Genomic DNA, 144179 nt, shown 5'->3' with positions numbered 1-144179 from the left:
TGCGGGCAGCCGTGCCGAGATGAACCCCAGCGCCCCCAGCTATCCCATGGCCTCGCTCTACGTGGGGGACCTACACCCCGACGTGACCGAGGCGATGCTCTACGAGAAGTTCAGCCCGGCCGGGCCCATCCTCTCCATCCGGGTCTGCAGGGACATGATCACCCGCCGCTCCTTGGGCTACGCGTATGTGAACTTCCAGCAGCCGGCGGACGGTGAGAGCCGGGCCCGGCGGGCGGGAGGGCAGGCGGCCATGAGGCGCAGGCGGCGGCGGGCGGGCTAGGCCGGCGGGCCCGGGGGAGGGGGCGGGAGGGCATGTCACCCCCTCAGGGCCGGCGGGGAGAGGCTCAGGCCCCGGGACCCCTGCTCCTCGTGCCCGCGGGGACCCGCGCTGCCGGCAGCGGCACGCCTGGCCACTTCCTCCTTTGCGACCATTTTCTCGGCCTCAGCCGCTCTCAAACTTTAGGGTGATGACGCGCCGGGAGGGTGGGTGAGATTGGGTTCTTACACCGCGCTCCCGCCAGTAGCCGCGGGATTCTGGGGCGTCGGGAGCCGAGCCCCTTTCTCTGGTAAAGGTGGAGGCGCTCCCACCACCCCGGGCTCTTGCCGGCGCCCCAGGACGCGGAGGAAGTGCGATTCGGTGCTCGAAAAATACCACGTGTTGAACCCTGTAACCTCACAGGCCCGAGGCCTGTTTCTGCTACTGGCCCAATCGCCTGGGGGAGCCACAGGGCCTTAGAATAAAGTTAATTTCGTGATGTGGTGGTCCTCAGGTTTCTGATTGCATTCTTAATAACTTGTCAGTAACCGATGGCTCTAGAAATGTAAATCACCAGTGAGACGCGCATTTGGGGTTTTCCCCGAGTTCAGGCGTTTCTCACCAATACTAACAGCAGGGTGGTGGGAGCAGAGGATGCGGAGGATGACCCTTTTGAAATACACTGTTTTCTCAGGCAGTGTAGATTATTTCAGTTTTTTTTTTTTCCCAAATTAGATTCGTAATACTGGTAATTCAGAATATTTTTTTCCCTTCTGAAATAGTTCTGTGCTTTTGAGAGGTTTTCCTTAAAAAAAAAAAAAGTATTCACCAATTTTGGCTGCAAACTTCGAGTGTAGTGTGGACTGGACCATTATACTTAATGGCATTCAAGTAGTAAAGGTTTCTTTAATTTTTAAAGTGGTCGAGAATATCCGTACATCATGGGGAATTGAACAAAATAACAGTAAGTTTGAAATTCATGGAGGAAAAAAATGTGGCTAACCTTATCTTTTTATTTTGAAGTTAAACAGTTCACAAAAAAGCAAAATTTGGCAAACAGATATGTGGCATGATGAGTTGCCAGGATTTTCTTTTATATTTGGATCAGTTGACTACCGAAGGTCAGATTCACTCAATTTTATGGCCCAATTTTGCTTTTTTCCCCAAGCTGCTTGAGTACATGTCAACATAGAATATAAGGAATCTAGTTTTAAATTTTTAATTAAGTTCACTCAAACTTAATTCTAGTTCACTAGAACTGAAGTTACTTAATGATAGCTTTTCACTAGGTAAAGTTAATACCGAGATTTGGGGTAGGCATACTACTGTTGATTGACACAGAGCTAGAAGTTGTAAAACTGCACTGCAGGTTTCCTGCCCTTTTGCTCTGTAAGCAGTGGCTCCAAATGTCACTCCGTATTTTTTCCCAACTCTGGACGAGATTTACCACTGAATGAGAGATAAAGATTAGGGAAGATAACTTTGGGACAGGTAATCATAATCTGAAGTTGACAGAAAACTTGAACAAATCCTAAAGACCATAAAATGTAACTTTTGGAAGTGGCTGTTAATTCTTTCCAAGAAAGCTTAACAATTTTAAAACAAAACCCAATTTTTAAAATTTCTTGTGATTTGAAAAGTTGAACTTCGGGTTACCATGGTTACAGTACACTGTATGTATTCTCAGTCTATACCAGTAGACCAGTTCTGTAACTGCTCAAAAGAAGATAGCATTTTTTTCATATTAGATTTGTTTGGTTTCTATATGTACAAATTACCGTCTTTCCAAATACTTTTTTCAGTGGTTTTCTCTTTACCTATTTACTGCAATATTGATGGACTCGTAGAATAGCTCCTGAAAGTGACCAGTTTCCAATTTAACAGGAAAGAGGTGACTCATTCAAAAGACGCTCAGGCAAAGTCAGCTAAAAAACTAGGGGAGCTGAGTAGGTGTGGTCAATTGATAATGAGCTGACAGCTGATTGTCACTATCTTCTAGAAACTGGAGCTTTCATTTATAAAAAGAAGTGGCCGGAAAATTTGTCCTCTCAATAACTTTACAGTTACATTGGCATGGAATTTGTGGAAATTGGCGTTCCAGGACTTCAAATGGACTATGCTTTTTCCCTCTTAGTACTAATGTTTTTTACTTAAGAATGTATTTTTCCATGGGAAGTCTCTATTTAATAAGTGCTTCATGGTAGAGATGCACATAATTCAATCCTTCATAGACTCTGAAATCGTAGGGTAGATTTTGAAATTTTCTAGCACTGTCCAGAAATAATTGATTAAATGATCAGTTCTTAAATCAATGACTGAACATAAAATTGGTTTTATATGTCAAGAAAGCTTTAATGAGTGAATTGTGAATATTGTAGACCTGGTACTGCAGAATTTCTGTATTCATAATACAGCTAAGTATGCCCAACCTCACATTAAGTTTTTGAGGGCCTGATTAAAATCTTGATCCGAATGGATATAACTTTTTTTTTTTTTACATAGTAATAGGAAGTTGTGCCATGAGTCACTGAAATCACCCAGCTCCCAAAATCCAGGGACTTTTATCTATTTATTTTTAAATGGACTAATTTTTGTAGAATATTGGCTGTGGTAAGCAATAAAAAGATCGATTTTGACAAGTAATAAGGGAAGAAGTTAAAATGCTTAAAATCTAAAAGCTCTTAAGTCTGGATAATTTACAATTACTTAATGTCTTTTATATTGCTCATTAAGCAAATTGTATGGGGGGGGGTATCTTGATTTTATGTTGACTAGGAACCAAAAGGGGATTTTAAATTTATGATAGTTAAAGGAAAAGATGATTTATTGGTGATATGTCATCTGTTAACATGGGAAATTTGAGATTTCTGGTAATTGTTGTCTTTTTTAGCATTATACAATTTAAATCTAGACTAGTGTGAGGTAAGGTCCAGCAATCTTGAAATTTAAAGAGGTAGAGGGACTGTATGCCCAACCACTTTCCCCATAATAATTTATATAATTTTTAGTGGCCTATAAATGTTTTGAAGTAATACTCTGAACATGTCTTCCTTGCAGCGGAGCGTGCTTTGGACACCATGAATTTTGATGTTATAAAGGGCAAGCCAGTACGCATCATGTGGTCTCAGCGTGATCCATCACTTCGCAAAAGTGGAGTGGGCAACATATTCATTAAAAATTTGGACAAATCCATTGATAATAAAGCACTGTATGATACATTTTCTGCTTTTGGTAACATCCTTTCATGTAAGGTAAGCAAAAATGTGACAGGTAAACATTTATAGTGTTTTACCTTCTTGTAGTTTATTCCTTAAAAGATCAACCATGCTGTGTGTTTAATGGGTAGTTTTATTTCCCAAATACCTAGGCTAGGAGGCTGACAAGTTCTCTCTGGACACTGGAAAAAATGCTAAATCAATAGCTAGTAATGAAAAATTGGTATCCGTTTTTCCCTAGGTGGTTTGTGATGAAAATGGTTCCAAAGGTTATGGATTTGTACATTTTGAGACACAGGAAGCAGCTGAAAGAGCTATTGAAAAAATGAATGGGATGCTTCTAAATGATCGCAAAGTGTAAGTATAAATAGTTAATCATATTTCAAATCTGTTTTTAATAGTCCGAATCAGTTCATTTTACAAGTTAATATATTTGTGCTCTTAAAGAGATTCAGCTGGAGTGAAAATAATAAACCACATCTTGGTAGATTTTATCACATCTTGGTAGATTTTATCATTGTGTTTTCTCCTTGTTTGTTGTAACATACGAATAACAGTGAATTAATACAATTGGTCAACATTCAAGTCAAAAAGAAAAAGAAGATAAGTATACTGAGATACAAAGTTTTTTCAGAATAAGTGCATAGTTGAAAAACTAGGAATCTAGACAGAAACTTAATCATAATTCCTGATGTAGTCATTGACCCATTTTACATTTGAGGAAACTGAGGCTAAATGTATTTACATGCTGGTTCAGCAGATGGGCTGGGATACAAACCCAGTGGTCTAAATTCAGAATCTAAGTTGGCTCTTTTCTTGGCCATAGTACTATATTTTATTTATTTTAAAGATTTTCCTTATTTTTTTTGTCAGAGAGAGAGAGCAGAAGCAGGGGGAGCGGCAGGCAGAGCAGGTAGAGGGAGAAGCAGGCTTTCTGCCAAGCAAGGAGCCCGATGTGGGACTCAATCCCCGAACCCTGGGATCATGACCTGAGCGGAAGGCAGACGCTTAACCAACTGAGCCACCCAGGCATCCCACTACTACAGTTTATTGAAGGAGTTGTTGTTGGTTTTACCTTTTCACCTTCCTTCACCCATTTAAAAGTAAAGTAGAATTAAACCAGAAATCTTCCATCATTAACCTATCTTGAGATAAACTTTTTTTGAAAGTTGCAAACTTTTTATATAATGGCACTGATAAAACCTCTGAGACTATTTCTGCTGCAGGTTATAAAATTAAGAATTTATGAGCCCAAAGAAATCTCAAACTTTTATCATTAGTGCCAGTGGATTTTGTTTAATTATCTGGACAAATTCAGCTATAAGGTCATCTTATAAATCATTGGAGTTGGGATTGGTTGTTCTAACAACTCCACTGCATCACTCTTAAGGTGTGGTTCTTATAAATCACTTCATTAAGTGCTGTGGTCAATCTGTACATGAAGGGATCATTATGCACATAGTGTTACCTATTTGAATTTATGTCACTGCATGATTAAGGAAAGACTTTGTAATGTGTAAAGAACCCAGATGAGTGTAAGAAATCAGCAGTTCCTCAATGTGAGCAATGTTTACAAATGCTAATTGTTAGAAGTAGTACATCCTTTTTTTTTTTTTTTTTTGAAATAGTACATCTTTAAATGAGAGAAATATTTAGCATCGTTAGTATTACAAGATGAAAATATCTTACAGTTTGTCTATCAACATGTTTGGGGGGCGGGGGAAGAAGGTCCAGCATTGGTGGGGGTCTAGATTATTAAAGACTTAACTTACTGTATAAAATAGTATAACCCTTTTGGAAACAGTTTGTATATATAAAGTTAAGGTCATTTCTATGCCTTTTGAACTATCATGATTTCTGCAACTCTATTGTAAGAACATATAACAGAAAGGCTCCTTAAGTTCCAGCATTATGAACAAAAGCATAAAGTTGTGATATCCACAATGGAATAGTATGTTCCTATTGATAACGTTTGTAAAGCTAATAGCATGGAGAAGCACCACAGTATGGGTGGGGTGGGGAAGGTTAAAGAATAAAATCACAGGTATCTGCATTAAAACAAAAAGACTTAGGGAAAGTCGGTCATGATTTGGGTGGTATCATGGAAGATGGTTTTTTACATTATTGTCTATTACAATATCCTTTAGTGACATGTACTACTTTTATGTTAGGGGAAAACTAAATTTTTAAAACATTTAGTTGATAATGCTGCAAAGAAAATTTGCCAAGCTGTTATGTGTTAGAGTACAGAATTCAGAAGTTTAAATTTCTATTTTAGGAGATCACAAACGATGTGCAAGGGCCACTTTGAAATAGCAACGATGAAAGCTTTTATGTCTTTTCCTTGGCATGGTTCGTGTGTTACTCCCACTCATTTATATTGATAGGCATGATCTCTAACCCTGGGTTAGCTAGAAGGAAGGGAGGGAAGTGTGTATGAAGAAAAATGCTTCTTTTTTTCTTGTAGTTAAGAGGTTTGTTCTTATTTTATGCTTCCCTTTTTTCACTTCAGGCACTTGTTTTTACTGGGCTCTTTATTCGAGATTCTGAAATTATCAGTAACAATTACAAAATCAACCATCAGGCTTAATTAATCTGAACTTAATAAAATAGAACCTAATTTTATAGTCCTTACATATTTTATTAGATTTGTTGGACGATTTAAGTCTCGTAAAGAACGAGAAGCAGAACTCGGAGCTAGGGCAAAAGAGTTCACCAATGTTTACATCAAGAATTTTGGAGAAGATATGGATGATGAGCGCCTTAAGGATCTCTTTGGCAAGTTTGGTAATGTGTCTGAATTAAATTTTTACACTCAAAAGTTCTGAGTAATTGCTCAACATTAGTTTTGGCTAATACTTTATACTAAAGTGAATGAAATGAAACTTAACACGGTATTTAAAAATAATTGTCATTATCTGGATTAAACTACCAATAGTCCATTATACTACAAAGTAGTATATAAATAAAGGTTAATAGTGTTGTATTAGCACAGTAAGGTGTGACTGCCTAATTGGAACAGATTTTAAAAGGTTATGCTACAGTAAGAAATTGTGCTGGATTTATGCACTTACAGATCCCATCCCATCAGAGGCATGCACATGACACAGCCAACTTGGGTTGGAATGCAGTCTTTAGTTATGGGACAGGAAAGCTGGCCAGCTTTAGGGTATTTGGCCAGTCTTAAAAGCCTCATGTTTGAGCAATTTGAAACAATGACATTCAAAGACAAAGCCAGAGATCCTGATTCCCGTGATATCTCCTTGGGATGGCCTTCTGAATCCATGGGATCTTAATTTGTTCCTTGCATTTCAAATTAACTTAATTAAATTTTAAATCAGTGAAGTGTAACCAGCCTCACTTTAGATAGCTGTAACTGATGAGAAGATGAACTTTAAATTGAACGCTTTTGCAGGTGATTTGCTTTTCCCTTATCATTTGTTGAACTTATTAAATAGGTGGTTTTTTTTTTTGAGCACCTCAAATGATACAGAATTAGGAAATCTAATACCTTATTGCCGATCTAGCATGCCACATTGAACCCTCTATTCCTTTAGCAAAAAACTTGTCCTTTCACAGAAAGATAAATTGTGTCTTGCATCTTACTCCAAACTCTCTTTAGTGACTGGTTTTTGTATATTTCATCTGTCTTTTTTAATTAGAAGCTGTTTCTAAAGATGAATATTATTAATGATCCCAAATGAGTAATGCTATGTGAGGTGACCACCAGTATGTAAATTTGTCAGATATTTTTTTGGCTATTTCTCATAGAGATTGGAAGTACAGCTTTAGGACCAGAGGTACATTCAAAAGAAACAATCTACCTATGCCCATACATCTTTCATATTCTCTGTAATCAAATGTGCTTTTTAACCTTTTCTGGCCCCACCTACCTGAGATAATACCCACCTCAGTTAAGTGTCTTTTTCACTTGGGAGGATTGGGGCATGTGTCTTCAAATATGTGCTACTTCCTCCAAGTAATACTTTGTTTTGCCAAGGGTCAAACCCTGTATTCCCTCCACTCTGAATTGAAAGTCAAATGGGCCAAGGGTTAAGAAAATCTTATTTCTTAATTCTGATGTCAAAAAATTAAATTGTTGGCTAAAAACAAATCTGTTTTGAACTAAGAATAAAATTTCATCCTTCACAATTGTCTAAAACATGTACCTCTTGAGAAGTGGTTCAGGGAATAGCGTACTTAGCTTCTTAGAAATACAAGGTCTTTGAGGGGACTATTTTTTAATTTTTATTTTTTTCATGGCTTTGTTTTTGTTTGTCGAAATTTAAAATGTATAAACTAAATGTTGTGTGGAATACCTTTGAATCATTTAAAAAATTTTTTTAGGACCTGCCTTAAGTGTGAAAGTAATGACTGATGAAAGTGGAAAATCCAAAGGTTTTGGATTTGTAAGCTTCGAAAGGCATGAAGATGCACAGAAAGTAAGACTCAAATATACTAACTAAAGATAGTGTGAATTTCCTGTATTTTATAATAAGGGAGATAGGTTTCTTTGCTGTTATACTGAAATGTACATGCCTTACATTGGCTATCTTACACGTATTCTTTTGAATTACTTGCATTTTATGTATTAGTTTTGGGGGTATAAATTGGGAATTTATATTCCCAAAACATTGAAGCTGAGTTTTTATGAAGGGTCCATTTTTAGCTTTCATAACCTAACACATTTTCTTGATTGTTAAAGAAATGAATTTCTCTATTGCAAATTAGTAATTAAAATTTCTCTGATTTCTGTAAGGCTGTGGATGAGATGAATGGAAAGGAGCTCAATGGAAAACAAATTTACGTTGGTCGAGCTCAGAAAAAAGTGGAACGGCAGACGGAACTTAAGCGCAAATTCGAACAGATGAAGCAAGATAGGATCACCAGATACCAGGTTCATTTTTAATTGACAAGCAAAGTAAGACAGGGATGAGGAAACCTATTTTACGTTCATTTCAGTTACTGCCAGGTAACTGGAGGGTTTGTGAGGGAGAAAGGAGAAGAAACATGGGATAAAAATACTAGGAACTGTGCTTAAGTACCACTGTGGTTTTCTTTTTCTACAGTTTCCTTTTCATTTTTTTAGGGTGTTAACCTTTATGTGAAAAATCTTGATGATGGTATTGATGATGAACGTCTCCGGAAAGAGTTTTCTCCTTTTGGTACAATCACTAGTGCAAAGGTAAAGCATATGGTATTTTAAGATTTGGGGAAAATCCATGCCCATTGATAATGCATATGTAAATTTCACATTAATATGCCAGAGTATTTTTCTTATTTTGTAAAATGAATAGTCACATAGGTGTTTTTTTTTTTTTTTCCTTTTTTGGAAATCAGGTTTTTGCCTCATTGTTCACAGACATTCAGATTTGAAGTAGATGTTGTAGCCTTGATGGTTTATTTTTTGCAGGGGATGAGTTCTGAATTCTTCCTGAGGAAGGCTGCATTCATTGACCATAGTTAGTGATTGATCCTCACATAATATGCATTGTCTACTCTTTTCAGCTATTTTCTTGGTTAAAAGTGGCAACTTATTAGGGAACTATAATTGTTACCGGGCAAATTTATATTCACTTACACAATTCATTCTGGGGAATCAAACTTCAAGTGCCCTAGCAGTAAAGATAGATTTTCTTTCACTTGGAATCAGAAATGAAGAATTACAGCAGTACAATTCTATTCTGAATTCTGGGAATTTGATTTAAGAACCTCTGTTCCAGGTGTTTTTTTCTGATGTCCATGGTCCAAGAATTGCTCTGTATGTAAAGCTTTGTGCATATGTATTTTGGGATACGGGAGGAGTGTCTAAAACTTTAGTCAGATTCTCAAGAGTACAGGAAAAATTAAAATTCAGTGCTCTGGAAAGACCTCGTGGCTGAGCTTCCTACTCATCTTTTCCTGGCTACTTCATTGATCAAGGAAGCTTCTGTGATAGGAAATGTTAGGGGCATGCTAGATAAATAGAAATAAAAATGAAGAGATGGGGTTACCTTGTGTTTTAGCCTATGCTTTGAGTACTTGGACTATGCTAGAATTTACTCCTGGGTGTCTTTACCCTTAGTGTGTTTCCTGAAAGTTGTTGAAGTTGAATATTATGCATCAGTTTTTAAAGTCCTTTGTGGATCATAGTATCACTCCTTGGTGGTAAGGATGTGAAAATTTGGCAAGAGTTTATTCTGGAGGAAGAGGTCCTGTGTTAATAATGCTTGCTGAGAAAAAATATCAAAGCAGAAAGGTAAAAAGTGAAAGGTGATTTCCTCCTCCATCTCCCATTTGGGTGTCCTTCTCCAAATGCTTATTGTAGTTGTATAAACAATTTTTAGAAGACCAGAATCGTACTATACAGATTCTGTGACTTGCAGTTTTACTTAACAGTAGGTCTAGATACATACATTCGTTTCAGGCTTTTTTTTTTTTTTTTTTTTTTTGCTAAAGGCTGAGTATTCATTGTATGGATATACCATAACTTATTTTACTGTAACCTGTATTGATAAACATTTGGGTTGCTTTGTGTGTTTCCACTGTTAGACCCACCATTCTAATAAACATATATCTTTGCAAAAATGCCAGTTTTTCTAAAGTTCTAGAATTAAAATAGCTGGTTAGTGGGTATATTTAAAAATGATACAACCAAATTGTCCCAAAAGGCTGGACAAATTCTTGCTAGTCTTGTCAATTTAGTAGAAAGTGGTATACATCTTCTCCAGTGGTGACCTGCCTTTCATATGTAGACTAGTTTTGCTTGTTTGCATATTTTTATATTAGATAGGTTGTCTTTTTATTGATTGGAGAGACTTTTATGTCAGTCCTTTTGTTTATATTGCAGATATTCTCTCCCGGTCTTTAACTTAGGGCTTTGGGGGTTTTTTGTCATCTTTCCCCATATTTTTGCATTTTATGTTCAGATTCAGAATCTGTTTGACAGTTTGATTTTTCAGTGTGATTATGAATAAGAAATGTGACTTAATTCTTCTCGGTTGTCTCAACGTATTGTGTACTGTATAATGTAAAGTCCATTTTTTCTGTGTTATTTTAAAATGTTAACTTTAACACTAAATTCCCACAACTGCATGGGTGGATATGTTTTAGGGTCTAGTTTTAGGTACAATTGACATATTCAGGTGTATAACATAATGAGGTTTGTGTTGTATATGTTGTGAAATGATCATAATCCATCACTATACATAGTTAACAGAATTGCATTCCCAGGATTTAATTTATAGCTGGGAGTTTGTACTTTTAAAACCTCTTCATTGATTTCCCCTGCTCACCTCTCTCTGCCTCCAGCAACCATGAGCTGAGTTTTCTTTTTGTTTTTTGGTTGGTTTTTGGTGTTTTGTTTTGACTTAAGTGAGGTCATTGGACTGTTTCCTGTATGTCCTGTGCTACCATATACCGTTGAATGTAGTTGTAGAACATGCTTATGTATGTATATTGCAGGGCTAGTGAGGAGTTCTTTGCATCTCCTCATTGCTCCTTTAGAAGATCTTTTCAGTATTTGAAAGCTTCCTCCGGGCCGGTATTTATGGCCCTTTTGGTCTTGAATATGAAATTTTTATTTTGAAATTTGGATGTTCTAAGATTCAGCTGCTCCCCCTTCCCTACCAAAGAATAGTAAAGCACCTTGTCAACTTGAATTGCTAAAATTCTAGTAGGGGTCTTGGTTGTATCATTGAGATTACTTAAACCTTAATATTCTGTTGACAATCTAAAATCTTAGTACATTTGCTGTCTTGTGTCTACCTCTTTACTTTCTCTTGCTTGGCTGAGATGCATGTGTGTAGCTTGCGCTTAATATTTAGGTATTAAGGAAAAATTGTGGAAAAAGAAAGCATTAACAGTGTTTACTTATTTGAGTCAGTAGCTGTAATTGTAATAGTAATGCTCTCAGAACCTCATTCTGTCATTGAATTAACTTTTTTTTTTTTTGTCTTTTAATAGGTTATGATGGAGGGTGGTCGCAGCAAAGGGTTTGGTTTTGTATGTTTCTCCTCTCCAGAAGAAGCCACAAAAGCAGTTACAGAAATGAATGGTAGAATTGTGGCCACCAAGCCATTGTATGTAGCTTTAGCTCAGCGCAAAGAAGAGCGCCAGGCTCACCTCACTAACCAGTATATGCAGAGAATGGCAAGTGTAAGAGCTGTGCCCAATCCTGTAATCAACCCCTACCAGCCAGCACCTCCTTCAGGTTACTTCATGGCAGCTATCCCACAGGTACGTTTCAGAAGAGAATAAAAACCTTATACAGATTTTCATTTGGTCATTTTTAGTGTCTGTGCCCTACATAAAGGCCTAAGATTGGAACATGTGAATTGTGATTAAACTTGAAAAAATGCTTTGAGTGTAAGGACTTGCTGAATGTTCTCAGAGTATATAGCTAGCTGCAGTATTGCTTTTTTTCTTTACATGATACGTCTGTTTGCTTTCTGCAGACTCAGAACCGTGCTGCATACTATCCTCCTAGCCAAATTGCTCAACTAAGACCAAGTCCTCGCTGGACTGCTCAGGGTGCCAGACCTCATCGTAAGCCTTTTGTTTTTAATTAAGGTTGTGAATTATTTGGACTAAAAATATGTGAGATCGATTAGTGTTATATCTCAACATTATATTGACTGTTGCTTTTCATAATTTAGGCTTATGGGTGTTCATTTTGGGGATCCTAGTATTTTTTTCTTTATTATGTTAATCACCATACATTACATCATTAGTTTTTGATGTAGTGTTCTATGATTCATTGTTTGCATATAACATCCAGTGCTCCATGCAGAACATGCCCTCTTTAATACCCATCACCAAGCTAACCCACCCCCCTCCCCTCGAGACCCCTCAGTTTGTTTCTCAGAGTCCGTAGTCTCTCATGCTTTGTCTCCCCCTCTGATTCCCCCCCTTCATTTTTCCCTTCCTGCTATCTTTTTTTTCTAACATATAATGTATTATTTATTTCAGAGGTACAGGTCTGTGATTCAACAGTCTTAACACAATTCACAGCGCTCACCATAGCACATACCCTCCCCAGTGTCTATCACCCAGCCATCTCATCCCTCCCACCGGGATCCTAGTATTTTTTAAGAAGAATCCTAAAATGCCTCACCCTTCCTATCTTATTGAGACAGTAATTTCCATGCTGGTTTGATTTTCTTTTATAAGTTTGGGAATGGATCCAACTCTTAATTTCATATTTGGTTAGACAGTCGTTTTAAAAAATCTTGCTCCATGTGTGAGGATCAGAGTCCTGGCATTTTTAGCCTTGTCTTGTGGCCCAGTGCTCTGTTGCAGGAGCACTTGGAACCAGGTTTGTGTGTCATGTTCAGATAGTAAGCCCTTGTTCTTCTGAATGAATTATTTTTATGTATTCATTTTCTCTGATCTGGGAAGTCTGGGGAAATGGCAGGTGAGAGACTTCGCTTTTAAAACACGATATTTGCATTTAGTCACTCTTCGTTCTTTGTTCAAATCTCAGCTCTAACAAAGCATTGAACACTTCCAGTGCGTTTTTTCCCAGTTAATGTGTGTTCTTGTATCTCTAAATGTAGCATTCCAAAATATGCCCGGTGCTATCCGCCCAGCCGCTCCTAGACCACCATTTAGTACCATGAGACCAGCTTCTTCACAGGTTCCACGAGTCATGTCGACACAGCGTGTTGGTAAGTCTTAACGCTTTCTGTAAAAATTGATTTCCAGTTTGAAAAAGCAAGGTAAAAGTACAAAACCCCGTGTTTGTTTTTTAGCTAACACATCAACACAGACGATGGGGCCACGTCCTGCGGCGGCCGCTGCCGCGGCTGCACCTGCTGTCCGCACCGTTCCACAGTATAAGTACGCTGCGGGAGTCCGCAATCCTCAACAGCATCTTAATGCACAGCCACAGGTTACCATGCAGCAGGTAGGCCTTTAATTTCTGTATAAAGATGGCAGTCCTTGGTTGCAGTCAAAGAAGCTAAAGACAATTATGAGAGCTGAAGCTATCTAGAACATTTTGCTAATTGATTATCCCATTAATTGACCATACATAAAACTGTCTTATACTGTGGGAATAAGACAGGCATTGAGCATTCCTTACCCTGAATTATTTGTGTGCTTTGAGAACTTTTTTAAGCATAGTTGTAAGGAAGAAAGGGTGAAATATAGTTCGTGAAGCTTAGCTCACCCTCTTTTTTTGACCCCGAGACCAAAACTGTCATGAACATAATAGTAGAGCTCAAAAGAATACTCTGGGTAGAAAAGACTGCCTTGGTCTGTACTTCTGATGGACTCGGCTTCTCCTATTAATGTTTAGAGCGCAGTCTTCATCATTTAGTGATATTTTTTCTAGTGAGTATGTGCCATTACTTCTGGACTTAAAAGAATTTTTTTTAAAAATTTGAGGTGGGGAGAGGGAGGGAGCAAATCCCAAACAGTCTCCCTCCTGAGCACGGAACCTGACACAGGGCTCAATCTCACCACCCTGAGATCAGGTCCTGAGTTGAAATCAAGAGTTGGATGCCTGACTGAACCACCCAGACACCCTTACTTCTGTACTTTAAACTTACAAAAATTCCTATTTTTTTCTAGCCTGCTGTTCATGTACAAGGTCAGGAGCCTTTGACTGCTTCCATGTTGGCATCTGCCCCTCCTCAAGAGCAAAAGCAAATGTTGGGTAAGTGCCTTTGTCCCACCTAGTCAGTTACAGAGAGGCTAGAAAAGGGGGAAGATACTTAGCTATCATTTTTAGGTACAAAAGTAGGCCTAAGGTTGCAGGATTGGTCTGAATTGGCATATCTGCTAAACTTCTTAGTAGTGTTCCAGGCTTTTAATTAAATACTTCGCTTTTGATGACTAGGATAATAGAGCATTATTTGCCATGGATCCCACTACATTTTTGGAGGAGGGAATTTGAAGTAAATGGAAAAAAAAAAACGTCAAGCACAGAATTAATAACTTCATTGCCTTGTGGTAGATCTTAAGCGGTTTTTAACTATCAAAATGGTGGGTTTGGGGTTAGCATCTATTTGCATATACAAAAGTCAGGTTCTTCACCCTAGTTCTAATAATGGTTAATGGTGGATGCTTTTACACTTCCGACTGAAGGAATTGTGTATGTTTTTGTTCCTAGGTGAACGGCTCTTTCCTCTAATTCAAGCCATGCACCCTACTCTTGCTGGTAAAATCACTGGCATGTTGTTGGAGATTGATAATTCAGAACTTCTTCATATGCTTGAGTCTCCAGAGTCTCTCCGTTCTAAAGTAATTTAAATTTGTCATTTATCTAACAGCCTCATACTATGTATTCCAGGGCTTTTTGCAGAAGCTTGTATAAATCACGTACAGTTCTGAGTTTTATAAATTCTAATCACCACCACCCACGGTGCTGTTATCCCCATTTTGTAATATAGATGGGGAAACAAGTAATCGGGGGGTGAAAATGTGCCCTGTGTTCACACAGCTAGGCAAGGGCAGAGCTTGGTTTCACCTCCAGCGTCTGTGCTGTCGTGCTGCTTAGTGAGGAGAGAGATGTCTGCCATTGTCTCTCAACTTTGGGGGGAGTTTTGGTGAGAGGAAGAAGTGCAAGAGGGTTCATAATTCTGGAATAGTGGTGCAGTGGAACCCCAAAGGATATGGATACAGTTGAAATGGGTTTTTTTTTTTTTTTTTTGAAAGCAGTTCTTTCCACTTGCATGAGGAAAGGAGTTTAGTTTGCCTTTGTTGGACATTTATATGTTGTTGTGAATTTGGAATTCTTCCAGTTACCCCTTTTTAGAGCCAGTGTGTTGTTATAGGTTGATGAAGCTGTAGCCGTACTACAAGCCCACCAAGCTAAAGAGGCTGCCCAGAAAGCAGTGAACAGTGCCACTGGTGTTCCAACTGTTTAAAGTGAGTGTTCCTCCTGGGTTTATTGGTTTAAGCTTGTTTTTACCAGTTTGAGCATATTTTACAAAAAATTCATTTTACCATTAATTTATTGCTAACTTTTCAAAGAGAGGTAGAAATAGAAACTAAAAAAAATTTTACCTCTTAGCCTCATTTTGACTTGAATTTTGAAATCCAGGCACCTTCAAACGTTTTTATTGTAATTTCTATTAAATGGGCTTGGCTTTTTGGGTAGTTATTCGCCCAGGACTTTCATAGCTTATACCTTTCCTTGGGTTGCAATACTGACAGTTGCCCAGGGCCTGTACTCTTATTCTTCATTACTTCCAAGAAATGGGGTAACGTAGCTGTGTAGCCCAGACCAGAGACGGGGCAAAGCTTTTCTGTAAAGGACCAGATAGGAAATATTTTAGGATTTGTGGGCCATGTTGTCTATGTTGTAATTACTACAGTTTTAGTGTGAAAGAACTCATAGACATTACATAAATGAATAGTTGTGTCTATGTGCCGGTAGAACTTTACAAGAAACAGGCTGCAGACTGAATTTGGCCATGGGCTTTAAATTTGCTACTGACAAGTGCCAGCATTGGTCATCTTGTTTTGTTGTTGGTACTTGGCCATTTGCGTGCTATACACTTTAAATTTGCAGTGTTATGTTTGATACGTTTATATATTGTAGTACAATTGCCAGTGTAGTAATAACTAGCAGCTCTATCACTTTATGTAATGATTATTTTTAGCAGTTAGAATCATTAAATTCTAACCTCTTAGCGAGTTTGATTTACATTTTTTTTCTCCCTGCATTCACAGATTGATCAGGGACCACGAAAGGAAACTCGTGCTTCACCGAAGAAAAATATCTAAACATCGAAAAACTTAAACATTATGGAAAAAAAACATTGCAAAATATAAAATAAATAAAAAAAGGAAAGGAAACTTTGAACCTTATGTACCGAGCAAATGCCAGGTCTAGCAAACATAATGCTAGTCCTAGATTACTTATTGATTTAAAAACAAAAACAAAAAAAAATAGTAAAATATAAAAACAAATTAATGTTTTATAGACCCTGGGAAAAAGAATTTTCAGCAAAGTACAAAAATTTAAAGCATTCCTTTCTTTAATTTTGTAATTCTTTACTGTGGAATAGCTCAGAATGTCACTTCTGTTTTAAATAACAGAATTGATAACTGAGCAAGGAAACGTAATTTGGATTATAAAATTCTTGCTTTAATAAAAATTCCTTAAACAGTGCCCAGTGATGTTACGCTCTTTCATTTCTCTTTGTAATTGGTTTTGCACAAATAGGTGATAAGCTGGAATTGGCAGAACCTCTTCAATGAAAAAGGTGAATTTCAAGAGTATCAGTTTTATGGAAAAGGGGCACAAGAATGTCTCCAATTTGTCTTCTGAATTTAGATTTCCATGTGAATTCTTGAAACAAGGTATATCTGTATTTAACATTTTTTGAGATGATGCCAGTTTGATTATATTAAGGTTTCTAAGCTGGAAGTTAATTAGCTTAATCCCTCATTATATGGTGTGAAACAGTAATAGCACTGGCTCCTAAAGTTAGGATTAGTTTTAAGCCTCATTTTTTAAAAGGTCTTTAATTTGATAGGAAATGAAGTCACAATCATCAACTAATACCTTGTCCCCTAAAGTACTTGTGAAAAATCAGTTTTTGGGGTTCTACCTCTAGAAGATGGATTTAGAAAAAAATACCATTGGCAGTTAGAATACACTTTTCGCGAATGGTCTAGTTTTAATTTCTATTCCATTCTCCACATATGCTACTAGCAAAGTTAAGCTTTCTGAGTTGAACATCTGATTATCTAAGACTGTGCTAAAATTATTTCACACCAGCTCTTGAGGAGCAAATAGTGAATCCAAATCAAACCATGACTATGACAGTGTCCTTCTCTGCATGATGAAGCTTTTAATGCTTTTCATCTCAGCTGCTTCTCTTGAAACTCAAGACGTATGTGTTAACCCCCACATACCCCTTTGGCTTAACTACTACACCCAGTAGGCATTCTAATTCTTTATATTTTGTCTGACCATAGACTCACCCTCTAAGAGGCTGACAGAATACTTAAAACAGTTTCTCTTAGTCACCATGAAAGTTTTTTTTGATGCTTTAAGGCAGAAAAGTAAATACCATTTTTCAAATTTGAATACAGAATGGTTCAAGCTTTGAGACATTAAAGGAAGACACTTTGAGACACCTTAGAAGCTGTATCTGTAAAATTCCACACATTCCAAAATCTAAAGTAGCAGATACGATTTGCATAGACAGTAGTAGCTTGCTTTATACACTGTATAGTTGGGATTTCTTGTGTGAGAAGATCTATCATCCCCATCTGTTCTTGTAGCAAACTTTCCATGACTTGAGAGGAACTAACAAAAGTGTTAAGTAGACCTTTATGATCTGCTTGTAGGAACTAGGAAAAAAAATTACAGTTGGTCACTTGATCATACATTTGCAAATTCATCTACTCAGCAAAAATTACTTATAGCCCAAAAATCTGTTTACATGGCTTTACAGTCATTTGCCAACATGGCAGTGAAAATTTGAGTTGAAACACGTTCCCAGCTGAAGTCAAATAAGCCTGCTAACCTTTTTTCAGTTTTCATACCACAAACAAGTCTCCTTTTTGAGGTCTGTCTACTGCCATGTTCTTGGTATTTTTGTGCTGCTTGGTGATTGTGCTGTTTAAATTGCTCTGCTTAGGTGCTGTCTGGTGTCCCTAAGTTCAGGAAGGTAGACGAGCTTCATTCAGGCATAAGTTACAGAGCTGTTGGCTATTAGTTCAAGGTTAACTATATATTAAATAAGGTGTCTTTAAGCAGGAACACATAAAAGGATATTAAAAAAAAAAAAAAGGTATTACTGATGAAAATATGGCTGGCTTACAGGTACCTATTTCCCCGAAGAGCAATAATTCAATATTTGACAATACATTGTTAACAAGACTTCATAGAACATAGTGACCACAATTAATGAAGGCTAGTTGTATCATAAAGACACAGCTCATAATCTACAATTTTAAAGCACCTAATTTCATGTGGGATTTGAAGTGAAACCGAGTAAGACCGCTGATGTGCTACTGTACATCTTTCTAAAGCCTATCGTGGCTGCTTTGGAAGTTTTCAGATTCATAGGTAGCGTTTTTCTGTAGACACTGGATGTATAATCTAGGCTAATTGGAGACTTTTTAGCCTAGAATCTTCATTTCAACATGCCCCCGACTTGCATGGTAATGTATCTTGTTTCATAGTATCCCATCTTCAACTATACTTCTTACCTTCCCATCAAACTAATGGATCCCAAGTGAGTGACACTATGGAGAGTACTTTGAAATTTTCTTAATCTACTGATATAAAACCGTGGTCCCAGATCATTTATTTGCAGTGAGTAAATGACTGAAGAGGACCTGGATACTTGGGTTTAATGAGTACATTATCCCTATAAAACAGTTCTCGTGGGAACAAAGTGAATCAGAAGTTTGAAGTCGGAAGCAAAACGGGTGGAGTTGGGTCAGTACACTGGCCAATATCATTAAACTGTAATAATCTGGTGCACACCACTCTGGTAGGAGACCAAATGGTCAGGAGGATATCTGAGTCTCTGGTCAGGACAGTCATACCTTTGGATAATGCCAAAGCTACACTGGATTTCTGTTGCCCTTTTTCTAGGCTTCATACAGACTCTTCCGTAAATATAACCGCTTCAATTAGACAATCGGATTGGTTTGATTTAAGGGGTCTTAGTTAACACTTTGATAATTTAGATGTTGCTGAGTCTTTTTAAACCACCTAGGTGCAAGTGTTAAGCATTTACATGGCAGAATTAGAGGGTAACCCAATTTCAAATTTTCGGTGTTATCCTAGCTTTTTGTCTAATCTGTCAATCATAGCAACTTGGGAAGAAAAGATGGTCTTATCCACAAAGGTAGAAAAACATGCACTTTACCTACTTTGTGACTGACATTATCCCCAGAAAACTTGAAACAACATGGGATATTTATTAGTAAACTAACATTCTTTCTGTAGAGAAAAAGCCCTTAACATTAGATGTCAAGAATATTCATTTTTTTGGAGCGTTCCCACAAGTTGTGTAATAACTGTTGATAAGATACATATGAGCAGATGGATTTATGGTTATGGGTTTTTTTTCAATGTACCACCCCAAGTAAAAAAATAACATTGATTTGTAATATAGAATGAGCTGATGCTAAATTGAATGTTAAAGACCTGTTCTTTCAATTTTTAAATTTGAGTAGATTTTATTTTTTTATAAGTAACATTGGTGACTTAATTTACAATACCAACTGTGATGCACTGGTAGTTTGGTGGCACCATAATTATGGCAGACAGTGAAAATGGTGAACTAATGAGGAATGGAGCTTGTCACTGACGAGCAGTGCCGGGCTGATATAGAGGAGGGAGTCTTCGGGCAGGGCATGAAAAGTCATGGAATCTTTTCTAATAATGAAAGATGCCTGCTTTTGAATCAGTTAAGTGTTAACTGCTGATATTGAGCATGTACAGCATGTTTACTTACCAAGTGAATTCTTTACATGCACTATTATTCTTAAGACCACCCTGTGAGATTCAGTAATACACTCCCATCTTACAGTAGAGGGACACTCCCATCTTACAGTAGAGGGAACTGAAGCTTTGAGAAGCTTAGTGATTTGCCCAAAAGCACATAGTAAGTGATGGTGAAGCTGGAATTTGAATCCAGACCCACAGGCTCTACAGTTCATGCCAAGGCTCTGGGTAAACGGTCTTTTTAAAAGTCTGTTTATTTAAGAAATAAACTTTTTTTAAAAGTTCCAAAAAAGCAGGTATTTGGGCTTATCTTCAGTCTGGGGGGTGAGGTAGCATGACCCAGGTCTATCAAAGCATGTGGTAGGAAGCCAAAACAAAGATGCTTTTCCCTTGACACATTTTAGGGCAGCCCCCCCCCAAAAATGAAAGGAAAGTGTCATTATTTAGAAGAAAGACGTCCTTAACAAAGCTGAGCTTAAAATTCTAAATCAGAATATTTTCCTTCTGAGCATCAGGGACTGCTTGGGAATATCAAACATTTCCTTTAGCAACCCTGTGGTGGCTTTTTGAGCTCATTCATATTTCCATTCTAGGTTCTCTTGGAATTGGTAAATGGATTTAATCAAAACCTTTTAATTTTCATGAGTTTTTTTTTTAACCTGTGAAATTAACCTTCTGACCCGTGTATTGCATTTCTGTGCCGATTAGGAAGGTATGAACATTTTCTCAACAGTTTCTAAGAAACGCGTTTGATACAATGCCAAGTGCTGCTGCTAAAGAAGAAACTTCCAGCAAATTAGGTATGTGTTAAGTAACACCCACTGCTCGTAAGTGGCAAAGCCAAATCTAGAACTCTAGGCTCCCTGACTTGAGTCAGTGCTATTACTAGCTTTTACTTTAATTTGCTTTTATTTCTCTTGCTAATCCTTTACGCTGAAAAAATTCAACAGATAGGAATTCTGTGTATTTCCTTTATCAATATATGAATAGATAATAACTTTTTAAAGAATTTTTTTCTCTTGTCATTTAAACTTAGCTTTTGTCTTGTCTCAGAGATCACTGTCTCAAAGTGATGTCAGAATCATGGTAATGTTAAGTCATTCCTCTTTTCTCTCTCCTTTTATGACAACTAGACATCCATAACTGGGCAAAAGTGCCTCTGCAGGTTACCCCAAGGGACATACCAGTCCACCTGTGCCCCCCCCCCCCCGAATAAACAGGTCCTTAGGGCTACAGATCCAAGGGCTTTGGTGAACCTGCTCCATCCCCTGTGATGGGGGATAAAAAGATCTCGGAGAGTGCAAAATTGGGCAGATACCAATTGACAGAACCCGTGGAAGCCAGCCTCCAGAGGGGAAATTTCAGCATGCCATCAGAATGGGGCAGAGAAGGGTAGAGACAGGTTTGGATGCAAAGGAGAGGGAGGAACTCAAGCAGGGCAGCCCCGCCTCCAGAGGGTGATACTGCAAGGGCTGGGCTTTAATACACCTCTATGGCAGAGGAGATGGAAAGTGAAAATGGTGAGTGGACGCCTGGCTACCACAACTGTGCGAGACAAACTTGTTTCTCTCTCAGCAGCACCCAGATTTCTCAGGAAGGACCTCTGTGACCTGTAGGGAGGAAGGAGAAAGGGAAGGAGGCAAATGAGGTCAGAGGGCATTAACAGCAGGTGTATTTGTCAGGACTTCAACAGGAAGTCTGCCCACAAACCTCTGGGAATACCCCACACCGGGGTCCTCCCACATCAGGCTGTGGGCACCTTCAATACTCTTAAGAACCAAACCCATACCTCCCCACCTCTGCTGTCAGCTCCTTGTGTGCATTCCCAAGTGCATCCCAAGAACCAGCTCCAGCAGACACAGAAGATGCCCAGATAATAGGCTAGGCTCAGTGCCTAAGGGAGAAACCACAAACTTGAGCTATAGCACCACAATCTGGAAGACGAAAGGCCAGCCTGTTGAAATGTTAAGAACCAAAGAGGAGATAATATGTTAAAGTGCTTGCTACTTCAAATGTGAAGGCGGAAATACACACCTACAAACACTATGAAGGAAATAGAGTATTTGGGGCGCCTGGGTGGCTCAGTCAGTTAAGCATCTGCCTTCTGCTCAGGTCCTGATCTCAGGGTCCTGGGATCAAGTCCTGTGTTAGGCACTCTGCTCAGAGAGGAGCCTGCTTCTCCCTCTCCCTCTGCCTGCAGCTCTCCTTGCTTGTGGTCTCTGTCAAATAAATAAAATCTTAAAAAAAAAAAAAATACAGTCTCACAAAAAGAATAATTCTCCACCAGGAAATGCAAGGGACCAGAATAATATGATCTAACTGATAAAGAATTCACAATTTTTTGTGAAGGAATTTTTTATGAGGAAATTCAACAAGCTACAAAAAAACCCCAATGAACTCAGGAATAAAATTAATGAACAGAGTTATTTACCCAAGAGATTAAAATTATCTTAAAAACCAATGAATTCTAGAGCTCAAGAATTTAATGAATGAATGAAAGAATGCACTAGAGCGCATCAGTAACAGGACAGAGAAGATGGAAGAGAATAAATGAGTTGAACAGGACTATAGAAATAATTCAATTCCAGAGGAGAGAGAACTAGGATCTAAAAGGAGTGAAGAAATGCTACAGGAGCTATTGAATTCGATCAGGAAGGCAAATAACAGAAAAACTGCTGTACCAGAAAGAGAATAGAGGGAAAAGAAGGCAGAGAGATTATTTGAGGAAATAACAGCTAAGAATTTTCCAAACCCAGGAAAGGGCTTGGACATATATGTCTGAGAAGCTAACACCACCCTATTATTTCAATGCAAAAAGACCTTCCCTAAGACACATTAATTATACTTGAATTTAAATAAAAAAGAAAACAACATGAGCAAGTAGGATTAATCATGGAGATGAAAAGATGTTTCAACATATGGAAATCAATAAATGCAATGCATTCCATTAATAGAATGAAAGACAAAAATCACATGGTTGTCAAAATAGATGCAGAAAAAGCACTTAACAAAATACAATATCCCTTTCATGATAAAAAAAAAAACCCTCAACAGATTAAATATAAAAGGAATATACCTCAACATAAAAGCCATAAATGAAAAGCCCACAGCTAACATATTCAACAGTGAAAAATTGAGAACTTCCTCTAAGACAAAAAGCAAGACAAATATGTCTACTCTCACCACTCTTATTCAGTATAATACTAGAAGTCCTAGCTAGAGCAATTAGGCAAGACAAATAAAAGGCATCCAAATTGGAAAGGAAGAGGTAAGTGGCACCTGGCTGGCTCATCCAAAGAGCATGCAACTCTAGATTTTGGGGTCATGAGTTCAAAATCCATGTTGGGTGTACAGTTTACTTAAAATTTTTTTTCAAAAGAAAGGAAGAAGTAAAATGGTCATTGTTTTCAGATGACATAATTTTATATATAGAAAATCCAAAAGACTCAACCAAAAAATTGGAGGAAGTAATCAATGAATTCAGTAAAGTTGCAGATATAAAATTGACCTACAGAAATCAGTTGCATTTCTATACACTGATAATGAAATATTTGAAAAATAAAACTGTCCCGTTAACAATAGAATCAAAACCAATAAAATACCTAGTAATTTAACCAAGGAAGTGAAAGATCTGTACAATTACCACAAGACTTTTTTTAAAAGAAATGAAAAAGACACAAATAGACATCCTGTATTTATGGATCAGAAGAATTAATACTGTTGAAATGTCCATACTATCCAAAGCCATCTATAGATTTAACTCAATCCCTATCAAAATTCCAATGGCATTTTTCACAGAAATAGAACAAAAAACCCTAAAATTTGTATGGAACCAGAAAAAAGCCTAAATAGCCAATGCAATCTTGAGAAAGAAGAACAAAGCTGGAGCCAATACTTCCTGATTTCAAACTAAACTACAAACCTATGATAATCAAATGGTATTGGTATAAAATAGATATATAGACTAATAGGACAAAATAGCCTAGAATTAACCCCTGCATATACAGTCATAATATTTGATAAGGGATCCAAGAACATCCAATGGTAAAAGGACAGTTTCTTCAACAAATGGTGCTGGGAAAACTGAATAATATATGCAGAAAAATGAAACTGGACCCATCTTACACCTCTCACAGAAATTAACTTGAAATGGATCAAATTAGACATAAGTCTTGATAACATAAACTTCCTAGAAGAAAACATAAGGAAGAACTCTTCAACATTGGTCTTGGCAATGATTTTTTGATAGGACACCAAAAGCAAAACAAAACAAAACACAAATATGACTACATGAATCTTAAAATCTTCACAGCAAAAGATATAATCAAAATGAAAAGCAAACCTACAAAATGGGAGAAAATATTTGCAAACCACATGTTAGATAAGGGATTAATATCCAAGCTATACAAGGAACTCATAAAACAAAACAAACAATCCAATAAAAAATGGGCAGAGGAACTAAATAGATATTTTTCCAAAGAAGACATCCAGATCGCCAACAGGTCCATAAAAAGAGACTCAACATCATTAATTATCAGAGAAATGCAAATACAAACCACAATGACATTATCACCTCACACTTTACACTGTTTTTGAGAAGACAAGAGATAACAAACGTTGGTGAAGATCTGGAGAAAAGGGAACCATTGTGCACTGGTGGTGGGAATGAACTTACTTCAGCCACTATGGAAAACAATACGGAGTTTCCTCAAAAAATTAAAAATAGATATACCTGGTTCAGCAGTTCCACTTCTGGGTATATACCCAAAGGAAATGAAAATTGGGTATCAAAAAGATATATATGCAGTTCCATGTTTATTGCAGTATTATTCACAATAGCCAAGATATGGAAACAACCTAAACACCCATCAACAGACAAATGGATAAAGAATAGGTGGAATATTACTTGGTGTGGACCTCAGTGGAATGGAAAATTATTTGGTGTGGACCTCCTATACACACACACACACACACACACACACACACACACACACACTGGAATATTATTTAGCCATGAGAAAGAAGGACATTTTGCCATATCTGACAACACATATGGACCTTGAGGACATTATGCTAAGTGAGATAAGTCAGAGAAAGACAAATACTATATAACTTATATGTGGAATCTACAAAAGAGAAACTCATGGGGTTCCAGTTCAAGATGGTGATGTAGGAAGATCCTAAATTCATCTCCGCCCATGACACACCAGATCTACAGCTACATCACTTTCCTCTGGAAAAACAAAAACAAAAAAAACACAAAACTACCTGAGTGAGTCCTACATATCAAGCAAATGAAAAAAGTAACCTACATCAAAGCAGGTAGGAGAGGCTGAAACACAGTATTACCACAAACCCCACCCCTGCTGCAGAGACCCTGAATCAGGAGGGAACTTAAATTCAGAGCTTCTCTCTGTGGAGTGAAGAGTTTGATCCTCACATCTAGCACCCCAACTTTTAAGACCTGTATCTGAAAGATGAGCCCCCCCAAAACATCTAGCTGTGAAAACCAACAGGGCTTGTGTCCACAATACCACATGGATATAGCAAAGTGAGAAATGATTCTTACAGGGCTCATCTGTCCCAGGGACACAGCAGATTGAGAGGTGCCCAGATTTCCTGCAACTGAGGCTTATGTGCTTATCTTAAAGCATTGGCCTAAGAGGCAGGCATCTAATTTAACACACATCTGGGAGCTTGCTTGGGTACTCTTCAGGGATGGAGGCAGATGGATGCTATCTTTATCCTCTCCCTCTACCTTGTTTCAGCTTACTGGTGTCTCCAGAAAAAAAGAGTTGGACCCTCTTTTAATGCTCTGATTTTTGTGGTTGCTATCAGGGGACACCTTTAGATTGCCTAGCTTTGTTGGCTGGTGAGGCTTATGTTCTTGGTGCTACAAGACTGTAAATAATGGAGAAAGTGTGCTTAACAAGCTACCACCCTGGGGCACAACAAGAGGCAGCAGACTGAACCCAGTCATACTGTGAAAGATCTAAATGAAATAGAAAATTTAAAGTACTGATCATAAAGATACTCACTGGACTTGAGAAAAGAGTGGAGGACCTCAGTGAGACCCTTATCAAAGAGATCAAAATAACATATCAGAGATGAAGGACTCAATAAGTGAAATTAAAAATACAATAGGTGGAATAAATAGTAGGCTACAGAAAGCAGAGGAATGTATCAATGACCTGGATGACAGAGTAATGGAAAGCAATTAAGCTGAGCTGGTGAAAGACAAACAAATACTGCATAATGAGAATAGACTTAGAGAACTCAGTTCACCATCAAACATAACAACATTTGCATTATAGGGATCCCAGAATGAGAAGAGGGAGAAAGCAGGGTAAAAATGTATTTGAAGAAATAATAGCTGAAAACTTCCCAAATCTGGGGAGGGGAACAGAGATCCAGATTCAGGAGGCAAAGAAAATCCCCCAACAAACTCAACCCAAGGAGGTCCACACCAAAACACATAGTAATTAAAATTGCAAAAAATAGTGATGAAGAAATGTTGCAAGAGAAAAGAAAACAGTTACATACAAGGGAAATCCTATAAGTTTATCAGCTGATTTTTCTGCAGGAACTTTGTAGACCAGAAGAAAGTGGCACAATATATTCAAAGTGCTGAAAGCTTAAAATCTCCAGCCAAGCCCACTCTATCCAACAAGGCGATCATTCAGAATAAAAGGACAGATAAATAGTTTCCCAGGAAAAAAAAATTCATGACCACTAAGCCAGCACTACAAGAAATGGTTAGGGGAACACTGAGTGGAAAATAAAGACGTAAGTAAGAGTAAGAAAAATAGGAAGCACAAAAACAAAAAAATTAAGTAATTCTGTAAAACTCAGTCAAGAAAAGCACAAAATAAAAAGATGCATAATATGATACCAAATATTTGAAACATGGATGGGAGAGGAGTAAAGAATGGGTTCCAAATTAAGTGACCATCAACTTAATATAGACTGCTATATGCTGAAGGTGTTATGTATTAACCAAATGGTCACCACAAATCAAAAAACAGTGATATGCAAAAAAAAAAAAAAAAAAGAGCAAGGAATCCAAGTGTTTTGCTGAAGAAAACCAACTAAGCAGGAGAAAACAGAGCAAGAGAAGAAAGGAACAGAGAGTAGGACGTACAAAGACAACCATGATACAAATAACAAAATGGCAATAAGTACACACCTATCAATAATTACTTTGAATGTAAATGGACTAAATATTCAAATCAAAAGACATGGGGTGATGGAATGGATAAAAAAACAAGACCTATCTATATGCTGCCTATAAGAGACCAAAAGACACATGCAGATTGAAAGTGAAGGCATAGAGATACATTCATCCTGCAAATGGAAGTGAAAAGAAAGGTGGAGTAGCAATACTTAATATCAGACAAACTAGACACTGTATAAAGAAGATATAACAAATGTAAATATTTATGCACCCAACATGGTAGTACCCAAATACATAAAGCATAACAAACATAAAGGAAATAACCTATAGTAATACAACAATGGTAGGAGACTTTAACATCCTATTTACATCAATGGATAGAACATCCAAACAGAAAATCAACAAGAAAACAGTGGCTTTGAATGACACATTGGACCAGATGGATCTAACAGATCTATTCAGAACATTCCAACCTAAAACAGCAGAATACACATTGTTTTCAAGGGCACATGGAACATTCTCCACAATAGATCATGTAATAGGCCACAAAACAAGTCTCAACAAATTCAAAAAGACTGAAGTCATACTATGCATCTTTTCTGACCACAATGCTATGAAACTAGAAGTCAACCACAAGGAAAAACCTGAAAAGCACACAAATACATGGAGGTCATAGGACAGGCTACTAAACAATGAATGGATCAACCAAGAAATCAAAGATGAAACAAAAAAATACATGTAGACAAATGAAAATGAAAACACAACAGTCCAAAATCTTTGGGATACAGCAAAGCTATTCTGTGAAGGCCATTTATAGCAATACAGGTCTACTTCAAGAAGCAAGAAAAATCTAAAATAAACAACCTAACCTTAAATCTAAAGGAACTAGCAAAAAAACAACAACAAAACCCAAAACCAGTAGAAAGAGGGAAATGACAACGATCAGGGCAGATATGAACAAAATAGAAACTAAAAAAACAACAATAGACCAATGAAACAAGGAGCTTGTTCTCTGAAAAGATCAACAAAATTGATACACCTTTAGCCAGACTCATTAAAAAAGAGAGAGGACTCAAAATCAGAAATGAAAGGGGAGAAATAACTGACACCAGAGGTACAAAAGATTGTAAGAGAATATTATGAAAAACTATATGCTGACAAACTGAACAACCTAAAAGAAATAAATTCCTGGAAACACAGAACCTCCCAAAACTGAAGTAGGAAGAAACAGAAAATTTGAACAGACTGATTACCAACAATGAAATGGAATCAGTAATCAAAAAACTTGTCAGCAAACAAAAGTCCAGGGCCATATGGCTTCGGCAGGTGAACTTTACCGAATATTTAAAGGAGAGTTAATACTATTCTTCTCAAACTATCAAAAAAATAGCAGAGGAAGGAAAACTTCCTAATTCATTCTGGAAAGCCAGCATTACCCTGATGCCAAAAGCAGAAAAGTCACTACAAAAAAAGAACTACAGGCCAATATCTCTGAGAAACATGGATGCAAAAATCCTCAACAAAATATTAGCAAACCAAGTCCAACAATACATTAAAAAGATCACTAACCATGATCAAGTGGGATTTATCCCTGGGATGCAAGGATGGTTCAATATTCACAAGTCAATCAATATGATACATCACATCAACAAGAGAAAGGATAAGAACCATACGATCATTTCAATAGATGCAGAAAAAGCATTTGCTAAAGTACAACATCATTCATTATAAAAACCCTCAACAAAGTAGGATTGGAAGGAACATACCTCAACATAATAAGGGCCTTTTATGCCCACAGCTAACATCATACTCAATGGTGAAAAACTGAGAGCACTTCCCCTAAAGTCAGGAACAAGACAGGGATGTCCACTCTCACCACTATTATTTAACATAGTACTGGAAGTCTTAGCCACAGCAATCAGACAAGAGGAAGGAATAAAAGGCATCCACATTGGTAAGGGAGAAATGAAACTTTCACTATTTGAAGGTAACATGACACCGTGTATAGCAAATCCTAAAGATTCCACCAAAAAACTACTAGAACTGATAATTCAGTAAGGTTACAGGATACAAAATCAACATACAGAAATTTGTTGCAGTTTTGTATACTAATAATGGAGCAACAGAAAGAGAAATTAAGAAAGCAATCTATTTACAACTGCACCGAAAATAATAAAATACCTAGGAATAAACTTAACCAAGGAGGTGAAAGACCTGTACTCTGAAAACTACAAAACACTGATGGAAAGATATTGAAGATGACAAACAAGTGGAAGGATATTCCATGCTTATGGATTGGAAGAACAAATATTGTTAAAATATCCATACTACCTGAAACAATCTACAGATTTCATACAGTCTCTATTAAAATACCAAAGACATTTTTCACAAAACTAGAACAGTCCTAAAATTTGTATAGAACCACAGAAGACCCTGAATAGCCAAAGCAACCTTGAAAAAGCAAAACAAAACAAAAACAAAAAACAAAAACCTGGAAGTATCACAATTCCAGATTTCAAATTACACTACAAAGCTGTAGTAATAAAAGCAGTATAGTTTTGGCACAAGAATAGGCACATAGATCAATGGACTAGAATAGAAAGCCCAGAAATAAAGCCATATTTATATGGTCAATTAATCCTTGACTAAGGAGGAAAGAATATGCAATGGGAAAAGGACAATTCCAACAAATAGTGTTGAGAGAACTGCATGGCTACATGCAGAAGAATGAAACCAGACCCCTTTCTTACACCATACATAAAGATAAACTCAAAATGGATTAAAGACCTAAATGTGAGACCTGAAACCATAAAAATCCTAGAAGAAAGCACAGTCAGTAATTTCTCTGACATCAGCTATAGCAACTTTTTTCCTAGATATGTCTCCTGAGGCAAGGGGATAAAGGCAAAAATAAACTATAGGAACTATATCAAAATAAAAATATTCTGCACAGCAAAGAAAACAATCAACAAAACTAAAAGGCAGCCTATTGAATGGGAGAAGTTATTTGCAAATGACATACCCGATAAAGGGTTAGTATCCAAAATATATAAAGAACTGATATAGTTCAATACTTAAACAAATAATCCAATTTAAAAATGGGCAGAAGACAGAAACAGACATTTCTTCAAAGATAGCCAGATGGTCAACAGACACATGAAAAGATGTTCAACATCACACTGATCATCAGGGGAACGCAAATCAAAACTACAACGGGGTATCACTTCACACCTGTCAGAGTGGCTAAAATCAACAACACAAGAAACAAGAAGTATCGAAAGGATGTGTAGAATTAGGAACCCTCTTGCTCTGTTGGTGGGATGGAGGTTACTCAAAAAGTTAGGATGGAACTACTCTACAATCCAGTAATTGCACTATTGGGTATTTACCCCAAAATACAAAAACACTAATTCAAAGAGATTCATACACCTCTGTGTTCATTGCAACATTATTTACAATAGTTAAACTATGGAAGCAACCCCAGTGCCCATCAATAGACGAATGGATAAAGAAAGAAGATGTGGTACATATAACATGGAATATTATTCAGCCATAAAAAAGAATGAAATCCTGCCATTCGCAACAATATGTCTGGAGCTAGAGAGTAGTATGCTAAGAAAAATAAGTCATTCAGAGAAAGACAAATACCATATGATTTCACTCATGAGGAACTTAAGAAACAAAGTAAACTAGCAAAGGAAAAAAGAAGAGAGACAAACCAAGAAACAGACTCTTAACTATAGAGAACAAATTGATGGTTACCATAGGGGAGGTGGGTGGGAGGATGGGTGAAATTGGTGATGGGAATTAAAGAGTATACTTATCATGATGAGCATGGAGTAATGTATAGAATTGTTGAAACACTGTAACATACATCTGAAACCAATATAATACTGTAGGTAAACTATCCTGGAATTCAAAAAATAATAATAAAAAGAGAAAAAAATACCTAGGAGTACATTTAACCAAGGAGGTGAAAGATCTGTACACTAAAAACTATAAGACATTGATGAAAGAAAGTGAAGAAACAAATAAATGGAAAGATACTCTGTACTCATGTATTGGGAGAATTTAGATCATTAAAATACTCATACTACCCAAAGCCATTTACAAATTTAAAGCAATCCTTATATCACAATTCCAGTGGCATTTTTCACAGCAATAGAACAAACAATCCTAAAAGATGTAAGGAATCACAAATGACCCTAAATTACCAAGGCAATCTTGAGAAAGAAGAACAAAACCAGAGGCATCATACTTGGATTTCAAACCACAGTTGACCCTGAACAACATGGAGGTTAGGGACTCTGTGCCACCCATGTAATAAAAAATCTGCATGTAACTGTGACTCCCCCAAAACATAATTACTAATAGCCTACTATTGACTGGAAGTCTTTCCAATTACATAAACAGTTGATTAACACATATTTTATATGTTATGTGTATTATAAACTGTATCCTTACAATAAAGTAAGCCAGAGAAAAGAAAATGTTAAGAAAATCGTAAAAAGGAAATATTTTTATAAAACTCCTCTATTTTTTTTTAAAAATCCATGTTTAAGTGGACCCATGCAGTTCAATCCTGTGTGGTTCCAAAGTCGGCTATATATTACACAGCTCTATAATAAAAAAAAGTATGGTTTTGGCATAAAAATGACTCCTAGATAAATGAAACAGAACAGAAATAAACCCAGGCATATATGGTCAATTAATTTGTGACAAAGGAATTAAGAATATATAGTGGAGAAAGGACAGTATCTTTAATGAGTGGTGCGGTAACTGGACAGCCACATGCAAAAGGATGAAACTGGACCCCTATCTTACATCATAAACTAAAATTAACTCAAAATAGATTAAAGATTTGAATGTAAGACTTGAAACCATAAAACTCATAGAAGAAAACATAGGCAGTAAGCTCCCTTGACATCAGTTTGGCAATTATCTTTTGGATTTGACACCAACAGCAAAGGCAACAAAAGCGAAAACAAACAACTGGGACTACATCAAATTAAAAAGCTTTCAGCAAAGGAAACCATCAATGAAACGAAAAAGGCGACCTATGAAATGGGAGAAAATATTTGCAAATCATGTATCTGACAAGGGGTTAATATCCAAAATATATAAAGAACTCACTGGCAAAAACAAAAAACAAATGCCCCCACCAAATAATCAAGTTCAAAAATGGACAGATCATCTGAATAGACATTTTTCCAAAGAAGGCATATTGATAGCCAATACCATATTGATGGTACATGAAAAAATGCTCAACATCGCTAACCATCAGGGAAATGCAAACCAAAACCAGTGAGATTTCACCTAACATCTGTTAGAATGGCTATTATAAAAAAAACAAGAAATGACAAGCAAATGTTGGTGAGGATGTGGAGAAAATGGAACCCTTATACACTGTTGGTGGGGGTATAAATTGGTGCAGCCATTATGGAAAACAGCATGGAGTTTCCTCAAAAAAACTAAAAATAGACCTACCATATAATCAAGCACAACTACTTCTGGGTATAAGGTAATGAAATACCTTAAAGAGATATTTGCATGTCCATGTCCTTTGCAGCATTATTTACAATAGCCAAGATATGGAAACAACCTAAGTGTCCATCAGTGGATGAATGAAGGAATGTGATTACACGCGTGCGTGCACATGCAATGTAATATTACTCAGCCACAAAGAAAGAAGGAAATCTTGCCATTTGTGACAACATGGATGGACCTTGAGGGCGTTATGCCAAGTGAAATTAGTTTAACACTAATCCAAGCAAGGCCCTAACTCTCTTCAATTCTATGAAGGCTGACAGAGGTGAGGAAGCTGAAGAAAAGTTTGAAGCTAGCAGAGGTTGGTTCATGAGATTTAAGGAAAGACGCCATCTCCACAGAATAAAAGTGCAAGGTGAAGCAGCAAGTGCTGATGTAGAAGCTACAGCAAGTTCTCTAGAAAATCTAAGATAATTAATAATGGTGGCTACACTAAACAACAGATTTTCAATGTAGGGGAAAAAACAGCTTTCTTTTGAAAGATGATGCCATCTAGAACTTTCAAAGCTGGAGAGGAGAAGTCAATGTCTGGCTTCAAAACTTCAAAGGACAGGCTGACCCTCTTGGTAGGGGCCAATGCAGCTGGTTACTCTAAATTGGAGCCAATGTCATTTACCATTCTGAAAATCCTAGAGCCCTTAAGAATTATGCTAAGTCTACTGTGCCTGTGCTCTATAAATGACACAACAAAGCATGGATGACAGCACACCTGTTGACAACACAGCTTACTGAATAGTTTAAGCCCACTGTTGAGACTTACGGCCCAGAAAAAAAAAATTCCTTTCAAAATATTACTGCTCAATGACAATGCACTCTGTCACTCAAGAGTTCTGATGGAGTTGCCCAACAAGATTAATGGTATTATCATGCCTGTTAACATACATTCTGCATCCTGTGAATCAAGGAATAATTTCAACTTTCAAGTTTAATTATTTAAAAAATACATTCATAAGGCTATAGCTGCCATAGATAAGTGATTCCTCTGATGGATCTGGCTAAAGTAAATTGAAAACCTTTTTAGAAAGGACTCACCATTCTAGATGCCATTAAGAACCTTCATGATTCGTGGGGAAAAGGTCAAAATATCAACATCAGCAGGAGGTTAGAAGAAGTTGATTCCAACCCCCTCAGAGATTACTTTGAGGGGCTGAATAGTTCGGTAGAGGAAGTCACTGCAGATGTGGTGGGAACAGTGAGAGAACTAGAATGAGAAGTGGGACCAGAAGATGGGACTGGATTGCTGTGATTTCGTGATAAACTTTGAACAGATGAGGAGTTGCTTCTTAGGGATGAGCAAAGAAAGTGATTTCTTCAGATGGAATCTACTTCTGATGATGATGCTATGAAGGTTACCAACATGACAACAAAGGACTTAGACTATTACATAAACTTAGTTGATCAAGCAGCAGCACAGTTCAAAAAGATTGACTCCAATTTTGAAAGAAATTCTACTGTTGATAAATGCTATCAAACAGAATCACATGTTACAGAGAAATTGTTTGTGAAAGGAAGAGTCAATCAATGTGGCAAACTTCACTGTTGTGTTATTTTAAGAAACTGCCACAACCACCCCCAAACTTCAGCAACCACCACCCTGACTGGTCAGCAGCCATCAACATCAAGGCAAGACCCTCCACCAGCAAAAAGATTATGACTCGTTGAAAGCTCAAATGATAGGGTGCCTGGGTGGCTCAACTGGTTAAACGACTGCCTTCTGCTCAGGTCATGATTCCAGGGTCCTGGGATGGAGCCCCGCATTGGGCTCCCCACTTAGCTGGGAGTCTGCTTCTCCCTCTGATCCTCCCCCCTCTCATGCTTTCTCTCTCTCATTCTCTCTCAAATAAATAAAATCTTTAAAAAAAAAAAAAAAAGCTCAGATGATGATTAACATTTTTTAGCAATAAAGTATTTTTAAATTAAGGTATGTACACTATCTTTTAGATACAGAGCTATTAGATACTTCCTAGACTTCAGTATAACCATAACTTTTGTATGCACTGGGAAACAAAAAAATTCCGTTGACTCACTTTATTGCACTATTCACTTTACTGTGGTCGTCTGGAACCAAAGCCACCCTATCTCCAAGGTATGCCTGTATGTAAATATCTAGTTCCTCCTTAAACATTCCATTTATTGATTGATGTTTTATATCTGTATGGATTCATGGTTTTCTACTTTATTCAATGGGTTATAATCTGTTACCACCATTATGAATTACCCTGCTCACATTGTCCATGATGTGCGTAGTGGCAGTCCCTGCAAGGTGGCTTTTGTGTCCCTTTGACAGGTTTCCATTATTTTTTAGCCCTTTCTTGCTTTGGGGTACAAAATGTTCTAGGCTTTTCTTATATGTTTCCTGCTTCAACCCCTATAATTAGCCATATCTCCAAGGAGATTTCTCTTAGTGGAAAATAGCACTTATAAGCCAATATCTAGTCGTGAGATATGCTCATATGTATTAAGAGGGTCATTGCACTCAAGTTCTTTCAGTGAAAAGTACTAAGGAATATACCCAAGACCTACTGAATCAAAGTCTGAATTTTAAAAATTCCCAGATGATTCATATGCACATTAAAGTTGGAGAAGCATCGCTCACCTACAGACTCAATGTCTAAGCCAGGTGTAGCACCAGCCATTATGGCTGCACCTAAGGCATCAGGAAGGCAAAAGGACTCATCTCCCTGTTGAGTCAGCTTCCTTTCATCCCAGAAGACTCTCACAACAATTGTGCTAACATCTCATTACTTAGAACTTAGTCACATGGCTGTATGCAAGGGAAGCAGGAAAATCTAATCTTCCAATTGGGACTATTGCCACTTGGAATCCGAGTGGAACCCTGTTTCCAATGATGAAAAGGCATGATGGATATTGGGTAGGTTACAGGATCTCTGTCTGCCCCTCTGGCCTTGCTTGGTAATCCTTCTCTGTCCTCTTAGCATGCTGGAAAGCTGTTGGCAGCAGCAGCCACTCTGGGCACAGCTACCAATCACCCAGATGTAGGCAGCAGGGAGTCACCATGGTCAACCCAGTACTGAAGCACAAAGGCCTGGCCCCCAACTGGAACGAGGGCCCGAATTCAAGGAGCAATAAGGTAGGGCAGAAAGTACGGAAGGCACAGTTTAGCACAGTGGCTCAGCTGGCCAACTCTAGAGCCAGACCCCCAGCGCCATCACCTATCAGCGCCAGGGCTTCAGTAGGTTATTTCTCCTCCCAGACCTCAATATCCTCCTGTTAAAATGGGGATGAGAACAGGGCTACCTCACAGGTTGTTGTGAAGGAAATAACCCATACAAAGCTCTTGGAGCACACCTGGCCCATGGTGAGCTTCCATAAATAGTAGTCATTATTCCTGAGCAGAACTACCCTGAGCAAAGATAATAAATAGCCTCCTTGGAGACAGCTACCAACCCTGATGGTGGGCTTGGGCCCAAAGACCTGTCTCACAGGAAGGACAGAAGCCACCAACTTGGAAGTTACTTCATATTTTCAGTCCAATATGCCTATCCATTTAGAGAAGGCTGCAACCAGCTCCCTTTACTATTTAACACCCTTGTGACAAATACCCAGGATTTTCCTGTTTGTTATTTTATGGCACAGCATCATTTCTTTCCTTGAGTTTGTTTGGTTTTCCCTTCTTGACGACTTGAACCACTTCCAACACATTTTTTAACAATACTGGGAAAAAAAGGAAAGAAAAACAAAAACAAAAAGCCCTACATACTGGATACAGCGTCTGACTTTGCACACAACCTTTCCACAGTAAAGCCTGTGCCACCACTGACCCTTTACACGGACTTAGCAAATGCTGGCCGATCCACATCGGTGGCTGGATACACAAAAAGCAACACTATCATTTTCTTAGACAAACATCCTGGGCAATTTGGCTTCTTTCACTTTGTCATTAAAACAACTGGTTTTGTGGAGTACCTTAGGGGGCCTTGAAAGGCCAGTTCCTGTTATTTTAACCTACTCGCTGGCTCATCATCTGGGTTTATAATTCTAACATAGTTGCCAGGGGCTTCTAGGTACCACCGAAAGTAATACGGAAGAAAGAGCATTATTTTCTTCTGAAGATTCGGGTTTCCATGACATGATGGGAAAAGATTTAAGGAACACCGGGTATGTGTGAGCGTGTGTTTGTGCTTATGCAAAACAAGGACTAAGGATTCCTGCGGAGCCTACTTTAGCTCCTTTGCCACGCCCCAGTTTGGTGGAAAGAGCTAATGTCTCTCCTTTCTTAACCTCTGATTTAGGCTCGAGCCTAAAGGACACCTGGTTGGCCACCTCAGGGACCAGGGAAGGAAGTGGGAAGAGGAACAGCGCCCCCTCCAGGTCTGTGCCGGGACAGAGAACTTGGCCATCGGAATTCTCACTCAGGGTCCCCCTGAAGCCCAGGCCTGTGTTCCATGGTATCTGGCCTGATGGTGGCACACTGGTGATGAATGGTGACTGCAGGTGTGGCGCTTGTTGCCCGTCTCTCGGGGAGGCCCAAGACTGCCCCCCCCCCCGCCCCGGTGATCTCTGCCGTGGGCTGTGGTAGCCGCGGCTGGGGGCTGTAGGCCAGTTTTCCCATTCCTCTCGTCCTGGTAACAGTACCCCTTCTCCCTCAGGAACTCTCTCGCCCACTCCAGGTGAAGAGTGGGTTTGACAAGCCACAGTGCCTGATCCTGTCTAGGGCTGACATTATGATCCAACCGGGCCAGTCTTTGTCCTGCACCCCTTGGGGCAGTGTTGAGGAAGCAAGGGGGCTGGAGGTCGCCCTCGACACCAATCTCTCCACTACCTGCCACACCCAAGCTCTCAAGGCCTGCCAGTTTTACCTTTTGGGTTTCTTTCCTGTCCATCCCTCCTATCATCCTGATCCCAGCTGGGACCATCTCTGTCCCGAACCACTGCTCGACCTCCGAAATGACATCCCCAAGCCGGCCCGGGTGGCCTCCGTCCAGCCTACTGCAGTGGAGTCATGCTTTCAAAGGACAGATAGGATCACATCACCCTGCCCCTTCCCCAGGTCTAGCCTGGCTTCCTGCAGTCTTGGGAGAAAGAGAAAATGCCTTAACGTGGCCCACAAGGCACTGTGTGGACTGTGCCATCCCGTGCCCCCCTCACCCCCCCCCCCCCTTCCCCCCTCCTCCGCCCTCCTTTCTGCCCGGTATTGTCCCTCTCGCTCCTCGGGGGTTAATGCACTGCTCTGTACATAGTGCTCCTTCCGCCCTCACCCCCCTTGCCCTAACCCCTCCACCTAGGTCACTCATCCTTTTAATCCTGGCTCAAACATCCTTTACTTAGGGACACTTTCCCTGACCTCCAAGGTCAAGTCCTCATGTGCTTTCAGAGTACCATCTAGCTCTTTCCCCATGCACTTGCCACAGGGCAATATTGTACTCAGCCAATTGATTGAGGTTTGTCTCCCCCACTGATTATGAGCTTCATGATCCTCAGTATGGGGTCATTTTGCTCACAATATTTGTTGAACACCTGACAATGAATGAATTGGTCCGAGTGGTGGGCACCCAACAGGCCAGGCCCGCTGGAGCCTTCCCTCAGAATTTCCCAAATCAGAGGTGGAGGACAATTGCTCTCTTTTCCTTTGGGCTTACCAGGAGGGACGCTCTGGGTTGCAGAGGGAGTTACCAGGAGGGAGGCTCTGGGTTGCAGAGGACCTTCTTCCCTGCCCCATGTTGCTCACCCGTCTACAATGAAACTTGGCAAGTGGTAAGGAGAGAAGGTCCTGCCAGAGCAGCTTCCCTCATTCCATCCCCCATGCCCCTGAGCTCAGCAACTCTCCCCTCAGTTCTCTTGTGCTCCCCAAGCTATCCCTAGCTGCAAAAGCCAATAAATCCCCAGTTTATGTAAGCTGGTCTGAGTTGTGGTGTTGTCGGCTGCAACAGAAAGATCCTTGGCTAAGGCAGGTTAACCAGGTTGTGTGAGCCAAGAGACCTAGGACTGGAAAGACATTGGGTCAGGGCTTAAAAAAAAAAGGCAAGTTAAAATTGTATTTGATACAGCACATTTTGCCTACTATAAGTAGAGTGCATGGATGCCCATCGCCACCTGCCATATGAATAATGGCCCTAACCCGCTGGCAAACATTTGGGGAATAAGTTCAAGTATTTCATTCAAAGGCTGAGTTCATCTCTGCAGCGAACAAGCAGCAACCAGTCAGACTAGCTATCCATTCCTGCAACAAGCATGTGTTGCACACCCACTATGTACACCACAGACCCCACAGGCAACACAGTGAATAAGATCCAGTCCCCCTGAGAGGTTGACAGCATGCTTTGCTAGAGGGCATGGCACAAACATTAATAACGAGATAGCAAGTGCTCTGAATTCCTCTTGGGTAGCTAACTGTTGGAGGCTGCATGAGGGAAAGGGCAGTATGCCAGTAAGCTGGCTGTGAATGCTGGCTCTTCTGCTCACTGACTCTGAGGCTTAAGTCGTCTCCTCTGCCGTTAATGGGGCTAACAACACCCTTGCAGGTCACGAAGAGAATCAAAACCGATAAAATATATGAAGTGCAAAGCAGAAAGGTTTCTAGCAAATTGGAGTTAATGTTATTATGTGCCCAGATGGTACTTTGAGAGCCACCTAGAAAGAGCCCCTGCCCCAAATTATCCCCCCACCCATCAGCCAGAGCACTTGAAATCCCAGCATGAGGGATCCAGGTTTTGGGTTTATGGGTTGATTGCTAGAAGGCCCCCGTTAAAATGCAAATGTGTTACTTGAAAGTGCTAGCACAGTGAGTCCTTAGAAGATGTGAACACGTATCAAGAAAGGGTTAAGTTGGGGCACCTGGGTGGCTCAGATGGTTAAGCATCTGCCTGCCTTCGGCTCAGGTCATGATTCCCTGGTCCTGGGATTGAGCCCCCGGCACATTGGCACATCGGGCTCCCTGCTCAGGGGGGAGTCTGCTTCTCCCCCTCCCTCTCCTCCTCCCCCTGCTCATGCGCGTGCTCTGTCCCGAATGAATAAATAAAAAAAAAACCTTAAAAAAAAGGGTTAAGTTGATTAAAGACAGAATAGGACTTGGAGAATAAGGCAAATGTTAATATGATCTAGCTACATACCAGGCACTGTGGCCGCATGGCCTTCATGCTCAACTGACCTCAGCTCTTGGTGTTCAGTTTCCTCATCTGAAGACCCTAATAATAACAGTACCTCTCTCATAGGACTGTCCTCATAATTATGATAATGCAGGAAATGTGCAAGCCACAGGGCCTGGCCGAACCAGAATCAGAGCCCAGGCCTGTCTGAGTGGTTTGGAAAGCACTTGGAGCCACAATCCATCTAGTATGAAGGAGGCAACAAAAGGAGTATTAAGGTTCATTGGCCACCTGGTGCCGTTAAGGATGCTGTGGTAACATGACATTATACTGTTTAAATAGCCGATTTCATTTCCTTCGGATGTATCACCAGGAGTGAGATTACTGGTTCATCTAGTTTTGTTTTGTTTTTTTTTTTTAAGATTTATTTATTTGAGAGAGCGAAAATGAGAGAGAGAGAGAGTACATGGTGGGAGGAGGGTCAGAGGGAGAAGCAGGCTCCTCGCTGAGCAGGGAGCCCGATGTGGGACTGGATCCCGGGACTCCGGGAGCATGACCTGAGCTGAAGGCAGTTGCTTAACCAACTGAGCCACCCAGGCGCCCTGGTTCATCTAGTTCTATTTTTAATTTTGTTGAGGAACATCCATGTAGTGTTCCATAATGATTGTACCAATTTCCATTCCCATCCAGGGTATATAGGGATTCCCTTTCCTCCACATCATCACCAACGTATGTTATCACCACCCCAAAATGGCCAACGAAGGGAAGAAAGATGAACTAGTGATAGCGCCAGATCCTCTCACGTTGGCAACCCAAAAGCAAAAGGGGGGATCAGACCTCACTTCCCTTGAGGAAGTTTGCTCCTGAACTTCCACCAATTCCACAAATATCGACTTTTAAGGAGTGTTCTCCCTTCTTGTACTTTCCAAGGCCTGAGACAGGTCCTGTGTCTAATATTCCAAGACAGGTCAACTGACAATCAAATGATGAAGACAGGAAGAATGGAGGTATCTGGTTAAAAGCTATAAAAACAGTGTAAACACGAAGATTTTGTGTTGCAATAGTCCCCACAGGTCATTGCATGTCAATTCATAAACTGGGGTATTCCTTGTTCCATCACTAGCCACTTGAAGACAACTCCTACACGCAGACAAATGACATCTCTGTTATTCTCTTAGTGGGCATGCTTTCTGGTCTTCATGAATTCATATTCCTCCTCTGACTGGAATGCAAGGGTTGATTTTTTTAAAAAAGTTCAAAGGCAACAAAAGCAAAAACAAGTGGGACTCCATCAGACTAAAAAATTTTGTGCACAATAAAGGAAACCATCAACAAAATAAAAAGGCAATCTACCAAATGGGAGAAAATATTTGAAGTCATATGTGATAAGGTGTTAATATCCAAAATATGTAAAGAACTCCTACAACTCAATGGCAAAACAAAACAAAAAACCCAAACATTTTGAATTAAAAAACAGGCAGATGATCTGTATAGACATTTTCCCCAAAGAAGACAACAGATACATGAAAAAGTGCCCAACATCACTAATCATCAGGGAAATGCAAATCAAAGCCTCAGGTGAGGGTCCCAGTCACAGGCAGATTCACAGCAGGCAATCACAACTTAGATTTTGTGGAATCCAATAAATAAAACAAAAACCTGAGCCCATGAGTACAGAGAACAGACTGGTGGTTGCCAAAAGTGGGGACTTGGGGGTGGGGGTTGGGCAAAATGGGTGAAGGGGGTTAAAAGGTCCAAACTTCCAGCTATAAAGTAAGTCCTGGGGATCTAATGTACAGCATGGTGACTATAGTTAATACTGTATTGTATATTTCAAAGTTGCCAAGAGAGTAGATCTTAAATTTCTCTTATAGGAAAAAAAATTGTCACTATGTATGGTGATGGATATTAACTAGACTTACGGTAGTGATCATTTCACAATATATACGAACACAGAATCATAATGTGGTACAACTGAAACTAATATAAAACATGCCACTGTATCTCAGTAAAATATATGTTAATTTTAAGGCGGTCCGTCCCTCAGCCCGAGGTGTGGAGAGAACCAGGAGGTGGGTGGAGATTTCCAAACACTGGCCAATCAGCCAGTTGCACTAGGATCACCTGGGAAGCTTTGGACACACACAGTTCCCTGCCCCTTGGAGAACCTGCTTCAGTCCATAGGTCTGCGGTAGGAGGTGAGAGAAAGGGGGTGGCAGAGGCTTTTGTTGTTGTTAACAGCTTTATCAAGATCTAATTCACATATAATCCATGCATTTAAAGTATACAATCCAGGGGCACCTGGGTGGCTCAGTCAGTTAAGCATCTGCCTCCGGCTCCGGTCCTGATCTCAGGGTCCTGGGATCGAGCCCCACGTCGGGCTCCCTGCTCAGTGGGGAGTCTGCTCCTTCCTCTCACCCTTCCTCTGTGTGCTCTGTCCCTCACTCAAATAAATAAAACCTTAAAAAATATACAATCCAATGGTTTTTAGTATGTTTATAGTTATGCAACCACACCCATGATTAATTTTAGAGTATTTTTCATCATCCTTCCCCAAAAAACCTGTGCCTATTAGCCATCACTCCCCAATCTCCCCACCACCCCAGCCCTAGGTAATCACTAATTACTTTCTGTCTCTATGGATTTACCTATTCTGGACATTTTATGAAAAGAGATTCATATAATTGCATTTTTTGGACTGTTTTCTTTCATTTAGTATAAGGTCTTCAGGGCTCATCTATATTGGAGGAGGTATCGGTATTCTGTTTTAATGGCCAAATAATATTCCTTTGTATGGATACACCACATTTATCAATTCATCACTTGATGGCTATTTGGGTTGTTTCCAGTGTTAGGCTACTATGAATAATGCTGTACACATTCAAGTGTTTGTGTGGACAAGACTTATTTTTAAGCTGAGCCAGATCGGTGGTTCTCAAACAGGGGTCATTTTGCCCCCCAGGGGAAATGTGGCAATGCAGGGAGCTTTGGTTGTCACACCTGGAGAGGGATACTCCGGGCATCGACTGGAGAGATGTCAGGGATGCTACTAAACATCCTACAAGGAACAGGGCAGCCCCACAACAAAGAATTATCCCCTTGGAAATGTTAATAGTGACCAAATGGAGAACTCCCTGAGGGGATGGAGGAACAAAGGGAGGAAGTTGGGGAAACCCTGAGTATTCTCATTCTTTCTTCCAATTCAACCACATCTGGACAATTTCAAATTTCTAAAGCCCAGCTTTATTTTTAAAAAGAGGGCTCACATTCCTTCAGAACGGTCTGAGATTTCTTGTTTATACCAGGGGAGCTTAATCTGGGATCTAGGGCTGTGGGGAATTCATGAGCCACCTGAAATGGTCTACAAAATTGCAATGTGTAGGTTAATGTATCTGGATAGAGGGTCTCATTCTAAGTGGGCCCATGAGCCAGATCTCAATGTCTTCTAAACCAGTCTCCTCCTACTTGGTTCTCTGGAGCAACACCTCACAGGCAGAAAAGTCTGTTGTGTAACGTCAGCTAATCAAGGCTTAGAGAAGAACATGAGCTCCTGGGCAGATAAGATGGAGGGGAAGCTGCATGTCCAAGGTCACTCTGACAACTGGTGGCAGACACAAGCCTAGACCTTCCCTCTCTCTGTGCCTCACAGGGAAAGAGGCTTCAATAAAATAATCTAGCAAATCGGTTAAGAGTGCAGGCCTCGGAGCAAGGTGGCCCGGCCTGGAATCCCTGCTCACCACTTCCTGTTGTAAGATCTTAGGGAAAACACCCTTTTTGTACTCCAACTTTTTTTTTTTTTTTTTTTTTTTTTTTAAGGATTTTATGTTTTTATGAGAGAGAGAGAGAGAGAGAGGGAGGGAGAGCATGAAAGAGAGAGGGCATGAGCAGGGGGGAGCGGCAGAGGGAAAGGGAGAAGCAGGCTCCCCGCTGAGCAGGAAGCCTGATGCGGGGTTCGATCCCAGGACTCTGGGATCGTGACCTGAACTGAAGGTAGACGCTTAACTGACCGAGCCCCCCAGGTGCCTCCAGATGAAACCATTCTAAATGTAAATAATCTCCCTTCGACAGTGTCAGTGTGAGGTTTTGTTTTTGATTTTGCTATCGCTGAAGATATATTTTTTAATTTGGGGCACAAAAAGTATCTATACTCAATGTATCTTCAGTATCTAATCTGTCGGATGGTGATAAGTGCTCTGAAGAAAAATGAAGCAGGGCAAGGGTGGCAGGAGGGCCTGAGGGTTTTGTACAGGGCAGTCAGGGAAGACATCTCTGCGAAGGGGACAGGTTAGCAGAAGAAACCGATGGAGGAGCTGGGTGGCCATCTGGGAAGAGAGCATTTCTGGCCGAAGGAGCAGCGAGTGCAGGGGCCTAGGCTGGGGGCGTTTGGCTCCACCATGAATCCAGAGTGAGCAGAGGAGAGAGCAGTGGGTGCAAGTGTCCCTAGGGAGAGAGGAAACTGCTGAAGCTTGGAGCAGGAGCGCCAGGGCTGGCTTAGAGCCTCCATTTTTAAAATCCAGGTGAGAGAGGGTGGTTAGACCAGGTGAAGTAGTCGAGAGGGTGAGAAGGGTGGGGTCCTGGATATATTTTAAAGGAAGAGCAACAGGCTTTGTCGTTGGACCAGAAATGGGATGTGAGAGAGAATTAAGGCTAGCTCCAAAGTACACACCAGTCCCTTCCACAACTTAGTTTAATTCCTATAAATGTCTTAAGCTTGATATCTACATTTCATATAATCAGTTTTAAGCATTTCCACAGCTGGACTAACAAGCATAACCTTCCCCAACACGTAAGCAACCACAGAAAACTAGATGAATGAGTAATGACAGTGATTCACCTGTTATCTTAAAAGTTGCAATATTGTTAATAAACTTAGGTAAATTCTACCATACTTTTCAACTTAAAATCTAAAGACTACAATTGATTATTCAGTTACACATTTTACATTAGCATTCATGAGGCTAATATGTTGCATACCGCAATGCCAGGTCCTTCCAAACATGACCAACACGATAGGTCCCAAAGGATAAATATTTCATAAGCCATTTTTAAGTTTAACACAAAAATATTAATACAATGGGTTTAACTTCATCGTCTCTAAAATTAAGCCTAAGACTTTCCAAGAATAAAGTCACACACTCAGTAAGAAAACAGTTATCAGCCCAAGTGAACTGGGGAGGGGATACCTTTTCTTTGACTGGGCTGAGACTGCTAATCAATTTGATGGTGTTGGCCAGGACACAAGTTCTAAAGATACAGAGATCCAGGGAGAGTTGTCTGTGTGTGTTTAAGGATAAGGAAGAGCACGTTGAGCTTACATGGAAGGACTCCTTGCCCTCCCAGTAGGCTGTGGTAGGGTGGGAGTCTAAGGCCCCATATCTCCTAAATTCAAATTACTCATTCCGAATTCTTTTTGTAATCTCCTTTTATTTTATCCCCAAATTTGATGAGACAACATCTTAGAACCTCCACCCTGGTTGCCTCACCACTTGATCAGATTCAACCATGGGTGTGGTTCTCAAACTTGGCTGCACAGGGAAACAAGCTGTAGAGCTTTATCAGTACTGAGGCCAGGGTCCGATGCAGAGACGCTGGTTTAATTGGTCTGGTGTGAAGCCTGGGCATCCATTCAAGTTTTAATAGCTCCCAGGTGACTACACTGTGCAGCCAGGATTGGGATCTGTTGCTGGAAGGTGTGATTCTTATCCAATGTGGGTGGTATTGGCCACAACTTCTCAAGTCCTTCTAAACTTGTGAGGATTCAAAAACTCCTTAAGTTCTTGCAGCGCTCGGGGACCAGAGTGGGAATACTCAGCGTCATCATTCATTCCTCTAGGGTTTGTTGCATGCTTACCTTATGCAAGTCATCCCTCTAGGCCCTGGAGGTACCTTGGCAGCTCAGCCAAATCTGTCCTGTTCAAGCTTACATTCCAGAAGAGAGACAGTTGATAGTCAAAGAAAACAGATCAACCACAATGTGAAGAGCAGCCATATAATACAGTGGTTAAGAGTGTGGTCTTGAGCTGGCTGGAGTCTAAATCCTAGCTGTGTGTGACTTTGGGCAAGTTACTTGACCTCTCTCGCCTCAGTTTCCTCATGTATAAAAAGGGGATGATAATAGTAAGTTCACTATCAAATCAGGTTAGAATGAAAAGTTAATCCATGTAAAATGCTTAGACCAATTTCAGATGAACAGAAACTATTCAATAAGAATTAACTATTACTTAATATCAGATACTGATAATATTATGAAGACAAATCCAACTAATGGAGGATAGTTGAAAGAAAGGCAGGCAGGGGCAAGGGGCCCTATCCTAAGAGGAAACTACCCTTAAAGGAAAAAGCCCCCATCCTGTTATTCTACACCACCCTGAAAGGAGCCTTCCACCCTCTCCCATGTAAACCACCACCTGATAGGTAGATAAGCATGTGGGTAAAAACCTGATTGGGTGACAGGCGCCTGGAGGGTTATTCAGATTAAAAGAGCCTGCCAACAATCTCAGAAAATCCCCTAGACTTAGAAACTCCAAGGGCAACCCTCTAGGGCCCCCTCCCTCTTCCGGAGCTTTGTACTATCGCTCAATAAACTTTGCTCTGCTGCCCACCACTCTTCGTCTGGTCTACCCCTTCATTCTTGGAAGCAGCGCGACCAAGAGCCATGGGCACTAAAGGCAGAGAAATCCCGAAACACAACTGGGTTAGGGAATAAAAGAGATGGGAGGTAGAGACTAAAAGGCTGGGAGGGAAGAGGGAGAATTGTTATTTCAGTTGAGGTAGTCATGAAAGGCCTCTCCAAGGAGGTAACGTTGGTGTAGAGGCCTGAATGAAGAAAGGGACGGATTTGCCAAAACCGTGGGTTCAAGAGAACAGCAAAAAACAAGGTCCTGTGGCAGGAAACTGGGCAGAAGAACAGAACTGGGATGCCCAGAGTGAATGGGGCAAAACAGCCCATTGTGTCACTCAGCACATCTGTAGACTGAGCTCTCTCGCTAGGCTATGAGTTGCGAGTCTTTGTGTCCTTGTACCGTGCTGGGCCATGGAATAGGTTCTGTGAATGTTTACTGAATAAAGACATTCGTTATTAACCATGTATAGCCCCTCCATCAGCAAATTAGAAGATCAGGATTCTAGGCCCAATTTTTCACTCCCTAGTTCCACGCAAAACCCATCTAGAAGATGTTACATGGATGGTGATCTCATAAGGCTTTGTTTTATATTAAAAAAAAAAAAAAAAATATGGTCAACAGCCCAGGAGAAGGAACATCAGATGGGCCACCAGTTGATAAGAACAATGCAAGTCCTTTCCTTGGTTCTCACAAGTGAATGGATACAATTCCCTAGGGTACCATTATTATGTATAACTGCTTATATGCAGTCAAGGGTTACCAAAATTAGTGCTTTGCTAGTGTTTCCTAGGGACTGATTTAACATTCAACTGATGAGCCTGGCTGCCAAGCCCTGCTCTTGCGTGTTGCCACCTCCCACTGTGTGTGTGCCCAGCACTGCTGGAATTCCTGCCAATTTTAGGTGGAAGCTTTGTTACTGCATCATCAATGTCGTTTAGAGTTGATTGTGTTTCTTTCTTCCAGGTTTTCTCACATTTTAATGATAACTTCCTATATCTCTCCATCCTCAGTATGGCGTGATGCAAGTTTGTTTTGTAAGCCCTGCAGGCTGTAGTATAAATTGGTTCAACATTTTTCCATTACTTAGGTTTTAAGTTGTGTATTTAATTGTGTGTTTAAGTGTTTAGGTTGTGTTTTTGTTGCTTTAGCCTGTCCAGCTTTCCTTCCATTTTTTTTTTTTTAAAGATTTTATTTATTTGAGAGAGTGAGAGCAAGAGAGAGAGCATGAGCAGGTGGGGGGGGGAGGGGGAGAAGACGACTTCCCGCTGAGCAGGGAGCCTGACACAGGGCTCAATCCCAGGACCCTGAGATCATGACCCAAGCCGAAGGCAGACGCTTAACCAACTGAGCCACCCAGGCGCCCCTCCACTTTCATTTAGTAATGGCATCCCACTTTTAGTTTGGTGACTCCTTCCCCGACTGCACTGGCCCTAGTAGGGTCGTTTAACTTGGAGTCTTGCTTCCCCTGCCTCTCTCCCTCCTTGTCCCTGCCCCAGTGTTGCTTACCTTACCAGGCTAGCCAAGACGAGCACTTCCTTCCACTAGTCACAGTGAGCCCTGAGTTCAGGGAGGGGTCCTGACCCATATTAAACCATTAGGGTCCTTACTATCCGTTGGCAAATCAATGCTCCCTAGGGGGGAGAACAGGCTGCCCCTCTTCCTCTGGATAGTGGTTCTTAAAACCAACATCCTTTTTATAAACAAGTATTTTGTTATTATGCCTTTAATATATTCATAGATAATACCAATGTCATTTAGAAAAATCAATGATGTCCTAATACAAAAGAGAAATAAAAGTAACATAAAACATAAAAAATAGCTTATCATAAAATAAAACAAATATGTAAACTCAAGGACATGCCAACACTAGAAGACACAATAGGATAAGCAGATGCTTGCCACAAACAGAATCACCATGAGTGTGATAGTGACAGATGGAGATGTGTGCAAGTGACCTGTGTAGTACCTCCAATACTATTAGTGTCATAACCATTGGTGATATCTGAAATAGCGAAATAGTGAGCATTACTTGCTAAAATTTTAAACAAAAGAAGTACAGTGTTCCCCTCACTGTACACATGGTAGTATTCATGGACAATTCAGTGTGTCTTAAAACTATAACCCATGTAGGGGCCCACTGAGATGCTTCCTGGGGACAGAGGCCAGCGGATGTCATCTTTGGGCTCCCCTCCTCTGCCTCACTCCAGGTCACCAGGATCTCCCAAAAAGGAGCTTGTATACTCAGGTGGCACCCTGGTTTTTGCAGCTGCAACCAAAGGACACCTACACGACCGGGCTCTGGTGGTTGGTGGGGTTTATGCTTGCAGGTGTCCAGAACTGTAACAAATGAAGAAAGGATTCTTAACCTGCTGCTACCCCAGGGAGACAAGAGCAACAGACTGAGGAGCCAGTCTTTCTCTGAAAGAGAACTTCTAGCTTGTCCCTACAGCTGTGACCTGAGGGGCAGGCTTATAATTAAACACACATCTAAGGCCATGTGTAATTCTTTCCAAGGGCTTCCCAGGGTAGGGGCCATCTTCCTGCTCTGTCATGCTTTAGATCATGGCTTTCTCCCTAGAGTGGAGCTTGTACATGCCTCTGGTGCCCCATTTTTTATAGCTAATGCTCTTTGTGGCTACCACCCAGGAAATACCCCTTGATTGTCTGTCTCTGGTGGGCAGCGGGGCTTATGTTCACAAGTACAAGGGAGTGGTAGCAGAGAAAGAAAGAGCTCTTAACTGGCTATCACCACAGGGCTTGGCAGAGAGGAAACAGTCAGAAATGCCTAACTCCTAGTCTTCCCCTGGAAGAGATAGATCTGTATACTTTATTTTTTTTAAAGATTTTATTTATTTGAGACAGAGAAAGAGAGGGAGAGAGAGAGAGAGAGAGAGAGAGAGTGCACATGAGAGGGGGGAGGGTCAGAGGGAGAAGCAGATTCCCTGGTGAGCAGGGAGCCCGATGCGGGACTCGATCCAGGGACTCCAGGATCATGACCTGAGCCGAAGGCAGTCGCTTAACCAACTGAGCCACCGAGGTGCCCCAAATCTGTATACTTTAAAAGATTTTATTTGTCAGAGAGAGAGTGCTCACAAGCAGGGGGAAGTGGCAAGCAGAAGGAGAAGCAGGCTCCCTGCTGAGCAAGGAGCCTGATTCAAGACTCAGTCCCAGGACCATGGGATCATGACCTGAGCCAAAGGCAGACGTTTAAGGACCGAGCCACCCAAGCATCCCCAAGAAATATCTGTATACTTTAAAAGCTGCTGCCTGAAGGTCTGGTTTCCAATCAGCCTGAATCTAGGTGCTGAATAAAATCTTCCCCTTTGGTACACTGCTAGGTCTTGGCATACCCTCAACTATGGAAAGCCACTAAAAATAAGTTAGGCTATTTGGGCAATTACAAAGGTTTAAGAGACAACCAAGAACTAGGGCAGGGTTGAACATAAGGCTCATCTTCAACATGAGGCCATGCCTTCAAGAAAGGGAGAGGTGGCTGTTTTATCTAATGCATAAAAACCAACAAAGAGTCAAAGAAAATGAAATAGAAATATGTTCCAAAAGAAAGAATAAGAAAAAACCTTAGAAAAAAGACATTAATGAAATGGAGAGAAGTGATTTACCTGATAAAAAGTTCAAAATAATGATCATAAAGGTACTCACCAAACTCAGCAAAGAATGGATGAACAAAAGGAGAATTTCAACAAAAAGATAAAAAAAATATAACAAAGTACCAAACTGAACTCATAAAGCTAAAGAATACAATAGATGAACTGAAAAATATACTAGAGGGATTCAACAGCAATATAAAATAGAAGAAAGGATCAGTAAATGGAAAGACAGGGCAGTGGGACTCAGTCAGAGCAGCAAAAAGAAAAAAAGATGAGAAAATGGTAAGAGCTCAGGGGATTGGAGGACAACATCAACCAGACCAAGATTCATATTATAGGGGGTTACAAAGAAGAAGAGAGATAAAGGGGGCAGAAAACTTATTTTAGGATAATGGCTGAAAACATCTCACACCTGGGGAAGGAAACAGACATTCAGATCCAGGAAGCTCAGAGTTCCAAAGATGATGAACCCAAAGAGACCAACATCAAGACACATTATAATTGAAGTGTCAATTCAATTCAATTAAAGTTAAAGGCCAGGAGAGAATCTTAAAAGCAGGAAGAGAAAAACAACTTGTTACATACAAGGGAATGCCCATAAGACTATGAGGTTTTTCAGCAGAAGCTTTGTGGACCAAAGAGAGTGGCACCGTACATTCAAAGTGCTGAAAGAAAGAAAACCTGCCAGGGTGCCTGGGTGGCTCAGTTGGTTAAGCATCTGCCTTCAGCTCAGGTCATGATCTCAGGGTCCTGGGATCAAGTCCCGCCTCGGGCTCCCTGCTCAGCAGGGAGTCTGCTTCTCCCCCTGCCTCTGCCCCTGCTTGGGCACCCTCTTTCTCTCTCTTAAATAAACTTAAAAAAAAAAAAAAAAAAAAAAAAAAAACCGCCAACCAAGAATATTCTAACTGCAGAGTCGTCATTCAACAGAGTTGTCAGAATTGAAGGAGATACAAAGAGTTCTCCAGAAAAGCAGAAGTTAAAGGAGTTCATCATCACTAGACTAGCTTTACAAGATGTTTAAGAGACTTCTTCAAGCTAAAACCAAAGGATGCTAATTAGTAAAACAAACACAAAAAAAAACATATGAAACATAAATCTCATTGGTAAAGGTAAATATATAATAAAATTTAGAATAATCTAACGTTGTAAAGGTGGTGGGTTAACTGTTTAAAAAGCTAGTATGAAGGTCAAAAGAGAAGTAGTGAAAAAAACTATAACAATTTGTTAAGGGATATACAAGATAGAAAAATTTAAATTGTGAAATCAAAACATAAAACATTGTTGGTGGGAATAAAAATGTGGAGCGTTAGAAGGTGTTCATACTTATGTTGCCATCAATTTAAAATAGATTATTATAAATATAAGTTGTTTTATGTAAGCATCATGGTAACCATAAAGCAAAAACCTATAGTAAATACACAAAAGATAAGGAGAAAGGAATGTAAGCATACCACTACAGAATTCATGAAATCACAAAGGAAGAAAGAGAAGGAACACAAGTCTTACAGAACAGCTGGAAAACAGTTAACAATAGGTTAGTAGTACATACCTATCAATAAGTACTTTAAACATAAATGGTCTAAATTCTCCACTTAGGGGCGCCTGGGTGGCTCAGTCGTTAAGCGCCTGCCTTCGGCTCAGGTCATGATCCCGGGGTCCTGGGATTGAGCCCTGCATCGGGCTCCCTGCTCAGCGGGAAGCCTGCTTCTCCCTCCCCACTCCCCCTGCTTGTGTTCCCTCTCTCGTGTCTCTCTCTGTCAAATAAATAAATAAAATCTTCTAATAAATAAATAAATTCTCCACTTAGTCTCTAGAGCATTGAATAGATTAAACAAAAACAAGACACACTATATGCAGAATACAAGAAACTCACTTCAGATGTAAGGACATACAGAGACTGAAAATGAAGAGATTGAGGAAGATATTCCAAGCAAATGGAAACCCAAAGAAACTTGTGAGAGCTACACTTCTATCACAGAAAATAGACTTTAAGAAAATGTTTACATAATGATAAAAGGGTCAATCCAACAAGAGGATATAATATTTGTAAATATATATGCACCCAAAATAGAAGCACCTAAATATATACAACAAATTTTAAGCAACCCGAAAGAAGAAATACAATAAGAGGGGACTTTAATACCCCACATTCATCAATGGATAGATCATCCAGACAGAACAACAAAATGGCCATAAATAACACGTTAGAACAGATGGACTTAAAAGACAAACAGAACATTCCATCCAAAAACAACAGAATACACATGCTTCTCAAGTGCACATGGAACATCCTCCAGGACAGATCATATATTAGGCCACAAAACAAGTCTTAATAAATTTAAAAAGACTGAAATCATTTCAACCATCTTTTCCAACCACAATGGTATGAAAATTCAAAATCAATTACTAGAAGAAAACTGGAAAACCCACAAATATGTGGACGTTAACCAACGTGTCACTGAACGAGATCAGAGAAGAAACAAAAATGTTGAGACAAATGAAAATGGAAATACAATATTCCAAAACTTATGGGATGCAGCAAAAGCAGTTCTAAGAGGGAAGTTCATAGTGATAAAGATCTACATCAAGAAACAAGGAAAATCTCAAACTAAACTTACACTTCAAGGAACCAGAAAAAGAAAAGCCCAAAGTTAGTAGAAATTAGGAAACAACAAAGATCAGAGCAGAAATAAATTAAATATAGACAAAAAGGACAACAGAAAAGATCAGTGAAACTAGGAACTGATTTTTTGAAAGAAAAAAGTAACAAATCTTTAACTAGACTCATCAAAAAAATAAAAATAAAAAAAGAGGACTTGTGTAAATAAAATCAGAAATGATAGAGGAGATGGTTCTGCCAATACCATAGAACTGCAAAGGCTCATAAGAGACTACTATGCAAAATTATATGCCAACAAATTGGACAACATAGAAAAAAATGGATAAATTCCTAGTAATATACAACCTACCAAGACTAAATCAGTAAATCTGAAAAGACAAATGGTAGTAAGAATATTAAATCTGTAATCAAAAACCTCCCAACAAACAAAAGTCTAGGACCAGATGGCGTCACTAATGGATTCTACAAAACATTTAAAGAATACCACCAAGCCTTCTCAAACTCTTCCAAAAATAGAGAAGCAGGAAATACTTTCAAACACATTTCATGAGGCCAGCATTACTCTGGTAACAAACCAGACAAGGACGCCACATGAAAAGAAAATTACAGGCCAATATCCCGGATGAATATAGATGTGAAAACCCTCAACAAGATATTAGCAAATTGAATTAAACAATATATTAAAAGGATCATATACCATGACCAAGTGGGATTTACTCCAGGGATGTAAGGATGCTTCAATATCCACAAAATCAATATGATATCACACAATCACAAAATAAGGAATAAAAATCATATGGATTGCCTCAATAAATGCAGAAAAGAAAACACACTTGAAAAATATAACATCTGTTTATGATTAAAAATAACGCTAAGAAAAGTGGGTATAGGGGAAACATACCTCAACATAATAAGGGCCACAGCCAACATCATCCTAATAGTGAAAAGCTAAAAGATTTCCTCTAAGATCAGGAACAAACAAGGATGTCCACTCCCCCCACTTTTATTCAACATAACAATTCAACATAACAATTAGGCAAGAAAAAGAAATAAAGAACAACCAAATCAGAAAAGTAGTAAAACTGTCACTATTTGCAGATGACATAGTATTATATATAGAAAATCCTAAAGATTCCAAACACTGTTAGAATAAACAAATTCAGTAAAGTTGCAGAATACAAAAATCAACCTACAAAAATCTGTTCTATTTCTATACATTCATAGCAAACTATCAGAGATTAAGGAAATAGTCCTATTTACAACTGCATCATAAAGAATAAAATATTTATGAATAAATTTAGCTTAGGAGGTGAAAGACCTGTATACTGAAAACTATCAGACACTGATTAAAGAAACTGAAAAAACACAAATAAATGCAAAGATATTCTGTGCTTATGGATTAGAAAAATTGTTAAAATGTCCATGGTACCCAAAGCAGTCTACAGCTTCAGTGTGATTCCTATCAAAATTCCAATGCCATTTTTCACAGAAATAGAAAAAACAATCCCAAAATTTGTATGGAACCCCAAAAGACCCTGAATAACCAAAACAATCCTGAGAAAGAACAAAGCTGGAGGGATCACATGCCTGGATTTCAAACTACATTACAAAGCTATAGTAATCAAAACAGTATCAGAGTAATCAAAAACAGACATGGAGATCAGTAGAACAGACTAGAGGGCCCAGAAATATAACCACACACATGGCCAATTAATTTATGACAACAGGAGCCAAGAATATACAATGGGGAAAGGACAGTTTCTTTAATAAATGGTTTTGGGAAAATTGGACAGACATATGCAAAAGAATCATGCTGGACATCTAACTTACACCGTACACAAAAATCAATTCCAAAATAGATTAAAGACTTGAATATAAAACCTGAAATCATAAAACTTAGAAGAAAACATAGGCAGTAAGTTCATTGGTCTTGGTGATAGTTTTTTGGATTTGATACCCCAAGCGAAGGCAACAAAAGCAAAAATAAATAAGTGGGATTATACCAAACTAAATAACTCTGCACAGCAAAGGAAACCATCAACAAAACAAAAAGGCAACCTTACCAAATGGGGGAAAATACTTGCAAATCATGTATCTGATAAGGGGTTAATATCTAAAATATATAAATGATTCACATAACTCAACAGCAAAAACAAAAACAAAGAAACCCCCAAGCCATTTGATTAGAAAACGGACAGAGGATCTTTTTTTTTTTTTTTCCAAAGAAGACCTACACATGGCCAACAGGTACGTGAAATGTTTTCAACATCAGTAATCCTCAGGGAAATGGAAATCAAAACCACAATGAGATATCACCTCACACCTGTTAGAATGGTTATTCTCAAAAAGGCAAGAAATAACAAGTGTTGGAGAAAAGGGAACCCTCATGAACTGTTGGTGGGAATGTAAATTGTGGTGGTCACTAGGGAAAACAGTATGGAGGTTCCTCAAAAACTAAAACTATACTATGATCTAGCGATTCCATTTCTGGCTATTTATCCAAAGGAAAAACACTAACTCAGAAAGAGACACTTACGCCCATGTTCCTTGCAACATTATTTGCAATAGCCATAGAAGTAATCAAAGTGCCCATGATGGATAAATGGATAAAGACGATGTGGCATATATATATACACATACACGATGGAATACAATTCAGCCATAAAAAAAAGAATTCTTGCCATTTGCGGCAACAATAACGGATGGATATTGGTACGGTATGCCATGCGAAATAAGTCAGACAGAGAAAGGCAAATACCATATGATCTCATTTATAAGTGGAATCTAAACAAACAAAAACCAAAACTCCTAGACAGAAGGAACAGAATGGTGGTTGCCAGAGGCAGGGGATGGGGGTGGCTGAAATGGTGAAGGGCCTCAAATCATACAGTCTTCCAGTTATAAGTCCTGGGGATGTAACATACCGCATGGGGACTAGAGTTAATAACACCATATCGTGAGTTTGAAAGTTGCTAAGTATGTACATTTTAAAAGTACTCATCATAAGAAAAAAATTTAGAACTATGTGTTGTGTTGGATGTTAACTAGATTTACTGTGGTTGATCATTTCACGATACATAAAAGCATGGATCCCTGTTTGTGCACCTGAAACTAATAAAATTATATGTAAAATTTTATCTCCATGTAAAAAAAAAAAAAAAACCTGCAAGGACTTTATGTTTGTATATAAAATAGGGTTAAGTCTAGGCTCGGTTAATTATAAGTAGGCTCTGCACCTACATTAATGTCCATTGGGACAGTAGAAATATGTATGGCACAGGAGGTAATTCTTGTCTAAGAGTGTCCCTTGCTTTGCAGGATATCTAAGCATTAAAGTCAAGGAGTAGCTCCCCACCCTCGCTGTGACAACCCAATCTTTCCCACAAGTTTCTGAGATACTCTCTAGGGGGCACTGTTGCCATCCAACTCCATACCTTGAGAGGCACCGTGCTGGGATAAGTTCTAAGCTAGAGCTGCTTGTAGTCCTCTCCCAGCTTCCTGGAAACAGCCATCAGTAGAACATGCGAATGAAGCCAATGTGCAGAGGAAGGTAGAACTGAGAGGTGGCACGAGAGAGAGTCCTAAAGACATTATTTGAGCTCCTGGATCCATGTGTCGCTGAAGTCAGAAAACGTGTATTTTCCAGCTTACCTGAGCATTAGATTTCCTTTTGGTTTCTGATGCAGGCAACCCGCCCAAAATTTAGTCTAAGACATGGTTCTAAAGGCAGTTGTAGATATAATTATCCTTTTTGGGGGGCTTGTTTGATGATACTTTATCGTTACTATTGACTTTTTTCTTCTGCAAAGTATAAATAGAAAGGGCAAAGTGAGCTCCAGAGCATTATGTCTTAGTAGGTCAGACTTAGTAAGGTCTTTTTTACATTTTATTTAGATTCAATTAGCCAACATATAGTACATCATTAGTTTCAGATGTAGAATTCAATAATTCATCAGTTGCATGTAACATCCAGTACTCATCACATCACGTGCCCTCTTTAATGCCCCAGACTTAGTAAGGTCTTGAGCAAATGACCTTTTCATCATGGAACTGATCTACACATACATACATATACACACACACACACACACACACACACACACACACACACACACACACAGTCCTGGCAGACATATTCCTATACTATGGCCACATTCCCTGGGCATAGCTGATTGGTCCAGGGATAAACCAATCAAATTCCCTTTCCCAGGAATTTCAACCCAGGAGGTCCCAGTGGACTGAATCACTCTCTCTAGGTCTGGAACGGTTACAGGTAACATGAACATTAGGGTGGGGGAAGGGGAGAGCTGTAAGGCAGCAATGGTCTACCAGGTGACTTAGGGAAATAGCAAAAACAGATTAGCAAATGTGAAGGAAAAGTTTCAGAAATGTTTCAGTTCCAAGCCCCATCCATTCCCAAGATCCAGCTGTATCCTGCCCTTGTAAATCCTGCTTTTTGGTTTTATCTCCAGGGGGCTTCTTCACTTGCCTCTAAAGAATTCTAAGCTAATACCTTATTCCCATAGGTATTTTAAGTTCTCTCTTCACCCCAAATCAGATCACCAGGAAGCCACACCACAGAATGAGGGTACAGGGTGGGTCATCCACTGCAGAACCACCTGGCGGGGGGGGGGGCGGGGTAGGTGGTACACAGGTAGGTAATAGATTTTCTTTGGCTTTAATCAAAGGTCAACACAAGAAACCACCACACACTTTTTTGTATTCAAACCCAGGCTCTGACCCTCATCCCTGGAGTTGTTTTCTGAGCCTCAGTTTAGCTCTAAAATGGGCATGTTTTTAAGGGCTTACAGGAATCAAGCAGGACAACATGGTCAAATGCTCATCATCTCATGGAAAAGCCAAACATTCAGCAAGAAGCAAACTCAATGGTCAGTTCCAGCTACAGAAGCTCGGACACATTAGCTCCCTTCTCAGAGCCTCATCTTTCTAGTTAGCTCCCTGCCTGAGCTCCCGGCTCTTCCACTCCAGCTCGATGGCCTGGTTTCTGTTTCTCCAAGAGAACCAGAGGCTTTTTCACATTTGCTGTTTTCCTGCCTTAAACAATCCTCTTTCTAACCCTCTATACAGGCTCTTCACCTGACTAACCCAACTCACATCTCAGGTCTTAGATAAGCCTTCCACGTGCCTCTGACTCAGGGCTGCTCCCCACACTCCCAACCCTGTTCATGCACCATGGTCTAGGCTTCACAGAATGGCTCACACCTGGAATATATGTGTATGAGCACAGGGACTACATCTGGTATGTCCACCGAGGTAGGCAGAGCCCAGGCACTGGGCCAGACGCCCAGCAGATATCTACTAAACACGCTCTTCCCTCTTGACTGAATACAAGTCCACCTCGCTTGACAGGCTCACTGCTGGAACCACCAGCTCAACCTTGCTCCTACAACTCCCTGACCAGAGATGCAGAAAAGCTGGTTGTTCCCAAGTTCATGTTTACTTAACCAAAGTCAAAGTCTGATAGCTGAATAGTAAGACAGGCTCAGCAGGCGGGACATACCCCAGCAGTATGTCCTGGCATGGCTGGTAATGCCCTTCCTTTATGTCCAGCCATGGAGCTGTGCCTCTCATTTCTGTTGAAGAAACAATCTTCTTTATATGAACGCTCAGACAATAGGGTTTCAAGTGGTAGAGAGAACCCCATTCCGACTGTTTTGGAGCTGTGGGGCATTGCCGTAATTCACACAGTATCCTCGCAACTGAGGAAGAGGAGCCAAAAAGAATCAAAAGCAAAAACAAAACCACTTTTCTGCAAAGGCATTCTGCGAAAGCCCCGTGCACACAGAAATGGGCTGGTTGGGTCATTTCCAGTTGTGCTGTCGAGAAAAGAGCTGTTTCTCTTTAACTCTTAACTATGAAGATACTACTCCAGGACTATCGTATATTTATGATTTTCACTCATTTGTTTTTAAAAGCAAAATATTTTAAAAACTAGGTCAACGGTGTCGTGATACTCTGTTGTTGAAACAGAGGTCTAGTGCTGAACAAATTCATACCTAGAAATGTTCTCCATTCAATGAAAAGCAGAAACAGAGGTTCTAAGGGGACTTAAACATGTAGCAGGACAGTTTAGATGGGAAATGATGGTAGTTATTAAGAGCTTAGGTACTGCAAATACAGGGTACAACCACCATCCCCCACTGCCATCCCCAGCCAATGACAAGCATTGCTAAGGGATCGTAGCAGTGTAGCACAACAGTTGAGAATGTAGGCTCTGGAATCACACTGGGTTTGAATCCATTTAACAGCTGCATGACCTTGGGCAGGTTAGTCAATCATGCAGGGCCTCACTTAGCTCACTGATAAAGTGGGAGCAGAAGCGTACCTACCTCATGTCCTGGGGTTGACTGAGTGACCAAATGATTTTCTACATATAAAACACTTAGGAGAGTAACCCAACACAAGCGCTCAAGAAATCTTAAGTCCTTATGCCAAAAAATAGACGTAACCCAAGTGCTCATCAACAAGCAAATAAATTGTGATATACACATACAGTGGACTGCTACTCAGCAATGAAAAGTGTAAAAAAAAAAACCTATTAACATGCACAACAACTTGGTTGGATCTCAAAATAATTATGCTGAACGAAAATACACCAAAAAGGTATATATAGTATGATTCCATTTACCCAGAACTCCTGAAAATGCAAACCAATCTATAATGATGGAAAGTGTAGCCATGGTTGCCAGGGAATGGCAAGGCAGGGAAAGGTAGGAGGGAAGGATCACAAAGGGTCAGGAAGAAATTGTTGTGGGTGGTGGATATGGACACTAGGCTGGTTTCGTAAATGTGTATATATGTCAAAAGTCAAACTGTACACTTGAAATATGTGTGAACCGTTGTAGGTCAATTCTCTCTTACTCAAGTTAAGGAAAAATATCAGCCATTATTATTTCCCACTGACCCCATCCCTGTTGGTCACTACTGGGTCAGGGTCAACATTCAATTTGAGTCTTATTGGCTATCCTGGGTTTAGCTGAACTTTTTTATTCTCTCCCACTTATGAGAATGTAGGATTCTAGAACTTACTAGTCCTTGGACCTTAGACAAGTCATTGAGTGTTCATCAGTAATATGGAAATTGCAATAGCTACCTGCCTTTCTGGACTGTTGTGAAGGCTGGATGTAGAAATGTTCAGACGACTCCAGAACACTGCACAGTGTTAGGCAAACGTGAGGGGATGATACAGGCGGTATGCATTTTCACAGTTCATATGTTTGCCAGGACTTAGTTGGCCAGTAGAACTTGATGCACCTTTTAAAGCAGCCCTTTAGCAAATATTATTCCGATGTATGAACAACACGTTTTTATGGTTAGCCATCAGGATCTGTGGAGAGGAGGACTTCAGAGAGAAGAGTCTGAGGGACTGTGGCCAGGCTGCTTGGAGAGGCCCAGACGGCATTGGCAGGAACTGTCATATACAGCCCTTCCCGGGTGGAGAGTCTGCCGCGTAGAGAAGTTTCTTCCATCTGGCCAGGGGCCCGTGCCCTTTGATGAATTAAAGCCTCGTGCTGATTGGCATAGCCAGGCCTGATCGCTTGTGTAAAAGCAATCGTTTAGGTCACTCTACAGAGCCCAAAGGGGTGTTTGCAGGAAACAGCAAATGTTAAAAGACCTCATTTGGGGGGATGGGAAGGAATAAACCCACAGTAGAAAAAAGACTGGAAAGATACAAACTAAAATTGTACCAAATGCGTGCCAAGAGATACAAATCAAAACACTAACACTAGTTACTTTTAGTCTTGGGATATGAGAAGTTTTTACTTTATCTGTGTTGTTTTCTACAGTGAGTGGTTATCACTTCTTGCCATAAGACCAAAAGAGGAAAAAAAAGGTCACAAAGTATTTCTGGTATGGAATTGCTGCTACCTTTGTTCAGAAGAGCAAGAAACATTCTAGTTACCTCTAATCAATAGAGATAGCCGTCAGCCATAAACACACACAAATAATTTAAATGCCTCAAGCCTATGCATGTTCTGGCCAGCTCAGGCATCTGACCCTGAAAGCTGTACCACATGGTAGTTTCTGGAAAGTCCTGCTGTGCCTCTTGACACCCAAATGAGAAGGACAGGGATGTCCCCCAAGCCTCCTTATGTCCTTTAATGCCAGAGCTTGCTCTGTAGTCTATACGTAGATCTAAATTCTTGAATCAACACGTTTTCTGCCTGTAGGGCTCAGCTTGAAGTTAATTGTACTGTACCCCGAATTCCCCCAAGCCTATCAGCCAGTGGGTCTAGAGCAGGTCCCACCAAGAGTGATGAAATGGTCAAGAACCATGACCGGTTCATGGCCTTCTCCATCAACCAAGCCCTGGACCCACCACAAAGAACCTCTTCATGATAGAGGATCCCCAGAAGCATCTCGTGTGTGTCACACCAAGTTCCCTCCGGCCACCACTGTCCCATGGTCTCCCTCATGGAGCCAGTAGGGTCCTTTTGCCCTACATTTCTCCGGAGAGCCCAAACAGTTGGATTTCAATCCTACTGTAAGGATCACCAGCTACATATTCTCGGGCGAGATACTGCTCTGCATCAGTTTCCTTTTCAGTCAGATGGGCACAGTACTACCTATTTCCTAGGGGGTTTGTGAGGATTAAACGAATATTGCAAGGTGCCCTGAGATGTGCCTGGCACACAATAAGCACTCCCTACACGTTTACTGGTATTGCTGCTCTTGGCCAACGCCTCTACAGCTTTCGAGCACCCACTCACTCTCTCTCTGTAGGTTCCTGGCAGCACGTGAAAGAATCTTCATTCTACCAATGGATGAAAAAGCCTTTGAATAAAACCCCAGGCTTCAGTTTTGTCCCAGTGAGCTGCTTGGATGAAATTCTTAATGCAGCTTTCCAGGGAGGCATTTTTCCAAGACTAGATCTCCTCTCTTATAGAGCGAGCTGGAGCCAAAGTCAACCTTCAGAATTCTAAGAGCTGGGAGGGGCTCTGGCCACGATGGGTTTATTCACTCTCCAGTAGCTTTCATACATGGTCTAGGGTTTAGCCTGGGCTCCCCAACTAAATAGGGATGGCTGAACGGGTGACCCAGGCTTTTTTTTTTTTTTTTGGAGGGAAAGCATGCGGGGGGGGGGGGGGGGGGGGGGGGGGGACAGAAGTATAGAGAGAATATTAAGCAGGCTCCATGCCCAAAATAGAGCCTGATGTGGGGCTCGATCTCACAACCCTGAGATCATGATCTGAGTCGAAATCAAGAGTCAGACACTTAACCTACTGAGCCACCCAGGTGTCCCTGGTATTGCTTTAAAACCTCCCCAGGTGATACCAATATGTGGTCAAGGCTGAGCTGTGCTGCTTCGGCCAAAACCAAAGGCCATGCTGTGAAGGTTTTCACGGGAGTCATGGATCACAGGTGTTGGTTAGCCTATGGTCATATTTAAAGATACAAGCAGAGGTTAAACTGACAAGATTGGGGGCTCAGGAATGGGGTCCATAGTATATCAAAGCTCCAGGGTATTTTCTCACCTTTTTGGAAGACTTAGTTTGAGGGACCCCCCCCCCCCAGGTAGGATGGCTTATGTCTTATTATTTAGAGTTCTAGGGGAAGAGTTCCTTTTGTGATTCCACCACCCCTGCTCTCAATTAGAGCTCCCTGCCCAAGTCCAAAGGCAGGGCTGGGCAAAGGCAGATCCCAGCCTCACAGCTCTGCAGTGGCCCTGACCCGGAGGCATTCAGTCTCTCAGGGAGGGGAACAGAGCCAACCCTAGAGTACATGCTGAAGGTGGGACAGGAAGCTGTGCCTTGAAGCCTAGGGAAGGGGACTATGCAGAATTCCTGAAGAGGCTGGGGGCAGCCGGTGGGGGGGGGGGGGGGGGCACTAGGGAGAGAGGACAGGTATGTCCTTGGGAAAGATCCCTAACCACACTGTGCTTCAGATTCTCAAATGTCAAATGGGGACAATAGTACTCACCTCACAGTCACTGCGAAGATTGAGTTAGTACAGTATATGTAAAGAAGGTAGTGCTGGGCACTGAGAAAACCCTTACAAGATAAGCTGAGCTCATCATTATCATTGCTGTCAACATTACCGAGCAGCAATAGTTATTCAGACTCTTCTAGAACCCGGATGAAATTTTCCTTGATAATATTCCCATCACCTTTGAGAGGCAGCAAACCTCTTTTCATGGTAGCTTTTGGGTAATGCTTTGGGTAGTCCTTCAAATTCTGATATTCAAGGTCTGTGTGTTATAACAGCGTGTTTGCACTTTATACCCCATTTCTCTAAGGTCGTTTGTGCTTCTCATTAAAACCAACTTTTTCCAAAAAAAAAAAAAAAAAAGTTGTGCTGCTCTTTGGAATAGTTGTCAAAGGAGCACTCTGGGCCTCACAGAGTCCTAACAAGTGCCTCCTGTGGCCACCACGGACCTGCCAGGGTACCTAGACGTGGTCAGGCTCGGAAAGGACAGAAGAACCAAGCTCACAGGACACCAATGTACTGCCCAGGCTCTGATTTATTGAATTACCGGGGGGGAGCACTTCTTGGTGACAGGACATGGCTGTCTGGGTCTCTAGAGCACCACTCCCTTACTGGCATCCCCCAAAACCCAATTAACAGAGGGCTGTTAGGGAGCCTCAAGTCCAAGCAGAGGAAGTTAGATGGTCAGGAGTGGTAGCTCATTCCAACTGTACAAAAGCCCGCGGGCTGCTTCCTGCCCTACAACGCTAGTGATTAGAGTCTCGAGCTACAGGATGCATATATCACTTGTCCTGGACAGAGCTTGGAGGGGGAACAGGAGGAGAAGCCTGGGCTTCTTGGCCGTCTCCCAGGTACTCCACCAGCGAGCAGCCATGAGGGTTCCACATCCTTTTTTAGGCACTCAATACACAGTAGAACTGGCTAGGTTACAGCTCTGATTTCCTTCATTCCAGGGAAAGTCTTCTAGTCACCGTAAGCACACCTGACGGGTTTTTACTAGGGTACCATAGTGTGAGCCCCCTTCTTTCCTTACCTTCTGTGCCTTTGCCGGGTGACTGCATCCCCCCCCGTGACTGTGACCTCCACCTGCACCCCCTGATTCCCAGTCATGGTTTCATCTTCCAACCCAGCCCGGATATCTGAACCCTCCACCGGGCTCCTTCTCTAGCACATCCAAACTCAGTGTGGGTTCCCCTACCCTCTCCCTGCTACTTCCCACATGGTCACCCTATTGTCCATCCAGACTTTCCAGCCCAAACCCTGAAGCAGCCTTGGGTCTCGCTTACCTTTCTTCACTCCCAGGCTCATCAATCCAAGTCCTGCATAACTTCTCCTAAAATTTTTTTTAAATAATTTAACAGAACATTGATTTATTGCAAGGTGGGATATACGGTGACATGCCATCCTTCTATGTGAGCTTGGTTAGTGAGGAGAGCAACTGTTGAATGTTTGCCCTTGCTCCTTTATTTCTTCAAAATTCAATCCCTGTTCACTTTTTTCATATAACACCTAGCTGCCAGACCGGGACGGAGCAGGGTCACATCCGTGAACTCCAAAGCTCTTTGGCCCAGTGGCTGCAGGCTTGAGAGTCTCCGCTGCCTCCGTCTGCGGCCCCACCATGCACCTGTTCTGGCCTCACTTTTATTTCCCTATAACAATTTTTTTTTTTTCCTAATCATCCTAGGCCCTTGCTGGCCTATGTTTCGGGAATGTTCTTACCAGCCTACCTCTACTCATCTAGAAGATCCCTGTCAAATCTCACCTTCTCCAGAAAGCTTCTCTGCCTACCCGCCCCCCATGCTGGCCAGCAGAGCACAGCACCCCGGAACTCACCACAGTGGGGTCTAGCTGTGTCTGTCTGGCCCCAGTAGGCAGTGAGGCTGTCCAGCTTTCAACTCCCACCCCTAGTGCTAATGTGGTACCTGCACAAGAGGGAGCCTCCCAGCAGGACATTTACATCCCCCTCTAAGGGGGTGGCTTCCGTAACACCCGATTCCTAGCGTCACTTCCATAGCGTCAGCCCCTCCTGACGTCAGTGCCCAGATCTGGGGCCCTTGATTTTTGAGAGTTCTTCCCATTAGCAGGTGCAAACTGAAATGTTATTTTTGTTAGAAGAGATAAGGAGTCTGGAATCAGAGTGCCTGGATTTGAATCCTCACTCCCATCATATTAAGCTGTGTGACTTTGGACAAGTATTGATCTACCTCAGTTCCGTCTCCGATAAACAAGGAGGACCATTGTGTCGAGCTCCTACGGTTGTTCCGAGGGCTCAAGGAGTTTGTATGTATGAACACCGTCTGGCCCATAGTGAGCACTGCATGAGGGTTAGCCAGTCCTGGGATTATTTCCAGAACACTGTCACTCAGATCACAGGTCACCTTTCCTCTTGGCTGCTCTCACCTTGTTTCATCTCCTCAGAGGCACACGCATGGCCTGGGGGCACAACCCTCTGTGCTCTGGCAAAGTCCCTATTTCTAATTAAGGCTTCATTCGGAGCTTCCAGGTGTACCTGAATATTTGGAGGACACTATCCAACGGACTCTAGTCCGTCTCTGGGTTTAGGTGTTCCAGACCAGATAATTGCCCAGGAACTCCAGACATTACAGAACTACTTAATTTTGCAGCTCTCTCACATCTCCTATAATTTTGTGTGTCAAGTTCCAGAGGACTCTAAAGCATTCAACATAGCCCAACACAGGTAGAGTCAGGACAGAGAGTCCTGACTCTCTAGCCTTACCTTTCTGACTCTTTCTTCTGAACCTCCAGAGAATAAAGAAGATGCTGACAAATGAAGATAAGGTGGGAGGATTTAACTCCATACCTCTTGCCACTCTCATACCTTTGGGTGTTTGCTCAAAACACCTGCCCATTGACAGGAAACTCTCACATGTTTGCTCAAGTCTCTTTGTTCATATAGTCTAGAGCTTTGACTATTGGTTCCCAAAGCCTGGCCTATAAGAGGAGCAAAAGGCACCCATGGGCACTGGATGGGCCCCTGCAGTGTACATATAAGAGCACCAGCCATTAGGAACCACCTTGTTGGCTCTGTAGCAGACCTACTACCCTGTCCATCCCAGGGGCCCAAGAGTGCGAAGGGCTCAGGGAAAGTAGAAAGCTCCACAGTTAAGACAGAGCCATACCTCACCATTCACACCCCCAAAGAGTGTGCACACCAGATATGAAAAGACCAAAAAGATTATATAAAGTAGATAGGCTACATGCAAATAGCATTTAAAAGGCTTAAAAAGCAGTACTGTTCTTGGTCATAGTATTACTAACTATTGATTACGCTACAGAAATTGCTTTTCTTATCTGTAATCTAGGCTGCAGATTCTGTGAGGTTAGGAGACTGTATCTGTCACACTGTAAGAGGCACTCAATAGTCCTTGGATGAGGAAATGTTAAGCTTTTATTTTATATGGCCACCATGTGTCAGGCAGAGTAAATTAAAATAATCCTTGGAAATATAGAATTGATTCAGAAATTTATTGATATTTTAAATAAATAAAAATTTATCTAAAACTGAGTTAAGAGTTAAGACCGATAAATGGCATGACTGAAAAGTCATGGTAGAGATTTCACAAGCCAGCCTTGGGAAGCAACCAAATAAAGCATGGGCTGTAGATGCAGATTACCTGCCTGCTTTATACCTCAGCTTCACCACTTACAAATTCTGTCAACTGAAGCAAGTCTCTTAACATCTCTGTGCCCCGGTTTCCAACTGCATAGGAGAATGAGGTCAGTACCTACTTCAGGTGGTTGTTGTGAGGATGAGTTTATTCATGTAAAGTGCTCAGAACACCACCTGGCAGAGAATAAGTTCTCGTAGAGTGTTAGCTATTATACATCTCTCGTGGGCGTGTTTGAGCACTATACCTTGCACAGCGTAGAGTACATGGAAGGAGCTCAATAATGTTTGCTGATAAATGATAACATCAATAAACTAAAATGTGAGGTGGGAGTAGAAGTGAAATTTTCACATGCTATCCAAGTTAACCTATCAGCTTAAAATAGGATGTTATAACTATAAGACATTTTATGTAAGCACCATGGTAACCACAAAGGAACAACCTATAGTAGATACACACAAGATTATGATAATGGTATCAAAACTTACTACCACAAAAACTAATCAAATCACAAAGACTGCCAAAGAGAAAGAAAGGGACAAAGGCACCATAAAACAATCTGAAAACAACAAATTAACAAGTCTTTACCTACCAATAATTATGATAAATGTGAATTAAATTATCCAAAAGACAGAATGGTTGAATGGAAAGAAAAAAAAGAAACCCAAAACACTAGATCCAATGATAGAGAGACTCCCTTTTACTTAAAGATCACACAGGCTAAAAGTGAAGGGTATGGAAAAAAAAAAAAAAAAAGATATTCCAAGTAAATAATGAATCAAAGAGCAGTGTACTTTTATAAAAAAAATTTCGTGCTACAAATGGTCACAGGTGACAAGGAAGTTCATTATATAATGATAAAGGAATCAATTCATCAAGAAAGTATAATAATTGTAAATTTTATGCATCCACCATCAGAGCACTGAAATATATAAAGCAAATACTGAGAGAACTAAAGATATCAACAGGGGCGCCTGAGTGGCTCAGTCGGTTAAGAGTCTGCCTTCAGCTCAGGTCATGATCCCGAGTCCTGGGACCAAACCCTGCATCGGGCTCCCTGCTCAGCGGGAAGCCTGCTTCTGCCTCTCTCTCTGCTGCTCCCCCTGCTTGTGTTCTGTCAAATAAATAAAATCTTTAAAAAAATAAAAAGACATCAACAGCAATACAATAATAGTAGGGAACTTAAATAACACAATCTCAATCTTGATTAGATCACCCAGGCAGAGAATCTATAAGGACACAGTGGATTTCAACAACACTATAGACTAAATGGATTTAATAGACCTACAGAACATTCTATCCAACAGCAAAATACACATTCTTTTCAAGTGGAAATGGAACAATCTTCAAGGGGACATGTTAGACTATAAGACAAATCTCAACAAATTCAAGAAGATAGAAATTACATCAAGTATTTTTTCTGATCACAATGGTATGAAATTAGAAATCAGTAACAAAATTCACAAACACACATTCTTTTAAAGGTTTTATTTATTTGACAGAGAGCGCACAAGCAGGGGGAGCAGCAGAGGGAAAGGGAGAAGCAGGCTTGCTGCTGAGCAGGGAGCCCGATGTAGGGCTTGGTTCCAGGACTCGGGATCATGACCTGAGCCGAAGGCAGACGCTTAACCAACTGAGCCACTCAGGCATCCTCAACACACTCTTGACCAACCAATACATCAAAGAAGAAATCAAATGGGACATCCAAAAATATCTTGACACAAATGAAAATTGAAACACAACATACCAAAACTTAAAGGATGCAGCAAAAGCAGTTCTAGGAGGAAGTAACTATGACAACCTACCTTAAGAGAAAAAAAAAAAATCTCAAAACAACCTAATAGTATACCTCAAGGAACTAGAAAAAGAACAAACTAGGCCCAAAGTTAGCTGAAGTAAATAAAATTAAAGAAATGAAATAGAGAATAGGACAAAAATAGACAAGATTAACAAAATAAGAACTGCTTCTTTAAAAATATTAAGAAAAATTGACAAACCTTTAGCTAGACTCACCAAGAAGGGGGTGGGGGGGGAAGGACTCAAAAAAATCAGAAAGAGGAGCTATTACAATACAACTGATACCACAGAAATAAGGACAAAGGATCAGAGACCACTATGAACAATTATACACCCAAAAACTGGACAGCCTAGAAGAAATGGATAAATTCCTACAAACATAGAACAGAATAATGAAGAAATAGAAACCCTATGCAAACCAATGATGAATGAGATGAAGCATTAAAAACAAACAAAACCTCCCAACAAATTTCAGGACGAGATGGGTTCATTGGTGAATTCTATAAAACATTTAGAAAAAAACTAACACCGATACTTCATAAACTCTTCCAAAATATTGAAAAGGCACTCAAACTAATTTTAAAAGACCAGTATTACAACGATACCAAAGTCAGATAAAGACACTACAAGAAAAGGAAACTATAGGTCAATATCCCTGATGACCATAGATTCAAAAATTCTCAATGAAATATTAGCTGAATTGGACAATACATTACAGTGATCATGCACAAGGACCAAACAAGATACATCCCAGAAATGTAAGGATGGTTCAACATACAAAAATCAATATAGGTGATACAGCATATTAGTTGAATGAAAAATAAAATCTTATCTCAGTAGATGTAGAAAAAGCATTCAACAAAATGCAACATTCATTCATAAGAACTTTCAACAGATATAGAAGGAACTTACTTCACACAAAAAATGACATACATGATAGGCCCACGGCTCACATCATACTCAAAAGTGAAAGGTTAGGGGCGCCTGGATAGCTCAGTAGTTAAGCATCTGCCTTCAGCTCAGGTCATGATTGCAGGGTCCTGGGATCAAACTCCGTATGGGGCTCCCTGCTCAGCAGGAAACCTGCTTCTCCCTCCCCCACTCCCTCTGCTTGTGTTCCCTCTCTAGCTGTCTCACCATCAAAAAAAAAAAAAAAAAATTTAAAAAAAAAAAAAAAAAGAGTGAAAGGTTAAAAATTTTCCTCCAAGATCAGGAACTAGACAAGGATGCCCACTCTCACCACTTCAATTCAATATAGTACTGGAAGTTCTAGCCAGAGCAATTAGGACAGAGAAAGAAATAAAGGGCATCCAAGTCAGGAAAGAAGAAGTAAAGCTGTCACTACTTGCAGATGACAGGACATAGTTTATAGAAAATTCTAAAGACTTTATGAAAATACTATTAGAATAAGTGAATTCAGTAAAGTGGAATGGTTCCAAATCAATGTACAAGAATCTGTTGCATTTCTATACACTAGCAATGAAATAGCTGAATAAAGAAAACAATCCCATTTGCAATAGCAACAGAAGGAATAAAATACTTAGGAATAAATTTAACCAAGGAAGTGAAAGATCTGTGCACTGAAAAACATAAAACACTGATAAAAGAAATTTGAAGAAGACACAAATAAGTGGAATGTTATCCCATGTTCATGGATTGGAAGAATATTGTTGAAATGTCCATTCTCCCAAAGCCATCTATAGATTCAGTGAGAGGACTATCAAAATTCCAATGGCATTTTTCAGAAACAGAAAACAATCCTAAATGAAACTACAAAAGACTCTGAAAAAGAACAAAGCTGGAGGCCTGACACTTCCTGATTCAAACTATATTACAAAGGTATAGTAATCAAAATAGTATGGTATTAGCATAAGAACAGACCTATAGATTAGTGGAACAGAATTGAGATCCTAGAAATAAACTTCTGTATATACGGTCACAAATATTTGACAAGGGAGCTAAGAATACTCAATTAGAAAATAGTGTCTCCAATAAATTGTAGTGGGAAAACTGGATAGTCACATGCAAAAAATGAAACTGGACCCCTATTATATACCCCTCACAAAAATTAACTCAAAATGGATTAAAGACTTAAATGTAAGACCTGAAACTACAGAACACCCAGTGAACACATACAGAAAAAGCCCCTTGCTATTGGTCTTGGCAATCAATTTTTTTATATAGGACACCAAAAACAACAAAACAAGTAGGTCTACATCAAACTAAAATCTTCTCCACAACAAAAGAAAATGAAAAACAGCTTATGAAATGTGAGAAAATATTTGAAAGCCATATATATGAGAAAGGGTTAATATGCAAAATACATAAGATAATCATGTAGCTCAATAGCTAAAAAGGAAATAATCTGACTAAAAAAATGGGCAAGGACAAAACAAGTTTTTTAGAAGACTGAAATCATATTAAGCATCATTTCTAAGCATAGTAGTATAAAACTTAAAAATCAATTACAAAAAGAAATGTGGAAAATTCACAATTATGTGGGGATTAAACAACATGCTACTGAACCACCAGGGGATCAAAAGAGGAATAAAAAAATACCTTTAAGAGAACTGAAAATGGAAATACAACATACCAGAACTTATGGAATGCAGCAAAAACAGTTCTATGAGGTAAGTTTATAATGATAATGCCTACATCAAAAAATAAGGAAAATCTCAAACAACCTAACTTGACGTCTCAAACGAGAAAAAGAACGAAGCTCAAAGTTAGTAAAATGGAAGGAAATAACAAAGATCAGGAGAAAATAGACTGAAAAGGCAATAGAAAAAAAAAATCAAAATGACTAAGATCTGGGAATTTTTTTTTGAATAAACAAAATCCACAAACCTTTAGCTAGACACACCAGAAAAAGAGAGAAATCAAATAATATCAGAAATGAAGGAGACATTACAGCTGATAATACAGAAATACAAAGGATCATAAGAGTACTCTATCAATTATACACCAACAAATCAGACAATGTAGAAGAAATGGGTAAATTGCTAGAGCCATACAACCTACCATGGACATACTTAAGCATGAAGAAATAGAAAATCTGAAAAGACAAGTACTAGTAAGGAAGTTGAATCAATAGTCAAAAACCTCCCAACAAACAAAAGTCCAGGACCAGATGACTTTGCTGGTGAATTCTATAAAACATTTAAGGAAGAATTAATACCAAACCTTCTCAAACTCTTCCAAAAACAAAAAGAGGGAACACTTCTAAACTCACTTTATGAGTTTAGCATTATCCTGATACTAAAATCAGACAAGGACACCACAAAGAAAGAACTATAGGCCAATATCCCTGATGAACACAGATGCAAAAACCCTCAACAAAATATTAGCAAAGCGAATTTAACAGTATATTAAAAGGATCACACTATGATCAAGTGAGATCTATTCCAGGGATGCAAGGATGATTCAATATACACAAATTAATCAATACACCAATTAACAAATAAAGGATAAAAATCATATGATCTCAATAAATGCAGAAAAAGCATTTAATGAAATTCAACATCCATTTATGATAAAGAAAAAAGAATCTCAACAAAATGGACATAGGGTGATATAAATAAACATAATAAAGGCTATATAAGAGAAGTCCACAATTAATATATGCAATGGTGAAAAGCTTTTAGCTTTTCAGAACAGGAATAAGACAAGGATGCCTACTCTCCGCACTTTTATTCAACATAATGTTGGAAATCCTAGATAGAGCAATTAGGCCAGAAAAAAAAAAAAAGCATCCAAATTGGAAAGGAAGAAGTAAAATAGTCACTATTTGCAGATGACATTATATATAGAAAACCCTAATGATTCCATAAAAAACTGTTAGAATAAACAAATCCAGTAAAATTGCAGGATATAAAATCAATATGAAAATCTGTTGTATTTCAGTTATCAGAAAAATCGTAAATTGTATCAAATAAAATATGTAGGAATGTTTAACTGAGGTGAAAGACTAGTACATTAGATAGTATCAGACACTAATGAAAGAAATTGAAGAGGATACAAATAAATGGAAAGATATCCTGTGCTCATGGATTAGAAAAAATTAACGTTGTTAAAATGTCCATACTATCTAAAGCAATCTACAGATTAAATGCAATCTCTATTTCCACAGAATTAGAACAATCCTAAAACTTTTATGGAACCATACAAGACCCTAAATAGCCAAAGCAATCTGAGCCTCATGAACCCTGATTTCAAGCTATATTACAAAGCTATAATAATCAAAATGGTATGTTGTTTGCATAAAACAGACACATAGATCAATGGAACAAAATAGCCCAGAAGTCAACCTATGAGGCAAGAATGTACAGTAAGGAAAGGACATGCTCTTCAAAAAATGGTGTTGGAAAAACTAGACAGCCACATGCAAAATAATGAAACTGGAGTACTACCTTATACCATACACAAAAATTAACTCAAAATGGATTAAAGACTTGAATGTAAGACCTGAAACCATAAAAATCCTAGAAGAAAGCTTGGAAGCTCGCTCCCTGACATCAGTCTTGGGGATGGTTTTTTGGATTTGACACCAAAAACCAATAATACAACATAAGCAAAAATAAACAAGTGGGACTACATTATACTAAAAAGCTCTGTACAACAAAGGACACCATCAATAAAATGACAAGGCATCAACGAAATATTGGCAAACTGAATCTAATAATACACTAAAAAGTCTTTACCACAATCAAATGAGATTTATTCCAGGGATACAAGGATGGTTCAATATGTACAAAAATCAACAGGATACATGACATCAACGAGAGAAAGGATAAAAACCATACAATCATCTTAATAGGTGAGGAAAAAACATTTTACAAAGTACAACATCCATTCATGATAAATAACTCAATAAAGTAGGCTTAGATGGACTCTACCTCAACATAATAAAGGATACACACACACACACACACACACACACACACACACAGTTAAGGTCATACTTAATGGTGAAAAATGGGAGCTTTTCCTTTAAGATCAGGAACAAGACAAGGATGTCCACTCTCACCACTTCTATTCAACATAGTACAGAAAGTCCTAGCTGCAGCAATCAGGCAAGAATAAAATGCATCTAAATTGATAAGGAAGAAGTCAAACTTTCCCTATTTGCGGATGACATGATACTGTATTTAGAAAGCCCTAAAGACTCCACCAAAAAGCTATTAGAACTCACAAATTCAGTAAAGTTGCAGAATTCAAAATTAACACACAAATCTGTTGCATTTCTATACACTAATAATGAAGTAGCAGAAAGAGAAATGAAGAAAACAATCCCACTTACAATTGCACCAAAAAAATAAAATACCTAGGAATAAACAACCAAGGAAGTGAGAAAGCTGTACTCTGAAAACTATAAAACACTGGTGAAAGAAATTCAATAGGACACAAATGAAAAGACATTCCATGCTTATAGATTAGAAGAATCTATATTGTTATAATAGCATACTACCCAAAGTAGTCTACAGATTTAATGCAATCCCTATCAAAATACCAACAACATTTATCACAGAACTAGAACACAAAAATTTACGTGGAACCGCCAAAGACCGTGGATAGCCAAACAATCTAGAGGAAGAAAAACAAAGCTGGAGGTATCACAGTCTGAGATTTCAAGATACTACAAAGCTGCAGTAATCAAAACAGTATGGCACTGGCACAAAAACAGACACATAGATCAATAGAACAATAGAGTACCCAGAAAATAGACCCACACTTATATGGTTAATCAATATGTGACAAAGGAGAAAAGAATATATGTTGGGTAAAAGACCGTATCTTTAACAAATGCTGCTGGGAAAACTGGACAGCTACATGAAAAAGAATGGAACTGGAACACTTTCTTACATCATACACAAATTCAGAATGGATTAAAAACCTAAACGTGAGACTTGAAACCAAAAAACTAGAAGAAAATAGGCAGTAAATTATTTGACACCAGCCACAGAAGTATTTTTCTAGAGGTCTCCTCAGGCAAGGGATACAAAAGCAAGAATAAACTATTGGGACTACACTATCCAATAAGGGGCTAATATCCAAAATCTGTAAAGAACTTCTAGAACTCAACACCCCCAAACCAATTAATCCAATTAAAATGGGCAGAGGATCTGAACTGACATTTTTCCAGAGAAGACCTACAGATGTCCAACAGACACATGAAAAGATGTTCAACATCACACATCATCAGGGAAATGCAAATCAAAACCAAAATGAGATACCATCTCACATGTTAGAATGGCTAAAATAAAAAAGACAAGAAATAATAAGCATTGGTGAGGATGGGGAGAAAAAAGGAACCCTCATGCCCTGTTCATGAGAATGCAAATTGGTATAGTCACTGTGGAAAAAAGTATGGAAGTTCCTTAAAGAATTAAAAATAGAACTAGCATATGATCCAGTAATTCCATTACTGGGTATTTACCTAAAGAAAACAAAACACTAATTTGAAAAGACATATGCATCCTTACATGTATTACAGCATTATTTACAATAGCCAAGATATGGAAGCAACCCAAGTGTCTATCCATAGATGAATGGATAAAAAAAAGATGTGTTTATATTATAAATTTATATATTTTATATAAATTTGTTTTTATATAAATTTATATATGATATAAACACACATATACATATACATCATATATATTTTAGATATACACACATATATATATAATGGAATATCAGAGCCACAAAAAGAATGGGATTGTGCTGTTTCCAACATGGATGGACCTAGTGAAGTCAGAGAAAGACAAATACCATATGATTTCACTCATATGTGGCATTTAAGAAATAAAACAAAGAAAAAAGAAACAAAAAAGCAGTTTCTCAAATACAAAGAAACCTTGTCAGAGAGACGGTGGATGAGAGGCTGAAATAGATGAAGGCGATTAACAGTACACTTATGATGAGCACCGAGTCCTGTATGGAAATGCAGCATATTATACACCTGAAACTAACAACACTGCATGTTGATCATCCTTCAGTTAAAAAAGATTAAATGGCAAAAAAAAAAAAAAGGCAACGTACTGAATGGACAAAAATCTTTACAAGTCATGTATCTGATAAAGGGTTACTATACAAACTAAAGAATTCCTACAACTCAATAGCAAAAAAAAAAAAAAAAAATCCAAAAATGTGCAGAGGATCTGAACATTTTTTCCAAAGATGACAGAGATGGCTAACAAGTACGTGAAAAGATGTTCAACATCACTTATCAGGAAAATGCAAATCAGAACCACAATGAGAGGTCACCTCACACCTGTCAGAATGACTATTATCAAAAAGACAATAACAAACGTTGGCAAGGATGTAGAGAAAAGGGACCGAAGCCCTCATGCACGGTTGGTGAGAGTGTGAATTGGCACAGCCACTATAAATAGTATGGAGTTTCCTTAAAATATTAAAAATAGAACTACCTTACGATCTAACAATTCCACTTCTGTGTATTTATCAGAAGGAAAAGAAAATACTAATTCAAAAAGATATATGCTCCCCCACAGTCATTGCAGCATTTACAATAGCCAATACATTGAAGCAACATAAGTGCTGGGTGAATTAATAAAAATGGGGGCACCTGGGCGGCTCAGTAGTTAAGCGTCTGCCTTTGGCTCATGTCAATAAACGTATTACCATAATTATTTCTCAATATACATGTGTATCAGATTATCACACTGTACCCCTCAAACTTACACAACGTTATAGGTCAATCCTATCTCAGTAAAGCTGGAAAAAATAAGATACAAAATACTCTGGCAAAAAAATAATGTTCATTGAATGAGTGAAGGAGAGCAGACTCTCAAGAGCAGGGTCCTGGGACGGAGCCCCGCGTGGGCTCCCTGCTCAGCGGGGAGGCTGCTTCTCCCTCTCCCTCTGCCACTCCCCCTGCTTGTGCGCGCTCTAAAAAATAAAATAGAAATCTTAAAAAAAAAAAAGTGGTGTATATATGTGTATTATAGAATGGAATATTTAGCCATAAAAAAGGAAATCTTGTCATTTCAGACAACATGAGTAGACCTTGAGGGCATTAGGTTAAGTGAAATAAGTCAGACAGAGAAAGGCAAATACCATAGCATCTCACTTACTATGTGGAATCCAAAAAAAACAAGAAAAACCCTAAACTCAGAGAGAGCAGAAGAGTGGTGGCCAGAGCTGGGACTGGGGGAAAGTTAGGTGGGGGAAATGTAATGTGAGAAGGTAGTCAAAAAGGTACAAATTTCCAATTATAAAACCAATTCTGGGGATACAATGCACAACATGGTGACTATATTAATACTGTATTGCATATTTGAAAGAGTAGGTCCTAAAATTTCTTATCACAAGGAAAAAATTTTGTAAGTATTTGTGATGATGGATGTTAACTAGGCTTATTGTGATCATTTCACAATATTTACAAATATTGAATCATTAAGTTATATACCTGAAACTAACATGTTACATATATCTGAATTTTAAAAAAATGGGCAAAGGGCCTGAATATTTTTCTACAGGTTTACAAATGGCCAACAGTTACATAAAAAGGTACTCAACATCACTAATTATCAGGTAAGTACAAATCAAAACCACAATGAGGTATCACCTCACTGTTAGAATGGCTGTTAGCAAAAACAAAAGAGATAAGTATTGGCTGAAGTGTGGAGAAAAGGGAACCCTTGTGCACACAGTTGGTGGGAATGTAAGTTGGTGAAGCCACCATGGAAAACAGCATGGAGGTTCCTCAAAATATTAAAAATAGAACTACCACGTGATCCAGCAATCTCGCTCCTGGGCATAAGGAAATGAAATCACATCTCAAAGAGATATTTGGGGGGTGACGAGGTGGTTCCGTTAAGCGTCTGCCTTTTGGCTCAGATCATGATCCCAGGGTCCTGGGATTGAGTCCTACATCAGGTTCCCCGCTCAGCAAGGAGCCTGCTTCTCCCTCTGCCTGCCGCTCCCCCCTGCTTGTGTTTTCTCTTGCGTGCGCTCTCTCGCTGGCTCGCACTCTATGACAAATTAAAGAGAGATTTGCACCTCCATGTTCATTGCAGCATTATTTATAATAGTCAAGACATGGAAACAACCTAAGTGTCCACAAGTGGATGAATTGAAAAAGAAAATGTGACACACACACACAGCAATATTAATTGGCCACAATAAAGAAGGAAGTCCTGACATTTGCAATAATACATGGACCTTGAGGACTGCAAAGTGAAGTCAGAGGACGAATAACAGATGATCTCACTTATACGTGGGATCTAAAATAACTGAATTCATAGAAAGCGTAGAGTGGTGGTTGCCAGGGGTGAGGGGTAGAGGAACGATGGACAACGGGTAACAACTTCCAGCTAGGAGATGAATAAAGTCTGGGGATCTAACGTCCAGCATGGTGACTATAGTCAATACTATATTGTATATTTGAAAGTTGCTAGGAGTTGATTTTAAATGTTCTCACTACAAAAACAAAACAAAACAAAAGACCCCAAAACAAACACCCAAATAGAAAAATACAAATGGTAACTATGTGAGGTGATAAATGTATTACCATAATTATTTCTCAATATACATGTGTATCAGATTATCACACTGTACCCCTCAAACTTACACAACGTTATAGGTCAATCCTATCTCAGTAAAGCTGGAAAAAATAAGATACAAAATACTCTGGCAAAAAAATAATGTTCATTGAATGAGTGAAGGAGAGCAGACTCTCAAGAGCAGAGTCTAGTCCTGTTCCAGACCAGCTGCAGGGTTGGCTTGGCCAAATGATGAAGGAAATGGCCATTTGATCAATGCTAGGAGGCAGAGGCTGGCCCCAAACAGGTGGAAGAAAGTTCCCAGGAGGATGGGCTCTGCTTTGCTGCCCTGAAGACTGGGCCAGATCCCAGAGCATACCTGATAAACCTCTACCCCAGGGGACACCCAGGGATACCCCTTGTCTTGGTGTAGGGCAGCCTTCCAGTTCAGAGATGGCCCACTGGCAGAGGAAAAACCCTAAGGCCCATCTACCCTGGACTGAAAATTCCAGAGTACAGGTTTTTGTTTTTGTTTGTTTAAATTGGACAGAGCGCGCACAAGCAGAGGGAGAGGGAGAAGCAGGTTCCCCTGCTGAGCAGAGAGCCAGATGCAGGGCTCCATCCCAGGACCCCCGGATCATGAGATTTTAACCGACTGAGCCACCAAGGCGCCCCCTGGAATACAGGTATTAACACGATTTCATAAAGGAAGAAAATGCAATGTAGGAGTCCACTAACTTGCTCAAGGCCCCGCAACTAAAAGCCACTGGAATAGGAATTCCCCTTGCCATTCTTAGTCTCTACACTATGCTACCTCCCTAACTTAATGGTCCCAAGTCTTCATTTCCTTTTCCGTAAGACCAGAACCATCAATGGTTCCTAGCTCACAATACCTGGGGAAATTAAGTGGTAGAACGAACACGAGAGCCTAGCACACAGTAGGCATGCAGGAAATAATGGGTGTTCGGCAAATATTGGTTCTCCTTTCCTAGTTCCAGATCCCCCTTCAGGCATTCAGCTCTCACCCGGCGAGGGCTTGCATTACAGAACCAACTGAGGGATGATGGAGGGAGGTGGGCAGGGGAGGGGCTAGGTGGGTGATGGGCATGAAGGAGGGCACTTACTGGGAGGAGCACTGGGTGTTATATGTAAGTGATGAATCACAAAATTCTACACCTGAAACCGATTTTACCATATACGTTAACTAGAATTTAAATAAAAACTTTAAAAAAAAATAAACGACTTTCAGTGTTATCACTGAATCCTAGAGTAAACCACTCAGACCAATGGGGCGGGGAGGGAAATCACATGTGACCTTGGAAAAGTTCCTCCACTCTGGGCCTGTTCGGTCAGTGGCAGGATGTTGCCCTTGATGTTTGCCCGTAAGAGTTAGGAGATTAAGGAACAGGAGGAAGTATGGAGGCAGCCCAGCACCTGCCTAGTGACAGGTGTGTAGGTAACTGCAGCATCCCCTTACCCCAGTGGCCATGGCCAGAGGGGCAGGAATTCTACTTTGATTTCACTAGAATAAGGGAATTAGGAGGATTACTTTACACAGCTAAAGATCAAAGACTGTTGAAAGAACTTGGGCTGGTTAGTCCAGAGAACACAGGGTTTATACAAACCCAGCTAACTGGATGCCGGCACCTATTTAAAACCAGGGCTTCCTTGGGATCAAGAGAGGCCCAACCCATTTTCATCTGATAAGGTTTCTGGTATATGAAGGGAAAAAATTGTTGAGGTTTCCGCTATATATTATTGGGAAAGTTTTTAAAGGAAAAATATTTAGTATTAAAAAATACTAAATCGGGGTTATAAATATTATGGCATACCTTCAGTGTTAGATTTAACAAATGTTACCACACAAAACTAAAGCTAATATAATTGCGCTAATCCTAGGACAACTACTAGATTTGTGTATTTCTTGAAAATCTTAATTCGCGGTGCGCTGCATGCGGGCTTTGTCGACGGGTAACGGGACACAAACTTTTTTCAACCCTGTCGGGGCACCTACCTGGAGAAAAGGTCAACTTTTTGAGCTTGAGGGCGCATCTGCATGGGATCAATCTCTTGCTCCGTCTCGGTCTCCCCCTCACGCTACAGGCGCATTGGAATGGGGGCCAGACATTCCACAAGCCGCGGAGTCAGAATGGAGCCCTGGAGTGGACGCTCGGAGAAAGCGGGTTTCTCCTGGGCGGCATTCCCCCCCACACACACACCCCCGAGCACGTAGCCCTACCCTGAAATGTTGGGGCAGGGTGGGAAGTAGCTCCTTGGTTGGCACGTGGGCAGGACATTTATGTGGCTGGAGCAACCATTTTAAACTTTTGTGGGTTCTGATGAAAATCCGGAGAAAACCTAGGACCTTCTCCCCAGAATTCTCTCTCCCCCCGCACCCACGCACGCATGTACGATTTTCCCGCCATGGAGTTGGGAGAGGTCCACACCCAGGGTGAAACCCCGGGCTGGCGTGTATTCCGTCCCAGGGCCCGCCTGGCCCCGGGGAGCCCGGCTCCCCGCAGGCCCCGGCACCCAGCCGCTCGGCCAGAGCTGGGCGGGGCTGGGGGCGGCGTGGCCCGGGGCGGCGTGCCCAGCTCCCCCCCCAACCCCCACCCCCCGCCGCCACCACCCGGGCCACCGCCCCGGGACTCCGAGACTGGGCCCACGCTGCTGCTGAGCTGCTGCGCAATTGCTCCGGGAGCCCGGACTCGCGGACGAACGCGCCGCCGCGGCTCGGCTTGCCAAGCGCTGCTCCCGGGCCGCCGCCGGAGCCATGAAGATGCACTTCTGTATCCCGGTGTCCCAGCAGCAGCTGGACCCGCTGGGGGGCCGCTACGTGGTGCGCCGGGGGCCAGGGCCGACTGGGCTGGGGAAGGTTGGCGACCTGGCGGGGCGGGGGCTCACCTGCTCGCTCAGCTAATCCAGACGGTCTGTCTCTGTGTTGCAGCTGTACTCCGTGTACCTGGACGGCTACCTCTTCTGCAGGGTGCGCTACAGCCGACTGCATCGTTGGAACGAACAGGTGAGCAGGTTCGAGGCAAGTGAGTGCGCCCCAAGACAGCGGACTTTTTGAGGACTCCAAGCTCCTAATCGGCAATTTGGTATTGCTTGGCATACCGCTCCTTGTATATAGGTTGCCGCTCCTAACCATCTACAGCTGGGAGATGAGGGGATAGGCTCAGGTCATTCTCCCAGCCTCTTTCCAGCCCAATGATCTCCAGCAGCCCCACCTGGCAGGGTGCTCCCTTTCAGTTTCAGCTGTCCCCCAGGACAACGCCCCCGTTCAAAATGAGCATACTCAGTCTAGACCAAGGTGCCTTAGGAACTTGTACGTAGGTGTTTAATCTCCCAGAGTTTCTTAGGCTGACTTCTTTTAAAAAGGTGTGTTTATTTTTGTTTTCAAATTCGTGTATTTATAGGCTTCAAGTACTGGCAGGCTGGAAACCCAGGAAGCAGATGACTTATCAGGACAGGAGGCCATTTCCCACTACAGTTTCTCACTCTGAAGTCCTGGTGGCATTTTCTTTGGGAGGCAGCCTGATTTATTAACCTGCTCTAGTGGGTTTTATTGTCCTAATAAGGAAGTGTTGCAGGTCTTCAAAATGGGTTGGAGGAGTAAAAGAAAGTTTGGAAATAAACTTCACCCTCCCTCTACCTCCACGCATAATGTTTTCTTTTTAATTAATTTTTTTTTAGATTATATACCTTGATTTTAAAGAGAATATACCTAAAATTAGAAAGAAAGGGGAGCCTGGTTGGCTCAGTGGGAAGAGCATGTGACTCTTGATCTGAGTTTGAGCCCCAGGTTGGGTACAGAGATTACTTAAATAAATAAAACTCAAAACAAAACCAAGAAACAGACAAACTTGCCCAGGCAACAGCTATTAACATTTTTAGGAGAATCCTTCCAGGCAATCTGGGTTTCTAGTGAACAGATATACCTTCTGTTGAAGGACAGCTCTTAATTTCATTTTTTTTTTATATTGCAAACATTGCAGTGAGCCTTCTTGCTCGTATCAGAGGGCATTGGAAAAGTCCATTTTCAAGGTATGATTAGGTTTCTTTGGAGTCAACAAAAAACAGGTGTAAAATGCGCTTGTTATCTTGTAATATGCTTGTAATTTGTGTGGTCCTCTCTGAATTGCTACCACCTGCTGCAGTTGCCCCAGAAGGTTCTCAGGAATGATGGTGGGCTGACTCAGTGAGGAAGGCATGGATTCAGACTTGTGCAAGATGAGAAGCTAATTGTGACCAGAACCTGTCTGGGGATTTGAGAGGACTGCTGAGGTTGGCAGATGGAGATCTTAAGGGAAGAGAAAGTACAGGTGTGTTAGGTATTTGGAGGAGGAAGTTGAGGTACCATCTCCCCCACTAATCCGTCTTCTCTAATGTGAGGTGGAATTGGGGAGGTTGCCATTCACAGCATGAAAAACAGGAGACAGCTGTGGGGAGCAGGAGGGTGTGGAATTGACTGACCACTTCCTGGCTGGTCACCTTACCTCTTCTCTGACCTTCAATTTTTTTCATCAAAAATAATAAAGAGATGGTTATAGGTGTCCACTTTCCAGGGTACTTGCGAAGAGTAGGGGCTAGTTTCTCCCAGAACCTCGGACATGGTACATGCTCAGTAAACATTTACTGACTGATTTAAGATTTTATTTGTCAGAGAGAGAGAGAGCGTGCACGCACAAGCAGGGGGAGCTGAAGGCAGAGGGGAAGCAGGCTTCTTGCTCAGCAAGGAGCCTGATACGCGGCTCCATCCCAGGACCCCAGGATCATGACCTGAATTGAAGGCAGATACTTAACCAACTGAGCCACCCAGGTGTCCCCCCCCTCTTTTTTAAGATTTATTTATTTGCGGGAGAAAGGTGCACCCATGATGGGAGGGGTAGAGGGAGAGAATCTCAAGCAGACTCCCCACTGAGCGTGGAGCCTAACATGGGGCTCAGTCTCATGAGAACATGAGAACATGACCTGAGCCAAAACCAAGAGTCAATGCTTAACTGACTGAGCCACCCAGACACCCCACTGCAGTGGACTCTTAAATATTGAATTGCCACAGCCTGGTGCCCAATGTGGGGTATAGAGTAGATATTAATTAATACTTCATATTTGTCCCAAATTTTTCAAAATCCAAAAGTGGAGATTTCTTTATCCAGTTTCCAACTATCTTGCACCTTGCACTTAGCATTTTTCCTCTTTCAGTCGGAACAACTTCATTTTAAAGAAACTATTTAGAACTTAGGTGGCTATTTGTATTATTAATTTAAAACAACAAGCAGTTACTGTGCATTAAGGTTGGTACCAAGAGCTTTACCTGTAATAGCATGTTTAATTTTTACAGCAGTTCTATGAGCTAGGATTATAATTAGCCTCATTTAACAGATGAGAAAACTGAGGCACAGCTTGCTCCAAATCAAACTGCTGGTAAGTATTGGAGCCAAGATTTGATCTCCAGAAACTGCTCTGACCCATTACATTTTGTGGTTTCTTACTAAAGTCAACAAAATAAATTGTATCAGTAAAACAATTGGGTCCTAAAATAACAAGGTTTTACTCTATTTTGGAATAACATGAAAATTCCCAATTTCAGGTGTTCAATGTGGTGAATTTTGGTACATGTATACAATACTACCGCCATAATCAAGATAAAGAAAAGTTTTGCACTCTAAAATTCCCTTGTCCCCTTTGCCCTTGATCCTCTCCCTCCACTTCTCACCCCAGGCAACCAAGATCTGCTTTCTGTCTGAGTTCCAAGCACAGGATTTTATTCAGACTGCCCAGCAAGCCTCTGTGGGGTCAGCAGTACACTCATCATAATGACTCCCGTTTTGTATATAGTCTGAGTAAGTTTGCCAGATTTAGCAAATAAAAACACACGCTCCCCAGTTAAATGTGAATTTCTGATCAACAAAGAAATTTTTAGATAAGTAGTTCCATGCAGTATTTGGGACATACTTAACCGGGCATCCTTTATTTTGTCTGGCAACCCTGAGTCTGAGAAAGTTTGGGGGATGTCTTTCAGGCACTTCTCAGCTAGATCTTATTCTTCCTCTTCCACTGAAGATCTGAAAATGGCTCAGAATTCTTAATCTGATTTAATACAAAGCACTATAAAAAGGAAAACAATAAAAGGCCCCATCTGTGTGTGCATTTGAGTATATTTCCTAGGAAGTTCTGTATCCTGATAGAATAAAAATGTCATCTTATAGAATTAACTGCTTTATTTACTTAAGAAACATTTACTAAGTTCCTATTAGATGATATGCACTGTGGTATATTATGTGCAGATGGCACTTCAGCACATGTGATTTTTTTTAAATTTTATTTGAGAGAGAGAGTGTGTGAGAGAGAGAGCACAAGCAGGGGGCAGCGGGAGAGGGAGAAGCAGCCTTCCCGCTGAGCAGGGAGTCTGATGCGGGGCTTGGTCCCAGGACCCTGAGATCATGACCTGAGCCGAAGGCAGACACTTAACTGACTGAGCCACCCAGGCATCTCAGCACATATGATTTTTGACTTTAAGTATTGGATTTCTATTTTGTATATTGGATAACTTTGAGATTGAGGAAGGGCACCTGCCCAGGCGAGATGGCCCCTGCTCTTTCTCTGCCCAGCTGCGTGGAGGCTACTGCATCTAAGACTGCCCCTGGGGAACTAAACCTGGCTGTTTTTCAAGATGTCGGTTGTGACTTATGCCCTCTGAAGTCATCGCCTGTAGCCCTGTCCCATGGTGAGGTTCCTTCCAGGTCTGGCAGCTTGCCCCTCTGCTGTTGAGGGCTGCTCATCTCTCTGCCATGTGAACTTCCTGACCTGACTTCTCTCTGCGCCTTTGGCTAAATAAAACCAGTTTGATTTATGCTCCACTCTTGCCTACACCACCTTCCTCTAAGGGATTTAAAGAGACCTTCGATGGAAACATTTAACTAGCTCATTTTGACCAAGTGTTAAAGATGAGGCCATACTGTGTAAGCGACACTGGACTCTATGAAAAGGATGCCCGCCCCTTTGCAAACATTTTGCCAGTATCAGATATGGCAATGGGCACAAGCCATAGAATCTTGCAAAGGATCCTTCCACGGTGATGGAAATGCTGTGTGAGCCCATATGTGCTGGTTTCGTCTTCGCCGCTGCAGGTGCTAACCCAGCCTAGCTCCTTCCCCTCTTTCCATACCTCAGATTCTCTGTATTAGGCTGGCCCATTCATTACCTCTGTCTACCTCACTTCCCTCTCCTGGGAAGACCCCTGCTTTCTGGCCCACTGGTCAGGGACCAGCCCTTTCTCAAGACCCATCTCAAGCCTCACCTCCTCTGGGAAGTCCTCCCTGATTGCATGAGTTGCCTTTCTTGGATTCCTGGGTCACTTCGTGTTTAGACCTTGTCATGTTCCTCCTTTTGTGTATGTATTTTCTTTCCCTTGGTTATTTAGTTACAAAAGCCAAATATTTAAATGAAGGAATGAATGAAGCTATAGGCATAGTATACCCAGCATGGAATCCTTCTTTAGTAGATGCTCAATAGAGATTTGGTGGAGGAGAAGGAAGGGAAATGAGGGAGAGAAGGGAAAAGTAATGAAAATCTGCCACTTATTAGCTTATAGGACCTTGGTTAAAGTCACTTCATCTCCCCAAGCTTCAGGTTACTGTGATTATCATGGAACTTTGATGTGAAGGTGGCAGGATGACATGTTAATGGTGATGATGATCATCTACCTCACAGGGCTATTTTGAGAAACAAATAGAATAATATAAAAGCTAATATTATTTGGTGCCAGATGCCACAGTCTGGATTGCTTTGAGCTGTGGCCCTTTATCTGGTAAATCTGGGGTTTTGATTAGAAGGGGCCTTAGAGAAGTGGAATGGATAAGCCAACATTAGAAAGGACACTATTTGTGTCTGTAATTCCACTTGTCCTGGGTCACCACTTTGGGATAAGTATGGGGGGCTGGGAGTGCATAAGGCGGGGAAGGAGATGATATTTTCCGTTGGCCAGTAAAGTTCTCTTCATGTTAAAAGGCAGAACTCTGTGATGGAGAAATCAGTGCAGGGGATTGTGCTGGGATTAAAAACATGTATTATCTAAACATGGTCTTTTAAAAACAAACAAAAACCCCAAACAAAACATCTCATAATAAACAAAAGAGGTATGTTTTCCTTTGGAGAACTTTGAACAATTTTTGGGAAGTCTTTGGGCTAAACTCTAATAACAGGTAATTCTTATTATGCTATTGGTTTTTATAGCTAAACTGTGTGCTGAGACCAGTAGCAAAGGTTATATTTTGATGGAGTTGAAGAACTTGGGGAGTCAATGATTGATCTTTGGCAGACCTAACTACTCAGTTTATTATATGTTTATCTTCCCCCTTAAACCAGTATTAGAGAGGGGAGGGGAAATATTCCTTGAGAAGTCAGCTTAGGTTGTAAAACCTGCTGGGAGAGTTTGGGCTGTGTTGGGTCATAGAACCTTAAGCCTTGGTGACTTTTCCCCCAGCTCTTGGCCCTACGGTAGGGCCAAGATGCTCTCCTGCGCACGGAAAACCCAGATGGCTCAAGGATGCTGTGATTCAAACAAATTTGGGAGCATCTTCAACATTTATGAACGCATGCCTAGGAAGACAAATGCATTTTAAAGATCGCTTAATCCGTTAATCAAGAAATAGTCACATGCAAAGAAGACAATTTTCTGCTCCTAGTTCATGGAATTAACAGAGATGGGGTACATAAATCCCAGGTTGTTTGAGCAGCCTTGCCTGATTTGATGCTCCAACTGGGGTGTCTTTGGGCAGTGTATAGCATAACAGGAAAATTGCCTTGACTTAAAAAAAAAAATTGTTGCGGGACGCCTGGGTGGCTCAGTCAGTTAAGCATCTGCCTTCGGCTCAGGTCATGATCCCAGGGTCCTGGGATGGAGTTCCACGCCCGCTTCTCCCTCTGCCTGCCTCTGTCTCTCTCTCTCTCTCTCTCTGATAAATAAAATCTTAAAAATATGTACATTAAAAATTGTTGCTATAATATTTTATACTACCAGATTTAGAGGAGGAAAGGTTGCAAACTTCGATGGCTATAGGGATCAGGCAGGTAATTGAAATGAGAGGCGTGGACCAAGTGAGAGGCAATGGGGACTGGTGGAAACTGCTTAGGCCTCCTCTAACGGGGATGATTACCTGAAGAATGTGAACGCAGTGATTCCAGAACCTCTGATTTTTCAAGAAGCCAGAACATCAGGTTTGTTTTTTTTTAATGAGCTTTATTTTTGTGGACCAGTTTTAGATTTACAGAATATTGCAAAGATAGTACAGAGAGTTCCCATATATCCCCACACCCAGTTTGCCCTGTTGTTTTCCATTAGTAGGGAACATTTGTTACCATTAATGTACCAATATTAATACATTATGATGAACTATAGACCACAATTCAGTTCTGCTTCTTTAGTGTTAAGCTAATGTCCTATTGCTGCCCCAGAATCCCATCTAGGACACCACATTACATTTAGTTGTCGGCCTACTCTCCTCTTGACCGTCAATTTCACAGACTTTCCTTGTTTTTAATGACCTTTTTGAGGTACATGAGTCAGTTATTTTGTGAGATGTCCCTCTGTTAGAATCAGACGTTTTTCACCTGGCCAGGCTGGGGTTATGGAAGATCACAGAGGTCCCTGTTGCTCTAATCATCTCACAGGAAGAGCACCTAACCATCAACATGACTTACCACTGTTGATGCCTTGATCACCCGGCTGAGGCTGTGTTTGTCAGGTTTCAGCACTGTGCAGTTACTCTTCTTCCTCCTTTTCCAAAGTGTACCCTTTGGAAGGCAGTCACTATGTGCAGTCCACACTTAAAGAGTGGAGATTAATGCTCCATCTCCTCATGGGATGAGTATCTACAGAAATTATTCAGGATTCTTCACAGATTTGTCTCTTCTCTCCTCTGTATTTTTTCAGTAATTGATAGCTGCATGGACTCCTGGATAGTTACTTTATACTTTGGATTATACTTCAATACTGCTTTATTCTGCTATTTTACCTGTTCCAGCTTCTGCCCATGGGAACTCCTTCAAGTTTGCTTCTGTAACTCTTGCACATGTGCCCATTGTTGATTTTTTGTTGTTGTTGTTTTGAGCACTTTCTTGTTTTCTGGTGCCACAAGATGCCCCAGATGCCTCTTCTATATCTCCTGCTTCAGTTCTAAAAAATCAACTATTTTCTTCATGGAGCCCTGGTTGCTTTAGTTGGGGAATGGTTAAGAGAAACCAAGGTCTCAGACTAGGTATGTTCATTGCTACTATCGTGTTGTTGCTTCGAGGCCCTCTCAGCTGACAGAGCAAGGAAATATGTGTATACACATATCTATAACTCTCTTTATATGTAACCATCTGGATCTATGTTAAGCTAAACATGAGTTCATACCAAGATCCCCAACTGTCATCCATCACCACATGGACCGTTCCAGCCTACTGCCCTTGCTTATCTGAAAACTCTCACTTCAGGAATGAAAAACCTGACTCCCATCAACTGCCATCCATTTACTTCATGTATCTCACCTACAGGCAGGCATTTACTAACCTTTCTAGATCGTAGACCAATGCTGTCCAATAGAACTTTCTGTGCTGATGGAAATGCTCTATGTTTTCTTTGTCCAGTTCAGTAGCAACTTGCCACAAATACTGTTGAGTATTTGAAATGTGGCTAGTACAACTGAGGAACTGAATTTTAAATTTTATTTCATTTTAATTGATTTAAGTAGTCACAGGTGGCTAGTGGACATCATGTTGAATGGCACAGCTCTTGGCCACTGCGAAGATATTGACTTTCCCTTGAGTGAGATAGGAAGCCATGAAGGATTTTGAGCAGGGCAATGGATTGATCTAGCTTACCTTTTTAGAACGTTACCTTAGATGCAGTATTAAGAATAAACTGAAGGGGGTCAAGGGCAGAAGCAGAAAGATCTGTTGTAAAGCTGTTGCAGTAATGGGGCAAAGAGAGGACAGTAGTTTGGACCAGGGTGATGGCAGTGGGGGTGGAGAGAATTGGTAAGTTTTTTTTTTAATTTATTTATTTGAAAGAGAGAGGGAGAGACAGAGAATATGAGCAGGGGGAGGAGGCAGAGGGAGAAGGAGAAGCAGACCCCCCACTGAACAGGGACCCCGATGTGGGGCTCGATCCCAGGACCCTGAGATCATGACCTGAGCCAAAGGCAGATGCTTAACCAACTGAGCCACGCAGGTGTCCTGAGAACTGGTAAGATTCTTGATGTATTTTGAAGCTAGGGCCTATGCATTGTTAATATTCACCACATACACACTGTTTGTGACAAAGGCCATGGAATTAAAATTTCTACCTGTTTGTTTCTCTTAAATCTGTTTTCATTTTCTTTAAGCCACTGACTATGAAATAGTAAGAGTTTTACCCTTCTGCAGAGGTACCATGTTAAAACCTGATTTCTGGCTAGTTTCCTTTCTCATATTTTATTTTATTTTATTTTATTTTATTTTATATTTTTATTTTATATTTTATTTTATTTTATTTTATTATTTTATTTTATTTTTTAGATTTACTTATTTCAGAGAGGGTGGGGAGGGACAGAGAATGAGAGAGAATTTCCAGCAGGCTGAGCGTGGAACCCGACACGGGCTCCATGTCAGGGCCTCTGACCCTGAGATCATGACCTGAGCCGAAGTCAAGAGTCAGAGGCTTAACCGACTGAGCCACCCAGGTGCCCTTCCTTTCTCTTATTTTAGAGAGAATGATGCCGTGCCTTATCTTCAAGCTGCTACTGTAAGTGTAGGGCTGGAATGAAGGAAGATACACTTTCGATTATCTAATTTTAAAACATATTTTTGATACATCCACTATTTAGGTTGCATAAAAATAATTGCCACCTTGCTCTTGGATCAATATTTGGGTGAGTAGGAGGGTGGGAAGGGCCTGACTGGGTTGCTACTGGGATCACATGTCAGCCTTATAGGAATTGTATAAGCCAGCACTGTCCAATAGAAATATAATGTGAGCCACTTATATAATTTAAATTTTTCTGGTAGCCCGATTAAAAAGCATAAAAAGAAACAGGTGAAATTAATTTTAATATACTTTATTTATTCTAGTATATCTAAAATATTACCATTTCAACATATCAATATAAGGAGTTATTAGTGAAATATTTTACTTCTTTTTTCTCTGTACTAAGTTTGGGAGTCTGGAGTGTGTTTTATACTGATGGCATATCTCAAGTCAGACTAACCATATTCCCAGTGCCCATTAGTACTGGCTAGGGGATACCATATCAGATCGCATGCTGTAAGCATCTGTTACGTTCAGACTTGGTGGAGGTGGGGTGGGGAATTAAATTCCTAACTATGCTCATTGTTATCACAGATACTATTGGAGAATGAGTTAAAGAAACATTGTATGGTATGCGTGGTGGACAGTCTTGCAAAAACAAATGAAAAATTAAAAGGTATCCCAAATCCCAAATCTACCAAACTCAGACTGGAGAGGTCAGTCTGTAGTATGTCTAATAGTATCTTCAGAAACCTATCCTGAAATAAACTCCTTCCTAAGAAAATCAAATCATCCCCTTTTCCTCCCTTTGGCCACCACGAAGGGTTAATTTTAAATTAAGTACTATAATGAGACTTGCCCTAAGAGGAGGCTTTGGTGTCTCATCAACCTTGAATTGGAGGTTCTTTGCCTTAACTGCATTTTCTGGATCTTTCAGCTGAGGCGGGTCTTTGGAAATTGCCTGCCACCTTTTCCACCAAAGTATTATCTTGCAATGACCACATCCATGGCTGATGAGAGGAGGGGCCAGTTGGAACAATATTTGCAGAATGGTATGTATTTGGATTTTATTTTTACAGATTTATCGAGATACAGATCATATACTGTAAAATGCACGCATTTAAGGTGTGCCGTTCGGGGCACCTGAGTGGCTCAGTCAGTTAAGCATCTGCCTTTGGCTCAGGTCATGATCCCAGGGTCCTGGGATGGAGCCCCATGTCCAGCTCCCTGCTCGGCGGGGACCCGTCTTCTGCCCCTCCCCCCCATTCTCTCTCTCTTAGATAAATAAATTAAATCTTTTTTAAAAAGTTGTACAATTGAATGGTTTTTAGTATATTTACAGAATTGTGCATTCATCCACCATAATCTAATTTGAGAACATTTTTGTCACCCCAAAAAGAAACCTTATGTCTATTATCAATCACCCCTTATTCCTCTCCCCCACATGCCTCTATCACCTCCTAAACTAATTTCTGTCTTAATAGATTTGCTTGTTCTGAACATTTTATATAAGTGGAAACATACAAAATATGGCCTTTGTATTTGGTTTTAAAAATACTCTGTTTTCACATTTGCCTTTGGATGCTGTATGTTGGCTTTGATTGTAAAAGTCAAAGACCTATTACCTGAATTGAGACCAAAACAGAGGGCTGAGATGAACTGTTCTCCTGAAAGCTCTGAGAAAATATCAGAGCTGCTTTTCCATCTCTGTCCAACAACCAGGGAGCCTCAGAGGTCTGCTCTGACCCTGATGAGGCTTGCAGTACCCCGGTCCTTGCCCCTTGCCTGTATCCTGCAAATGCTGTGCACAGCAAAACTGTGGTTGGCAAAACTAAGCACTCTCAGAAAGGGGGTTTGGGAGAAGTAGCAAAATTGGCATTCAAGTATTTAAAGATTTTGAAAAGGGGAAATAGTATGTACACAAAATATTTGAAAAGTAGATCCTGTCCGAAGAGTATAAAATGAAAGGTACATTCCCTTCCAGCCCAGCCCCCACCCCCTTAGGCCTCTAGAAGTAAACACTATGACTTATGTATTCCTTGGAAGCAATTTTTGTGTCTACCGGTGTGTGTGCACATCCCTGTTTGTTAAACACAGATTGGAATGTACTCTATATACTTTTTGATACCTGATTCTTAAAAACTTTATTCTGAAAGAATTTCTGACTTACAGAAAGGTGCAGAAATAATGTAAAGAATTTCTGTATAGTCTTCACCCAGATTTCCCAAATGCTAACATTTTATATTTGCTTTGTCATCCTCTCAATTTCGGGGTGTGCGTGTGTGTGTTATATATAATGTTTTGAGAGGCCTTTGTTACATACACAAGCCACTTTCCCCTTAAATACTTCTGTGTGTATTCCCTAAGATCAAGGACATTCTCTTCTACAACCACACTATAGTTATCAAAATCAGGCAATTAACACTGATAAAATAATGTTATCTAATCTAGAGACCTTTCTCAAACCACACCAACTATCCCACCAATGCCCTTCATAGCACAAGAAAAAATGTGTTTTTCTTCTGTAAGTTGATTTTTCCCTCTTAAAAATCTGTATGTTATAGACCATTCTAGATCAGGAATTATAGACTTACTTCATTACTCTCATGATGGCACTTGTTTCCTTAAAGAAGATAGTAAATTAAAATTCTAGAAGTCCTCTATTTCCCATTCGTCTTTTGTAATGGAGAATATACCTCTTTTAGACCTGTTAAATAAGCCTTTTCAAACTCAAAATGTAATATCTGTTGAATTTTTCTTCTCTCTTGGTTTGATTTCTCATGTCTTAGGGAAATACTCCTTTAACTACTGGCCTTTCCACAAACGATCACAGTGCCTAAGGGGTTGCTTTTCCAGGCCTGGCCTTTGTGCACATCATGGGGATATCTCCTGCATCCTCCTCTGGCAAGGCAGAGCAAGGAGACAGTGTGACTTAAGACCGTGGGCTCTAGAGTCAGACCCAGAGTCAAATCCTAGGTTTGCACTTCACTGGCTATATGACCTTGGGCAAAACATTTACCTTCTCTGAGCTTCAGTGTCTATCTGTAAAGTGGAGATAATATTTATCGCAGGGTTTGTCGTGAAGATTAAATGAACTAAAATAGACAAAGTGCTTAGCATTGTACCTGGTTCTTAACAGTTGCACAGTAAATACTAATTGAATGAACACTTTTTTCAACAACTTTCCGCATCTCCAAGAATCCATGCTAACAATTACAATGTTAATTTGCATATCCACCACATAGATTCCAGAAAATAAGACAAGGGTTCCCCATCCCCCAAAATCATCTCCCTTAAAAAAGAGGGAATACCTTTTATAAAAAGTTTCTCATAACAGGGAGACCTTTTTTTCGTTACTTTCTTTTGAAAAATGTTGCATTGTTGGGAAAGATACAACTTGAAATGACTTCCGTCAGTGCTAGTTTTGAAGGCTGGTAGAAGTTACAGTGAGGCAGTCAATTGAACTGGCAACAAAAAAAAAAGGGAAGGGAAGAAGGAAAGAGCGAGGTAAGGAAGGAGGGAGGGAAGGAAGGAAAGAGAAACTGAAAGAGAAAAAAGAAAAGAGAAAAAGACAGAAGGAGAGAGAAAGAAAGAAGGAAGGAAGGAAAAGGCATGGTGGGGGTGGGGGGAGTGAAGGGAAAGAGAAAGACATTTGCTACAGATTTAGTAAGTACATGAGTTTGGCTAGAGTGCGGGGTCCAGGAGAGGCGTTACAGGCAGGAGGGTAAGAAATGAGAAAGCAGGGGGCGCCCGGGTGGCTCAGTCGGTTAGGTGTCTGCCTTCGGCTCAGGTCATGATCCCAGGGTCCAGGATCAAGCCCCACATCCAGCTTCCTGCTCGGCGGGGAGCCTGCTTCTCCCTTTCCCTCAGCTGCTCCCCCTGCTTGTGCTCTTCTCTCTCTCTGGCAAATCAATCAATCAATCAATCAATCAATCCTATTAAAAAAAAGAAAGAAAGAAATGAGAAAACAGGCTGGAGAGCACCTCCTGCAGGAGTTTAGACTTCTCAGGGGAAAGCTTCTGCCCTTCTGCTCTGGCCACAGCACCTGAATATTGGTATCTGAGCTTTCAAAATCAAGAGGGCAAATACTCTTATAGGTATAGAAGAATAGAAAACTTTAAATCTCTCTGACAGCCTTACAATCACTTCTCTGGGGATAACCTCTTGAGAGCTCCTATTGTTAAGAGAGGTACTCTCAATCAGGGATTCTTGGTTGATTTCAGATTTTCAAATTAAGAAATGTCTTGCCAAAGTGGGAGTCCAGGTCCAAGTTTTAAGATCTTTTTGCTTTTTCACATTAACTTCATCATCATCCTGGTAGGGGAGCAAGCTGGATGTTGAGCGATATGGGGATGTGTGAATAAAGTGAGACTCCTGGGGCCGATATGGTGGGTTCACGTTGCTGTCAAGGCTGCCTGGAGGAGGCACGCTTTGTGGATTTTCATGTATTTGCTCGGTTGTAGCTCCATTGCCCAAGGAGGCAGGGGCACACTGGCAAGGCCTTCAGGGCTACCTTGAGGACAGAGCAGTTTAACAGAGAAGTCAACCCAGCCGCATGCTAACCGGGCTCACCATCCATATTTTTCAGTAACCATGGACCCAGACATGTTGAGAAGTGATGTCTTCATTGACTTTCTAAGACTCGTACAGCTGGTGAGCATGCTCTTCTTTACTAAGATCATTATTTTGCTGCTGAACATGTCTCTTAGTTACCATGTGTGTGTTTCTGGTCATCAACCCCACATTGGGTAAAATATATTCATTTGGAGTAATTGGAGGATGGTTCCTATTTCAGTTGTTTTTGTTTGTTTGTTTGTTTGTTTGTTTTGGGTTTTTTTGGAGGTTTAGATTCTAGATGGAAAATAAGCATGTCACTTGACCTTTGAACTCACTTTAAGTAAGCAGATACCTTTTAAATCCTGTAGCCTAAGCATTGTACATCTCAAAACTGGCCATGAGAAAGAGAACCTTTCATCATTAAGGGCCTTCAACAACAATTTGGGAATCTTCCTTCTGTAGATGGGATCCACTGTGCCACAGTGAAGACATCGAGACAGCAGTTAAGAGCTGGGCAAACTCTTACTTGCATCTTCTCTGCTCTAACTCTGTTGTAAGTGGATCACAGAGAAAATTCAGTCTGAACAGAATGACATAGAGCAACTCCCTTTCCTTTGTTGGTCTACAGAACCACTGGCCACTTGCCTGTAGAGGTTGGAAGTTTGCCAAGTAGGCTTGGTTAGCACACCACTCATTCTCGTTGTACATGGGGGAACATTTTTATGCCTACAAGTATGTTCTTGACTGAATGGAAAGCTTTGTGAAGATTGAAGTCATAAGGATAACGTGATATTCTTGAACTGGATCCCTAGCTAGGGGAGGAATGATACTTTGATGGGATTTGTAAAAAATGGAAGCAAATTTCATTTATTCCATGGGTCAACCATGTTGGTATAGTAACTAGTCCATTCAGCCTGAGAAATGTCCCTCAAGTCTCCCATTGTGTCACTGTTCATATTTTCACATATACTTGATGGCTCAAAAAATATGTACTTTCTTTGAAAAGTTTGTTGTTGAGGTGTTGATGGTCATAAAATTCAAGCAGCACAAAAGGGCATATGATCCCACCACACCTCTTCAGAGACAACTGTTTCCATTTAATGTGTGTTCTTTCTACATGTTTCTGTGCATTTACATGCATTCGTATGTATGCATATCCTTTCTGTTTTACAAATAAACACATACTCCATGCACTTACTGAAACTTGTTTTTTAAAGTTCTGCATCTTGCCAATCCTTCTACGTCCCTCCACAGAGGTACATTTGGCCTCAGTTCTGTCATCTTTTTTGTGTACATTGTGACTTTTGCTTTCAGTGCTTTTTAAAAACCATTCATGGGGCATCAGTGTTTTGGAGCTTTGTTTGAGTGTCTTTTCTCTGATAATCTGAAAGGTTTTTGCCCGGTTTAATTCTGTTAGTATTTTCCCTTACCTTGCTTACTCTGATGAGATTTTCACTTTTGTAATGGCTTTATTTTTCTCTTCCGTGTCTTCCGTCAACTTTGTCAGCTTCCTTTTCTACCTTTTTGTTATTGTACCTCTTTTTGAGGCCTTCATCTATTCTTTGAGTGTCGTCTCCTTAGTGGCATGGTGTGGGGAATGTATTTTTTACGCTTAGTTGGTCACGATTGCTCCCCCCTTCCATGAAGGAGTTTTACTGGGGGCTCTTACTCTTTCTTCTCAGGCAATCCCTCAGCTTTGGAAAGGGCTGTGCTTTGTGAGCCAGCTGACAGGTAGTGTTGAGGAGGAGCTGGGGTTGAGTCATTTGAATCTGTCTATTATACTCCTGGATCTTACCTCTTGTTTCTGAGCACTTTCTCTAACATTCTGCCTGGAGGCCTGAGCTGTGTGCTTAGCCTCAAAGCCATAGCCACAGGTGCACACAGCATGATCTAGCATTTTAAACCCTCTTACCGACTAAGTAGTCTCAGGACTGGCTTAGTGGTTAAGAGTGCAAGTGAGATGACCCAGGTTTAAATTTTGGCTGCCCGACTTCTAATTTGTACGGCTTGGGGCAATTTACTTTATCTCAGTTTCCCCAGCTGTAAGATAGGGAGAATCGCTCCTGCCTCACAGGGTTGTTTTGAGGATTAAATAAGCCTTTAATATCTCTTAAAGCACTTAAATATCACCTGGCAAACTTAACACTTAGGAAGTACTTGCTACCATTAACACCAGTCCTTTCTTCTCTTCCCAACCATGTTAAGAGATTGCTTTCTGCAAAGATGGTGTGTCTGCACATTTTTTGTGTGTGGCCTCCCCGGCCACTAGGTAGCCTCAAATGGGCCGGCAGTTGTACTCCCAGACATGCTAGTCTCTGGGGATTAACTGCTTGAAGACGGCTTCCGTGTAACTTGAGTTCCCTGGCACGTCGATACCTCTGCTTCTCTCCTCCCTGACCATGTCCAACTTTCACTGCCCTTGGCGGCCTCCTCTGAAAACCCAGTAGTGGTTCAGGCTCGGGACAATTTTCAGCTTCTTCAAGGATGATTTTCCTTCCAGTTGTTTTCTGTCTGTCTCCAAAAGGAGAGCAGGACAGAGGTAACTTTGCTTCCAAAGATGTTTATAAAGGAGGTTGATGATTTTGAAAAAGGAGTTTAAATCAGGAAGGTGGTTCTGTGCTCACTGCATCGCTGTCTTGCTTTATGCTGTCCTTTATCATTCATACACTGAACAAATACGTAGTGAATGCCTGCCGAGAGCCAACACTGCTCTAGGGGTGGGGGGAGACACCAGTAAATAGCACCCAGTCCAGCTCACGGAGTTTACTGGCTTGTTGGGGAGATAGAAAAGTCACTGGGCATGGCACTAAATGTAATGAATACTGTGAGACAGGGCCGCGCACTGTGATACAGGAGTGTGTGCTGTAAGACAGGGCTGCGCACCATCGTGATGCAGGAGCACGCGCTGTGAGGACCAAGCACCGTGATGCAGGAGCGCGCACCGCGAGACGGGACCAAGCACCATGATGCCGGAGTGCGCGCCAGGAGACAGGGCCATGACCCAGAAAAAGGTTAGGGCTGTGTCGAGATTTCTGTCCTCTCAGCCATGGTGCAGAATGTGTGGGCCCTGCCACTCCAGTGGCTTTGTGCCCGCTTCCCCCAGTGTGAAGTACAAATACCGTTCTCTACATGTGACCCATGAGAAGAGGTGCGGGAGACACTGCCATAGGATGAGGGTGTGTCTGGGGGACCTTCTAAAGGAAGTGACAGCTGAGCTCGTATTGGAAGATTTCTGGGGTGGGCAGGAGATCAGATCATACTCTAGCTTTTTCTTCCCGTTAGGGACAACACAACAAACCACATAGTATCTGGCGTTCTGGAAGCCTCAGGACTGATACTAGTAAAAGTGAGGAAGTAGTCACCTAGCACTGAGGGTGAGTCTACTCCAACTTCCAGGAGACCCTCCCCTGGCCACCTTGCAGGGCCAAAGCAATTTCTTGGCGGTAAATGGAGGCAGTCAATGCAGGAGAGCGTCAGCCCACCAAGTCTGCAGCCAGATTGCTAGTGCAGGGCGCACGGGAGCTGGGAGAACTGGAATGAGCAGTGGTGATATATGGATTTGCCAGACTGTGAAAAGAGCCCCACGAACAGGGATTGGGCAGTTTGCCCAGCTCAGTATTCTACAGACCTGCATATTTTCACCGCTTCTGATAAGTGCTTGGCCTGCACTTGCCAAGTGATTATTGCCATGTAATCCCATGCTCCCAGGCCTGGCTCTCCAGGCTCAGCAGTACAAGAGCATCTTCTCTCTGGGCAAGGACACAGGACATGAGAAACCTGAATGCATGCAAGCTTTCTGGCCCCCTCCTGAGGAAAGCCTTTATCAAGGATGATCATTTGCAAGTTGCAAAAACAAGAAGGGTTTCCCTCTACAGGGTGATTTAATCTGGGCGAGGCCTGGTGCTTTATGTGCACTCTCTCCTTTATCCCCTACAGCTTGTTCAAGGAGGTGCCATTAGGATCTCTTTTTCAGGTGAAGTAACTTGTCCAAGGGCATATATCTCATACATGAAAGAGCTGGGATCTGAACATAAGGAGCCTGGATCAGGAGCCCCTGCTCCATCAATATTTTGATGTATTTCCAGAGTGGTGGTAGCCCACCCAGCCCTGCCCCTAACCACCTCCCTCTGGTTTTGTGTGTCTAGACTCCCTTCACTTACTGCGTTCTATGTTTTTGCCCTGTGATCGCCTTGGAGATAGATGGATTTTTGAAAAGGCAAAATCAAAGTCTTTAAAGACTTTTTTAATGTTCTTGATTCTTAAACTGTAGTATTCTGTGGCCTTGTGTGAACAACATGTTTGAGAAAAAGAGGACTGAGAAGGTATTTGGAGTAGCTTTTGTGCACCTGGTAAGTTAGGGACAACCTACTGACCTGGGAAGTTTAGCTCACTCTGGCTTTGTTTGGGGGATCCGAGAAGTGACTCGTTTCCTCCCTTCCTCTTAAGAATGTTTGTCACATACCTGTGTGATAAAACCTCCATTAAAATCCCCACACTGTGGGGTTCAAAGAACTTTGGAGTTGGTGAACATGCCAAGACAGTGGCAGGGTGGTGTGCCCGGAGAGGGTATGGAAGCTCTGTGCCCCTTTCCACATGCCTTGCCCTAATGCATCTTTTCCATTTGGCTGTTTCTGGGTTGTGTCCATAATAAGCAGGTTATGGTAGGTAAAAAGAGCTTTCCTGAGTTCCGTGAGCCATTCTAGAAAATTACCAATCTTGAGGAGGGTGTCGTGGGAACCCCTGATTTCTAGCTGGTTGTTCAGAAGTGTGGGAGGCCTGGACTTGTGATTGGCATCTGAAATTGGGGAGGGGCCATCTTGTGGGACTGAACCCTTAACCTGTGGGGTCTGTGCTCACTCCAGATAAATAGTGTCGGAAGTGGTGTGAGTGGAGAAAACCCGTGTTTTTCCTTATAGCATCCTGTGAGCAATGATAAGGCCAGCGCTGGTAAATCCTCAAGTGTCTGCTATGTGGAGAGTGCTCTGTAGTGGGGTAAGAATGGAAACCAGGAGGCCATTGCAGGAAGGAGTCTAGGGAGAGGAGATGTCAGTTGGGTCTAAGGTCCTGGTGGTGGAGATGAAAAGTGGATGGATTCAAGAGATAATAGTGTAAGATGTAAAATATGCACAACTCAGAACTTGATTGGATATGAATGTTAAAAATATCTTCCTGAATCTTCTCTTGAATCCTTTATTTCTTATCTGTTGGCACTCGTTCTAATCCAAGGGACATAACTTCCTCCTCATTCCTCGTGCTAACAATAACAAAACAATATAACCACCAGTTGGGTGTTTGCAGCGAGTACCGTTTCAAGTTCCACGCGTTGCTTCCTTAAATCTTGTCCACAGCTCTACCATCCTTATTTTAGAGCTGAAGGAATGAGGAATACGGGGGACAAGTAACCTCTCCAGGTTTGCACAAGGTCCTGTGTGGTGAGTGCAGGAGCTGGCCTTGGAACACTTTTCCTCACATGGTTCAGCCCAGCCCCTTGGTACCTCCAAGGGGATTGTTGCAGCTAAGCTCTGAGTTCTACCCCCTCCCCCCCACCCCACCCTCTCTTCCCACCCATTTTCGCCACACTACCAGACAGATCTTTCTGTAACGCTGTTTCCATCCTTCTGCTTCCTTTTGGCTTTTTAATAAAATCTTCAAGTGTCTGATTCCAGGGCCCTCTATAATCTGACCCACTCTGCCAATCCAACCTGCTTTCTCGCTTTTGCAGAAGAATTTAATAAAGGTATGTATTTATATCATTTTAGCTGTTCATGTAATTTAGCTATCTTACCAGTCTGCAATTTAGTTTGAGTTCAAAGTTACACTGAAGTAATATAAATTAATGCTAGGCTTTTCTTTAGAATCTGACCAAAAAGTAATGGCATTCTTTTCGTTCATTTTGAGTGTTTTTCCCCTGAGGTAAGAGATCTCTGTGATGATAGGCCCCAAAACTTGAAGAACCAACATCTAGGCAAAGATGGGCCTAGAAAGGGACTATTTACAACAATTATTTTGGGGGAACCCATAGAAACCCATAGTAATTGTACGTACATGGTGGGGAGGGGGCAGTTAAAATTTAAAGTCAAACGTTGCCCTTTGATAATAAAATTCGGAAAAATAAGCCTGTCAGTAATGTGATCGGCCTTTTGAGGTACCTGGACAATGCAACTGAGTTGTTGGAGTCCCTCAGTTCCCTACGAAACCTGATCTGTTGTATCTGTGAATGTGGTGGGGGTGAGGAAAGGGGAGGTGTTGCCTGTTGAGGGGAAAGGTCCCAGTTGGTCAGCTCACCTGAGCCCAACTCTGTGATCTCCACACCATCTTAGGATTGGCCCTTTGGTTCTTCTCTCGCCCAGCCTGATACCAGGAAGGCAGTAACCTGGGCTGGGTGCACATTGTCTAGGCACCCCTGTATTATTAATATTCTAGCTTATACGGTAGGCTTAGAACATAGACAGTGATTTGAGTGACTCTTTTCTCAGTTCTGTCCAGGATGATACATACCCACTGGCGTTCTAAATGCCTAAGAGAGAAGCAAACTCATTGTGTACAGTAGATGCTTTGGTGCATTAGGGTTTAATCCTGTCGTAGAACATGGGAACAGAAAGGCTGCGACCTGAATCAGCCTCAGAGATGAGGCAGCCCTGTGGACTGACGGCAGCCCTGTGGACTGACAGCATCCCACTTGGGAGGTGCTAAAAACAGCCTTCCCCCAGACGCAGCTGCCCTGTGGGACTCAGCTGGGCAGCCACTGGCCATGCTTCCTCCTGGGGTCCCTCTCTCTGTGGTCACTGAGCACCAATTTCATCTTTACACTTTCCCAAACTCTGAAGGCCTTCCCAGTGTCTCTAGCATGTCCTTCACATTTTAGAACATTCCATCCAAGAACTTCACATGCCCCCAGATTTGCGGTCTCCTCTAGGGCACACACATCCCCTTGCAGAATGCATAAGTGCAAGCAAAGCAGGACTGAGCTGGGGTGCTGGTCCTCAGCTGGACACTTACTCACAAGAGAGTGACATGCTTCCTCATTCCGGCCTCATGGTTTGCACACTTCAGATTTTTGCTATAGCAGAATCATAAATTATTGCAGATTATGGACTTTTAGGGATGCCTGGAAATATTCAAAATGAGAATTAAAATTTGAGATGCCCCAGGGTCACATGGATAGGTTGTTGTTTTTTTTTCCCCCTAAAATAGATGCCTTATTGTTTATTTGGAAATTATTCAAGCTGCATGTCATTGCTTTGTCTTGGCTTCTCCACACACCTCCTTACCCCACCCTGCCCCTCAAGACAACATCCCCCAAATCTCTGTAGTCAGCTCTGTGTGTTTCTGGATACCGTATGCCCCGAGGGCCCAGGGAGACGACTGACTGTTCCCGCTCCGGATGCCCCATGGAAGGGACTGTGGGGCTCACTGGACTTTTCCTTTGCTTGCAGGACACATTTAACATCACCACCAAGACAGCCTCTCTGGATATATTTCTGCCAGATGGAAGGAATATTCCAGTCGAAATTCTAACATCAGATACTGCTGAAAGAGTCCTAGAGGTAAACTCTGTCTAAACTCCAGAACCAAATTTAGGAATCATTCTGTTTGAAGGCAGGAACTAGGATAAGTTACCTTCCAGAAGCTTCCTCCTTATCATTTTACTCTGGATGACACATCTGTTGAGATGCGGGGATTTTCTGGAAGATGGACCAAGGAATCTGAGCTGCAGCCAGTCCACTCTCCTGGTGGACATCAACTTCCCAGACATCTTTTAGGCCCTTCCTAAGGCTGCTGTCCATCACCTGGGATTCAGCCAAGGATGTGCCCTGGAAATATGCCAAGTGCTTTATTATGGGATGCCTCATAGTTGGGAGCAGGAAAGGGAGTGGAGTCCAGATGAGTCTGAAACAGGCCGTACCCAGGGTAGGCTGGTGACAGGTTCTGTCAGAGTGACAAAGGAACTCTTAAAGGCTAAGAGTTGTCCCTCCTCCCCCACAGGGAAAACCCCTGAAGCTAACATGCCAGCAGGTCGAACTCTGGCTCCAGAGGGCCAGACCTGAATTCTAGCTGGTTCTGTGAAGAGTCTGAGGACAAGACCCAGAGACTATCCTCCCTGTCTTTAGACGGCGGCTGTTACCAGCTCTGTCCCCAGGGCCTTTTCTCCCTCCCCTGGGCATCAAGGGGACACCAGCTTCTCACACCCACACACTGTTCCCAGGTCCTTTTCCTTTGGAGGGTTTTAGTTCTAATCCTCCAGAGAAGTATGTGAGGGAAAATATAAAGTTATAAACAGGTGGGTGTCAGAAAGTTTCTACGGCCTTCCCAAGGACAGAACGTTCTTGTGCTGGGGACATGGTACCTGACACCTTCTGGGCAGGAAACAAGCCCTCCCTGTTGCGTTCCCAGCCCGCGAGCCCACCTTCACCTGAAACCGTGGGGTGGGTGGACAGCCTCTCCCTACATCATGGCTCCTTGTTCTAGCCTGGAGATTCAAGTTGGTCCATGCCCTCCTGGTCTCCAAAGAGCGGTTTTGTCCCCAGACTAGGAAATCTCCCTTCTCTAGGGTCTTGGCTCTGTCCAAGAGTGATCATTTTGGACCTTCCTTCCTATGAAAGTCACTGCACACAACCTTTTCTTGGCTCCTGTACAGCTGTCCTGGTTGAACGGGTTCAGCGGCCACCTCACCGCCAAGGCTATCCATTGAGAAGTTACCCTAGGGCCCCCCCTCATTCGCCACCCCCAACCCCCCGAATCCTACTGACCTTGTGTCCCAAGTCTCTCTCCTAATAATTCCCTTCTTCTCATTTCCTCCTCTCCGTCCTCACACCCTTAGTTTGAGTCCTCATGTCTCAGCTAGATTTCTATAGCAGCCCCAAAACCAATCCCTGCTTCCAGCATTGCCCATCTTCAATACTGACCTCCAGAATGACCTTTCTAAAAAGACACTTAATGCCTGAGGGGATTTATACAAAAAAACCCAAAAAACCAAACCTCTCAAATACAAAAACACTGTTCCCTAAATTGCCCTCGTGGGACCTGCACAGTGAGAGACTGACACATCAGTGAGGGCGGGGGACAGTAATAGGAGGGCGGAGGCCGCGACCACGGACACCTCCAGGGCCAGGCCCGTAACGCAGGGGTGCAGATGAGGGACGTGAGATAATTTGGGAGTGGTGGGGCCCGTGGGGAACTGGAGAGCCCCTGCCCTGCCTGACAGCATCCTTATTGACCTACTTTTTGCATACTGGGCTCACTGGCCTGATTAGACATATCTGCAGCTGAAGTTGGCTGCCCGGTGGGAGTCTGGGGTCTCCTCTCTGCTGGGGTTAGGGCAAGAGCTGAATTCAGATGGCAGCACTGCCACGTCACAAGCTCTGTGAGTTTGGATAAGTTGCTTAACCTTTCAAGACAGTGTCTAAATAATTACAGAAATAGCTCATGTTCCATCAACAGCGGTGGTTATGGTTATTTCTCATTATGGTATTATTATTGATGTCAAAGAGAGTGTTGAGTCAGTATTGAGTAGAGTAATAAGTCTAGGGTTCCACAATACCATCATCTATTTTACCCGGGTCCCCTTGTAACTAATAGCAAAGTTTAACGAGGTGCGTTTGTGATCTCAGAAAAATATACTTTCCCTCTTCTAATCACACCGACTTGTGAGAAATTCAAACCGCTGACACTGACATCATTAACATCAGGTAAGTTTACCCGGAGGTTCTGGCCTCGAAGTGGTGGCGTTTCTATAAAAAGTAAAGTGAGCAGTTGGCCAGGCAGACAGGTGAATTCTCTTCCAGGGGCTGGGAACTTCTCCAGCTTGCATAAAAATGTAATTTAAATTTTATAATTGAAAATCATTGTTTATATCTCCTCAAGCATACTCGCCCCCACTCTCCACCTCACTGCCATCCTGCTGGGCTCCTTAAAGAACCAACAACAAGCTAAAATCTCGTTTTGGTTTTTAACTCATTTGCACTAATGCGGTTTTATTGGTGGTGGTTGTATTTTGAAGTATCCTTAACATTTGCTAAGAAGAAAATATTACTGTGTCTCTTTTTGTCGATGCTTACTCCTCTCAAAAGAAGGTATGTGTGTTTATGTTTTTATAAATTATAAAAGGCTTCTCCATCCCCACCCCCCCCAACTCCTTTATCTGCCCTGGCACTTAAGCTTGCTATGTTCACTGAGCAAGTCAGAGAAGAGAGAAATCCAATCTGAATGGACATGGATCACACTCTGGGAAAAGATGTCTTTGCAATCTGTTGCATCCCAGCACACCCTCACCGCTGCGCACACAGGAACACCGGGCTTTGGTTTGGAAGTTTTGCACGGGCATGGGGGTGGGTGAGGTAGAAAGGTTAGTGGGGACAAGCCTTGAGTGAACGTGTGAAAAGACCCCAGGCTCTTCTTTATTTTCAAAGCTATGCCGAGAACACCCACTCGTATCATCCACCTAATAGGACTGTCTCATGAGGTAATTTACAGATCTCTGACAAAAGTACCCCGTTGAGCCTCGTATTTGCCACCTTGAGAACTTGGAGCCATGGTTAAAGCATCAGCTCACACACACGGCAGGAAAGGTGAAGCCTCGGGTGTCACAGAGGTGATCTAGTGAATTCAGGGTGTGCAAGCAAAGAAATCACTCTGGAGCCCGGGCTTCAAGAGGGAGGGTCTAAGTGGGTGAAGAAGGGGAGAGTCTGTGGTAACATGGACATTCCCGCTAAGGGAAGGTGAGTTACTGTAAGACATGATGAGGTTCCAGCCTCATGACCCACTGGGAAAAATGAAACCATTGGAATGGAAGCCATTTGACGGAAAGGCCAGAGAGGAACATGAAATGAGAGCAGCCTGTGCCTGGGATCTGAGGTTTCACTGAGCAAATGCCATGCAAATTAGACTTGACCATCACAGGAGACATCAGACAGAGGCAGGCCCAGGGGTCAAAGACCGCCGGTAGCTTGAGCACTTTCACCTGCCAGCCAAGGGGCGGGGCACGTCCCTTCTCCCAGTGTTGGATAAGCCAGCCCATAGGAAGGTGATCTGGTGTGGGGGCCCAAGCAGCAGATGTCGCAGAAGGACAGACAGACATGGAGAATGGCTGCTGACCTCCAGTGGGCTGTAAAGACCAAATCCTCTGGGAGACACATCTGCATCCAAGATGGAACAACAAGCCTTGGCAGAGGCCAGTTCATGTCCGTTGTGTTGGGGCTGATTTTTATTTTCTTTACTCTATGTTTTTAATTTCTAAATTTTCTAAAATTAGTATTAAAGTTTTAGATTCAGAAAAGATTCCTTTTAATGTTGGCAGCCCCTTAAAGCCCCCTCTTATCGACGTTTACAGGCAACTTCAAATCCTGCACATCACCGTAAGCTTGGTGGACACTCCTAACTTTTCTTGTCTTTGGTTAAAGGTGGTGTCGCACAGAATGGGACTGTGTCAGGAGCTCCTGGGCTACTTCGGCCTCTTTCTCATTCGGTTTTGCAAAGAGGGCAAACTCTCTGGTAAGGAGAGAAGGAACGCAGGGCAGCCAGGAGCCGGGGAGGGCCGGTGTGGGCGGGCACTCAGCCCACAGGATGCAGAAGATACAGCCAAGGGCGGGGCGGCGTATGGGCCTTACCACTGCTCTCAGCCCCTGGATCAAAAGTTGGGGGGGGGGGGGGATGAGAAGTTGTGTCTGTGTTCAGGGTGAGCTGGGGATGAGCAACTCCCCAGAGAGATGGCATGGGCAGTAGCAAGACGTCAGGTCCTTCCAGCAACTGCACTTGGTCTTGTGCTTGCCCCAGCCCCAGGCCTAATGTCCGTCTCACCTTGACCCTTGCACCCTAGCCGCTGACCACCAGCCGTCGCACAACCCCCTCAAAAATGGAGTGTTAGACTCCAGGTGTCAGGACATCTCATCACACCATCACTTCTCCTTGTTAAGGAATGTTGGCTATAAAATGTGGATGCTATAAATAAGTTCTCAGATTCTTAAAACACACGTAATGAGGTAGTGAAAGAGAACGGTATGATTCACATCACTTTTGCATTTCTCTACAGTGTATGTCTAAGACATTACAAGTTATTTACTTGTGAAATGGTATCGGTTATCTGAAGGCAGTTTACATATGTTCTCAAGAAGCTGCAGAGAGGTGGTCTTGAGTTGGATGTTAAGGGGTTTGTGTGGCGGCTTGGCCACTGAGATCCGCGGTGTGCTGGCGAAGGCACCAGACCTCTCTGGACCTCAGGTTCTTCTTCAGTATCACAGGGTAAAATATCCCCTACTAAAGGTGTTGATATTTTATGAGGATCAAATGCTATTCATCTTTTGAAGGAATTTCAGAAAGTTAAAAACGGTGCACAAATGCAAGGGAATATTATTGTTGTGATTTTATTCTTTCAAATGGTAACGCTTTATTTTCTCATTTCAAAGCCTCGGTATGTGAACTCTATGTGCTGTTTCAACCAGTAAGACTCTTTTTCCCCTTTCTCTAGTCGTGAAAAAATTGGTGGACTTTGAACTCCCTTATGTGAGTCTTCGAAGCGCTGAAGTGGAAAACTGCAAGGTCGGACTCAGGAAGTGGTAAGCATTTATGGTGATGGTAGGTATTTGAGGATGTTCCAGATTCCTGCTGAGAATTTGGTGGTCTCACCCTGTCTGCCCACAACCTAACAGCTAGAGAGGGACCAGGAACTTGGAGACAGTTGAGAGGAGAGCAATAAAGAAGAGAGAGTAGAGAATGAACCAGAATGTTTGTCCTAAACAGTAGGATGTTGAGGATGACTTTCACTGGTCTCCAGTAAGTACTTGAGGGATATTGTCATGAAGATGGTGGCCATGGAGGCAAGGCTTGAAAAGCAAGTGCTGTTGGGGTGGGGATCGAAGCAGGAATGATGAGAAACTGCAGGTTGTGGGCTTGCTTTGGAATGGGTTATCAACTGTATTAATTGACGAAATTTGTTGATGATTACAAGCAGGTGCAGTTCATCTGTTGAACTGTGTGGTATTCCCTAAAGGCCGAGAGTGGACTCAGCCAACTTGCAGTGAATTTGAACTCTTAAGTATTCAGCTTACATTCCTGAAGGATTCCAACAATAAATGCATATAAACTAGGGCCAGCCATACTCCTAGGTTGATTGAACACCTTGCAGAAAATACTACCCTTTCCCCCAGAAACAAGAAGCCCTACGGAGAGCTAACAAGCAGAAAATAACAAGAAGCACCCTGGGGCGCCTGGGTGGCTGAGTAGGTTGAACATCTGACTCTTGATTTTGGCTCAGGTCATGGATCTCAGGGTTGTGAGATAGAGCCCCACGTCAGGCTCCATAGTCAGTAGGGAGTCTGCTTGAGATTCTTTCCCTCTGCCCCTCCTCCCATTCTCTCTCTTGCTCTCTCTCAAATAAATAAATCTTTTAAAAAAATAGGAAGCACCCCACATATATCCCATAACCTGTAGTTCGCAGTGTTTATTACCATGGCTGTATTGGATGGCTTCTTTGGTTCCTTCTCTCCCGGCCCAGCTATTCTGTAATCTGAGCACAGAAGTTTTATAGAAAGGCATTTTGTAATCTAGGAATAGTAGGTATCTTGACCTCGTGATGCCTTGCTTAGAGCTCCAGTCTGTGGTTTTGAATTTCGGAAGGATATTCTGGGCAAGGCTAAAAGTTCATATACTGCTATTCAAAAGTATTCTGAGAAACTCAAAATCTGTGGCATGGAACCCTGAGAAGGGGAAAAGGAAAAAACCCTGAGCAGTTCCATCTAAGTGTTTCTGGAAGCTGCTTAGTATAACAAGTGGCTGAGCATGATTGTTCCTGGGATCAGAGTATGTGAATCTAAATCCCAGCCTTCTCAGGATTTAGCTGAATAACCTTAGCCAAGTTACTCAAGCTCACTAAGCCTCAGTTTCTTTATCTGTAAAATGGGAATAATAATAAGAGTCTACCTCAAACAATTAATATGAGGGTTAAATAAAATAATTCCACATGCTCAGCAAATTTTGGTCTTGTTTGTTACTGTTATACTGAGGATAATAATGATAATAGTAATAATAACAACAGAAATCCCTGGGGCTTATACTGTTTTGCTCATGGGCTCTCCAGAGAACTTGACATCACAGAAGACATGAGGATTCTGTCCCTCACCTTGAAGCCTTAATTGGAAATTGGGCTTAGCCTATGTCTTCATTAAAGAGGTATATTCTAGATCATCAGTGCAAGAGAAAATGTCATTCACTTGTCAGCGTCTCGGATCCAGGCAGGTTGCCTTTGCTTAGGGGAACTGTGAAGAAAGGAGGTCCCACTCCAGTTGTTAGAGCTGAGGGTCAAGTCACCCGACGGGGAGAGCCTGGGGTAGGATCCTGAAGGTGACTTGTCCTCTTTTTAGGAAAAGTCTAACTGAGTGGGAGCAGGGAGGCTAGCTTAGCTGCCCTGAGCTGTGGGATTCCCAGCATGTGAAACATCACAATGAAGCCTAGCCAGCATTTGGGGGATTTTTCTCTGTCTGTGAATTCTCTGGTGCATCTCTCCAATTATGATATGGTTCCTTCCAGACCGGAGGGAGCCCACCCTGGCCTCTCAGAGCCCCAGCGTGGGATGGGTCTGGGGACTGTCTAGCTCTGATGTAACAGTTGCTATTCTCTGCCATGGAGAATAGGGTGTATGTGCAGCATGCACATTGGCTAAATAGAATATCACGGAGTGCTTCCGTTGCTTCTCCCCCAGGAAGAAGGTGATCTTCAAGTCACATTTTCATCCCTTCCTAACGTATGCCAATCCCATTGGTCTGTTAACCATTCACTTCTAAGTGCAGTGACTCTACTTACGTCTGCCTTCAGATTGGTTTAGACCAGCTGCAGTGGATCGTTTCCTGACCGTTTCCGTCCATTCTCAGCAGCTCCTGTGCTTATACAGGAGCTATGATTTCAGTTTATCCTGGTGATCCTGGATCCGTTAGACAGACATGGAGCCCTGCCATTTGCAAGTCACTTTGCGAAGGTCCAGAGGGGCAACTCCAAATAGGATGCAGCCCCGACATACCTGGTATCAAGATCAACTTGAGGAGAGCAGTGATCAGGACGAATTCAGAGTGCTAAGGAAGCACAGAGGATGGAGTTGAAGCCTTGGGGAGTGGGGACCAGAGGATGCCAGGGGAGGCAGATAAGTCAGGGATGGAGGCTGGGGAGGGCGGTGGTCTTCCAAGCAGAGGAGAGAACACATGGTTGGAATGTAGAGTGCGAGGGAGGGAGGTGGGTCATAGATGGAGCTCAAAATGAAAGCCAGGTGTCCCATGACGGGTACCATGGAAGGGAGCAGGATGAGTGATCTAACTCCTGGGACTATGAGAGTCCAAAGATCACTCAGGAAAGAGCACTCAGCTTCGAATGCAGAACCTGAGACTGAGGGGGCCGAGGCTGAGGCAGATGGCCTGACAAAGAAAGCAGCTCGGGGGGGAGACGGGGGTGGCCTGGGTACAGGGCAGTGATACAGATGTGGGTACGGGGCTGATGAAGACACCAGGTACTGTGGGGTGGGGAGAGGGCATCCACACTGGGGACTGACAGTGGGGCTGAGTGTGAAAGGGGCTGTGGACCATTTTCCGTCAGCTTTATTGTTTGGCATCTTGACTCTCAGAGTCCACCAGGCAAGAGCTTACAGTGTAAAGAAAGTAGGAGACAGAGAGGTGGAGGGACAAACCGAAAGTTAGGCGAGGAGACGGGTGTTAGGAAGGGGGGGAGCTCAGTTTAAAGTGTAGGGGGCCACCACTTCAGAGAGCACTTTCTCCCAGGTGTACCCACCAGCCGTGTCATATAAATGAACTTAATGCTCCTGAATCACACAGGTACATGGACCCATCCCTGGACTCCGTGCTGATGGACTGCCTAGCAGCGGTAGATTTGATCTATATGCAGGTGAGGGTGACCGAGGACTCTCAAAACATCAGATGTTCTTGACCATTTGAGATTGAAACCATTAGAAAAAATTTGTAATAGCTAAGAATTCTACCTCCATAGCTAGAAGAGGGAGAGTCACAGAGACAGAAAGTACAATAGAAGTCATTAGGGGCTAGGGGGCAGGGAGTTATTGTTTAATGGGTACAGAATTTTTGCTAGGGATGCTAAAAAAAAATAGGTATAAGAGAGTGTAAATAGTTACATGACATTATGAATGTTTTTAGTGCCACTGAATTGTACACTTAAAAATGGTTAAGAAGTGGGGCGCCTGGGTGGCTCAGTCAGTTAAGCGTCTGCCTTCGGCTCAGTTCATGATCCCAGGGTCCTGGGTTGGAGTCTCGAGTTGGGCTCCCTGCTCAGCTGAGAGCCTGCTTCTCCTTCGGCCTCTCCCCCTGCTCACACGTGTGCCCCCCCTCTTTCTCTCTAAAATAAATAAACCTTTTAAAAAATGGTTAAAATGATAAATATTATATGTATTTTACCACAGTAAAAAAAAATTTAAAAGAAGCAGAATTTAGAAAGAAAGTTCTACCTCCATTTTAACAATCTCTCTGAGTTTTCTAGCCAACACTCCATCATCTGGGCCAATTTCCATGAGCTTAGAAATGATGTCCCTCATAATCTAAAGCTACATGTGGTCCCTAAATCTCATTTTAGCATCATCTTCTTTTTCCCTGAGCTGACAAGCAGCGTACCTGCCCGCAGGGCCCGCTTCAGGGGTGTGTAGCCTGTGAAACAGCACTGGGACCCAAGCTCAGATGGGCCCCACACTTGTTTAAGATGCTGCTGTCGCCATCTTGAAATCCTTAATTTTGGAACAACAGACCCCACATTTTCATTTTGCATTAGGTCCTGCAAATTATGGTGTTGGTGCTGCCTACCCCGGTGCCCTAAGCCCCAGAAAGTACATTTAGAGTTTGGCTCTGCTCCTTTCCCGGACTCGGTGGTGAAGGTTCTACTGAGCAGTGGGACGGTCAGTGGATGCTGCCTCTGTGATACGTCTCCAGTTACCCCCCAACCCCCCTCTGTTCTCCTGCCTCACCAGCCCCCTGTTGCTACATACACGATGTTTCTCCATGGAATTGGAGTTATCACTTACAGAGAAAGGCAAAGACTGGGTACCTGGTGGCTCAGTCAATTAAGCGTCCAGACTCTTGGTTTCTGCTCAGGTCATATCTCAGGGTTATGAGATCGACCCCACATCAGCTCCATGCTCAACAGGGAGTCTGCTGGAGACTCTCTGTCTCTCTGCCCCTCCCCTCGCTCACTCTCATTCTAAATAAATAAATAAATAAATAAATAAATAAATAAATAAATAAATAAAATCTTTTTAAAAAGGCAAAGACAGTGGCAGAATTCCCTTTTATATTCATAAAGCAAAGGCTCATCTTTGAAGAAATGACCACACTTTCATATTATCTTCTAAAGCAACCAGCAGTTGCTTATGCACCCAGAGAGAGGGAAACTGCTCGGTGTTTTACTAAGCTGTATGCAAAAGAACTGCCTGGCACAGGCCAAGCAGGGCAGCCGAAGGCAGGAGAAATCACCAAATGCCTCAGAAGAACTAACAGTAATTACCAGCTGGGGAAGGTGGGCATGGCGGGTTCACGCACCATGCACCAAAGTCATAGGGCACTGTGCCGCCGTTTCACTGGCAGTGTTTTTACTTAGTGTCTCACAAAATCATGGTACCAGAATCCATGTTATCTTCAGTTTGACCAAGTAGAGCATCACTGACATCTGTATTTTCCCCACTAGACTACCAGCCCCATGCAGGGACCTTGGCTTTTCCAACGCTGGGTGCAGCACTTGGACTGAGCAGACACATGGAGCCCAGTGGCCAGAATGTCTATAAGGGGTCACAGCCCTAATGCCCACTCCTTCTTATGTGACTTTTTTTTTCCAGATTTTATTTATTTATTTGGGAGAGAGAGACAGAGATAGTGAGCAGGGAAGAGAGAAGAGGGAAGAAGCAGACTCTCCACTGAGCAGGGAGCCCGATGCGGGGCTCGATCCCAGGACCCTGGGATCATGACCTGAGCTGAAACCAAGAGTCAGACGCTTAACTGACTGAGCCACCCAGACACCTCTCTTCTGTGACTTTTTAAGAGACCAAGGCAATTTAATAAATCATCTTCACAAAGCTCTTCTAAATTCTGAGGAGGCAAATCAAAATATCACTTATTAAATGTTTAATGTTCACTGTCATAGTTTAATGGCTAGAATATAGTTTTGAGTTCATTTCTTATACTTTAATTAAACCCACGTTGCGTGAGTTGGAACATAACTTGCCGTTTTAAATGCTTACTGAGGCTCATTGCTGTTCTACCCCTGCTATTATAGCATGTTATTGGTTGTGCCTGGTCTATTTGATACCACGTCCTTGGGGAGAATGCATCACCCAATTCTACTATTGTTCTGGTGGGAAACAGAGTCTTTCTGGCCTGGTTTCCAGGATACGTTGTGGTGAGAAGTAGGACCTGCCAGCATCATCATAGGAATTTTATCTGTCTTCATCAAGGAGTTGTAAACCAGAGAGAAATGAACCGTATTTCCTCTGCTTATAGCTGGAAAAAAAAAAATGGCTTTACAGAAAGCACACTGAATTCAGTTTCGAAGATGCGTTCTGTCCCTTGCTCTGCGGCAGGCTGTCTCTCCGTGTGATCTGGGGCCCGCCACTTCCTCCTGAACCTGGCACTACAACATCCCCCTGTTGAGCGATGAGATTGAATGAACAGTTTCTAAATTCTCTCTCCACCTGAATAGACTGGTATTCAAACTATAGCTCTTTGCTTGGCAAAGTCTTCAAAAGATTGTAGCTGACATTATAATCATCTGTGCCATTATCATCAGTATTCTCACTGTTCACTGAGTCCATGCAGAGTTACCAAGAAGTCAGCCCCAGGAAGTCATGACCACCATTGTGGTCTCTTTTGGTGAAACTCTTCTCAGCTCCCCTCGAAAGAAAATGCCTCCCTCCCTCTCCACTCCTGTGGTATTTTGTTTATACCCTCCATTATGGTGCTTCTCACCCAACCTTGTAAATACCTCTTATATACCTATTTGCCTAACTAGACTCTGAATGGCCCAGGGCAGAGACTGTCCTGGAAGCTTAGGATGTGTGAAGGTATGAGAAGCAATCATCCTTTTAAATAATTAATGCAGAAAGTTCTTTGGAGTTCTTCCGATAAATAACGGTGCCATCATAATTAACTATTAAGGGATACCCTTTTGATTTTCCTAAAGCAGGTGTGCCCCATGACGTCCTAGGAGCCAAGTGGACTCCCACATGTTCCCTTTCTTTTTCTTTTTTAAAATTTGAGTAACACGGCGCCTGGGTGGCTCAGTTGGTTAAGCGACTGCCTTCGGCTCAGGTCATGATCCTGGAGTCCCAGGATCAAGTCCCGCATTGGGCTCCCTGCTCGGCGAGGAGCCTGCTTCTCCCTCTAACCCTCCCCCACCTCATGTACCCTCTCTTTCTCTCATTCTCGCTCTCTCAAATAAATAAATAAATAAATCTTTAAAAAAAATTCGAGTAACATTAACAGAATGGAAGATTGTATATAAAACTATAAATTTTCTGGGTTTTCTCAAAAATATTGAGGCTTGGTCAGTTCTGGGCCTGCATTTCAGCACCACTGGCCAGTATGGTTAACTTTGTACAAATTAGAACAAGGGGTCTCTTCCTCCAGGCCGGCCTAACCCTGTGTCAGGGCCCGTGGCGCGGGGAAGGGAGCATGGGTTGACCGTTAGCTTCCCCAGAGCCCCATGGCCCGGTGCCCTTTGTGCAGAGCCTGGCCTACCTGCACAGGCCCGGCCTTGCTCTGCCGTGCCTCCACCAGCGGAAGCTGAGTGGCTGATGCCTTTCTTTATGTTCCTCACTGCTGTACCCTCTGCAGGGGATACGAGATATGTGTGTTTGAAGCTCATGAAACCCATGGCTTAGGTGATTGCACTTGATTTTAAAAAATTAGTTTCTACATCAGTCTCCAGCAGCCAGTCTTTGGGGCCAGAGAACTGAGCAGAGCCATCTGTCTAAACTTGACTCTCTCATTGTTAGAATGAGGTCCTGTATGTCATGTATTTGATGACTCGTGAGCCCATAATCAGGGTCAAATCTTTTCAAAGGTAGTGAAACAAAAGCAGTCCGTTCCTGCTGATGTAGGGCATTTAAATCTCTGTGTCTGAGAGTCCCAGGTCCCCTAATGCTGAATGACATATCTTCAGTGAGTCTTTACTGTCGTGATTGCTGTTCACCTTCTTTCTTTAGCCACGCTTTCTCTTTGATATCCCTGCCCTGTGATAACAGCCCTTACAGGACTCTGCCACCAAGTACAATTCAGGAAAGAAAAAGGTGTTCCGTTCTTCACACCCACATTGATTCCATTCAGGCATGGTGTCTAGGTTCAGTTTTGAGAATAGTTGGTGACCCTGAGAAGGTCTTGGGGAGGGTAGGTGCCTACATGCTCAGAATTCAGTGGCTTGGGCAAGGGCTTGGTGCAGTGGCCAAATCAGGATTTTAACCCAACTCTTGCCACTTACTTCCCAGGTTATCTCAAAAGCCATAACCTCTCTGGACCTCAGTTTACCCATTTGTAAGATGGGGGGCTGTTCCTACCCCACAGAATAATTTGGGAACAGTCAGTAAGAAAACCTATCTACAACAGGTTCTCAACAAATACTAATTATTTTTCTTCTCCTCTCTAAACCCATCTCCTTTTCCCCCAATCTAAATAGCTAAATCAAAACTTTATTCAGCTCTTCATTCTCTGTTTGGGGATAAAGCATAACCAATAACACTGAGGGATGGAACACGTAAGCTTACATTCAGATTAGGGTGTAAATAAGTGCCTGACAATTGGCAAAGAATTGTTGAGTGTTGGCTGTGTGTAAGACCTTGGACAAGATACACTGAAGTGAAGGACTCAAGGTTTTCCTTGAGGGGTTAACAGGCTAACTGAAGACCAATGGAAAACTTCTTTTAAATCATGATAAATAAAAACAGCACAGGCTAATCGTACCAGTTTAAATCCCATCAGTTCTATATGGAACTTCCTGTTGCCCTAAACCCTTGCTAGCCCTGAATATTACATATATTTTAGTCTTTGCCAAGTTGAGAGGCAAAAAAAAAAAAAACAAACTGATTACTGGTGAGGTTAAATATAGATTGTAATTTGGAATTCCTTTTTGTTGATTGCTGATACATATTCCTTGTTGACATTTTCCCTATTACTTTACATGAATAATACCAACTTTTTCCCCATATATGATGCAGTCATTTTCTCTGGTTTGCCATTTACTTCTTAGTTTTGTTCTTGATGGTTTTTATGTACAGAAGTTTTATATTTTCATGAATTATATATTCCTTTATATTTAAAAATATTATTCCTTACCTCAAGATCAGAATTTTTTTTCTGAATCTTTTTTTTTTTTTGAAACAGCTAAACCTTTATCTGGATTTATTTGATTGGGTGGCATGGGGACAGAGCTAACTGTATTTTCTCTCCCAAGTGTGGCCAGTTGTCCCCAAACCATTGGACGATCTCTTCCTACACCCACTAATTTAAAAAGTAACCTTTATAACATGCTAACTCCTTATATATGTCCACTTGGGTCTGTTTCTATAGCCTTTCATACATGAGTGTGTTTTTGCCAGATTAATTCATTTCTGCTAAGGTTGCTAATCCTACAACCTCTGTTGTTTTAAGGCAGTTCAGGACTTTGAAAAAGAATGGGCCAAACCCACACAGACGCAGAGGCAGAAATTAGAGGCTCTGCAGAAAGAACACAACCAAACCAAGGTAAATCAGATATTGCACCAAGAGAAATCCCTTGGAGGGAAGTTAAAGAAACATATTAGAATTGAGCTGTTTCTTAATTTATAAACCCATCAACCACTAAAAATTGGGTTCTTTTAAAAAATGAAAATACCATCATTAATTTTTCTGATTATATTATTTAAAGATTCTGAAAAATACAATAGATTGTGGTGACCCCTTTGCCCACTTAATATAGATCCTCAGCATTTTTTTTTAATGACCACAGAGTATCCTGTTTTATAGTTATCATTTAGCTAACCAATGTCTTATTATTGGAAATCTGGTGGTTTCATTTTTGCTGCTATAAATCACTTTGGCAGTGAGCACCATGAGGCCCAGGACTGTATCTAATTTACACATACCCTGTAAATTCCCAACACCTGGAACGGTTTCTGGCTGAAGGTCTCTGAATACTGCAGGCAGCATCCTGTCTTTGCGTACATATTCTATTATTTCTTAGAATATATTTCTAAAAGTCCATTTTTAAAGTTCCATAAAGACTGTACCAACTCACATTCCTCCTGTCCCCAAGCAGTGATACAAGCCTGACGAACAAGGCATATTTTAACAGAAGAAATGGACTCTGCTTCATAGTGTTGTCTTCTTTATCCTTTAGACTTTGCTAGTGGTCACCACTTTGCCAATGTTCACTCATTGATTTTAAACAAAATGCAAACAAAATTTAGAGGACTCATTTATACCTACATCGACATAGAAAGTAATTCTTAAAAAGCTCAGATAGTTTGAGAATTTTACTGATGGGCAGGATAAGAAAAGGAAAAAGCATCTACTGCCATGATTTAATATTTTCCTTCCTTGGTATTCTGCCTCAGGTTTGTCACGAAAACTTTGGGGGTCAATTTCAGTTATAGTGCTTATTTTGTTGGATGGAATATTTAGATATAATCAGATACATCAGCTGCTTTGGGTACAATTACAGATTCTAAGTGCATTTCTGCTCCCTAAACTTTTTAATTTAATAATTTAGTAAGAATATTGTTTTTACCATGTGCTATACTCCACCAAAATTTGTATTTGTATTTTTGACATAAAACAAATTTTATTTTCTATGATGAATGTTTTACCTGATTTTACCATACTATTTGTAATAGTCATCTTTAAAAAACTTTACTTTGAGTGCATGAATTAGACGGAAAAAAAAAAAGAACTGAACCATGATTCAAATTAACTGATATTCTCTTGAAGCATCTAAGGATACTGACATAAAAACCAGCATTATCTAAGTGTTTATAAAGTTCTTCTGCTAATAGATTCAGCACATTAACAACTATTGCTTTACTTTATATCCATGTGCAAAAAAACCTGGAGTTGAAAATGAGTGAAATTGGAGGCGCCTGGGTGGCTCAGTTGGTTAAGTGTCTGCCTTCGGCTCAGGTCATGGTCCCAGGGTTCTAGGATCCAGCCCCACATTGAGCGCCACATAGGGCTCCCTGCTCAGTGGGGAGCCTGCTTCTCCTTCTGCCCCTCCCCCACTCATACTCGCATACTCTCTCTCAAATAAATAAATAAAATATTTAAAAAAGGAAAAGAAAGAAAATGATGAAATTAATTTAAAGGAGCAATTAGTTGATCTAAATCACAGATAGGCTAACTACAGCCCATGGACCACTCTTTTTGTAAATGAAGTTTTATTGACACACAGCCATTCTTTTACATACTGTCTAAGGCTGCTTTTTGTGCTAGGATGATTAAGGTGGGTAGTTATAATAGAGACAATATGCCCAGAAAACTGAAAATATTTACTATATGGCTGTTTACTGAAAAGTTTGCCAACCCTCAATCTAAATGAAAATATATGAACATACCTTTTGTAGTTATGCTTGTTAATCTATCTTTTTCAGGTGTAAGCTTCTTTAAAAAACTAATTTTCTTTAAAAAAAAAAAAACAACCCAACTAATCCTTGCAGATTTCTTTTAGTTTGCATATGGTCAGTAACATCACTACACCCAATTGTTGAATGACAAATGCCCACAAGCATTTTGAACGAGTTAATAATTCATTACTGACTTTCTAGAGAAATGGAGCTTAACTTTTATTTTTATTTATTTATTTATTTTAAAGATTTTTATTTATTTATTTGAGAGAGAGAGAATGAGAGAGAGAGAGAGAACACAAAAGGGGGGGTCAGAGGGAGAAGCAGACTCGCTAAGCAGGGAGCCCGATGTGGGACTCGATCCTGGGACTCCAGGATCATGACCTGAGCTGAAGGCAGTCGCTGAACCAACTGAGCCACCCAGGTGCCCGGAGCTTAACTTTTAAACACATTCCATCTCTTTGAGAGCATTGCAGCCAAGAGTTGATTACAAAATGTTTTTTAAAGTGTTACCAAGCAATAAGATAACGATTTGTAGCATATAATAAATAAGAAACTATTGTAGCAAGAGCTTAAAACTGCTCTGTATGCTGTAAGGCAAGATTACTCAGCCCTTCCCCTACCCCTGCATGAGTAGCGTAACTCAGGACCTGTCATTTCTGCGGTTTCCCATTGACCCAAGGGAGGGCCAGGCAGCTTAACGCATCTCCTAAATTGAACGCGTGAACCACAGCACAATGAGCTGGTACAACAAATGATGTGAGTCTGGAAGGGACAGGAGCCTCAAATACCTCTCCCGCCTTGTAGTAACAGTCAGCTGCCCCTCACTGCTCATGTCTGGGCACATTTCACTTTCTCAGAGAGTGCTTCGTATAGTCCTTGAAAGGACTTGCCTTCCTTCAAGAAAGGATCTGGAAAGTGCCAGGTTGTCACTGAGTGATCTCTCTGATTTAACCATGTGTTCAAGTAAGAACTCCCTTTTCTTCATGCTTATCTCCCACAGCATCAGGCAGGACCATGGTGAAAGCTGGAAGAACCAGGGAGAGGTCCCCAAACTGATATCAGCTTATTAAAAACCAATGGGTAATAGTAATGCTTTGTTACAAAAATGAAAAGTTCCGGATAGATATTGTCAGGACAGGATGCCTGGACCACAGGTGTGAACTGCAACTGTCCTCTGTTCTTAAGCCAAGTCAGAAGCAGAGGGAAAGGGGGCGCCTGGGTGGCTCAGTCGGTTAAGCATCTGACTCTTGATTCCGGTTCAGGTCATGATCTCAGGGTTAGGCAGTTGAGCCCCGTGTCCGGCTCTGTGTTGGGTGTGGAGTTTGCTTAAGATTCTTTCTCTCCCTTTCCCTCTGCCCCTCCCCATTGGCTCTCTCTCTCTTAGAAAAAAAAAAAAGAAAGAAAGAAAGAAAGAAAGAAAAGCAGAGGGAAAAGCTAAACCTTAAAAGTTCCATAAAGGTGTTCCCTTGGCACTATTTGGCTGTCTCTAACTCTACTTAGAAAGCAGACTCACTTTCTCGTTTTATTGCCATTTGCAAAAACTCTTCCTCGGACAATTCATACCATCATCATATAATGCAGACTGTAAAAATTAACTACTTTCTTTCTACATAGACCTGAGCTTAGTTTTTTTTTTTAAATAGCCTTTTTTTTTAAGGAGGCTTGACATCAAATGTAGGGATTGAACTCACAACCCTGAGATCAAGAGTCACATTCTCTACTGACAGAGTCAGCTAGGTTCAGCATTTCATTCATTCATTCATTCATTCATTCATTTATTTAATATTTTCTCTCTTTCTTTCTCTCTCTCTCACCCTCTCTCTCTCTTAGAGAGAGAGCGTGAGAGAAAGAGAGATTGCAAGCAATGGGGAGGAGCAGAGAGAGGGACAAGCGGACTCTGCACTAATCACAGAACCTGATGCTGGGCTTGATCCCAGAACCCTGAGATCATGACCTGGGCCGAAACCAAGAGTTGGCTGTTTAACAGACTGAGCCACCTGGGTGCCCCCAAACAGCATTTTAAGTGTAAACTTTTTGTTTATTTTGCTGTTGTAATTTGCTGAGATAGAATCCTATCTACTCATTCATTTGATTCACTCTGTTCTTCTCCATTCATCATTCAGTCACTGAATATTTTTGTTCCCACTATGTACCAAGCACTGTAACAGGAGCAGAGACACAATGGTGAATGAGGCAGAAATGGTTCAGCCTTGGTAGGATGCACCATGAACTTCCCCAGGCCTTATTGTCAGGGAGCATAAAAAGACATTGTCTTTGTTCGTATCATCCAGAAGAAAAAGGTGCTTTCACTGTGGCTCAATTCCATGTGTTCCACTATAACGGCAGTAGCTTCTGACATAAGGTTGTCACCTTTTTCAAGCAGTCTCTTGCTTCTTTTGCCTCACCTTCACCCCTGGAGCAGTTTCTGGAGCTGTCCCAAGAGGTACGGCACTATGGGTACTTGCAGCTGGATCCATGTACCTGTGACTACCCAGAACCAGGCTGTGGGGCCATCCTCTCTGTTGGCAATAATGAGATCAGCTGCTGCATAACCCTGCCTGACAACCAGACCCAGGAAATCATTTTCCAGATGAACAGAGTGAAGTGCTGGCAGGTCACTTTCCTTGTAAGTATCTTGGCACTTTGCCTTACCCATGACTTCAAGTCTCTACCCGTGGTTTAAAAATTCTATTGTCTTTGGATGACAAAGTTGGCAGTAGGGAGATGGGCCTGCCGTTTGCATCACTACCTTGAGTGGACCGGCATCTAAGCCACATGAAGCATCACCTAATGGTAAAACCCGTCTATTGCCTGGTACAAGTGGCGCATCCAGAGCAGTAGAGATACCCATCTTTGCAACAACAGGCTTCTTTACTGCTTGGCGGCTGGTTATAGTAATACAGCACAGAGAAACAATGGCTACTGTTTATGGTGTACTTAACACAGACTCAGGACTGACAAGATTTCTACCCTTGGAAATGGGATGCTGACCAATAGAGCTCTTCGTAAGGATCCCCAGCATCATACTTACACTGACATCTCCTCCCAGAGGAAACGCTATGATCAGATGTATTGAGTGCCTACTTTGTATCAGATGCTGTTCTGGGTGCTGCCACATCTATTATTTAATTAAATTCTTGCAATAACTCAGTGAACTAAGTGGGATTATCCCCTTTACACAGGAAACTGGGGTTAACTCGGAGAGGCCAAACACTATTAGAACAACCGTGACCCCCAGTTGCTAAATCCTTGGAATCCACAGGGATTTTTTGGCTGGCACAATACTAGGCCTCTCTCTGGCATTTGGTGTTGTCAACCCTTACTTGCTTCTCAGAATTCCCTCTCCTGGGAATTTTGGGCTGTTTTGTGGGCTGCCTCTTCCTCTGAGCACTTCTGAAGTGCTTGTTTCCCCTGGGGTTCCATTTCCATCTTTCCTCTACGTATTCTCTGAAATCAGTTGCCCACCTCCCTGTCGGAAGGTCCTAATGCCTTCTGGGCATCTACACCAGGTGTCTCATGGACATCCCAGACGCAGCCTTTTCCCAAACCAGACTCACCCTGGCCCTCTCCTGCCCAACCTAAAGATCCTCCCCCCTGTGGTCCCCATTTTGGTAAACACGACTTCTACCACCTGCTAAAGGCCAAACCAGCAATCTTGACATTTTCAGCATATGATTTCAGTCTTTTAAACTTACAGGACCTTGTTTTATGGCCCCCAAATCTGGTCTGTCTTGGTAAATGTTCCATGTACACTTGAAAAGAATGTGTATTCTGCCACTATTGGGTAAAGTATTCTGTAAGTTATCAATTAGGTCAAGCGGTTGACAGCGTTCAGATCTCCTGTATCCTGGTACATTTTCTACTTGTTCTACCAGTTACCGAGAGAAGAGGAATGTTAAAACCTTCAAACCTAATTGTGGATTTGTCTATTTCTTTGAGATTTATCAGTTTTTTCCCTCTTTTCCTGCCTTCTTTTGATTAAGTATTTTATGATTCCATGTATTTACACCATTTTTTTTTAGTTGTACCTTTTCATTTATTTATGGTTACTTTATTTTTTTTAAAGATTTTTTTAATTTATTCATTTCTTTAGACTTCTTGAACTTATTACATTCCAGTTTTAATTATTATACTACTTCACAAAAAGTGTAATAACACTGTACTTCGATTTCCCCTTTTGTGATATTTATTGCCATATTTCTACATATATAAGCCTCATGCTGCGTTATAATTATTTTTGCTTTTAAACAGTTGATTCTTTTAAACTTTTAATTTTGATGTAACTGTAGGTTCTCATGCAGTTGTAAGAAATGGTACAGAGATCCTGTGTACTCTTCACCCACATTTCTCAAATTATTAGTTACATTTTGCAGAACTATAGCACAACATCAACACCAGAATATTGGCATTGATACAAGCAGGAGTCCAAACATTTTCATCATCCCAAGAACCCCTCATGTTGGCCTTTTATAGCTCTACCCACTTTCTCTCACCACACCTCTCTTTAGCCCCAAGGAACCACTAATCTGTTTGTTATTTTTATAATTGTGTCATTTCAGGAGTGCTATGTAAAACTCTTGGAAGTGATGGATATATTCATTACTTTGATTGTGGTGATGGTTTCATGAATGTATGCTTATGTCCAAACCTCATCAGATTGTGTACATTAAATATGTGCAAGGTTATTTTTTTACGTCAATTACACCTCAATAAAACCTTTAAAAAAATAAAAACAGAAACAGGTTTTAGAAACCTAAAACAAGGTTATGTACTGATGAGTTGATGAAAATTTTGTGACCAGAGGTTTGCAGGAACCTAACCCTGCATTTCCCCCGGAGCAATGACTCAGTGTTCAGTAATGCAGTGTTTACAGCGACTTTATAGAACAGGACTACTGTGAATAATAAGAATTGACTGAATTTAGGAGGCAAAAATGTAAACAAAAACAAAGAATTGATTACCTTACAAATGTTCTCTAAATGGAATCGTATGTAGCCTTTTTTTTTTTAATGTTTTATTTATTTATTCATGAAAGTCAGAGAGAGAGAGAGAGAGAGAGGCAGAGGCAGAGGGAGAAGCAGGCTCCCCGCCTAGCAGGGAGCCTGATGTGGGACTCGATCCCAGGACCCTGGGATCATGACCTGAGCCGAAGGCAGACGCTTAACCATCTGAGCCACCCAGGCGTCCGGAATCATATGTAGCCTTAAGGATTGGCTTTTTTTACTCAGCATAATTCTTTAGTAATTCATTCAGATTGTTGTATATATCAGTAGTTTGGTTCTTTTTATTGCTGAGCAGTATTCCATGGTATGAAATGGACAAGATTTATTTAACCACTCACCCAATGAACGATAGCTGTTTGTTTCCAGTTTTTAGCTATTATGAATAAAATTCCTATAAGCATTCATATGTATGTTTTGGAGCACAAATCTCCATTTCTGTGGCATAAATGCTTGGGAGTACGGTTGCTGGGTTATTTGGAAGTTGCATGCTTAGTTTTTTAAGAAATTGCCAAACGGTTTTCAAGGGTGGCTGTGCTAATTTCCATTCCCACCAGTGAGGCATGAGTGATGGTGTTTCTCGGCATCCTCATCAGCATTTGGTGTTGTCACTGTTTTTTAGTTTAGTCATTCATGTAAGTGTGGAATGGCATTTCATTGTGATTTTAATTTGCATTTCCCTCCTGGCTGATGGTGCTGACCATCTTTTCATAGGCTCATTTGCCATCTTGTCTATCTTTGGTGAAATGTTTTCTTCCATATCTTTTGCCTATTTTCTAATTGATTGTTTGGGTTTTTTGGTGTTTTTTTTTTTTTTACTGTTGTTTTGAGAGTACTTCTTATATCCTAGTTACTAGTCTTTTGTTGGATACGTGGTTTGCAAATATTTTCTCTCACTCTCTAGTTTTTCATCCTCTCAACAGGGTCTTGTACAGAGCAAAAGTTTTTAATTTTGATGAATTCTAATTCATCAGTTTTTCCTTTTATAGATTGTGCTTTTAGTGTTGAGTCTAAGAACTCTGCCAAACCCTGGTTCCTGAAGATTTTTTTCTTAGAGTTTTTTCCTAAAGGTTTTAGAGTTATAGGTCATACATTTAAGTCCATGACTCATTCTGAGTTAGTTTTCATCTAGGGTGTGAAACTCAGAACAACATTCCCTTTTTTGCCTGTGGAAGTCCACTGGCTCAGCACCATTTGTTGCAAAGCCTGTCCTTTAAGTGACTTGCTTTTGCACCTTTGTCAGATATCAGCTGGGCATATTTGTGTGGATTTATTTCTGGATTCCCTAGTCTGTTCCATGATGCATATGTCTATCCCTCCCCCAGTACTACATACACAGTCATTCCCTTCCTTTGTAACAGCTTTATCAAGATATAACTCCCATACCATACAATTCACTTATATAAAGTGTACAATTCAGGGGTGTTTAATGCATTCCCAGAGTTTTGCATCCATCACCACAACCAGTTTTAGAATACTTTCATCACCTCAGAAAGAAGTCCCATACCCCTTAGCTCACATCTGTATCCCCCCATTCCTACCAGCCCTAAGAAGCCACCAATCTGCTTGTCTTTATAGATTCACCCATTCTGAACATTTCATGATTAATAGAATCATATATGATCTTTGTGACTGGCTTCCTTTACTTGGCATAATGTTTCCAAGGTCCACCCTTAACCATAGCATGTATAAACACTTTATCTTTTTCATGATCAAATACTATTTTGTTGTATGGATATACTATATTGTGTTTATTCATTCATTCATGGACACTTGGGTTGTTTCTCTCTTTTGGTGGTTATGAGTTATGCTGCTATGAACATTTGTGTATAGGTTTTTGTGTGGACATAGGTTTTCATTTCTCTTGGGTATATGATTAGGAGTGGAATTGCTGGTACCGTGATGGTAATTCCATATTTCATTTTGTGAGGAACTTCTAGACTATTTTCCAAATAGTCTGCTCGATGTTATGTACCCACCAGTGGTGTATGGGGGTTCTCCCCATACATGGACAGATCGTTAATCAGCCAAACATCTGAAAAGAGCTCTCTGGAGCTCTTACTCTGTATAAAGTCCTTGTCTGTGATCCTCTGCCCCACAAATTGCATCCAGATTAGGTGCCCATCCTACCTCCTTCCATAGACCTGAGTTTGCTTCCCTTACAATACTTATAATACTTATCATACCAAACTGTGGTAACTTACTTTCATAGCCCCTTATAGACTGACAGCTTCCTGGGGATAGTGACTCTATCACTTGTTTTAATATTTTGCCCAGCAGTTAATAGCTGCTTAAATTTCTATCGGAGATCAAATACTATCTTTTCTCTGTAGGGAACTCTGCTGGATATGGATGGACCCCAGCGAACTCTCAACCAGAACTTAGAGCTGAGATTTCAGTTTAGTGAAGAGAGTGGCTGGCAGTGGTTTGTTATTTACACCAAGCAGGTGAGTTCTTGGGACATCACATGAGAACCAGCGCTGAAATGCTCTCTTGCTTGCTGGGGTGAACAAAGCACATTACCCTAACCCAACCAGAGCAGAGTACTAGAATATGCTATACACTCTCCTTTTTTGGCCTATAATACTGTTTTTTTTGGTTTATTTTTTGTTTTGTTTTATCTTACTAGTCACCGCAGCCTTCATGTCGATTAGAAATGAATTTAGTTACTAAATAACATCAGACTCAACTAATAGTGGCTTAGACAAAGCATTGGTGAACTTTCTCTCAAAGGGCCAGATGGAAAATATTTTAGTTTGGGGGTCCATCTGGTCTCTGTTACAACTACCCAACTCTGTTGTAGCACAAAAGTGGCCACAGACAATATGTGAACAAATGGGTATAGTTGTTTACCAATAAAAATTTATAAAAACAAGTGAGGGGCTAGATATATTGACCTCTGACTTAGACAATACAGATTTTTATCTCACTTAACAAGAATACTAGAGGTAGACGATTGACATCCCTTTTATCTGGAAGGCAAAAGCTTTGCCTCAGAAGCCCCAGTAGTTTATGTCTCATTGACCAGAACTGAGTCTCATGACCACTCCTAGCTGCAAGAGAATCTGAGAATTAAGTATTTCGCAAAAAAAGAACAAAATTCATGATCAGCTTAGAGTAAGCATGAGCTGGGCACTTTGTCATCAGACGAAATCAAGGTTCTATTAGGAGAGGAGAGACTGTTGGACAACAAACTATCCAGGTCTTCCATGGCTTTGTAATTAAAGTTGGAGTAAATTTTTTTTTAAAAAGGGCTTAATTTTCTTTTTTTTTAAGATTTTATTTATTTATTTGAGAGAGAGAGAATGAGAGATAGAGAGCATGAGAGGGAAGAGGGTCAGAGGGAGAAGCAGACTCCCCGTTGAGCAGGGAGCCTGATGTGGGACTCGATCCCAGGACTCCAGGATCATGACCTGAGCCGAAGGCAGTCATGTAACCAACTGAGCCACCCAGGCACCCTAAAAAAGACTTAATTTTCTAAACACCAAATTCAGCTGAAAAATTCTATGAAATAACTTAAGCTATTTCAAAGTAGAATCAAAACTACAGATGTTCTAAAACAAAACCAAAATATCAAAGTAATCTTTGCGTCAGCATTTCGTTGAACTTAAGTCGCTGGCGATCACACTAAGTTCCATGGAGCATTGTGGTTTCAGGTAACCAAAGCTCCCTGAGACACTCTACTTTTGGTATAGTTGTGATCACAAGATAATAGATACCAAGGTCCTCTGAAAAACATGAAAAGCTAAACCAAATTCTAGGGTAAAGAAATGGGCCGTCAGGTTCACCTTGAATATGAAACATTCTTAGGGAAATGGTAGGATGGTTTGCAGTCACTTGGAGAAATGCAGATAGATCTTGGCAGTGAAACCACTTACCCTTGCCCAGAATGCTAAATGCAGTAGTTAAATTTTATTATGGTCTTTTAATCTAGTCTGTACCAAATGAATTTAAGCCGCTATAGAGAGTGCAATAAACATTCTTTTAAAGGATTCTTAGTAAGCTCTTATTTCCTCTGGAGTGTGGGTTTATTGATACGTACCCAAGAGCTACTCCTGCAAAAGGAAGAAATGTGGCTTGTGTGCCCTGCAAATACAAATGAGGGCTTGGACCCCAATATTTTCTAGACCCTTTAAACAATAGCTCACTGCCTTTATAGTGAATAAACCTTACCTGGTTTATAGCCAAGTCTTAACCTGCATATTTGTGCACATCGTATGGAATATGGAATCGGTCCACATCTTATGGGGCATTATTAAACACCCTTCCAAGCTCTGTCACCTCGGGTTATGTTGTTTAACTATTTCATATCCTAGTTTTGTGTAGGTTTTATATATGCCCAGATAAAAGGGTTAGTTTTTAGCTAAACCAGGAAATCATGATTTGTTTTTGTTTGTAAATCCCACGTCTTCTCCTCTTTTCCTTATTGGTAGCAGTGAATTTCTTCTCTTCTACCTCCTTTCTCTCCCATTAAATGAAATAAATTCCAGTCAATCTCTACAGTCCTGCAGGACTCTGAGATGCTACCCCATATGTAGCCATTCTCCCTCTAATTCTGCTTTCTATGTCCTATCCTCCAAGAGCCTCTGCTTTGCCACCATCCCAACCTGGGTTTTCTCTCTTTCCTTTTTCCTCCTCTCCATCACTCCCCTCCCTTCAGTGCAGTGACCATCCTTGAGCATAAATTTATACTAAGAGCTATAACCTCAAGCTTTGAGCTTTAGTTGTCTCAAACTGTAGTAGGACCCAAAGAAAAAAGTGCAAGCCAAGCATTGAGAGCAGGACAAAGGAGAAAGAGGGTTAGTGGGAAAGGAGCAAGTGGGGACATTGCGGGGAAACTTAAACTGGCACGTGGAGTGAAGATCCTGGAAAAAGGAAACCCCAGCTTTTGCGTAGCAAGATGTCTAGCGTGGGTCTTGGCACCAATGATGAGCCAACAAAAAGCCACAGGTGATAAGGGGAGCAACCGTCAGTCTTAAAAGTGAGTGATTAAAGATGCCAGAAAAATAAGAAAGTGATGAAAAACAATGTTCGGGGATTCGGTAAAAGCCATAAGGTGTTAATATACCCTTTCAAACAGGTTTATGCCTAGTAATAGGTCTGCGAATAATCATGTATACAATTAAATGTAAGATCAACCATTGTCAGTTGATTTGATTACAATAATAAGCACTTTTTATTATTTGTTGCTTGTAAAACATGAGCTGCTTACAAAGTAATAGGAAGAAATAGGAGGGGACATTTTAAGAGGGAAAATGATTAGTAAATGTCATGATTCTCTATCTTTTTAAAAATTTACCCTGAGTACATCCATGTAGTTAAGAAAATGTATGGCTACTTGCTAATTGCATCTTATGCAAATTTATGGAAATTAAAGATGAATCTAAAGTCTTAAAAGCGTGCTATTGGAGAGCAGAGTTCAAAATCTGCTTTGTGGTGTGAGGAGGGTAGAAAGACAAGATTTCTTCAGTTGAGAGACTTTATTTCTGGATTCTTCAGGCCTTTTTGCTGAGTAGCTGCTTGAAAAAGATGATCTCAGAAAAGATGCTAAAGCTAGCTGCAGAGAATCCAGAAATGGTAAGTGCTCTTATCTGTGTATATTTTTCACTTTAAGTTCCCACCATCAGCCAACATTAACCTACAGGGATGAATTCTGGTCCTCCGGTGAAGAACCCAACCTCCCAGAGATGAGCTCCTCTGCCTTCTGTAATGAGCTGTCTTTAGAATTCAAGCCATTTTTCCAAGAGAGGTGTCCTTACATTGCTCTGTATCCTTGTATCTCTGCTTTCCCCCAAATGGAAGATGCCAGATTTTCCATAAAAACTACATCATAAAGTCAGGATCCTGAGAGGTCTTTAACACAGCAGCGATGAACTTAAATAAGTTCTACAGTTTTGTCTCTAGAAAGAACTCACAGTTTCTTGAAGCTTCGGCTGTGCCAAATTAAAATGCCATTAGCAGTCGAAAGAAGCCCTAGAGCAAAAGAAGCTCTCAAGGCTATAAATTTTTGTCAGTGTAAAATTAAACTTTGCCTTTCTAGTCTGTGTCTCTTCAATAAAGCCTAGTAACTCATTGAAAGGGTTGGTGGCAGGCTGTAAAAAGAGACACTGAGATTTTAAACTTTTTGACTTGCCTTGTCACCATCATGATACAAGCATATCCCAAATAAGATAGTACAATTAGAGTTTTAAAGATGATTACAAATACTAATGCTTGGTTGACATGTATAAACATATTTTTCTTTCTTTTTTTTTTTTTTTTTGCAGAATGTGATACTGATCTTTAAAAATGCAAAAGAAAACATTTGGAAATGTTCCCTAATGTTTTCATTTAAATTGAGTCCTTTATAAGAGGATGGGTGACATCTTTTGTTGAACATTGCTCTTTACTAGACTTTACAGCTTTTTTTCTGAGAAAATAGTTGCATTTTATCCTTATTTCTCTTTCTTCTAGAACTGAAAATATTTTCCTAGGGAAAATAAAATTTACTGCCCCTTGGTATTCAGACAATTCAAAATGTACTATAGAGTAGCGAATCAAAGCAATGAAAGAATCATGGATGCTTGTTTTTAAAGAGTCATAAAATCCAACCTCTTAGGCAGGATGGACCCCCTTCGGCTCCAATTATTATATATATATATAAAAAGAAGAAAAAGTAGTTAACTGAAGTAGCCCCATTAAAAGGGAGAAGTACTCTCAAATGTGGCTGAATAAAATGTAAGCTACTTGATGCAGGAAATACTTGTACAATGAATAGCTAAAGAGTTTGCTAAATAATAGAAGGTAGTGACCTATTTAAAGCTTAAAAAACAACAGCCACACTAACTACATTCTTTAGATTTGCACACAAATTGAAACCTATCCTTTCCCGTGGCTGATAGTGAAATCAGCATATTAGTCAATATTGCATTGCTTAATCCAAATACTCAACAAGTTTTATTTCCACAAGCTCTTTTTTTTACTTTCTTATTTTGATTCTTGGAAAGTTAAGACCCTTCCCCTGGAAAATTGGTTCTTTTGGGGCACCTGGGTGGCTCAGTCAGTTAAGTATCTAATTCTTGATTTCAGCTCAGGTCATGATCTTGGGGTCCTAGGATGGAGCCCCGTGTTGCATCAGGCTCTGCACTCGGCAGTGGGAGGGGCTACATCTGCTTGAGATTCTCTCCCTCTAACCCTCCCCTCGTTCACTCTCACTTTCTCTCTCTAAAATAAATAATAAAACATTTAAAATTTTTTTAAAAAAGAAAACTGGGTTTTCAAGGGGATGTTGTAGGGATAGTCCACATTTCAACCTGAAATTTCGTCTACAAATCCCTGGGTAGAATGAGACCCTGGAAAGTGAAAAGAGCAAACCGATCAGCTCTTTGAATGTATACTGAGTTCTGGGCTTCCTCACAAAGCACAGTTGACCAGAACAAGCCATTTTGTGGAACTTAAAGTAGCCATATAAATGTATGACTGTGACATTCACTCATTTTCTAGGTAAACACATAAAGTCTGAACTGACATGTATCATTTATGAAAGGCTTGTGTAGACTAGGATCCAGAGGTCTCTATTTTGCAAGGCAGAAAAATTCCAAGATTTTGATAATCATGAAGAGTCTGGAGAGGGGGAGAAAAATTAAGGAAACTGTAACCAAATGAACGCCATAAATAAAGCAGAGAGTCCCTAGAAGCAGATTAAATAGTATTTTTTTATCCTAGTAAGAAGAAAGGCTTCGAAAGAAGAAATTTACTGCTAAATTTAGTTATTGCTAATTAACTTAGCTATAGGCAATGCTTTCAGAGTTGAGACTCGAACCATTTCTGAAGAGATCATTAAAATTTGAAGTCAAATAAAGGCACTAAAAAAATGTAAACACACAACAAAATCATGTTACATTCTTTTTTTTTTTAAGATTTATGTATTTGAGAGAGAGAGAGAAAGAGAGCATGGGCAGGGGGAGGGGGGAGAGGGAAAGAGAAAGGGAGAAGCAGACTCTCCACTGAGCAGGGAGCCTGACACAGGGCTCGATCTCAGGTCCCTGGGATCATGACCTGAGCCAAAGGCAGACACTTAACCACTGAGCCACCAGGGACCCCTCATGTTATATTCTTAAAGGCAGTATTAACTGCAAACCAGAAGGGGAAAAAAATTGTAACATTCTTTTTAGAGCTATGCTCCTATGCAAAAACCATTAATTTAATAAATAAATTTTGTTATTATTTGCTCCTTTTAACTAGAACAAAATTTTAAGAATTATGTGAAAATGAAGTGTATTTGTTAGTAGTAGGTTTGGCGATATATAATGAAGAACAAAACAAGACAGACGAAGTGTCCTAGGTAAAGTAAAAGTTTGTGTCTTTCTCATTTAAAAGAAACCCAAAGGTAGGCAGTCTAGGGCTGGGATAGTGGCTCCATGATGTCGCCAGAGACCTTTCTGCTCTGTCATCTTTAGTGTGTGACTTTTACCTCGTGTTGCAGATGGCTGCTGGAGCTCTAGTCATTACATCCACATTCTAGACAGCAAGTATGAATGGAAGTGTGGATGGCTCATCTCTTTTCTTTAAGGAAGGGTCTCTGAAGTCCCACAGAATTTCGGCTTCTGGCTCATTGGCCAAGAGTTAGTCACACCACAGACCTATACCTACCTGCAAGGGAGTCTGGTAAATGCAGTCTCTTTACAGGGTATGTTGTCTCTCCAAATAAATTTGGGTGGTATTACTAAGAAAGAAGGGCAAATGGATAATAGAGTAGGCTACCAGCAATCTCTGCTATTGAAAGAAATCTAAAAGACATCAAGAAAAGAAAGCAGATATATTTTATGCAATAGATGTGTTCCTAATGAGTTTCTGAAAGTGTATCATTATTATTATCTTGTATATTGAACCATATCTGAATACATGAGAGGTATCAGGAATAAGATGGTGACTAATTTTCTGAATTGAAAAACAGTTTATATTTTTAATAATCCGTACCTAGTTTGTTTTATTAGTTTGTGTATTTTTTCCCTTAGGTTTACTAAAACGTGGTTCTGAATCTCTAAATTGGTTTTCTGGAAAATAACAAAGAGCCAAACGGCTTTCTGATTCTGGCTTGCCTCCTACCTCTCACCCCCAGTGCCAACTACCATCACCATATGTATTTTCCTCTCCACTCCTCTTTCATTCTGGGCAAGATCAGACAATGTAAAAGGCCACTGGGCTCAGAGATCATGCTTTGAAGTGTGTTTCTGTCACATGTGAGGAGGGGAAACAGCAAGCTCAATATTATCTGATGTCCCAGGAATGTCAACCTTCGAATAGTTGGCGCTGTCTAGAAAACAGAAAAAGTACAGATATGTTACAGCCCACTTGAGAATGGTCTGAGCATAGCAGGTGGATAGAATTTTAGAGAGCCAGGGGGAAATTGCCATGTGAATTAAAAGAAACTACCAGTTGATGAAGAAGAGTGTATAGGAATACTGCATTATGAAAAAAGGGTTTGCTCTCTTCTCACCCCCCCAAATTTATTCCCCCTGGTATATAAAATATTTAAAGCCCTTATTCAAGTAAGTCAAGGAAACAGATATCAGAAATTGCTTAACATTCATAGTAGGTTCTGTTTTATTTATTTCAACATAGGGAGGGGAGGAAGATGAAGGAGAATAGGAGAGAAAGATTCTGAACTATTTTCGCCAACTTCTGTATTTCATTGCACAAGGCTACTTACAAGCTATAATGTAATATTGTAAGCAATAACAATAATACTATAGCAAAACACATAAGACAACAGAGCATTAATTTCTCATTTACCAAGACTTAATAACTGATTTTTTAAAAAAAGATTTTATTTATTTATTTGAGAGAGAGAACGCGTGAGTGGGGAATGGGGCAGAGGGGGAGGGAGAGGGGAAGGGAGAGAATCTCAAGCAGCCTCTGCACTAAGCATGGAGCTGATGTGGGGCTCCATCTCAGGACCCTCAGATCATGACCTGGGCCGAAACCAAGAGTCAGACGCTTAACAGACTGAGCCACCCAGGCATCCCTAATAACTGATTTTTTTTTTAATTATTAAGCTAGGCTTCAAATATATGAACATTTCTATCAATACCAACCTAAAGGAAGTCCTTTGCATCCTTCCAAGCAATCTATTTTATAACAATATTAACTGTAGTTAAAAGACAAGGCTCTTTTGCGGTGTCATGTTATTTATCCCACTTATTTTGAAACGTTCCTCATATTCTCATGAAGAATAAGCAGTAATAAACAATTAATCCACTCCACCTTCTTGCATTTACAAATGCCTCTATTTACAAATGCCTTTATTTACAATGCAGTGGTTGGATCCAGAGTCAAGGAGCTTATTTGTTGGAGAAGAAAGGCAACAGAGTGATACGTTGAGACCCGTGCATACACTAGTTGCTTAAGAAGAGTGTTCTTTTCCTTGAAGAAGAGTCTAAGAGCTCTTTCTCCTGAGCCCTGCCTAGGTCATGTTTCTTGGCTGTGCCAGACAACTGCTAGCCTTTCCCGGTTCCCTGTCCACTCTCCCCCAACCCTCTCTGTGTGCCGGAGGCTCCTCTCCGTGTGCTGCCATCTTGCTCTCGGGCCCCCCACTGGGGTCACCCATGGGAAAACCCAGCGAGAATGGATGGAGCGTGGAAGAAAAGTGAGATTGTGTGATTTATTTCTCTGATTCCGTCCCTGCTGGCACAGCCTTCTGCCGAAGGCCAAGCTCCTCCCCACTGCTCCCGTTCCTCTCGTTCCAGTACCAGCTGCTGTCCGTCCCCCTTCAGGCCCAGGAGCCCGTCACGGCTAGCCCCTGGGGGTTCCAGCATCCCTTCACTGACTCACTTTAATCCTGGCCGCACCTCCATTAAATAGCTCCTTTTTTAAAACGCTCCTCAGGAGTGTGTCATCTGTTTTCTGCCGGGACCCTGACTGTTACATTAAGCTTACCTTATGTACCTGAGGTATATTCAAGTGTCTTGAACTTCCGCTTGATCTTCACTTGATTCATGGTGCCTTTTGATTAATCCAAGCCCTATTTGGCTTTGATTCAGTGTATGCATTGGGGCTCTGTGGATTATTTCAGGATTTAGGAGTTCATTTCGTGTAAAGTCCTTTTAGAAGCTCTGTTAAATCACAAAATCTATAGGCAACCACCAGTGTTAAACATGAAGCTTCACCTCACCTTTAGGGACCCTATTTCTGCAACATTCCTACATTTGCAAATGAAGGGGGGGAAGGTGCGGATGGGAGGCAGGTGTACCTGCTGACTGGCAGCCCTTGAGACCATGGAGAGGATTATTGTGGAAGGGGAAATGTGCTAGTTAAATAGATTATTTGTGTGCTCGCTTCCCCAAGCTGTGCTGACTGACATTTTACTAATCTATTTAGCAGATTGAAGTTCCAGAACAAGGCAAAAGTAAAAAATACCACATTCAACAAAGCCAGGTCTGTGAGTAAAATTATGTAATTGATACATTATAACTTTGATAAATCTGTCCTTTTCCCCCTTTAAGTAACCAAAATCATTCTACTTTTAAGAATAAGCCCGAATTTTCGTTCTCAGAAGCTCCTCCATGTAGGATTGGGCCAATTGGAGGACCATCACAGAAGTATAGTATTTTTACTGTAATACCCGGTAGGGCCAGGAGACATGCTCTCCTGAATTTTTACATAGAAAATTTCCAAGAAGAACATAAAATTCTTTAGTGATTTTCTTCTACACTCCATGCATTTTTTTTTAAATCCTCTTTCTGGTTTACATTTTCGTTTCATGAATTCTCTGCAGTGTACTCCGTAGAAAACAACCTTTAAGTTTATTAAATACTGTTTGGAGCATTTAGGTTTGTTGGTCAGATAACAATAACAGTAAATATCATTCTAGAAAGCATTAGTAGGCACTTATTGCTAGGCACTGTTGTAAGCACTTTTATGTGGATTACCACATCATTCCCACCAAAGTCCTATAACTCACTGGAGGAAACAGGCACAGAGAGGTTAGGTGACTTGCCCAGGTGGCACAGTAATCAATGGGGGAAGAAGCAGACAGTCTGACTCCAGAGCTGTGCCCTTAACTAACTCTTCCTTTCTACGTTCAAATCCTAGTGTATGTAAGTGAAATAAAGATGACCTCCAAGTAGCATTTGAATGGAATTTATTATCGGTCCACTCCTATTACACAGTCGGCTGTGTGTATAAAGGTACAAAGTATCTAAGGACAGTACTTAGGAAAATACAAGGGCCTCTCTTGAGAGACTAAGCTCAATAAAAAAAAAATGTAAAAACAGACTAAATGCAAAGCTTACTCTCTTTCATAATACCAGCATTTCTGGCTGCTTAGATCAGAGACAGGAGATAAGAATTCCACCACGGACTGCTGATGTGTCCTCAGGCAGATCAAAAAACTAAATGTTTAAGGGACTCTTGAGGTGCTTATTAAAATGTAAATTCCTGGGCCCCACTCCAAAAGATTGATTTAGCAGATCAGCATTTATAGCAAGCACCCCAATGGGGAACACTGCACCAAGCTTCAATTTCTTTACCTGTAAAGTGTAGGTAGTCATCACTCCATCACTCAAATTCATCAGCAGCATAGTGATTAGCACAAAGGTTCTCAACCTTGGCTGCATGTTGGAATCACCTGAGGAGCTCTAAAAACAAATCATGGCTGGGCCCCACCCTCAAAGACTCTGACTTAATTGGTCTAGGGGCCTGGCAACAGAATTTTTTAAAAAGCTCCTCAGGTGGTCTAATGTACAGCCAGAATTGGAACTATTATCCTATAACGGTGGTTCTCAAAGTGTCATCCCTAGAGCAACGCCATCAGCATACCTGGGGAACCTATTAGAAATTTACGTTCTCAGGTCCCAGACCTACTTCATCAGAAACCCGAGGGATGGGGGCTAGTAATCTGTGTTTAGCAAGCCCTCCAGATGAGCCTGATGCATGTCCAATTCTGAGAGCCACTGTTCTGGAACAATAGATAACACATAGCACAACTATGATCAACATTGAAACTAATTCAGATGGCCTCCCAGATGAGCAGCAATGCTAAAATAGGCCAACCTCCCTCATGCTCTAAGCAGGGCCAGCATGTCAGAAGTTGTCCAAGTATATTGAATTCCAACTTACTTAGCAAACCTTTATATAGAGCTTATCCTGAGCCAAGCACTGTTATAATTGCATTCCACATATAACTGATTTAATCCCCATAACAACCTAGCTATTATTATCATCCTTGGTTTATAGCCAAAGGAACTGAAAACACAGAAAGGTTAAGTAACTTGCTCAAGTTCACACAGCAAGTAAATGACAGAGCCCCTATTGGAACTGAAGCAGTCTTTATTTGTTGTTTAACCAATAAAGTTTGTTCCTTTAACCACTTTGCCATGGGGCCTCTCTATCAAGACAAATCCCTCATAGAAAAAAATTTTTTTAACTTATCTGCCCATTGAGGCACATTTATTTCCCCAGGGACAAAGCCATGGCCTTGTCTTTGAGATTTCATAAATACTGAAGGCCAAGTATTCACTTACTGAGGGTTTATAGCAACCATAACCTCATAAAATGTTTTAAAATATAAAACTTGTTAAAAATTTGTATTTGTGTGGGGTGTGCACTAAAGATTTAGTGTAGAGTTAAAAATGGAAATTTGTGTAGCTTTCAGAGATGGGGGAAAGGATGAGAGGCAGCATCCAAACGTCACCTGGGGACATTCCAGTGCCTGGAAAGGCCCTCTGAACAGGTCTACCTCAGCATACCAGCAGGAGGCGCTCTCAGCCCTAACATAGACACCTACCCCAAAATAAAACTTCTATGGGGGAAAAACCCACTTGAAATAACCATCTTTTAAATAAATGTTGCCTTTTTAATATTTTAACATTCCAGACTTTGTAATTATTATTGTTGTTCTGGAAATTATTTCCTCTCACATACATTTCTGACCTCTCTGTTTATTTCAAAACAGAAAGACTCTTCTCGTTTTCTACCAAGAAAAAGCAGGATTGAGATGGCCAAAGTTGACTGTGTTTTGGGGACCATAAAGGAAGAAGACCTTTGATGAGAAACTCTCACGTTTTTAAATGTCCTCTAGGGCTGTCTCAACAGTGAAAGAGCTGGGGGATTGAAAGTGGCCTGCCCAACAGCAGTGGAAGAAATGTGACCCCTTCCCATTTTCTCTTGACATTAAGATGGACCGTATTCACCAAGGGTACTTCAGAACTCTGTGAATCTTAAGATTAAAAAGAAATATGAACCAAAGTTATACAGTTTGCTTTTAATGACTCATAAATGACAAGTGGCAAATCCAAATCAATTAGTATGAAGTTTGTTTTTGTTTTTTTTTCACTCTAATAGATGTTTACCTGGCTTGATGAAGTCTTCTATATGTTCTAATACTACATGAATGAAAGGCTCAGCCTAAAACACTATAAATGTACTTGGGGTCAAGTTCTGAAGACATGACTCATCACCTGCGGATAACGTGGCTCTAAGAAGTGGAATCATTGAAAAAGAAATCTGGACTTCACTGATCCAGCCACAGCACCAAACAAGGAGGTGATGAAATACTAATTTCTTTCCTTACGTCATTCTGAGCCTACCAATAGGGATGGACTCAAAGTAACAGGCTGCCCCGTTCTCTGTTTCTCCACTGATGTAACTGTATTTTATCTTTAGAATGTGAAATTCAATTCAATAATCACATGCTATTTTGAATATTTTTATTTTGGAAAGCAATGGGGCCCTGCACTCAAAATCAGTTACTATAGTAAGTCTCTTAGCTTTAAAACAATGGATTTTTTTTCACTAGATTTTTCCTTAGTTTCAGTTTATCATGATAATAAATGTAATTATATATGGAATTAAGACTGCAATAAGGGAGAGGGACAGAGGAATCTATGTAATGTAATTAAAGTGCAATAGTCTAATGTTTTCTCACTGGATTGTGTAACTAATTATGTAATAAACATGAAATATATTCTAGTGAATATAAAATTTACTGATGAAAATTCTGAGAATGATCTTTCTGAAATATAGAATCTATTAAAACCCTGTAATATTTATAAAGGAATGCCTCCAGCCATAACTTCTAGTGCCATACAGTTTTATATTTATATTTCAGACAGTACTAGGATGTTTTTGCAAGGGGGGGGTATAGTAACCATCCCAAATCATCCATGGTGATGGTATTAATGGATTAGGATACATTTTCAGATTAAAATAGAAGTTTATCTACTATTTTGCCAATTTAAGAATAGTCGATCGATTTATTTTTAATTGCAAACACCTGCACTGTGTAAGGGCCTATTGGAGACACTAGGAATGCAAACAGAACTTGTATTTGGGGGTGAGAAGGTGCATATACTAGATCGAACCATACCTGATAGCTGTTTTGTATGTCAAAAATAGTTGCATGTTGTCCATTTCATATGTTTCAACTTGATACCTGAGAGCTAGTAATCCCAGACAACACGTGGTGGGTGTCCAATATGTAGTGTGGACCTGTGTGTCAGAGGAAGTTGGGAGTGGTCAGGAAGGCCCACAGGGAAGAGAGACTCTGAAGAAGGAGTAGAGCCAAGTGTGGGGGAGCGATGGGGGCACATATGTGAAAGGATAAGATAGGCCCTAATGGGACAGTGAGTGGGAGTGATGAGCAAACCACTGTGTGGTGGCAAAGTTTTAGGTTAGGGAGTAGTTAGGAGATAAAGCTAAGAGAGAAGAGGGATCAGTACCTATGCATACACAAATGGAGTGAATCTATAGACTAAAGCATATGCTGGTAATTTCCAAAGCCGTGTCACAACACTTAGAAGTTACTTGAAGGTTTTTTTTTTTTTTAAGATTTTATTTATTTGACAGAGAGAGAGCAAGGGAGAGAGAGCACAAGCAGGGGGAGTGGGAGAGGGAGAAGCAGGCTCCCCACTGAGCAGGGAGCCCGACACAGGGCTCGATCCCAGGACCCCGAGATCATGACCTGAGCCAAAGGCAGACGCTTAACCGACTGAGCCACCCAGGCGCCCCACAGATGCAGCATTCCTATAAAATGAGCAGAGCAGTTTTTCCCTTATTTGAAGATGGCAAAAACAAAAGGATTGTATTTAACAGTTTTTTTCCCAAGACATAGAGATTATCATCAATATAAGGGTACGAGAGGAAAGAAGTGATGGAGCGCATTCCATAGTATATACCATGAAGAAGAAAGGAACTGGGATAGTGGAAGACAAAACTCAAAACTTACTTTGTAAAATGGCACATTCCTTAGCAGTTATGTGGGAGAAGAAAGAATGATTAGCCCCTTTGGAGATTATTGGGCCTACCTTTACGTAGAAGGAGTTGTGGGTTTGAGTTACTTCTGGATCAGAACACTTCATCATTGGGTAAAAAGTCTAAACTCTGACGGCCAGAGTGGCCTTCCCTGCTGCAGGCTCCGAGAGAGGCCAGAAGTGGACCCCCATCTGTCCTGGGGGTGATGACCTCACTCTTGAGTGGTGCTGCTGGGCAGGACATTTCCAGCAGCCTAGCCCCTCAGCACAGGACAAAACATGCGCCAGTGCATAAACTTTGTAAAGGCAGGCAGCTGCTGAAACCCTTCAGGTAACTTCTAAGTGGTGCAACATGGCTTTGGAAATTATCAGCATATGCTGTAGTCTGTAGATTCGCTCCATTTATACCTATAAAACTGGTCCCCAATCCGCCAGATTTTCTCCCGATGCATCTGCCATCACCAACATCACTTCTCCCCACTTCTACACATATGTATGTGTTTCTATTGCTGTTCATTCTTCTAAAATTACTGGCATAAGCACCCGGCTCACGGGCCAGCCCACGAGTGTGAAAAGTTCACAAAACAGAAGGAAAAAAGGCAGAGCTGATTCAAATGTGATTAGGCCCACAGGGTCTGAGCCCTTATGGGTCCTCTGGAGGGAATCACATGCAGGCTTTGTCTGAAGGGCTGATGTGCTCCCTAAAGCCAGGTCTTGGTCTAGGTCCATATGTGGTGAGCTTGTGGCTTGCATGCATCCCCATGTGGGTGGACCCTGGGGAAGCAAACGTTTTGCTACATATGTAAGTGAGAAATTAACCTTAAGTTTGCCCTCAAAGTGACTTTGAGAAGAGCTGAGTGATCCTAATTTGTGGAAAATCAAACAGGTTCCAAGCCTCAGTGGGAAAATAATGGCCAAAGTGATCCTACGATACAAAACAAAAGAAAACTCAGCAACGGAGGCGACTCTCCTTCTCTGGGTGCTTTTTAGTTCTCCCCTTGCAGTGTGTGGACCAAGGCTCACCAGGAGGACTGAGGCCAGGGGCCCATGTAGGCTCTGCACTGAGGGAGATGGAGTGCAAGGTACTTCTCTCCTTCATTAGGGTGGTCTCAATTCTGTCCTTGGGAATTCCAGAAAAATAGTCAGGAAAAAGTTAGACATATTTTGCTGGCTCTTATCACCCCAAAATAAAGCATGTTGAGTTAACCTAGAAAATGTATGGCTGGGGCGCCTGGGTGGCTCAGTAGGTTGGGCAGCTGACTCTTGATTTCAGCTCAGGTCACCATCTCAGGGTCCTGGGATCAAGTCCCTCATTCGGCTCCATGCTTAGTGTGGAGTCTGCTTCAGGATTCTCTTTCCCTCTGCCCCTCCCCCCTCTAAAATAAAGTCTTAAAAAAAAAAAAAAAAGGAAGAAAGAAAATGTATACCTAACACCAATACTCCCTTAGAAGATGGCTTTTTAGGGACGCCTGGGTGGCTCAGTCAGTTAAGCGTCTGCCTTCGGCTCAGGTCACAATCCCAGGGTCCCAGGATCGAGTCCTGCATCAGGCTCCTTCCTCAGTGGGGAACATGCTTCTCCCTCCGCCTGCAGCTCCCTCGGCTTATGCTCTCTCTCTCTCAAATAAATAAATAAAATCTTTAAAAAAAAATGGCTTCTCAGCCTTAACATTGTACTCTCCCCCCCCCACTCTCTTGATGTATAATTGTACTTTGCTTATACATTACTTTATAATAGCTATTTGTTGTATTCTTAGGAGTCATGTGTTGAACAGTTTTCCAGATAAGAAAAATTAGATAGAGCTATGGAAAAAGTCCATGATGGGCTTGGGTCTTTGGTCTAGCCCTGTAGCCAGTGTACTTTTCTGTAGGGCACAGTCTTTAGCTCACCAAATGGGCTTTGGTTGTATAACATCTTGGAAGAGGTTAGACACTCAGTTGATTTAAAGGCACTGACCCTGGTGATTTTGCACTGCGCCTGCACTGAATGTGGTTTCTGTCCCGGAAATGTGGGAACACAGAGTTGGCTGTACTTCCTAATGGCTTTTCCATCTGTCCACATGAGCCCTTATTTGACGGGTTCTGCGGTGCAGCCGTTGTCTGGGGTGGAGGCGCCTGGAGCGGCAGGCTGAAGCTGGGAGTGTGAACTGGCTTCTCTGTGCACATGCGTGCTCTTATTCGCACTGAAAACTAGTCCCCACAGAATGTCTGGGGAGGTCCCCCTCTTTGTATCACATCTAGTGTGCAGAGGAAGAGGGGATGGAAATCTGCATCTGGGTCCCCATCAAGGGAAGTTAGAATTTGATTTTCTGCAAAATGCTAAGTAAAACAAGTGAAATGGCAGTTATGAAACATATATGTGGCAAAGTCAACCACTTGGAGACGGGTTCTATTCAAATCTCAACTGTAGCGATTTTGCTTCACAATAGCTGGTGGAACATGATGCCCAGAGGCACCATGCCAGCAAGTGCACCTATTTATGTGCAAAGGGAAAGCAGTTCCATGCCCCAGGACTTGTTTGGCACCGTGTTAAGGGAGAAAATAGGAAGACTGTATATCAGAGGGGTTTTTTTTTCATGTATTGACTGATTACATATCACAGCAGTTAAATCGAAGATTTCTTACAGGCAACTGGGTTTATCTCAAGTACGTTTGTCGGTATTAGTTTCTCTTTTGCAATTAACTGTGGGTCGTTTGTGTCAAGATGTCTTTTTTCCTTGTTTTTTTTCTCTTATATCCTTTTTTCCCTTTCCATTTGTCAAAATTAAAACAGAAGTGACATGTGGGCTAGGGGTGATAATGAAGATGGGCTGAGATCTTAGTGAATTCTCTGTAGAAAAAAGAAATCCTAAAACCTTCCTGCTCGAGTGCAGTAAGGACTTGTTACCTGGGACTTGTTAAAAAAATCCCACTGGATGGGGACGCCTGGGTGGCTCAGTTGGTTAAGCGTCTGCCTTCGGCTCAGGTCATGATCCCGGGGTCCTAAGATCAAGTCCCGCATTGGGCTCCTTGCTGAACGGGGAGCCTGCTTCTCCCTCTGCCTGCCTCTGTCTCTCTCTCTCTGATAAATAAATAAAATCTTAAAAAAAAAAAAAATCCCGCTGGACGATATGACAAAAACAAACACAAAAGGCAACTAACTCCATTTTTAAAAAATTTTTTATTGTTATGTTAATCGCCATATATTACATCATTAGTTTTTGATGTAGTGTTCCTTGATTCATTGTTTGTGCATAACACCCAGTGCTCCACGCAGAATGTGCCCTCTTTAATACCCATCACCAGGCTAACCCATCCCCCCACCCCCCTCCCCTCTAGAACCCTCAGTTTGTTTTTCAGAGTCCATCATCTCTCATGGTTCGTCTCCCCCTCCGACTTACTCCCCTTCATTCTTCCCCTCCTGCTATCTTCTTCTTTTTCTTTTTTCTTAACATATGTTGCATTATTTGTTTCAGAAGTACAGATCTGTGATTCAACAGTCTTGCACAATTCACAGCGCTCACCATAGCACACACCCTCCCCAATGTCTATCACCCAGCCACCCCATCCCTCCCACCCCCCACCACTCCAGCAACACTCAGTTTGTTTCCTGAGATTAAGAATTCCTCATATCAGTGAGGTCATATGATACATGTCTTTCTCTGATTGACTTATTTCACTCAGCATAACACCCTCCAGTTCTATCCACGTCATTGCAAATGGCAAGATCTCATTCCTTTTGATGGCTGCATAATATTCCATTGTGTATATATACCATATCTTCTTTATCCATTCATCTGTCGATGGACATCTTGGCTCTTTCCACAGTTTGGCTATTGTGGACATTGCTGATATAAACATTGGGGTGCACGTACCCCTTCGGTTCCCTACATTTGTATCTTTGGGGTAAATACCCAGTAGTGCAATTGCTGGATCGTATGGTAGCTCTATTTTCAACTGTTTGAGAACCTCCATATTGTTTTCCAGAGTGGTTGCACCAGCTTTCATTCCCACCAACAGTGTAGGAGGGTTCCCCTTTCTCCACATCCCTGCCAACATCTGTCGTTTCCTGACTTGTTAATTTTAGCCATTCTGACTGGTGGGAGGTGGTATCTCATTGAGGTTTTGATTTGGATTTCCCTGATGCCGAGCGATGTTGAGCACTTTTTCATGTGTCTGTTGGCCATTTGGACGTCTTCTTTGGAAAAATGTCTGTTCATGTCTTCTGCCCATTTCTTGATTGGATTATTTGTTCTTTGGGTGTTGAGTTTGATAAGTTCTTTATAGATTTTGGATACTAGCCCTTAATCTGACATGTCATTTGCAAACATTTTCTCCCATTCTGTCGGTTGTCTTTTGGTTTTGTGGACTGTTTCTTTTGCTGTGCAAAAGCTTTTTATCTTGATGAAATCCCAATAGTTCATTTTTGCCCTTGCTTCCCTTGCCTTTGGCGACGTTTCTAGGAAGAAGTTGCTGCGGCTGAAGTCGAAGAGGTTGCTACCTGTGTTCTCCTTTAGGATTTTGATGGACTCCTGTCTCACGTTTAGGTCTTTCAACCATTTGGAGTCTATTTTTGTGTGTGGTGTAAGGAAATGGTCCAGTTTCATTCTTCTGCATGTGGCTGTCCAATTTTCCCAACACCATTTGTTGAAGAGACTGTCTTTTTGTCATTGGACATTCTTTCCTGCTTTGTCAAAGATGAGTTGACCATAGAGTTGAGGGTCCATTTCTGGGCTCTCTATTCTGTTCCATTGATCAATGTGTCTGTTTTTGTGCCAGTACCATGCTGTCTTGATGATGACAGCTTTGTAATAGAGCTGGAAGTCCGGAATTGTGATGCCGCCAGCTTTGCTTTTCTTTTTCAATATTCCTCTGGCTATTCGGGGTCTCTTCTGGTTCCATACAAATTTTAGGATTATTTGTTCCATTTCTTTGAAAAAAGGGGATGGTATTTTGATGGGGATTGCATTGAATGTGTAGATTGCTCTAGGTAGCATTGACATCTTCACAATGTTTGTTCTTCCAATCCATGAGCATGGAACGTTTTTCCATTTCTTTGTGTCTTCTTCAATTTCTTTCATGAGTATTTTATAGTTTTCTGAGAACAGATCCTTTGCCTCTTTGGTTAAATTTATTCCTAGGTATCTTATGGTTTTGGCTGCAATTGTAAATGGGATCGACTCCTTGATTTGTCTCTCTTCTGTCTTGTTGTTGGTGTATAGGAATGCCACTGATTTCAGTGCTTTGATTTTATATCCTGCTACTTTACTGAATTCCTGTATGAGTTCTAGCAGTCTTGGGGTGGAGTCTTTTGGGTTTTCCACATAAAGTATCATATCATCTGCAAAGAGTGAGAGTTTGACTTCCTCTTTGCTGATTTGGATGCCTTTAATTTCTTTTTGTTAGCTCCATTTTTTTTTAATTTTAAGATTTTATTTCTTTATTTGGCAGAGAGAGAGACAGCGAGAGAGGAAACACAAGCAGGGGGGAGTGGGAGAGGGAGAAGCAGGCTTCCCGCTGAGCAGGGAGCCCGATGTGGGCCTCGATCCCAGGACCCTGGGATCATGACCTGAGCCGAAGGCAGACGCTTAACGACTGAGCCACCCAGGTGCCCCCATTTATTTTTTTAACGTACCTCGTGAGCTTAGAAGATAGACACATAAAATACATTTTTGAGGTTTATAAAAAATAA

At 41.2% G+C, this 144179-nt stretch overlaps 2 protein-coding genes across 4 annotated transcripts in view; both read left to right on the top strand.

Moving 5' to 3' along the window:
- The window catches only part of PABPC1 (poly(A) binding protein cytoplasmic 1), a 17089-nt gene extending 516 nt beyond the window's left edge, over positions 1-16573 (top strand). Inside the window, exons 1-15 of one of the 2 annotated variants that reach the window (XM_073893052.1) lie at positions 1-212; positions 3314-3507; positions 3713-3828; positions 6119-6249; positions 7819-7913; positions 8231-8368; positions 8561-8656; positions 11416-11688; positions 11907-11997; positions 13008-13118; positions 13203-13357; positions 14026-14110; positions 14567-14697; positions 15231-15324; positions 16132-16573. The exon at positions 1-212 is cut by the window's left edge and continues 516 nt beyond it. In XM_073893052.1, the coding sequence (XP_073749153.1) occupies positions 20-212; positions 3314-3507; positions 3713-3828; positions 6119-6249; positions 7819-7913; positions 8231-8368; positions 8561-8656; positions 11416-11688; positions 11907-11997; positions 13008-13118; positions 13203-13357; positions 14026-14110; positions 14567-14697; positions 15231-15323 (1902 nt within the window). In that variant the 5' untranslated portion in view covers positions 1-19 and the 3' untranslated portion in view covers position 15324; positions 16132-16573. Of the gene's footprint in view, positions 213-3313; positions 3508-3712; positions 3829-6118; positions 6259-7818; positions 7914-8230; positions 8369-8560; positions 8657-11415; positions 11689-11906; positions 11998-13007; positions 13119-13202; positions 13358-14025; positions 14111-14566; positions 14698-15230; positions 15325-16131 lie in introns of both variants that reach the window. The other variant, XM_025870918.2, reaches the window with a different exon arrangement.
- Positions 16574-80039: 63466 nt separating this feature from the next.
- SNX31 (sorting nexin 31) lies at positions 80040-137191 on the top strand. Of its 2 annotated transcripts, XM_073893048.1 has the most exons (14): positions 80040-80213; positions 80322-80396; positions 90085-90199; positions 93736-93800; positions 101141-101251; positions 105104-105194; positions 106168-106255; positions 109514-109583; positions 115334-115426; positions 119705-119908; positions 124616-124729; positions 127782-127859; positions 133641-133697; positions 136216-137191. In XM_073893048.1, the coding sequence occupies exons 1-14, from the start codon at positions 80148-80150 to the stop codon at positions 136306-136308; spliced, it is 1320 nt and encodes a 439-aa protein (XP_073749149.1). In that variant the 5' UTR covers positions 80040-80147; the 3' UTR covers positions 136309-137191. The 2 variants fall into 2 exon arrangements, with proteins under 2 accessions (XP_073749149.1, XP_073749150.1); XM_073893049.1 differs by lacking the exon at positions 115334-115426.
- The last annotated feature ends 6988 nt before the right edge of the window (positions 137192-144179 follow it).

This window comes from Callorhinus ursinus, unplaced genomic scaffold, assembly GCF_003265705.2.
Source record: "Callorhinus ursinus isolate GAN/ISIS: 27379988/994484 unplaced genomic scaffold, GSC_fseal_2.0 scaffold5, whole genome shotgun sequence".
Classification (NCBI taxonomy): Eukaryota; Metazoa; Chordata; class Mammalia; order Carnivora; family Otariidae; genus Callorhinus; species Callorhinus ursinus.
The sequence above is the reverse complement of the archived record's forward strand: the minus strand, read 5'-3'. Positions and strand labels throughout refer to the sequence as shown.

What these genes read in the sequence shown, in the direction of transcription:
- SNX31 (XM_073893048.1), top strand. Translation starts at nt 80,148, where the DNA reads ATGAAGATGCACTTCTGTATCCCGGTGTCCCAGCAGCAGCTGGACCCG. An exon ending in AAGGTCGGACTCAGGAAGTG is followed by an intron (nt 106,256 to 109,513) that starts GTAAGCATTTAT and finishes TGAATCACACAG; the next exon opens with GTACATGGACCCATCCCTGG. An exon ending in AAGAACACAACCAAACCAAG is followed by an intron (nt 115,427 to 119,704) that starts GTAAATCAGATA and finishes CCCCTGGAGCAG; the next exon opens with TTTCTGGAGCTGTCCCAAGA.